Genomic DNA, 144179 nt, shown 5'->3' on the forward strand with positions numbered 1-144179 from the left:
AAGTTCCTTGGTGTCCACATCAACAACAAACTAGAATGTTCCAAACACACCAAGACAGGCGTGAAGAGGGCACGACAAAGCCTATTCCCCCTCAGGAAACTAAAAAGATTTGGGATTGGTCCTCAGATCCTCAAAAGGTTCTACAGCTGCACCATCGAGAGCATCCTGACTGATTGCATCACTGCCTCGTATTGCTTGACCTCCGACCGCAAAGCACTACAGAGGGTAGAACGTATGGCCCAGTACCTTACTGGGGCTAAGCTGCCTGCCATCCAGGACCCCTACACCAGGTGGTGTCAGAGGAAGGCCTTAAAAATTGTCAAAGACCCCAGCCACCCCAGTCATAGACTGTTCTCTCTGCTACTGCATGGCAAGCGGTACCACAGTGCCAAGTCTAGGACAAAAAGGCTTCTCAACAGTTTTTACCCCCAAGCCATAAGACTCCTGAACAGGTAATCAAATGGCTACCTGGACTATTTGTATTGTGTGCCCCCCCCCCCCCCCCAAACCCCTCTTTTACGCTGCTGCTACTCTCAATTGGGCTGACCAACCAGTGCTCCCGCACATTGGCTAACCGGGCTATCTGCATTGTGTCCTGCCACCCACCACCCGTCAACCCCTCTTTTACTGCTACAGCTACTCTCTGTTGATCATATATGCATAGTCACTTTAACCATATCTACATGTACATACTACCTCAATCAGCCTGACGAACCGCTGTCGGCATGTAGCCTCGCTACTTTTATAGCCTCGCTACTGTACAGTCGAGGCCAAAAGTTTTGAGAGTGACACAATATTAATTTCCACAAAGTTTACTGCTTCAGTGTCTTTAGATATTTTTGTCAGATGTTACTATGGAATACTGAAGTATAATTACAAGCATTTCATAAGTGTCAAAGTCTTTTATTGACAATTACATGAAGTTGATGCAGAGTCAATATTTGCAGTGTTGACCCTTCTTTTTCAAGACCTCTGCAATCCACCCTGGCATGCTGTCAATTAACTTCTGGGCCACATCCTGACTGATGGCAGCCCATTCTTGCATAATCAATGCTTGGAGTTTGTCAGAATTTGTGGGTTTTTGTTTGTCCACCCGCCTCTTGAGGATTGACCACAAGTTCTCAATGGGATTAAGGTCTGGGGAGTTTCCTGGCCATGGACTCAAATATTGATGTTTTGTTCCCTGAGCCACTTAGTTATCACTTTTGCCTTATGGCAAGGTGCTCCATCATGCTGGAAAATGCATTGTTTGTCACCAAACTTGATGGTTTTCCTGGAGAGAAGTGGCTTCTTTGCTGCCCTTCTTGACACCAGGCCATCCTCCAAAAGTCTTTGCCTCACTGTGTGTGCAGATGCACTCACACCTGCCTGCTGCCATTCCTGAGCAAGCTCTGTACTGGTGGTGCCCCAATCCCGCAGCTGAATCAACTTTAGGAGACGGTCCTGGCGCTTGCTGGACTTTCTTGGGCGCCCTGAAGCCTTCTTCACAACAATTTTACCGCTCTCCTTGAAGTTCTTGACGATCCGATAAATGGTTGATTTAGGTGCAATCTTACTGGCAGCAATATCCTTGCCTGTGAAGCCCATTTTGTGCAAAGCAATGATGACGGCACGTGTTTCCTTGCAGGTAACCATGTTGACAGAGGAAGAACAATGATTCCAAGCACCACCCTCCTTTTGAAGCTCCCAGTCTGTTATTCGAACTCAATCAGCATGACAGAGTGATCTCCAGCCTTGTCTTCATCAACACTCACACCTGTGTTAATGAGAGATTCACTGACATGATGTCAGCTGGTCCTTTTGTGGCAGGGCAGAAATGCAGTGGAAATGTTTTTGGGGGATTCAGTTCATTTGCATGGCAAAGAGGGATTTTGCAATTAATTGCAATTCATCTGATCACTCTAAATAACATTCTGGAGTATATGCAAATTGCCATCATACAAACTGATGCGGCAGACTTTGAAAATTAATATTTGTGTCATTCTCAAAACTTTTGGCCACGACTGTATATAGCCTCGCTACTGTTATTTTTCACTGTCTTTTTACTGTGGATTTATTTCTTTACTTACCTATTATTCACCTAATACCTTTTTTGCACTATTGGTTAGAGCCTGTAAGTAAGAATTTCACTGTAAGGTCTACACCTGTTGTATTCGGCACATGTGACAAATAAACGTTCATTTGATCTGCTCTCGAGGTCATGCCACAGCATTTTAAATCAGGTTGAGGTCAGGATTCTGACTGGGCCACTCCAGAAGGTGTATTTTCTTCTGTTGAAGCCATTCTGTTGTTGATTTACTTCTGTGTTTTGTGTCGTTGTCCTGTTGCATCACCCAACTTCTGTTGAGCGTCAGTTGGCGGACAGATAGCCTTCCTGCAAAATGTCTTGATATACTGACATTTTTCTGTCGATGATAGCAAGCTGTCCAGGCCCTGAGTCAGCAAAGCAGCCCCAAACCATGAGGCTCCTTCCACCATACTTTACAGTTGGGATGAGGTTCTGATGTTGGTGTGCTGTGCCTTTTTTCTCTCCACACAGTGTTGTGTGTTCCTTCCAAACAATTCAACTTTAGTTTAATCTGTCCACAGAATATTTTGCTAGAAGCGCTGTGAACATCCAGGTACTCTTTTGCGAACTTCAGAAGTGCAGCAATGTTTTTTTTGGACAGCAGTGGCTTCTTCCGTGGTGTCCTCCCATGAACACCATTTTTGTTTAGTGTTTTATGTACCATAGACTTGCCAACAGAGATGTTCCCACACATCAGTCTCAACCTCTACATATGGGTGGAATCATCTCAAGGACTTCATCAAACTGATACCAGTGGATGTCATCTCGAGAAGGCCAGAAAAATCTGTTTGGTGCATGCATACATTTCACCCATGTTGAGGATGATGCCATCATATTCCACTGCCCAAGAAGACCTGCATTTCCCCACAGGTTGTGGATTTTCCTCATTGTCTGGAGCAGCCAGGACCTTCTGTCTGAAACAATGTGTGTTAAAGGGTCTTTCAGGTCTTTCTTGAACAAATGCAGCTGACATTTTAACCTTTAACCTCAGTTAAGAGCAAATTATTATTTTCAACGACTGCCAAGGAACAGTGGGTTAACTGCCTTGTTCAGGGGCAGAACAACAGATTTGTACCTTGTCAGCTCGGGGATTCGAACTTGCAACCTTTCGGTTACTAGTCCAACACCCCATATAATGGGACTGATCGTAACAGTTTGTTGAGAGCTGATAGTTGTCACCCGCTTCCCTTAAAAAACAATTTGCCCAACAGCCAATTCTGTTGAATCAAAAGAATTGGAAAAAAACAAAAAGATTTTGATAGAAATATGGCTGAGACGCAAAGAAAATTTATGGAGAGGGGGTACAAAAATGGTCAGATTAATACTGCCATTGAGAAAATTCAAAACAAATCGAGACATGATCTCTTTCAAGGACAGTCTCGCAAAAAGAAGAATTATTGCGTCCTAACTACCTGCTATTCAAAGTGCTCTGAAAAAATTAAGTGAATCGTTCACAAACATTGGCACATTCTAAGATCCGATGACAGTATCAGTAATGTGTTTTCGGACCCTCTCTTGGTTGTATTCTCGCGGGGCAGAAATCTCAGAGATCAATTGGTAAACTCTGATTTACCACCCCAAAATATCCCTGCACGTCTATTTGCGCCTCTACCGGATGGAAACTACAAGTGTAATGGCTGCGCTCAATGCAATGGCACTTACAAATGTAGATCCTTCAAACACCCCCAAACAGGGAAATAGATCCCAATCAAAGGTGTTATCATGTGCTCCACTAAAGCAGTTATTTATCTTATAACCTGTCCCTGTGGTAAAAAAAAGTATGTGGGTAAAAAAGGCGCGAATGAAATGTATAAATCTCGGAGCATCGTAGCACCATTAGGTGCAAAAACACGACTTACCCAGTTGCGGCCCACTATTTGGAAGCAAACCACTCGATTTCGTCCCTATGTTATGTCGACATCGAACATGTCACCCTCCCTAGGAGAGGGGATGACCTCAACAATTTACTGTTAAAATGAGAGGCTGCCTGGATCTTTAATTTAAAGACCCTTGCTCCCTTCCGTTTCAACGTAGACTTTGATCCGAAGCCATTATTGTGATTTTGCTATTCATTGTAAATGTTTGTAGGCCTATGTAGCCAAATTGTATCTATTATCATATGCTATCCATTCATGTTTTTGTATGTTCTTATGTCTGAGAATTAACCAATGATATGATTACAGACACCTGTGTGTGTTCTTTGACACTTTATAAACTAGTGACCCGTAGTGTTTGTCATTATACCCTGATGAAGACCACTTGTCTGTCGAAACGTTGGTTATTAGGTTATTCAATTATTGCATCTGAGCTCCTAGAGTGTGCGGCTCTCCTTTTCTTTTTCAAGTGTTCTACTCCACTAACCAGCACCTCGCCTAAACAGATGTGTGTTTCTTTCTACTCCAGAATCATGTGATTTGACTCATTTTATCTGTGGCCAATGACCTTGAGCCTGCTTGGATGGGCACTTCTAATGTAACTCTATGGTAGCACCTAAGGGGTTTGAATATTCAAGCTCTCCCTGTAGATTTTGCGGTGACGTAGTGTCCCCATGAGTAACATAACACTGAGCCAATCACGGCGCAACTAGAGAGCATTACCAACCCCTACGCACTGTATTTTCCACTGGCTGCCCCACCACCACAGAAAGCACAGAGCTAGGCTGAAACACCTGCATTTTGTAGCTGCCTTACTCAAGGAAGCAAAAACGAGACCATGTTTGTATGTGGCTTTATTAACTCAAAGATTTTTTGGTGGACATTGTTTGCTAAATTATATGTAACACGTATTAACGTCAAAATAACATCCAAAACAGTCACAAAAAATAATATATATATATATATATATATATATATATATATATATATATATATATATACACTGCTCAAAAAAATAAAGGGAACACTAAAATAACACATCCTAGATCTGAATGAATGAAATAATCTTATGAAATACTTTTTTCTTTACATAGTTGAATGTGCTGACAACAAAATCACACAAAAATAATCAATGGAAATCCAATTTATCAACCCATGGAGGTCTGGATTTGGAGTCACGCTCAAAATTAAAGTGGAAAACCACACTACAGGCTGATCCAACTTTGACGTAATGTCCTTAAAACAAGTCAAAATGAGGCTCAGTAGTGTGTGTGGCCTCCACATGCCTGTATGACCTCCCTACAACGCCTGGGCATGCTCCTGATGAGGTGGCGGATGGTCTCCTGAGGGATCTCCTCCCAGACCTGGACTAAAGCATCCGCCAACTCCTGGACAGTCTGTGGTGCAACGTGGCGTTGGTGGATGGAGCGAGACATGATGTCCCAGATGTGCTCAATTGGATTCAGGCCTGGGGAACAGGCAGGCCAGTCCATAGCATCAATGCCTTCCTCTTGCAGGAACTGCTGACACACTCCAGCCACATGAGGTCTAGCATTGTCTTGCATTAGGAGGAACCCAGGGCCAACTGCACCAGCATATGGTCTCACAAGGGGTCTGAGGATCTCATCTCGGTACCTAATGGCAGTCAGGCTACCTCTGGCGAGCACATGGAGGGCTGTGCGGCCCCCCAAAGAAATGCCACCCCACACCATGACTGACCCACCACCAAACTGGTCATGCTGGAGGATGTTGCAGGCAGCAGAATGTTCTCCACGGCGTCTCCAGACTGTCACGTCTGTCACATGTGCTCAGTGTGAACTTGCTTTCATCTGTGAAGAGCACAGGGCGCCAGTGGCGAATTTGCCAATCTTGGTGTTCTCTGGCAAATGCCAAACGTCCTGCACGGTGTTGGGCTGTAAGCACAACCCCCACCTGTGGACGTCGGGCACTCATACCACCCTCATGGAGTCTGTTTCTGACTGTTTGAGCAGACACATGCACATTTGTGGCCTGCTGGAGGTCATTTTGCAGGGCTCTGGCAGTGCTCCTCCTGCTCCTCCTTGCACAAAGGCAGAGGTAGCGGTCCTGCTGCTGGGTTGTTGCCCTCCTACGGCCTCCTCCACGTCTCCTGATGTACTGGCCTGTCTCCTGGTAGCGCCTCCATGCTCTGGACACTACGCTGACAGACACAGCAAACCTTGCCACAGCTCGCATTGATGTGCCATCCTGGATGAGCTGCACTACCTGAGCCACTTGTGTGGGTTGTAGACTCCGTCTCATGCTACCACTAGAGTGAAAGCACCGCCAGCATTCAAAAGTGACCAAAACATCAGCCAGGAAGCATAGGAACTGAGAAGTGGTCTGTGGTTACCACCTGCAGAACCACTCCTTTATTGGGGGTGTCTTGCTAATTGCCTATAATTTCCACCTGTTGTCTATTCCATTTGCACAACAGCATGTGAAATTTATTGTCAATCAGTGTTGGTTCCTAAGTGGACAGTTTGATTTCACAGAAGTGTGATTGACTTGGAGTTACATTGTGTTGTTTAAGTGTTCCCTTTATTTTTTTGAGCAGTATATATTTTTAACTAAACAGGCGTGGCTCAAAACAGGTTGGTCTTTGCCCCATCTTCCCTGAATGACGGGTCGCCACTGCCGGTCCAGATGTTTTAGACAGAGACTTAGGGAGCTAAATAAAATCACCTGCGGGCCCAATTTGGCCTGTTGGGGAACCCTGGCCTACAGGGAGGAGGTGAGAGCCCTGGTAGATTGGTGCCAGGAAAATAACCTCTTTCACAACGTCAACAAAATGATACAGCTGATCCTGGACTACAGGAAACAGCAGAGAGAGCTTGCCCCCATCCACACCGAAGGGAGCCGCAGTGGAGATGGTCAAAAGCTTCAAGTTCCCCTGCGTGCACATCACTGAGGACCTGAAATGGTCCCTTCACACCGACAGCTTGGTGAAGAAGGTGCAACAGCGCCTCTTCAACTTCAGGAGGCTGAAGAAATTTGGCATGGCCTCTAAGACCCTCAGGAACTTATACAGATGCACCATCGAGAGCAGCCTGTTCACCCTGCTAACATCGAGAAGCTGGAGCCGAGAAACTGAATAACAATTTCTATTTTCAGACCATACTGAACAAAAATATAAACGCAACATGCAACAATTTCAAAGATTTTACTGAGTTACAGTTCATTTAAGGAAATCAGTCAATTGTAATAAATTCATTAGGCCCTTATCTACAGATGTCACATGACTGGGAGTACATGGTCTTCAGTTGTGAGGCCGGTTGGACGTACCACCAAATTCACTTAGACAACGTTATGGTAGAGAACTGAACATTTAATTATCTGGCAACAGCTCTGGTGGACATTCCTGTAGTCAGCATACCAATTGCAAGCTCCCTCAAAACTTGAGACATTGTGTTGTGTAACAAAACTGCACATTTTAGAGTGGCCTTTCTATTGTCCCCAGCTCAAGGTGCACCTGTGTAATGATCATGCTGTTTAATCATCTTATTGATATGCCACACCTTTCAGATGGATGGATTATCTTGACAAAGGAGAAATGCTCACTAACAGGGATGTAAACAAATTTGTGCACAATATTTGAGAGAAATACGCTTTTTGTGTGTATGGAACATTTCTGGAATATTTTATTTCAGCTCATGAAACATTGGACCAACACTTTACATGCTGCGTTTTAGATCTTTGTTCAGTGTAGTAGATGCCAGGCGCACCAGTTTGTGTCAAGAACAGTTTCCCGCTTGTATAAACAATGGTCCAGCACCCAAAGGACATCCAGCCAACTTGACACAACTGTGGGAAGCATTGGAGTCAACATGAGCCAGCATCCCTATTGTCGCGCATCAACGATTTTGGACTCACCTGGACTCAATCACCTGTTTATTACCTCCCCTATACTTGTCAGTTCCCCACTGCTGCTTTGATTCTCTTCTCTTTGTATTTCACAGTTCGGACGCTGTTCCTGTCCGTGCTTCTCTTCTGCAGAGTCGTTCCTTACCCATGTGTACATTTATCCGGTGTATATAGTATAAGATTGCATTTAGATTAATTGGATTTGTTCTGACATTTCAAGATTTTATTTGTGTACTTTGGCATTTTATCTGCATTGTTATGAGCTAGTAACAAGCATTTAGCTGCACCTGCTATAACATCTGCTAAACTGTGTACTGACCCAAAAACGTTTTTTTGATTTTTCAGTCAATGTTGCACATGCATTCATGCCAAAGTGAGTTTAGCCTACCTCCATTGACAGTGAAATGGGGGGGAAATTAACAATTCATGTTAGGGCGACATCTAATCCCACGAAGGTTCACACTGAAATGTTAAACATTTATTATGCTGTAAAATAATTTATTAATTTATCCTCTACCATATCCATCTCCCCATAAACGTAGTACTTAATCAGCAGCATACATTTTGGTCTTGTCCAAGATACTGAAGCCAGCAAGTTAAAGTTGTCAGGTCCACTCAAGACAGATGACTGAAATACAGTATGGCGAGAAGAACATTTTAACTTTATATGTATTTCTATTTTATTCTATGTTCAACAGCAACTGAAACGCATGTCCATGTAAACTTTAGTGGATGATGACAGTTCTAGAAAGGTTTACTCAAATTTGGGGACGTGGCAATTAGTAGCCAATCAGGTGCCCAGGATGATGTTTCAGGCAAAAGGACAGCAGCGAAGGTTTTACCCAACGTAAATACATTCTCTAAACACGATTGGTTCAAACACTACAAACTTTCGTTTAATCCAATTAAACGTGAACGCGATGAATAAACGTTTTATTGTGGAACATGAAGTCATCGGCCAAATGTGCCTTTTTGCTGAAGTGGACCAATCAAAGCTCGTGAAGGCTCATATCTATAATCTCATTGGATCTCCTTTAAGAAGGAAAAGTGCCGATGCTGGGGTGTGTTTATTAAACTGTTGGCTTGTGAAACAGACATAGTGTACATATTGTGTCTGGAATCATCAGCCAGGTAGGTAATACTATGATATTACTTATCTTACAAGCTAATATTGATGCGTTGATAGTGTTACTTTGTATGATCAGCTAACCCTAAATGGTAGGATTTGCAATTCAGGCGCATTCCAATAGTCTGACGAGAGCTAGCGGCTAGCAGCCGATCTTATTATGATGAAGAGACTGAATACAACATATCTTACGTTACTGTCAACAACTGATTTCTGGTTTGTTGTTCCACATTTTGTAATGTAGCGAAATGGAACATTTTACATAAACAGTGTAGTCCGTGTGTGAATGGTGTATATGTTGATACATTGTTACAATCTGTGCCTTTATTTGTGTGCAGACAGCCAAAAGCTACATTCTTTCCACTTTACCGTTATAGTGAGCAATTTTGTTATTGCATTTCCCTGATCTGTATTCAATTACTGTAAACTATTTAAAAACGTCAGTGTTACAAATACCACATCATGAATGCACTGCCATGCAGACATGTATTTGGCTTTCCTGCCTGACTCATATGTCGTGTCTACAGGACTATTTTCTTCCGTTTTTAAATGTCCTATCACAAGTCTATGCTGACATGCTGCCAGCAGCAGCAGTTTAATAAACAACCAACAGTTGATCATGTGAAACAAGTCCTGTAACACCTTAATGTCAAAGAGCCTGTCAAAGAAGCAGAGCTACAAATGTTTAAATTCCTTAAGACTTGGATCAGCCCTAATGAGATGCAGATGCTGCCTGTGAGCTATTCACAGGCTTTGATGTTAACACTCTGGAATAGGTGTCTTTAATACCTCTCTCTCTCATAGGATGGAGATCAGGCCATTGCTCATGTGCTTTGCCCTCTGCGTGGTCTATGCCACCAGTAAACCCACCGAGAAAAAGGAACGCATTCACCACGATGCACCTCTAAGCAGCCGCGAGCATGACGATGCTCAGGGCTTCGACTACGACCACGATGCCTTCCTAGGACAAAAGGAGGCCAAGTCTTTTGACGACCTCAGCCCAGAGGAGAGCAAGCGCAGGCTAGGGTGAGTAGGCTCAAGTCTCTGCCTGGTTGCGTCTCAATAGTCCAATGTGGCCACCTTTCCTCGGGTCGGCTGTGCATCAATAGTATCAAGTTGAGGATAGGGCTGTGACGGTAATTGAATAACTATGTAACTGATGATTACGGATGAAGAGCATCATAAAAATAAAACTATTTAAATATTACTACATTCATTTTAGGATTTAAAAAATCATTATTTTCATGTAGATAAACTACCTTATAGCGGGAGTGTTTGCAAATGTTTTGTTAACATAATTTGGCTATTAAACATTCTACATCTCCTCTTTTCAACTTACCTTTGCTTGAGCAGCTAATTGCTTGATGAGCGGGATGTAGAGTGCTATAGGCTAGGGCACTTCAGTTAAAACATTGTTTGACGTGTGGACTTTTTTTTATACAATGCACATTTTCATTGCTTGCTAGTAAGTAAATAAATCGGTCTTTAAAAAAAAAGTTTGGGTGTTTCTGACTTCATTAATTATTCAACAGCCGTCGACAAGGTTGTTTTGGCTCTGAGGCCTATAATGCTCTGTTGTGTAAAATGGACAATTCGCCAAGCCTCTCCAACCAGGCATGGTATAATTTCATACAGAATCTTTTCTTAAATTATAGACTAATCAACGCTGATCAGGCCCGGTTCTGGCCAATATGCTGCCCTGAACTAGACCAGAAAAATTGCTGTCCTCCTATCCCCGCAAAGTATTATAGTAGCCTAGGCCCGCAATGCACTTTTAGGAATTCCCATGTAGTAGGCTACTGTTTGTAAAACAGGCAATTTACCATGAATTCCTGTAATCTGGTTACATACATTTCTGTAAATGCATGTATTAATTACAGTCATTTACTGTTCTCATTCATTCTCTGAGTGGAAACGCTGTTTGCACCGTTCAAAACCTGCCTGCTACACTTGTGACAAACATGTTTTGATTTATTTCATACCATAATTTACGCGCTCCATATGAGCATGTCTGGTTTCTCTGACCTGTTAATGTTGACGGAGCGCATGCACCTGAACACGCATAGAAGTACCTGGCCTGCTTCTCGCAAATGTCAAATGTAGGAAAGTGCCCTGCTGGGCTTCTAAGTCATATTTTCTTCACCTCACACTGTAAGTCAATGAAGTCCATTATAATAGTTCCTCACAGTATTTGAAAAATCTTTCCAACCCCATGATAATCAACATCGCTGATAAATAGGCTTTGGACATGTTGTGTGTATTTGTTTGTATTTTAATGATGGTCAATTTCATCTTCATACTAAGGCATAGCTGTCCCCTTCATACTTTAATTATCTTGCATCCTACTCTCAGGAAAGGCTAATGTAGGCCAAGGTTTTTTTATTATGTTTTAGTGAAATAATAAATATTTGCTCTTGTGTCTGGTGGTTTTGATTGATGGGTGCTTTTATGGGGGTGTGCGTGTGTTAGTTCGCTGATTCTCTCTATAGGCCTAAATGTCCATTCAGAAAGTTTCCAAAAGTAGCCTGTCTGGACTAGGGCTGTGACGGTCACAAAATTTTGTTAGCCAGTGATTGTCAAGCAAATAACTGTCGGTCTCACGGTAATTGACCGTTTAATTAACATAAACACATTTAGCATCTCCTGGCTTCCACACAATGCCTACAAGCCATTGATGCAGACCTTTGGAACATCTATATTTGAAAAAGTCTAATAAATCCATGTAAAATAGCCTACACCTTCACAATAAATACATTATTTATTTTAGACAGGTCTAAAGAAGCATGATATGAAGAAAATGTAGTCTATTTTAGAAGAACAGAATAGCATACTCTGAGTTGTCCTGATCTGGCAATGCCAAATGGCTGTGGGCTACACTAGTTAATTTAGCAGACAAGATTTGCTTAGAATTCCGTGGCATTATTTTATATTTTGAAGAATACATTTTGAACAAAGCTGATTAAAATATAAATATTTTTCCAAACGATTTGAGGGAGTGCGCACATCTGGCTATTCTGTGTTGAGAGGTTAACAAAGAAATAGGTATTCCTATATGCTTAATTTAGAGTTATTAATGTTACTTTAGTTGTAATACAAACGTTGGGCTGTATGTTTTAGATTTTTAATATATTGTAAGGCTGCATGATGCGACTCTATTGCTTTGAAAATAGTCGCTTGAAACGCATGAGCTCTGCTTTGTTTTTTTGCGCAGACTGTACACACTACATCACTCACTCATTCACAATTTGACAAGCATTTCATAATGCCTAGGATTTCACAGCGGTATCCCCTTTGTGTGGCTGTAATGCACCCTGAAAAAATGTATGCCTTTTGCGACCAGTGCTGCGCACTCATCACGTGATCGGATTTTTTTCATAGGCTACAAGTGAAGACACACATCGGGGATGCAACTGCGCAAGTCCTTATCCAATTCCAAGATGCATAGGCTTCTGGACTAGGGCTGTGATTGTTCCAGGCTTCCCTGTGGCTCAGTTGGTAGAGCATGGTGTTTGCAACGCCAGCATGGTGTGTGCAACGCCAGGGTTGTGGGTTCGATTCCCACGGGGGGCCAGTACAAAAAAATATATATCTTTTTTTTAATCAAATGTATGCATTCACTACTGTAAGTCGCTCTGGATAAGAGCGTCTGCTAAATGACTAAAATGTAAATGGAAGAAATGTCCACATTTACTTTTTGTCAGTCAACAATATGAGTAGGTCTAATGAACAGCAAAAGCACTAGCCAATGTCAATCTACTATCCATAGTACAAAGGTCGACCTATTCTGTGCTAGAAATAAATATTCTGGGACAGTTGTGGGATGCGATAGATCCCAAATTAATACAACCACTAGCATCAAACTTTTTTATTGAATGTGGCTGACGCAACCAATCAGAATGTTTAGCTTAAAATGTTGATAAACTATTAGGCTATTTCTTCACATTATCAGTGCAGCAATGTGCACATGCTAGTACGCTAAAAGCGCACATTTTCCATTAGCAGAAAACATCGTTATCAAAAGTGACTGCAAATGCAATTATGCATGTAATGGTTCTTTTGTAAAGGTGCATTTTTATGGTGAATATTATCTTGCCCAAACTTGAAACTCACGCGCTTCTTATGTATGCCAGTTAGGCTCTACACCCCTTGTAAAGCGGATTAATGTGCTTAATTTTAAGAAGTTATTTGTCCACTTTAGTTGTGATACAAACTTTATTAAAACATACAGTTGAAGTCGGAAGTTTACATACACTTAGATTGGAGTCATTAAAATTCGTTTTTCAACCACTCCATAAATTTCTTGTTAACAAACTATAGTTTTGGCAAGTTGGTTAGAACATCTACTTTGTGCATGACACAAGTACTTTTTCCAACAATTGTTTACAGACAGATTATTTCACTTATAATTCACTGTATCACAGTTCAAGTGGGTCAGAAGTTTACATACACTAAGTTGACTGTGCCTTTAAACAGCTTCTGATAGGCTAATTGACATCATTTGAGTCAATTGGAAGTGTACCTGTGGATGTATTTCAAGGCCTACCTTCAAACTCAGTGTCTCTTTGCTTGACATCATTGGAAAATCAAAAGAAGTCAGCCAAGATCTCAGAAAATAAAATTGTAGACCTCCACAAGGCTGGTTCCTCCTTGGGAGCAATTTCCAAACGCCTGAAGGTACCACGTTCATCTGTACAAGCAATAGTATGCAAGTATAAACACCATGGGAAGACGCAGCTGTCATATCGCTCAGGAAGGGGACCTGTTCTGTCTCCTCAAGATGAACGTACTTTGGTGCGAAAAGTGCAAATCAATCCCAGAACAACAGCAAAGGACCTTGTGAAGATGCTGGAGGAAACGGGTACAAATGTATCTATATCCACAGTAAAACGAGTCCTATATCGACATAACATGAAAGGCCGCTCAGCAAGGAGAAGCCACTGCTCCAGAACCGCCATAAAATAGACAGATTACGGTTTGCAACTGCACATGGGGACAAAGATTGTACTTTTTGGAGAAATGTCTTCAGGTCTGATAAAACCTAAATGTAAGTGTTTGGCCATAATGACCATTGTTATGTTTGGAGGAAAAATGGGGAGGCTTGCAAGCCGAAGAACATCGTCCCAACCGTGAAGTACGGGGGTGACAGTATGTTGTGGGGGTGCTTTGCTGCAGGAGGGACTGGTGCACTTCACAAATTAGATGACATCATGTGGAAAGAAAATCATGTGGATATATTGAAGCAACATCCAGACATAAGTCAGGAAGTTAAAGCTTGGTCGCAAATGGATCTTCCAAATGGACAATGACCCCAAGCATACTGCCAAAGTTGTGGTAAAATAGCTTAAGGCCACAAAGTCAAGGTATTGGAGTGGCTATCACAAAACCCTGACCTCAATCCTATAGAAAATGTGTGGGCAGAACTGAAAAGCGTGTGCGAGCAAGGAGGCCTAGAAACCTGACTCAGTTTCACCAGCTCTGTCAGGAGGAATGGGACAAAATTCACCTAACTTATTGTAGGAAGCTTGTGGAAGGCTACCCAAAACATTTGACCCAAGTTAAACAATTTAAAGGCAATGCTACCAAATACTAATTGAGTGTATGTAAACTTCTGACCCACTGGGAATGTGATGAAAGAAATAAAAGCTGAAATCAATCATTCTCTCTAGTATTATTCAGAAATGTCACATTCTTAAAATAAAGTGGTGATCCAGCTGACCTAAGACGGGGAATTTTTACTAGGATTAAATGTCAGGAATTATGAGAAACTGAGTTTAAATGTATTTGGCTAAGGTGTATGTAAACTTCCGACTTCAACTGTATAGGCCTATGGGCTAGGCTACATGAGGTGTGCGATTATGATTAGAAAAAGTCGCAAAAACTGTGTGAATCCGGCCTTCATGGTCGAATTGCTACAAAGAAACCATTACAAAAGGACACTAAGAAGAAAAGACTTGCTTGGTCCAAGAGACACGAGCAATGGACATTAGACTGGTGGAAATCTGTCCTTTTGGTCTGAGTCTGAATTTTAAATTTTTGCTTCCAACCGCCGTGTCTTTGAGACGCAGAGTAGATGAACGGATGATCTCCGCATGTATGGTTCCCAACGTGAAGCATGGCGGTGGTGTTATGGTGTGGGGGTGCTTTTCTGGTGACTGTCAGTGATTTTATTTCAAATTCAAGGCACACTTAACCAGCATGGCTACCACAGCATTCTGCAGCAATACGCCATCCCATCTGGTTTACACTTAGTCCCACTATCATTTGTTTTTCAACAGGACAATGACTCAACACAACTCCAGGCTGTGTAAGGGCTATTTTGACCAAGAATGAGAGTGATGGAGTGCTGCATCAGATGACCTGGCCTCCACAATCACCCGACCTCAACCCAATTGAGATGGTTTGGGATGAGTTGGGATGAGTTGGACCGCAGTGAAGAAAAAGCAGCCAACAAGTGTCAGTATATGTGGTAACTCCTTCAAAACTGTTGGAAATTCATTCCAGTGGATACTGGTTGAGAAAATGCCAAGAGTGTGCGAAGCTGGCACCAAGGCAAAAGGTGGCTACTTTAAAGAATCTAAAATATATTTTGATTTCTTTAACACTTTTTTTGGTCACTCCATGATTCCGTGTGTTATTTCATAGTTTTGATGTCTTCACTATTATTCTACAAAGTAGAAAATAGTAAAAATAAAGAAAAACCCTTGAATGAGGTATGTGCGAACTTGACTGGTACTGTTCATTCTACACACTTTTTACAAACATGGCACTTTTTTTTTCTCACAGTAATTACATAGCAAAAATAAAGGAATTTGATGTACATTACATTTGGATAGATAGTGTTTATACGCTGTACATTATACGCTGTACATTATACATCTTGTTCAGTCATAATAATAATAATAGAACAATAGATTTAAACCACCTCTCAGCTACTCTCAGTCCATCCCATCTATCTCCGTAACCGCCCTCTTATGATTTCCATGTGCCATATATTTTTCACCTGTGATGGTTCACATAAATTCTGAACCTTTCTAATTGCATAGAATCTACAGATTGTAAGTTGAAGATAAATATTTTTACTGAAAGTATTATTTTGTTGATTGTTTGACTATGGCTTTCCAAATGTCCCAACAGTGCTATTTGTAGGGTTCATTTTAGATCATTGTTGTGGTTTTTCAGCCATTCTTGAACCTGTGACAAGAAACAAGCTACATTGGGGCAATACCAAAATAAGTGATCTAATGATTGTCTTTTCGTAACAGAAGAGACAGAATCATTAGTTTCTTAATGTATCGACTTAATATTTATAAGTAATAACCTGAATAATAGTAATGAAATGCCATGATGATAATAACAACAAAGTGTAATGGCTTGTTTCAAGTAGGCTTTTATTAAGAAGCATATCCATGTAAGCAACTGTACAGAGTTGTGACCACCCCCTAACCCTTGAACGGTTATGTCGGTGACCGTGTACATTGGCCTTGCCAATTACCGTTACCTCAAATTCTAAGACTGTCACAGCCCTAGTTGAGGAGCCAATCAGAGACTGTTCATGTAGTTCGCTACCAACAAGTTACCTGTATGATAACGTGGCGGAGTAATATACATGCAAAAGTACTCATTGCAATGTAAAACATACAAGGAAGTATGTCCTCTTTTCAGTAAAAGTTAATCAACGTATAGACTTGTTTGCTTGTGTTAGGTTCTAAATGAACCTATTAAAACTCTCGGACGATTAGTAAAGCTTAAACCAAGTTTATTCACCCATTGTGTCATACAGCTGCATAAGACAAAAACATATTTCCACCAGTGGGGGGGGCGGTGTGTGTATACACACACAGTCGTGGCCAAAAGTTTTGAGAATGACACAATATTAATTTCCACAAAGTTTGCTGCTTCAGTGTCTTTAGATATTTTTGTCAGATGTTACTATGGAATACTGAAGTATAATTACAAGCATTTCATAAGTGTCAAAGGCTTTTATTGACAATTACATGAAGTTGATGCAGAGTCAATATTTGCAGTGTTGACCCTTCTTTTTCAAGACCTCTGCAATCCGCCCTGGCATGCTGTCAATTAACTTCTGGGCCACATCCTGACTGATGTCAGCCCATTCTTGCATAATCAATGCTTGGAGTTTGTCAGAATTTGTGGGTTTTTGTTTGTCCACCCGCCTCTTGAGGATTGACCACAAGTTCTCAATGGGATTAAGGTCTGGGGAGTTTCCTGGCCATGGACCCAAATATCGATGTTTTGTTCCCTGAGCCACTTAGTTATCACTTTTGCCTTATGGCAAGGTGCTCCATCATGCTGGAAAAGGCATTGTTTGTCACCAAACTTGATGTTTTTCCTGGAGAGAAGTGGCTTCTTTGCTGCCCTTCTTGACACCAGGCCATCCTCCAAAAGTATTTGCCTCACTGTGCGTGCAGATGCACTCACACCTGCCTGCTGCCATTCCTGAGCAAGCTCTATACTGGTGGTGCCCCGATCCCACAGCTGAATCAACTTTAGGAGACGGTCCTGGTGCTTGCTGGACTTTCTTGGGCGCCCTGAAGCCTTCTTCACAACAATTTTACCGCTCTCCTTGAAGTTCTTGACGATCCGATAAATGGTTGATTTAGATGCAATCTTACTGGCAGCAATATCCTTGCCTGTGAAGCCCTTGTTGTGCAAAGCAATGATGACGGCACGTGTTTCCTTGCAGGTATCCATGTTGACAGAGGAAGAACAATGATTCCAAGCACCACCCTCCTTTTGAAGCTTCCAGTCTGTCATTCGAACTCAATCAGCATGACTGAGTGATCTCCAGCCTTGTCCTCGTCAACACTCACACCTGTGTTAACGAGAGAATCACTGACATGATGTCAGCTGGTCCTTTTGTGGCAGGGCTGAAATGCAGTGGAAATGTTTTTGGGGGATTCAGTTCATTTGCATCACAAAGAGGGACTTTGCAATTAATTACAGTTAATATGATCACTCTTCATAACATTCTGGAGTATATGCAAATTGCCATCATACAAACTGAGGTGGCAGACTTTGAAAATTAATATTTGTGTCACTCTCAACTTTTGGCCAAGACTGTATATACCCACCCCAATTTGGGTGGAGTCTCCTTCTCTCTAAACATTACATCTTTATTTCTAGGCAGGAACTTAAGTGATACGGCAATAAACTGTTCCTTCTCCCCTAATGTGGCCTGACCTGACCTCGACCCCCTTCCTCACTAATCCACAGCTCTCCACCCTTATCAGTGCCTGCCAACATGATCGTCTTCCCTGCACTCAGTACATTCCAAGCTTAATTGCTTCCACCATATACATTCCTCCTACAGATAACCACTAACTTATGGTGTAAACCCTAGACTATGGCACCCCTCATGTCTCTAGTATAACTGATGATTAACAATTTAAAGTTTAGAAATCTGAACCCATCACCAGTAAATGGAGAGGAGGTGGAATTCCCCCTTTCCCATCATCAGATTCAAAGAACAGGCTATCACTTTCACGTAGACTGTACTAGATCTTGGTGTTGACTGTTATTACATTGGTATTGTAGTAAATATAGTTTGACCTCTTTTGAATGACATTTTTTGTTTTTTAACAGTCTCTCTCTTTCTCGCTCTTCCCCTTTCTGATACAGTGTGATTGTAGAGAAGATTGATGGGGACAGTGATGGTTTTGTCACTGAGGTGGAGCTGAAAGCTTGGATTAAGAAGGCTCAGAAGAAGTACATCTATGAGAACGTGGACCGCCAATGGAAGGACTTTGATGTCAACAATGACGGCATGATCTCTTGGGAGGAATACAGGAATGTAACTTATGGTACCTATCTGGGTAAGAAGGGAAGGGCATGACATGAGCATGCATGAGCCCGGGAAATACAATACGTGTAAAACAAATGTGTTGGTTATGATTGATTCGATAGTTGCCGGGCCTTTAGTATTAGTTTCACTGATTGGTTGATTTACCGTATCAATTCAGGTCAGGGTGTATCACGTGTGATTAACTGGAGATCATAGCCGCTTCCCTTTGACCCCACAGATGACCCGGAACCAGATGATGGTTACAACTACCAGCACATGATGGCGAGGGACGAGAGGCGTTTCAAAATGGCCGACCAGAACGGAGACCAGATCGCCAACAAAGAGGAGTTTACCGCCTTCCTACACCCAGAGGAGTACGACCACATGAAGCACATAGTGGTGCTGGTATGTGTGTTTCATACTCTGTGTTCATTAGATTAAAAGGTATTTGGAAAAAATGAAACACGGAACCAGTGTTCACCGGTCGGCTCTCTTACCATCCTCCTCTTTGTCCTCGTTTACCCCACAGGAAACCATGGAGGACATTGATAAGAATGGTGATGGTTTCATTGACCTGAATGAATACATAGGTAAGGACTGAAGTGGACATACTCTTGAGTATACAAAACATTATGAACACCTGCTCTTTCCATGACATAGACTGACCAGGTGAAGCTATGATCCCTTAAGTCAAATGAAATCACATTTTATTTATCACATGCGCTGAATACAACTGGTGTAGAGTTTACAGTGAAATGCTTGCTTACGAACCTTTCCCAACGATGCAAAGTTTCAAAAATTATTGGGGGGAAAAAAGTAACACGAGGAATAAAATAAAATGCACAAGAATGGAGCTATATACAGGGAGTACTAGTACCATATCAATGTGGAGCTATATACAGGGAGTACTAGTACCATATCAATGTGGAGCTATATACAGGGAGTACTAGTACCATGTCAATGTGGAGCTATATACAGGGAGTACTAGTACCATATCAATGTGGAGCTATATACAGGGAGTACTAGTACCATGTCAATGTGGAGCTATATACAGGGAGTACTAGTACCAGATCAATGTGGAGATATATACAGGGAGTACTAGTACCAGATCAATGTGGAGCTATATACAGGGAGTACTAGTACCAGATCAATGTGTACAAGGAACTTGAGGTAGATATGTACATGAAGGCAGGGTAAAGTGACTAGGCCTTATTGATGTCACTTGTTAAATCAACCTCAATCAGTGTAGATGAAGCAGAGGAGACAGGTTAAAGAAGGATTTTTAAGCCTTGAGACAACTGAGATATGGATTGTGTATTTGTGCCATGTTGATGGTGACTGGGTAAGACAAAAGATTTATATGCCTTTGAATGGGTTATGGTAGTAGGTGCCAAGCGTACCGGTTTGTTTCCAGAACTGCAACGCTGCTGGGTTTTTCACACTCAACAGTTTCCCGTGTGTATCAAGAATGGTCCACCACCCAAATGACATCCAGCCAACTTGACACAACTGTGGGAAGCATTGCAGAAGGTGTTCCTAATGTTTGGTATAGTCACTTTATTCTGAGGTCCCCATTCAATAGATGTACTATGTTGATGTTTCTACCCTCAGACACACTTTCATCCCCCTCATTTCCTAGGTGACATGTACAACCATGAAGATGAGATGGAGGAGCCAGACTGGGTTGCTACGGAGCGTGAGCAGTTCTCAGAGTTCCGAGACAAGAACAAAGACGGGAAGATGGATCGGGAGGAGACTTTGGACTGGATCCTTCCTTCAGATTACGACCATGCAGAGGCCGAGGCCAAACACCTCGTCTACGAGTCTGACTTGAACAAGGTGAGACAATCGCTCTCTCTATTGGTTTTCTTTTTCTCCCCCTTTCCCTGTCTTTCTTTCACAATAGCTGTGTCTGTTTAAGCGTTCTATTGACTAAATATCCTTTTGGTTTTGATTTCAGGATGGAAAGCTCAACAAGGAAGAAATCCTGAACAAGTACGACCTGTTTGTAGGAAGTCAAGCAACTGACTTTGGCGAGGCGCTAGTACGGCATGATGAGTTTTAGGTTATTTGGTCCTAGCTAGATAAAACAGTTTTAAACTTGATTTGATAAATGATCAAATGTATTTTGTACGAAACCTATTCATACACTACATTGTCTCCAATTAGTTTGTGGTTGATAGCACCCAATAGTTGCGTGTGTGTGTGTGTGTGTTATTTACTGACTACCCAGCCCAACACTTAATTTTATTGTTCTGCTACATACATAGGTAGTTTAGATCAGTCATTATTTTTGCCTTGGTTTGAAATATGATGCTATACTCACAAGCACTGAATATTCCTTTTGGAGTTGTAGTAATTTATAATTCTTCCACCAAACCCTTCATATGTGGGTATTATTTGGTGTTTTTTACAGTCATGTTTTGAATGACAGTGATTGTAGTGATAGCCCATAATTTCTTAGTATAGTTAGTAGATGAGAGATGCTACCCAGCGTTAGCCTCATACGTTTCCTTTTACCCAGTGTGTGCCTTCTCTGAGTAGTCTTTTGGAAGCTCAACCAATGAAACCGACACGTAATATCAGAGGGTCATGGGAACGTGAGTCCACTACAGTGAAATCCTCCTTCACCCTGCTCTGTTTCTCCATAAACACTCTCTTTGACCCCCTCTTCTTCATATGTACTGTATTTGTCTATCATGACTAGGGTTGTTATTACAATGCTGCCAAGTTCATCACTGCTTTTGTAGCCTTCTCTCCTGTCAATCACTGCCTCTCAATAGTCTAGAGTGGCTTCCTCTCCTTGCCTCCATCTGCACTGATCTAGAAAGAAATGTTGGATGACCAATGTGAAACAAGAAAAGGAAACCATTTTAGACGATTGAGAACCAGCACACATGTGAGCACGCATCTGTTCTATTGGTTACAAATAAAAGCGGTTGTACTTCCTTCCTATGGGGCATGCGGAACTGAAAGGTTGGTGCATTGCAGCGTTTTTACTGAATTCCGCTTGCTCTAAATTAAGATTATGTTGTAGTATTTACATCAAATCAAATCAAATTTATTTATATAGCCCTTCGTATATCAGCTGAAATCTCAAAGTGCTGTACAGAAACCCAGCCTAAAACCCCAAACAGCAAGCAATGCATGTGAAAGAGGCACGGTGGCTAGGAAAAACTCCCTAGGAAAAACTCCCTAGAAAGGCCAAAAACCTAGGAAGAAACCTAGAGAGGAACCAGGCTATGAGGGGTGGCCAGTCCTCTTCTGGCTGTGCCGGGTGGATATTATAACAGAACATGGTCAAATGTTAAAATGTTCATAAATGACCAGCATGGTCAAATAATAATAATCATTGTAGTTGTCGAGGGTGCAACAAGCACGTCCGGTGAACAGGTCAGGGTTCCGTAGCCGCAGGCAGAACAGTTGAAACTGGAGCAGCAGCAAATACTTGGCAAGTGTTTATTTTCTGAGTTTATGCATAGAATGTATGGATATTCATATTTTGGATTAAATGCTTTACTTTGGATTCCACAGCCCATTTCTCAATAAAAAAAACAAATTGAGTAAACTTATTTGTTGAAGTTTGAGCCTCAGTGCACATCTTCTTTTGTATGTCTAGTTGTGTTTGTGTTAATGATTTAGTTAAGATATCCAGGAAATGGAGAGCGTGGTTGAAGTAAAACACTGTCCACCACTGTTTTTAAAAGTACATCGTAATACAATATAAATCTTCATTTACCTTAGATATGTTACAATAATTCAACATGAGTAGATTCAATAAACCCTATTTCCCATGAACTCACAATTTCAATCCAGTTGTTAGGGAACCTTAGATGGTTTATTGAATCCACCCCATTGCTGTTGGGGATGGGCTCCTGATGGGCTCCTGATGAACTGAGACCAGAGTCGCAGATTAGGCTGTGGAGACCTCAGTCTTGGAGGCTGAAACTGAAGTCTCCTCAATCTGCTTTCCAAACACGGTTTCCATGATGCAGGCGTTGAACTGAGGGAGACGTAGATTTATATGACAGAGAATGAACATAAGGTTGTGTGTCTTGTTCAGACTCACGTCTTAATTCATGTGCTTCATTTCTGAGTGTTTGTCAATGCCTGAGTGTATGTGTGCCACTATGTCGGTGAATTTGGGGCTTATAGAATCACCTGTTTGTTCATGAAGGCGTAAATGAGAGGGTTGTATACACAGGAGCTTTTAGAGAAGAAAGCAGGGATGGTGACCAGGCGGTAGTCTTTGTTCTCGCTTGTTGTATAGGCAAAGTACAAGCCTGCCAAGGCGTAGGGGCCGTAACACAGAATGAAGGAGCACACCATCACAATCACCATCCTGGATACTTCTTTTTCTGCCTTCTGGGTGGAAGCTGACTCAGCCTGTGCAGCTGCCACCTACACATACACACACACACACACACACAGACAGGACAAGCTGGTCACATCTGGGTTCCAAACATTGACTATACTGGACTTTGTTTTTTTGTTTTTTAACCCAGAAAGCGTTGTACTCACGGCCCGTAGTGCTCCCAGTAGCTGGGAGTAGGAGAAAAAGATGATGGGCATGAGGAAACAGGTAACAATAAGGAATTTGGTGTAGCTGGCACAGTGGTACTCCTCGTTGTTTGTATACCAGTCAGGAGCAGCCCAGACCCTCAGGGATATACCTGTAAAACAAAACCAAGTTACTGTAACTCAGGCCCCACACATTGTCTCTCTGAAGGGTTTCCTCCATGCCTATATAAATCAGCGACTTATCTAACTTGAAAAGCAGTGAGCGATGCAAACATTGAAGCCAATTAGTGACATTAATTGCTGGTCAGAACCTTACACGTACGGCAACACACAATTTTAACTCATTTTAGGATATTTACCATTTTCCCCATCCCCTGTGTGTGCAATATGAACCAAATAGCCTAATAGTAGCCAAATACAAAGAGTATTTATTAATCCAGACAAGATCAAAGTGTTTGTGAGAGGCTGGGGATGAATACCTGCTCCGGCGGAAGAATGGTGGGGTTACACATCCAATCCCCATGACCCAGGTGAAGGCAACAGCCGCCAGAGCCTGGTTGTTGTCAAATTTGAAGGTGCCGAAGGGTTTGCAGATGACCACGTATCTCTCAAAGGCAAGGACAGCCAGAGACCAAGCTGACACCAACCCTGAGGAAGAGAGAAGAAGCTATCAACAGGTTAGGAGATATCAAAGACATCAAACACAATAACTATGTAAATAATCAGAAGAGTAAAATGAATCTCTAAAGTTGTTGCTTTTTTTGTTGTTATGATTATGTTTACCTGCTATTGAACCCATGCAAGCTTCCATTGCACACAAGGTATAACCCAGGAAGTAGTATCCTCTCGCACTAGAAACGAACACTTGACTCACAGAGAACGTCACAAAGATGAAACCTGCTAACGAGACATTGACCAGGATGTAGTTCAGCGGTTGTCTCAGTTTCTTGTACTTCACTGTCACCACGAGAATTATAAAGTTTAGGGGTGTTCCAGCAAAGAACACAAAGCCCATGAAAGCAGCCTGTAGGTAGAAAGCCCATACTGGGGCCAGGTGATACTGTGGCCCCTCAAATGGGCTGACCTTAGAGATGTTCTCGTACAGATGGAAGTTCTTTCCCATCTTGGCTCCTCTCTGACTCAGTACCCCTACCCGTCCGTCCCTTAGATGTGCACTGTGATGCTGAAAGGCTCCCTTTTATATGACCACAAACTACTTATAAACCTCTTTAAATTATGTCTGGAACAAGCTTCTCCTGCGGATCTTCCTGATCTTGTAGGTGGAAGAATAAACTTTAGGATTAAGCTGTCCCCATGACCCGTAAGAAGAGACCTTACTTTGTTGGGCGCAGTTATCCATTTTAAAGAGCCAGTGAGAAAGAAAACAATTTAGAAGAATAATTGAACTTATAGCAGAGACACGTTGTTTTTGTTGGTGCGGACAGTGTTAAGATAGAAAGCATTGCCATACTTCTGGAGTTTGTAATGTATATCACTGATTCAAGCTAAGCTGTGTAGGCTGTTCTTATGAGGTGGTAATTGCCTTATCCAGTTCCCATTCATCTCTGAGGGACTAATCTTTGATAGACATTAACCTTCCACGAACGTAACTTAAGGGGAGGGGGAAGGGAATGTGGTGAACAGGGGTAAATAGAACAAGCTGACTGGGCAGTGGCAATCACAATGTTTGGAAACTCCACTTTAACAATTCATTATTGTTAAGTGCTAATCCATCAACCAATGAATTAATTCATTACAGATTCTAAGCAAACATAGAGAGCCTTGCTCTTGTTGTCTACCTTTCTACAGGGAAGCTCTAGCACACTGAGCACTGTGAAAGATACAAGTCACAATGTAAAAATTGAATGTCTCAAAACACCATGATTGTTTAGTGACACCATGAAAAGTAGTGCACCTAAACTGAGATCTGGTGTTTAGAGGGTGTTTGAATGTTAACCCAATGTAAGTGTTGTAGTTCACAGAGTGTGATTAAAACAGAAATGAAGTACTCTGAAACACCTAAAGTGGTTCTTCAACCTGAATATTGGTGTTAAGAGTGTTGCAAAAAAAACATTTTGGACTTTCAGTGCAAGTAAAAGGCAGCATCAAAACACAAAAACTGTGTTTCTCATACAATAAATGGTTTAGAAATGGACATGGTTTATACATTATAAATTGATGATAAGGGACTATGAAGAATATTTTTTGTTATTTTTTCAATGCTTTACTTAGACAGATTAGAAACAGCAGGGGCAGTAAAATGATACATTTTGTTTGAATTTTACCCACTCAACAACACAGCCAGACTATAAGAAATGATTCTGGGGTTATTGAAATTGACAACAAACAAAAAAAAGTATACTTAATAAAAATGAATGCAAGTCATGCAGAGCCTGTGGTCTAGCGGTAACACACTAAAACACCCCTCTCCCCACCGAAGACTGGATTAAATTCCCCTGCTCCAGTCCTTTAATCTGTTTCTCACACCTAACTGTATCCCCTCTGTCATTTCAATAAAGTGTGAAAATACCCCCAAAATATATATATTTTTAATTATGCAAGTTGTTTAAATGATTTGTTAATTTCATTTGACCAAAAAATGTAATATTAAATACAACTTAATGTGTTGCTCAAAAAGTATATTTCATGAGGATAACCAAAGAGAGACAACATTTAGTGATTGAACTCATTGGAAGTGGTTTTAATCAGCTTGCATTTTCTATCTTGCCGCTTGACTCTGATTGTGGGTACTTCAACATTTTTAGACTTCATAATTATTTCACACAATGTTGTATACATGTTTGAAGAAAGAAAAGTATATTTTTATACTAGTATTAAGCTTGTTGTGCCATGAGGTGTAATGGTTCCTGATGAACGGATATCAAAACAGTCAGACAAATTGACGTTCATTGAGCACAGCACCCATTCCCAAACTCATGATTGTTAATGGAAGAGGCAAATGCAGAATTCTCAATTCATGCAATTCAACCTCCAGTTACTGATGGTGATTTGAACACTGTGCATGACAATGCCTGCCAAAATGGCAAACGATTAAATACATGAAACAATGTTAACCATTAAAATTCTCCAAATTAAGTGATCTAATTCTGCACTAGACAGGGTTGAAACACCATAATAGTGTTTAGAAGCTTTAGAGAGAGGAAATGACACCAAAAGAGAAGGTTCTAATTCTGCACTGAACAGGACTCAAAACACCAAAATTATGCTTTCAACTTTTTTCAGTAGGGCTCTCAGTCCCTCGCAAGGTGTTGCACTACTCTTGATTAAGTGATGTTACAATACACCATGTAATGTTTCAAAACAGTTTAGGATGATGTGTTTCAATAATCCAGCAAAGTTAAAGTTTTCAATCAAATCAAATGTATTTATAAAGCCCTATTTACATCAGCCGATGTCACAAAGTGCTGTCCAGAAACCCAGCCTAAAACCCCAAACAGCAAGCAATGCAGATGTTTTGTTTCCTTCAAGTTGGTGGCAGCTCAGTTGCCACTATTTTGGGTACTACAAAGCACTTATTTTTAACAGTGCACATTCAGGTTTAAATTATTAACCTACTGGTATCAAGATGTAGCTTGAATGGAACAAAAAAAAGAGTGCCATATAATGAACGGCAGGTAGGTTAGAGAGGTGGGCCAGCAACTTGAGGGTTGCCAGTTTGAATCCCCAATTCGTACCAAAAATTCAGGCCCTTGAGTAAGGCATTTGACCCTTAAACTGCTCCTTGGATTACACTATTTCAATGATGACCTTTGACGTGGGACAGAGATTACGGTTTAGAGTTATAGATAACCTTGATCGGGTGAAAACAGAAAGCTTACGACTATCTGGGCAGCAAGCCAATTAGAGCACAATCAGCCCCCAATACACCCCACCCCCTCGTCCATTCCTCCCTCCTTCCCGCCCTGGAAAGGGTGTCTACGTTTCTGAGAGTTGAAATCAGGTGAATTCTGATCAACATACCTCATTAACAAATAATTATTCTCTGTGCAGGACATGGATATTCAGAATGTCTTGTCTATTTTTCCTCTTCATGATACTGTTGCATATATTGTCAGGGATGGCAGCCGCTGACATTGGATCTGCGAAGTGTCTCAGCTACTTTTTTCAGTTACTGTTTTTTTACCAATAACTCATGCAGACACACCAATAGGAAAACATACTCTCATGACACCACCCCACTATGTAAGCATGGAAAAGTTTTCCCATCTTATTGATTTACTTAATAAACTGTATGCTACAGTAGTTGGAGTTATTTTTTTAACTCATACATGGTCATGGCTAACAGGTACAGCTAATGTTAGCTACATAAGATGCTTAGTTTTGTTGTCAACGGCCCTTTCCCTGAGCTTCATCACATGTGAAACCTTTCTGCCATCCACCTGCTGCCTGTTGCCTGCCATGTTTACTAGATCGCTTGACATTGGGGTCTTAAAATGCCACAATACAGGGATGAGCCTTAATCTGGAAACAAGATTTACCTGAGATGTACCTGGCCAATCCTTCCAATCTCTGCAAACTGCAGGGATGTAATATGGGATAAGGATCAAACTACAAGATCATCCCTTTAGCCACAGATTGTGGGGTCAAATGACTAATTTGAGGAAGGATCAGGGGTGGGTTTATTGGTAAATGTCCCTACTCCTCCTCACCGTGCCCCCCGTCCTCCTTTTTATACACCTGCACACAGTCAGCCTATCCTCTTTACCTTGGAACCTCTCCAAGGAACCGTTTCCTCTTCCATCCTTCTCCTCTGTCCTCCTCTGTCTGTCTCTCGTGCCTTTTCAGATCAGTGCTACTCTAGTTGAGTTTAAGGCAGTAGGGTTTTGATCTAGTTTTTGCTTGAAAACCAGAGCTTCTCCCAATTTACCATCAGCAATAAAGGTATGCTTTTTTCATTTCCAGTTTTTTTTATATGGGTGAGTAGGCTTGTTTAACAGACTATATTTCAGCTTAGCATTTGGGTCGGTTGTTTAATTTGAAGTAAATTGATTAGTTTAAGATTTTAGCTTTAAGGAGAAATCTCAGTCGACAATGCCTATTTGACTGAGATTGGATCTTTGGAAAAATTTATATAACTTTTAGCATTAAAAAGGATTTGATATAGTTTGACACTAATGACAACAAAACTGTGTTTGTACTGCACAGCAAACCGAAGTGCATGCATTGTGATGACCCTTATTTTGAAGATTTGTTTCCTCAAACTAGGTGAAGATGAAGGACCACTACAGTCCTTCAAGATACATGGTGAAGAAAAGATGGTGAGCGAGTGAAAGAACGAATGCAAGATAAATATCATCCCCAGACTCAGGGTTGTATCATAACCAAGCTGTATGGGTTAGACGTATGGGTATGATACGACCTGGGTTTGATGGTGGTCTGCTGCTGCCTTCAAACAGAGGATGCTAACACCAATGGCTCTCTATAACTGAGTATTTTGCATGTATTTTCTTCCCTTTTACTTTTCCTTTCCATTTTGCCAAGAGAAGAATGTATAGCAGCCTAAAAGGAATTGTTTTAACAGCTGTACAATTGCTTAAAATGGCACTCTTGACTTTTGCATTTTGTGTTTTGTGACAAAAGTATCCTCCAGAAAGTGATCCACAAAATAAACTGAATAGAACAAACCTTGTACTTCGGTCTACTCTGCTCTTGTGAGATCATGGCCAACAGAAAAGCATCCATTTAAAAACCCTTAGATTAGCTGCTGTGGGGGTTGGTGACACCAGTGGGATCTACCCGGTACAGCCAGAAGAGGACTGGCCACCCCTCGGAGCCTGGTTCCTCTCTAGGTTTCTTTATAGGTTCCTGCCTTCTAGGGAGTTTTTCCGAGCCACTGTGCTTCTGCCTCTGCATTGCTTGCTCTTTTGGGTTTTAGCCTGGATATCTGTAAAGCACTTTTTGACAACTGCTGATTTAAAAATTGATTTATTAAATAAATGTAATCTTGTGAGGGTGGAGTAACAGCATAATGATCCTAAAGGGGTAAACCACACCCTCTTGGTGCGCCAGGCAAGCTAAGTCAAGTGCACCTAAGAGTTGCTCTTTTAAAATATAGTGATGCTTTAATCAAATCTTTCACACACAGGCTTCTAAACATCCATAGTAAATGTAAAACAACACTCCTTATAGAGCAAGCAACAATTAACAAACTTGAGATACTCTATATATACAAAAGCATGTGGACACCCCTTCAAATGAGTGGATTCAGCTATTTCAGCCACACCTGTTGATGACAGGTGTATAAAATCGAGCACACAGCTATGCAATCTCCATAGACAAACATTGTCAGTAGAATGGCCTTACTGAAGAGCTCAGTGACTTTCAACGTGGCACCGTCATAGGACGTCACCTTTCCAACAAGACAGTTCATCAAATTTCTGCCCTGCTAGAGCTGCCCCGGTCAACTGTAAGTGCTGTTATTGTGAAGTGGAAACGTCTAGGAGCAACAACGGCTCAGCCTCGAAGTGGTAGATCACCATGCGTAATGCCAAGCGTCTGGAGCAGTGGAAACGCATTCTCCGGAGTGATGAATCACGCTTCACCATTTGGCAGTCCGATGGACGATCTGGGTTTGGCTGATGCCAGGAGAACGCTACCTGCCCGAATGCATAGTGCCAACTGTAAATTTTGGTGCAGGAGGAATAATGGTATGGGGCTGTTTTTCATGGTTCACACTAGGCCCCTTAGTTCCAGTGAAGGGAAATCTTAACGCTATAGCATTCTATGACATTTTAGACAATTCTGTACTTCCAACTTTGTGACAACAGTTTGGGGAAAGCCATTTCCTGTTTCAGCATGACAATTACCCCGTGCACAAAACGAGGTCCATACAGAAATGGTTTGTTGAGAACTTAACTGGCCTGCACAGAGCCCTGACCTCAACCTCATCGAACACCTTCAGAATGAATTGGAACGCTGAGTGCGAGCCAGGCCTAATCACCCAACATCCATGCCCGACCTCACTAATGCTCTTGTGACTGAATGGAAGCAAGTCCCCGCAGCAATGTTCCAACATCTAGTGGAAAGCTTTCCCAGAAGAGTTGAGGCTGTTACAGGAGCAAAGAGAGGACCATCTCCATATTAATGCCCATGATTTTAGAATGAGATGTTTGACAAGCAGCTGTCCACATACTTTTGGCCATGTAGTGTACTTACACCCATGAAGCATGCCAATAGTGGCAGGAGTTTTTCTAACCATGTGACCTGACCAGTAAAAATTTGGGGTCCAATGTCTTCTTTGCATCAGGTTACTCTCCTGCAGGGAAACTATTGACAACTGCTTCTAGGACGCAAACCTGTAATGACCCACTATCTGGTTTGATTGTTGTAAGTGGTTTTCAACCTTTTTTGGTTACTATAATCACATTTCGCTCAGTCTGAACTGAAGTACCCCCTCATGTCCATCTGATAGTTAAGCAAATGTTATTATGCATATTCCCAAATACCCCCTGTGGATAGGCCAGGTAGGTACCCTCATGGGTACTCCTAGTACAGATTAATAGGCATCTTTGGTACTAGTACCCCAGTTTGAGAACAACTGTTGTAAATCATGCGCTTTGCTGACATCTAAGGGTCTTTCAGTGTATATTGGGGTTCTCTTACAAAAATAAATTACATACCGCCTAGCAACATAGTTATACATTGTAACCATTAATTCAATTCAATTGATATGGTGTTTCTTGTTTTTACAATAACAGTAAAAGAGACCCGCCCATTGTGTCTCTCGAATATGTGAAGGACAGCTTTTAGTTCCTGTATCTGTATTTCTAGACGGGGGCGTTTATCGGCGACACACACGGGGAACCTGTGTTCGATTGAGATGGCGGTCGGAACAGCGAGCACAAGGAACGAATAAATATTACCCCGTCTAAACATTAACTGTGGAACTTGTAGCGGCTTCACATTTACCCTAAACTGTAACCCGGAACGTAGCATAGCGCTATGGAGAAACCGACAGTCGCACTTGTGTATCAAGCTGTGCAGGCTCTTTATCATGATCCGGACCCCGCCGGCAAAGAGCGAGCTTCGGTGTGGCTGGGGGAGCTACAGAGATCGGTAAGTAAACTCGAGAGATGGGGGGGACTTGGAATGGGCCTAGAACAAGACATGGCTAGGCAGGTCGTGTGAGGCCGAAAACAAAACATTGCATCAGAATGCGTAATACCATGGTGATATAAAAACATGTATTTGTATATGCTGACCCAACAACGAATGAATGAGCATAGATTCACACGCTAGCTAGCAACAAACTGCATAGCATTATCTAGTTACCTTAGTTAAGCTAGTTTGGTAGATAGCTAACTAACTACTTAGCATTAGCCGCACAGTTGTTTTTTTCTACTACTAGCCTGCTAGTAACTGTCAAATGGAAACGGGGATAGATCTATGGGGATTCCTATGTGCAACGAAGATAATGAAGGCAAACATAAGCTAGCTTTCTCTCGCGTGTAACGTTAGTCCTTAAACAATCCACGGTGTTTGAAAATGCTAGTTAGCCACACAGCAGATACAGTAACTAGTTAACATCCAGTTATTGCTAGCTAGTTGTTTAGTTAGCTTCTGTAGTTGGCTTGAGTTATATTGACATATTTAGTAGCTCGCGCTAATGACAGTTACGTTAGCCGGCCATAGCACAGGAAGAGCGCGAGGCGAGGGTGGCCATCATGCTAGCGTCCATTACTTGCTAGCAAACTTGCCGTTTTAGCCACATATGGCTAAACTGCTTAGTAGAGGGGCGTGTTACCTCGCTACATAAAGTTAGCTAGCGGGCTAACGATATTGCCAGGGATGCTTTTGCTGTGAGTTAGTCAGCAAACGTTAACTTGGCTAACTACACTAACAACTTCCATTTGTGTTGATTATGTTGGGTAAATGGTGTGCCACTTCACGTTGTTGGATAACGTTAGCCGTTTTATTTCCGCATTTGTTTTGTTTTTTTCCTCCATTGGTGCTGCGTCGGTCTGGTTTCCGCATATTCATTGGTTACTTCCTTAACTACTGCAGGAAATGTAATCATTGTCTGTCACCGGACAATCAATGATTGAAATACGGCCCACCTACATGTTGCCGCTACGTATTCCTACCAACTTATTATTGTGATCATTTCTATAATAGATGGCCTTCCTGCAGGTTGCATTGAGAGACACAACTTCAGGGTAACTGGATTCAAAACAGCTATTTCTCCCCACTGTCATGCAGTTCCCACAGAAAGGCCTCACAAAGCCATGTATTGATTCCCTAAGTAAAAATGTAATGTTGCATAACACGTTTTAAAACACTTGACTGTGACACAAGCAACTTCCTGAGTTTGCTGGCACTTGGGGATCTGAACGGTCTAATTTGGGAGAGTAGGAGCCATCTGAGTGATGAGCACTGTGTGTTTGTGTGTGTGTGTGTGCTCTATGCTGTCAGCTTCTTTTTCACCCTGGCTGCCAGGACTTACTGGACACTGATGGACAAATGGGGAAGGGGCTTGGCTGTTTCACTTTGCAATATAAATTCTCATACCCATTTTACCAGGTTTTACCTTAGTTATTCTATAGTATGGTATAATGACTAACAGCTTGACCAACTGTTGGTTAAGGCAACAAGCCCTCTATGAAGGAAGCTAGCTACAGACACCTGATGGTGTTGCATAGGAAGGACATCAGATTTGGCCTACTGTATTTTGTAAATGGGCCTATTCCCTTTGGGTCTTTGTGACTAGGGTGGTTTTGAAATCATTTGAGTGGGTTGGAACCCAGACCTGAGAATGTAAGCATAGTAATCCATTTACTGGGATGGGCTTTTTTTTGGGACTGTTCGAGTTCTCACCTTATTTTTTTCCTGAGTTCTCAAATGGGGGAAAAAAATATTTTAAATTGTTTACATTTTTCTGTAGGACTATGCCAACAATGCCTAATTTATAATAACCATTACAGATAACGAATCCTAATTTTAAAAGCAAGTTAAATTATTGAAACCTTAATGTCAACTGATTATATTGTGGAACACAATCTTCAAAAAGGCAGTAACCTCAGCAGTGGCGCTTACTTGGAGAAGCCTATGGCTGTGCAATTGCATAGCCTTGCATTGTTAATTTAGCAGACAAGACGCTTATTTCCCGAGCCTTTATCACAGTCAAGACACCTATTTTTATAGTAAAAAAAAAAAACATGATGTATTATAACAGAATAAAATAAAAAGTTGCAACAGTTATCCTCAGTGATCATATGAAACTGGGCTCTATTTGCCTCGTTGAAAGACACTTTTTTTTCCACGATTACAGACCAAAATCTCTCTGATATACAGACATTCGATTTAGTTTATTCTTCCTTTGGAATTTTCTAAATGGATTGAGTGGACGAACATGGAAAGGATTTTTTTTGACAATCGACTGAACATGTCTGACTATTTTTAGGGGCCTAATAGTTAAGACATGCCATTTTAATGCAAAAAATGTATTACCCTTTAATGTGGCATGAACACAACCAGTCATGATTTCATCTGATTGTCAAACAAATCACTTGAAAAAGTAGGCTACCTGTGCATGTTTGTCCACTCCAAAATAAATCTAAAACCGTGCACCCATTTGATATATGGAAAGAGACATGTTAAAAAAAACACAAAGTGTAATGACATTCGGGGATTGTCATTAGGTCTACATTCTTGTAGCCTGAATTAATCGATGCGTCTCGCTGACAAAAGGTCCTTTTTTGTAGAAAGAAATGTCGTGACACTTGAAAAGGGCCTGAAATACGGCACTGTCCCGGGATGACAAGTGCAGCCACATGGGAAAAATGGTTTAAACAATGACACGGATGTGGGTTTATTTGTTTCATTTGGAATGGGCTTTGATTTTCATATTTACCACTGTAGCAGTTAGATTCATTTTAACAAATAGGAAAATGGTTAAATTAGCATGCTTTTAGAATTTTTCTTTTGCTGCATTTACGGGGGCACATCTCTCATTCAGGGCGGTTCTGACTTCCTTGTTTCGGTAACCTTCCTGTCTGAATAAAGTTAAAGGTGGCGCTAACTGTTCTACCCATATCCCCTCCCCGCAGATGTACGCGTGGGAGATGGCAGACCAGCTCCTCCAGCTGAAACAAGACGTGGAGTCTTGTTACTTCGCCGCCCAGACCATGAAGATGAAGATCCAGACGTCGTTCTTTGAGCTGCCCCCAGAGACCCACATTGCCCTCAGAGACTCCCTGCTCTCACACATACAGAGCCTCAAAGACCTCTCCCCCATCATCGTCACTCAGGTAATGGCCTCCTCGCACATTGATGTAACCTAGGGTAACGCTCCTTCCATCCAATTATTGTCTGTCCGGTATCACCCTCTGTCAGTGACCACTGAAACTCTCGGATGACTTGGATTTTTGTCTGTAGCCTTTATGCTCCTAGAATGCTCTCAAGGAATGTCCCACTGACCATCGAAATGTCCCAAAGGCTTAGCAATGCACAGTAGCAATAGAACTCTAGCATTTACCCCAATGTACCACTACAGGGGTGTAGCTGTGGTTACAATTTAACAAGTACAGTATTACAGGGCATTAAGATACTCTAATCCTTACAAGTTCTTCCTGTTTTTTTGTCTAATTTCTCTCCTCCCTCTCTCAGCTTGCTCTGGCCATTGCAGACCTCGCCCTACAGATGGCCTCATGGAAGGGCTGTGTCCACACCCTCATTGAAAAGTAAGACCCCTCCCATTGCTGCTCAACCACTCATCTCAGATCACACCTGTGGGTAACAGAATGCAAGAGTTACAGGATATTAGACCGTTGTAGGTGGTTCTATGAAGTCAAAAGCCATTGTAAATAGTTGGTATTTTTGAGGTGACATTAAGCTTCAAATACATCTCCTTCATGCTAATTTTCTCATAACTGACTGCTGCCGTCTCTCCTCCACTCTCCTTGCCTTCTCTCTCTCTCTCTCGCTCTCTCTCTTTCTCTCTTTTTTTTTTTTAGGTATAGCAATGATGTCAGCTCCATGACGTTTCTGATAGAGATCCTTACAGTGCTCCCCGAGGAGGTCCACAGCCGCTCCCTACGCATCGGAGCCAATCGCAGGACAGAGATCATCGAGGACCTGGCCTATTACTCCAGTACTGTGGTCACCCTACTGGTGAGTTCTCTCTCTGGCCGACACGCATACTATCTGTTCATCTTTCTCTCGCCAACACTCACATACTAGCCTATTTTACCCACCTGATTTAAGCTGGTCTAAACTAGAGCACCTGTCACCACTCCCCCTTACTGGTTAAGCAGACCTCCCATGGGTTCATCCTCTCATTATAAAACCCTGGGATGTACAGCCTCATTATCACAAAGCTATTCAACTACTACCATTACCTTAGAGGGACAAACTGAACCACTCACTTTGTAGTATAATTTTCTCTGCAGAATGTCCAAGTTTGACTGTAGATGTTTTTGAGCATTGTGGTTTTGATAAGGATCAGTGTTAGCGCGTGTGTGTTGTGGTCCCGTGTGGCTCAGTTGGTAGAGCATGGTGTTTGCAACGCCAGGGTTGTGGGTTCGATTCCCACGGGGGACCAGTACAAAAAAATAAATGCATCTTTAAAAAAATGTATGCACTCACTAAGTCGCTCTGGATAAGAGCGTCTGTTAAATGACTAAAATGTAAAATGTTGTCTCCAGATGACATGTGTGGAGAAGTCTGGCAGCAATGAGAAGATGCTGATCAAGGTGTTCCGCTGTCTGGGAAGCTGGTTCAACCTGGGAGTCCTGGACAGCAACTTTATGGCCAACAACCAGCTCCTCATGGTCCTTTTCCAAGTGCTGGTATGTCTCTTTCTCTCGCTCTTTTTGTCTCTCTCTCTCGCTCTTTGTTTGTCTCTCTCTTTCTCTCATATCGCATTTTGGAAGCACAAATAAACAGTGCTAGTGACAAACACTCCCAAAGTCTCTCGAAATATTAGAGCAGCATTCGTTCCAAACCCTTATTTGTGCAACAACCATGGGGGGGCAGGGAAATAATTTGTCAGTTTAGAATGCAAATCGCTTGTATGCATAATGCATGGGTTTCAGCCACGGAACAGCTCTCTTTGACATACTGTTATTTTTTTTGTCTGTTTGGCAGCAAAGAGACGAGACGTCCACTAACCTGCACGAGGCTGCGTCCGACTGCGTGTGTTCAGCGCTGTACGCCATCGAGAACGTGGACACACACATGCCCCTGGCCCTGCAGCTTTTCCAGGGGGTCCTCACGCTGGAGACGGCCTACCATATGGCCGTGGCACGGGAGGACCTCGACAAGTATGAACACACTACTCCCCTTTACATACATACACCAAGATCACCTATCCAATCACCACACTCCTTCCTGCCCCAAACCTATCCTTCCTCTCCATTGCTCTTGATGTTGAACTCGTCTGACTCTTCTCCGCTGTCCTCTGTGTGGAAGAAAAGAATGCTAACTTTTATCCACAACTCTCTCTCTCCTTCTCCCTTGTTCTGTCAGAGTGTTGAATTACTGTAGGATCTTCACTGAGTTGTGTGAGACGTTTCTGGAGACCACAGTCAAGAGTCCAGGCCAGGGCATGGGAGACCTGCGACCGCTTGAGCTACTGCTCATCTGCGCAGGACACCCCCAATATGAGGTACACAACACAAGATGCGCCCGCACGCACACACACACGCTCTGTTGTTTTGGGTGGATTTCAAGTGTGTGTGTGTGTGTTCTCTTCTGGTGAATCTCAGGTCGTGGAGATCTCCTTTAACTTCTGGTATCGTCTGGGAGAGAACCTGTATAAGACCAACGACCCTGCCCTCCACGGCATCTTCAGACCCTATATCCAGAGACTGCTGCACGGCCTGGCCCGCCACTGCCAACTAGACCCCGACCACGTAAGGACCACCCAGCACATGACAAGGAGTCCTTAACCAATTCCAGTGATGCCAACCATACTCCCCAATACTCTGCTTATGTCATATCTGATTGTAGAATCCCTTAACCATGTGCATGTATTACCAAGTAGTTCAGTACATCATTTGGTTTTGGTAGTACAGTATCATTCACTCACGGTCTCCACTTTTGTGTTAATCCACAGGAGGGCATCCCAGAAGATACAGATGACTTTGGGGAGTTCAGGATGAGGGTGTCTGATCTTGTGAAGGATGTCATTTTCCTTGTGGGCTCCATGGAATGTTTCTCCCAGGTAGCTACCTTCGGAAATTGCAAGTTCAAATGATGTCATTAAGATGACAAACTATACGACTGCCTTCTCCTTTTTTCTCTTTCTTTCTCCCTCCCTCTCACTCTCTCAGTTGTACTCCACTCTAAAAGAAGGGAACCCTCCCTGGGAGGTGACCGAGGCTGTTCTCTTCATCATGGCCGCCATCGCCAAGAGTGTAGACCCGTGAGTGTCCTCTGCACATTATTACTCATTAATAGAATGAATAATGACTAAATCCCTTCCCCACTGTGTAGAATGTGTACAACTACTGTAGATTTGTATATCCATCCCCCCCAAGGTGTTTGTGTAACGTTTCAATCTTTAATTTGTGGGTAATGTATAAATCCTGTGTGTAACGTGTTATTGCTTTCCCCCGGTCAGTGAGAACAACCCCACCCTGACAGAGGTGTTAGAGCAGGTGGTGCTGCTGCCAGAGACTGTCCATATCGCTGTGCGCTACACCAGCATTGAGCTGGTGGGGGAGATGAGCGAGGTCGTTGACCGCAACCCGCGATTCCTAGGTAGGTTCAGTGGTCACGTTACGGTCAATTGCTTAGCTCGGGACCTGAGTGGCTTGAGTTAATCAATTTGGAGGTTCATCTTCATCTGTGTGTTAGTGTGTGTATAACTCTAGTTTTGAGCACGTCTGTTTCCTTGTAATTTTTCTTTGTTTTCCATTCCTTGTTCCTTCCTGTGTCAAATGCCTGTGTCACTCTGTTTTGTTACACCTCTGCCTCTCTTGGTTGTATACTCTGGATGTGTGTATGACCTTAGCCCCGCTCTGTCACAGACCCCGTGCTGAACTACCTGATGAAGGGCCTGAGGGAGAAGACCCTGGCTTCCGTGGCGGCCAAGGCGATCCATAACATCTGCTCTGTGTGCCGGGACCACATGGCCCAGCACTTCCAGGGCCTGTTGGACATCGCCCGTGCCCTCGACTCCTTTGCCCTGACCACCGAAGCCGCCGTAGGCCTCCTCAAAGGTAATGTTATGACACCCTTATTTTTGACACTATTTTTATGGGGTAGATCAGTTTTAATATTGCAGAGTGTGGCTTCTATCTGTGTAGTTGTCTGCATTTTCAATCCCACTTTTTTTTTTATTATTATTTTTCCCTTGACCCTACCACCCCTCCCCAACTTGGAGTAAACTAATGGACAAAAATACTTAGGCTTCTACTTCCAGCTCATAAATACTATATACATTTTACTTCTTCAACTACCCCAAATCCTCCCATCTATCTCTGAAGATCATCCAGTATTGATTTCTAGCTGCCATATATTTTCCCACTCATGTTTCACAAAAGTTTTGAACCTTTCTATTCTTATAGTTTCTACAGATTGTAAATTAAAGTTCAAAACCTTTGCTAAGAGTATTATTGATCGATTTGACTATGACTTAGCTCCAGGTAAATGTTGGAATCTTTCAGCCATTCCTGAACCTGCGACCAAAAACAAGCTACAGTACATATGGACAGTACCAAAACAAGTGATCTAATGATTGTTTCTTCACAGTAAAGTCTGCAGAGCTGGGATGGTTGTATCATGTGTTTTCTTTTGTTTTTTTACACACACAGAGTACCAGTCAAAAAGTTTGGACACAACAATTTATTCAAGCGTTTTTCTTTTACTTGTACTTTTTTCTACGTTGTAGAATAATAGTGAAAATATCAAACTATGAAATAACACATGGAATCATGTAGTAACCAAAAGTGTTAAACAAATCAAAATATATTTGAGATTCTTCAAAGTAGCCACCCTTTGCCTTGGCAGTTTTGCACACTCTTTGCATTCTCTCAACCAGCTTCACCTGGAAGGCATTTCCAACAGTCTTGAAGGAGTTCCCACACATGCTGAGCACTTGTTGGCTGCTTTTCTTTCACTCTGCAGTCCAACTCCATCCCAAACCATCTCAATTGGGTTGAGGTCAGGTGATTGTGGAGGCCAGGTCATCTGATGCAGCACTCCATCACTCTCCTCCTTGGTAAAATAGCCCTCATACAGCCTGGAGGTGTTTTGGGTCATTGTCCTGTGGAAAGACAAATGATAGTCCCACTAAGCTCAAACCAGATGGGATGGCTTATTGCTGCAAAATGCTTTGGTAGCCATGCTGGTTGTGTGCCTTGAATTCTTAATAAATGACTGAGTGTCACCAGCAAAGCACCATCCCACCTCCTCCATGCTTTACGGTGGGAACTACACATGCAGAGATCATCTGGCCTCATCAGACCAAAGGACAGTTTTCCACCAGTCTAATGTCCGTTGCTTGTGTATTTTGCCCTAGCAAGTCTTATTATTTTTGGTGTCCTTTAGTAGTGGTGGCCTGATTCATGCAGTCTTTTCTGAACTGTTTTTCTTTTCTGAACTCTGAAGCATTAATATGGGCTGCAATTTCTGATGCTGGTAACTTTAATGAACTTATCCTCTGCAGTAGAGGTAACTCTGGGTCTTCTTTTCCTGTGGCGGTCCTCACGAGAGCATGTTTCATCATAGTGCTTGATGGTTTTTGCGACTGTACTTGAAGAAACATATAAGTTCTTAATGTTCTGGATTGACTGACCTTCATGTCTTAAAGTAATGATGGACTGTTACTCTTAGCTTATTTGAGCTGTTCTTGCATAATATGGACTTGGTATTTTACCAAATAGGGCAATCTTCTGTATACCACCCTACCTTGTCACAACACAACTGATTGGCTCAAACTCATTAAGAAGGAAAGAAATTCCACATTCACTTTTAAGAAGGCACACCTGTTAATTGAAATGCATTCCGGATGACTACCTCATGAAGCTGGTTGAGAGAATTCCAAGTGTGCAAAGCTGTCATCAAGGCAAAGGGTGGCTACTTTGAAGATTGTCAAATATAAAATATATTTTGGTTTAACACTTTCTTGGTTCCAGCATGAGTCCATATGTAATTTCATAGTTTTGATGTCTTCACTATTATTCTACACTGTGTAGAAAATAGTAAAAATACCCCTGGAATGAGTAGGTGTAAACTTTTGACTAGTACTGTGTGTGTGTGTCTATCTATCGCAAGAATTTTGTATATTTGAAATTCTACGTTTTTAATCTGGTGTCGTTTTGTCCATCAGTTCATAAACCATGTGCCAGGGAATCGGTACATCGCAAATCTGACTATTTTTGTCAACCTGTATGGCGCAGCTGTAAATGATTTTGGTCTTCATGTAGGGACAACAGACAAGTTCCTTACCTTCTTCCACTTGACTCCTCCATTTGTGATGTAATGCTGCAATCCGTTGGTTGTGATTTTGGTTAGAGCAAACCTTTCCAAATGTTTTTGTTAACTGCCAGTGTGATAACTCCACCCGTCATATTTATATCATTTACAAAGATTATACAGTTGAATTTTCTCCAAAAACACTTTTTTTTTTTTATCAATTAGTCTATTGGAGTTTAACGATAATATTTGTACTGTCTCTTCTGGTGGATTAAACTGAAATTGCTAACAGTTTTCTATGTCTTGTGTTAAAAATAACCAAAAGTGAGAGGTTGTAATCTGAATGAAGAGAAAAAGGCCATTCTTGAATACTAGGTGAGCCATTCTTACTAATCGGCTAGAGAACCAGTTTGGATATAAGTATAGTTTTTGTATGATTTGAAGCATTTAGTGAGAGGTCTAATGCTTTAATATTTAGTAATTTCTGCCCTCCGAATTCATATTCATTATATAAATAGGCCCGTTCCAAATAAAGTAGAATAAAACATTGTTAAAGTTGAGTGTAGGCAGGGCCATAAGTAAATAGGTAAACTGGTATATGACTACATAATTAATCTGGGTGAATTTATTTTCTTTTTTTTTCTTTCCACAAATAGGCAGGTGTTGTCATTTTCCATGGTAGCAAGATCTTAACTAATTTGGCTAACTTTTTATTAAAATGTATTGTAGTGAGAATTTATTTCTTTTGGGATATGAAGACAGAGTATGTCCACTTCACCGTCAGACCGTTTTATTGGTAAACTACACAGTAATGTAGAGTTAAAAAAAAAAAACGTAATATGGTGAATTTATCATAATTCTGTTGTAATCCTGAGGTTTGAGAGAAATTGATCTATATCTTCCAAGGCTGTGCAGGGATCCAAATTGCAGATTTAAAAGAAAACAACATGCATCGTCAGTGTACAATGACACCTTTGTTTTTAAGCCCTGGATTTCTAGCCCCTTGATATTATTGTTGGATCTGATTTTAATAGCTAACATTTCAATGGCCATAATAAATAGATACGCCGATAGTGGACAACCTTGTTTTACTCCTCTTGACAGTTTAATACTTTGTGAGAAGTGGCCATTATTTACTATTATACATAACTTTAACCCATTGTATAAGAGATTCTCCAAAATTAATATAGTCCAGGCATTTATACTATGCCACCCTTTCCACTACTTTGGTCTGTCGGTCTTTCTTTCTCTGCTCCGCTCCTTCTCTATTCCATCTCTCACTTTCAATCTCTTGTTTTATTAATTTCTGTCTAACTTGCTAGTCCATTTCTTTCAGCAACTTGTTCTCTCTGGACTGTGGGTCCAGTTTGTATTTTTATTTGATTGCCTAATGAGTTTGATTTGTATTAAACCAAGTAGTGTTGCTCTGTCACCATGGTAATGCTGGTTGTTTTTGCAATGCAGGTACAGCCCTGGTCCTGGCTCGTCTTCCCCTGGAGAAGATTGCTGAGTGTTTGAGTGACCTGTGTGCTGTGCAGGTCATGGCCCTCAAAAAGGTGTGTGTTATTCTGCCATTTGTTTGTGTGCAAGTTTGGTTGTAGGTTGTGTGTGTATGAGGTACCTCAAGTGTGTAACTGTTACGGATACAGTAACAGTTATTACAATAGTGTAATAGTTTTGTGGATTGGGTATATGTGTGATACCAACAGGTTTGCTTATTTGTCTCCTATCTTCAGCTTCTCTCTCAGGACCCCAGCAATGGGAAAGCCGCTGACCCCACTGTCTGGCTGGACAGACTAGCAGTTATTTTCCGGTACACAACTCATTTATAACACATTATGCTATATGTGTGTGTGTGTGTGTGTGTATATATATATATATATATATATATATATATATATATATATATATATATATATATATATATATATATATATATATATATATATATACTTATACTTATACTTATACTTATACTTATCCTGGTTGCACAGTTCACGAACTGTCTAATGTAGCTATACTAATATGATTTGTGCTGATTAATATTTTAAGCAGAAATGTTTGTCTTAATGTTTTCTCCCCCCCCCCCCCCCCCCTCCCCAGACACACAAACCCCATCGTAGAGAATGGACAGACACACCCATGTCAGAAAGTCATCCAGGAGGTAAAGCAACTGGCAGTTTATTTTTTTTTCACCCTCTACATTTTTATAGCCTTTATAAAAAAAAAAATGTATTTGGACAAGGCTACCATTGCATACAACCTGCGTTGTTCAACACATGAATTGGATTGAGTTGTTTTAATGCGACTATTTTGGTGCTCAACTACTCTGGGGCTTTTTTCCTTTTCAGATTGTAATTTCAATTTGAGGCCATGATTGCGTACAGTCATTCCCACAGTTTCTCATGCTAAACCTATATTTGGTGTTTCCTTGATTCTCTGTAGATCTGGCCGGTCCTGTCACAGACTCTAAACACACACCAGGCTGATAACCGCATCGTGGAACGCTGCTGTCGCTGCCTGCGGTTCGCTGTGCGCTGCGTGGGCAAGGGCTCTGCCTCTCTATTACAGCCACTCGTCACACAGGTGCGTGTTCCTTTGTTTGGGTCACAATACGCCCCATATACAGATGGGTTAATCTTTGTTGGCGTGTCTGTTATTTGTGTATACAATGTCCATTGCCACCGGGTGCTTGTTGAGCCCAGGGCAGCTGGTGACTGATGACAAAGTCAGGCTGAATGTACAGTATAGGGTTGTAACTTTTCAAAACTCCTGGGTTGACAGATTCCCTTGCTTCCTGATTATTCCCTCTTGAATCTAGATTTCTGGGAATTTCTGCCCTAGTATAGGTCTTTAACAGTGTGTGTTTCAGATGGTCAGCAGAACATAACAGTAACGCTGGTCGATCATAATCACTGATCACAATTGGATCAGTGTCCTCCGGATGCGATGTTTTGCTCACTGTCCTCCCAATCTCTGCAGAGCGCATTGGAGTACAGTATAGTTATTGTAGGCCTGCACTGACAGATTTCGTGGAAATTCATACTGAGAGAGACTGTCATTTCTTCAAACAATCATCTTTATTTAATATCGATGAATTATTACAATAATGAGACTAGTCAACCCAACACACTTTTATTTGTGGTACCCAATTGGTAGTAGCTCGTTTTGTCTCATCGTTGCAACTCCCGTACGGACTCGGGAGAGGCGACGGTCGAGAGCCATGCGTCCTCCGAAACACAACCCAACCTAGCCGCACTGCTTCTTGACACAACGCACATCCAACCCGGGAGGCCCCCAACCCAACACTCTTGACTGTTGGGCCGAGCAGCCTAAACTTTAAAGATGCTTAGTCATCGCTGGTTCCACCCCTCCCAAAAAAGGTTGGGGGCACCATTAGCCACTTTGGATTTATCCTGTGGTCATCTGCACGGGGGTGTTATTTTTACTCCCAACTTAGTTTCCCAGATGCCCGGAAGATAAGACAATGAGTGATTGTTCTAAACTCTTCCAGGCTATCTCTATCTGGGTCACACACACCACATCTTGTCGATGGAATGCCGGTTTTGGGTTTTTATCACCAAGTCATTGTCAGCTCAAGCTATCTCTAGAAAAACCCATTTCCCTGACCATACGCCATACTAACTGCAGGAAGTTAGTGGAAACCATCCCTTTACAGAAACACAACATTTAATAGAACAGAAATGTCTTACTATAGTTAAGTATATCATCGTTAATTATTAATATCAAACAAATCAGGTAAATAGGAAATTTTTCTATCACACAGGCAAAGTGGTCTTTCAATCATGCAGTCGCGAGATGTGTTTTTGAGGTCAAAGGGATCCTCGTTTGCACATTTGTTGATGATAATTGCTAGTAAGCTATTGCCCAGTTATAGCACATTTTTGGTCAACAATAAGAATCCTTAAAAAGTCATGGTGTGCATCAGCTGTGTGCCCGTTTTTGGAGGGAGGGAGAGCGAGACTGAGGTACATTTGCACAGCAGGTAAAATAATGATATGCAAAAGACTAACTAGATAACCAGCCAAACTACACTGCTTTGCATTTGAATCTCGCTAGTTAACTGTTAGTATGCATTAAATGCCATGTCCGACGTACTAAAATAACTTTCCACCGGCACTCATTTATTACCCCAAATGGCCAACACACATTTTGAAATGGGTGCGCAGTTGAAGAAGCCGATTCTTCATACTCCGGTTGTAAAACCATCTCTATAGCGCTCAATTAGCTAGGATTTTCCTCTATTCAATACTGGCCATGTAATTCTGACAAAGTTAACAAATATTCTTAGAATAGCCCAATTGACAAGTAACTCGTTTGCTGTAAAGATCTCCCCTGAACACTGAATATTTTAACCTAACAAATAGAAACTTTATAGTAGGCTACCTCACCCACCTTAATCATTTTAATCCCTGGTTCATTAAATGAGTGAATTGTTTTATAAAGACATAAGTATTTGGTTGTAATTAGTGATACACCAAAATGACATTTTTGGCCGATTACGATATTTTCCTTGCCCAAAAGATAAAATGTAAAAATATCTAAGGGCCGTTTATGCATTCTAGTACAGTTAAATAGTTAGACCGCTGTATCCAAGTGTGTGTGCTAAGGCACTGCATCTCAGTGCAAGAGGTGACACTACAGTCCCTGGTTTGAATCCAGGCTGTATCACATCCAGCCGTAATTGGAGTCCCATAGGGCGGCACACAATTGGCACAGCGTTGTCCGGGTTTGGCCGTCATTGTAAATAAGAATTTTGTTAACTGACTTGCCTAGTTAAATAAAGGTCACACACACACCACACTGACCAAAAAAGTTATTTTGTTGCATTTACATATGTCCCCATTACCAGTAAAACATAATCAAAACCTATTTCTCCCACTTACTTGCTGTGCTGTTACGTTCAGTCGTTTCATTCTCAACCAGGATTTCTATGGAACGCCGTTTTGGGTCTTTGCGTGTCATAAAAGATACACCTCAAATAACACTATTTTGACGTGTCAAATAACACTATTTTGACCAGTCCGGACCTGAATATGACTGCATCACATTTAACACGTTCATAAAAAAAAATTTACGTAATTATTACACATTGATTACTCTACCACTCGTATTTCATGTCACAACGATTCATCGATACCTAACTTACCTACAGTGCTAGCTATCTGATGGATGCAAACAATGTTCTTCCCCAAAAACATAGCAAAACGACAGCTGTTTCAGTAGCGATAGTTAGCTAACTAACTAATCTAGCTAGGTGTCATCTAAAATAGCCCTAATTTATAAGACCGTTCTTATTTGATTAATGGGGGTCGGACCCATCTTTGTGAAGCTAGCCACAATAGTGGACTTTGCAGTTAGCCTTCAAAATAAAAGTATGACAGTGATGCAAATGAATAGTAGAATTATCCCATTATTGAATAGATCATGCTAAACGAGGTTGGAATGTTGTATAAAATCAACAAAATACAATTTGTTCATTTGACAAATCTGAAATCACACTGGATGTATTAGACTTTAGAATTGCATTGGGGGCATACTTATTTCACTGTACAGCCTTACAACATGTAATTGATCCACAATCCATAGGTATCAGTCTACTAATTGACACGGAGAGAACATTAGCGTCGTAGCTCTTATTGTGAAACTACTGTGAATTGAGACACATTTATTGTCAACCTATGTGCATTGAACACGATTCCAGAGGAAAAACAATACTGCGTGGATGTTTGAGTCTGAGGACGTTGGGGAAAACTATCTTGGGTATTGAGTAGACTGATATCCCATTTCATTGCTTCACATTCCAACCTTGTTTAGCATTATCTAGTATAAATATGGCAGGATTCAACCAATTGTAACCTTCTGCATCACTTTCAAATAGGTACTTTTATTAAAAGGCAAACCGCAAATTCCACTGTTGTGCCTAATCCTTATTGTGGCTAGCTTCACAACACAACCCGGTCTGGTCGAGCCTCACTAGCCAGATGAAGCCAGCTGGCTGCTTATAACGTTAGCTTTGGGCAACAGGGTTAAGTAGCTGGCTAGCCATTTATTTTCATGAACTGAAGTTCAATTTTAATAGGTGAACAAGTGGCAACCTAGCTAATACTTACAAGGATTCCTAAATCATTACTAAGAATATTGAAAAAGACTGCAGTTACTACTGGTCATTGTTTTCAGGCTGGTTGTTTTGGTGCTAGCTAGGTACCAAGCTAAAGCTAGCTACCCCAGTTGTTGTGGTCGAACAAATAATGCTTTATTACTAATGCGGTATTGTAAACACATCGTTTGTGGCCAGTGTTTTCTTGTTTACAGACCTTTTGTACAGCTTTGACAGTGCTACTGATAGTAGTGGTGGCGCTTGGCTTGCACGTGCAAATTCGGAACAGTCAACATTCTATAATAGAACTTATTTGACGTGTCAAATTAAAAGCTTATTTTACGGGTCAAGAAGTATTATTTTACGTGTCATAGTGTTGACGTGTATATTTTGACATGCAAAGACCCAAACGGCGTTCCATAGTATGTCGTGAAGCTAATAGCAAGTGACACTATTACTGTGTAACTCCGGTATGGCAACGTGTACCAGTACTTGACGAAAGCCATCACCCACGACAGAGAACGGTTGATTTGTCTAGGGCAATGAATTATATTATCTTGCCGTTAATTGATTTTGCATTTGAGTTGTCTCGCTGAAATTGTCTTACTCTTTCAAATGATTGCTTGACTTGTTGACTGTTCGATCCACACAGCAGACATTGTGGGCTAGGTTAGGATTGCTGTGTAGCACAACATTTTACGTGTTGTCATTGTGTCATGTACCTACATTATATAGATATGCACTTCAGCTTTGACATTGCTTTTGCACATCGGCGTTAAACTAGACATCGGGCTGATGCCCATGTTGGTATTTTTAGCTAATATCTTCCGATATGTTCACCGATTTTATTATAAAAATAAATAAAAACATTTATCATGCATCCCTAGTTGTAATGTAGCAGGGTGGCCAACCCTCGTCCAGGAGAGCTACTGGGTGTGCAGGATTTTGCTCCAGCCCTGCTCTAACCTCTCTGGGGTATGTGGGACACACTCGCCAACAGCCAGTGTAATAGTAGGGCGCCAAATTCAAAACAACAACAAATCTCATAATTCAAATTTCTCAATCATACAACTATTATATCCCATTTTAAAGATACACTTCTCGTTAATCCAACCACAGTGTCCGATTTCAAAAAGGCTTTACAGCGAAAGCATAACATTAGATTATGTTAGGACAGCGCCTAGACAAGAAAAACCACACAGCCATTTTCCAAGCAGGAGAGGCATCACAAAAAACAGAAATACAGCTAAAATTAATCACTAACCTTTGATCTTCATCAGATGGCACTCATAGGACTTCATGTTACATAATACATGTATGTTTTGCTCGATAAAGTTGATATTTATTTATATCCAAACACCGCATTTTACATTGGCGTGTAATGTTCAGAAATGTTTTGCCTCCCAAAACTTCCGGTGAATGAGCACATCAATTTACAGAAATACTCATCATAAACGTTGATAAAATATACAACTGTTATTCAAAGAATTATAGATACACTTCTCCTTAATGCAACCGCTGTGTCAGATTTCACAAAAGTTTTATAGCGAAAGCACACTTTGCAATAATCTGAGTAGAGCGCTCAGCAACAAACACAACCAATACAGAAACCCGCCATATTGCGGAGCCAACAAAAGACAGAAATAGCATTATAAATATTCACTTACCTTTTGATCTTCATCGGAATGGAATCCCAGTTCCACAATAAATGTTTTGTTTCGATAAAATCCATCCTTTGTCCAAATACCTCCTTTTTGTTCGCGCGTTCAGTCGAGTAATCCAAATGAACTGTGCTCGCGCAGTAAGTTCAAACAAAGTCAAAGTTATATTACAGTTTGTAGAAACATGTCAAATGATGTATAGAATCAATCTTTAGGATGTTTTTATCATAAATCTTCGATAATATTCCAACCGGACAATTCCATTGTCTTCAGAAATGAAAAGGAACACACCTAACTCTCACGGGTGCGCGCCTGTCTGAGCTCATGTCATTTTCTGTCATCTGATTCCAATGGCTCTTATTTTCTCCCCATTCACAGTAGAAGCATGAAACAACGTTCTAAAGACTTGACATCTAGTGGAAGCCCAAGGAAGTGCAAAATGACCCCACAGACACTATACTGGATAGGCAATCACTTGAAAAACTACAAACCTCAGATTTCCAACTTCCTGGTTGGATTTTTTTCTGAGGATTTTGACTGCCGTAGGAGTTCTGTTATACTCACAGACATCATTCAAACAGTTGTAGAAACTTCAGTGTTTTCCATCCAAATCTACTAATAATATGCATATCCTACCTTCTGGGCCTGAGTAGCAGGCAGTTTACTACGGGCACGCTTTTCATCCGGACGTCAAAATACTGCCCCCTACCCCGATGAAGTTAAGTGCCTTGCTCAAGGTACAACGGAAGGAGATATAATACATGGAATCAGAGACCAGCAGCATTCCATTGTCAATACCAGTGATAATAATAAATGTTATTGGTAAAGTGGTTCCTTGCATCATACAACACAATTTTCAGTCACCAATTTTCAGACTTGAGCTTTCGGCCAGGTAAAAATTCAGTCCCAAAAGATGTCAGGCCCTTGTCAGTGTGTGTACCAGGTGTAAAGATGTTAAATGTGTGGTGTTTCTGATGGTCAATGTGTACCAGGTGTAAAGATGTTAAATGTGTGGTGTTTCAGATGGTCAGTGTGTATCAGGTGTATCCCCACTCCTGCTTCCTTTATCTGGGCAGCATCCTGGTGGATGAGTACGGCATGGAGGAAGGCTGCAGACAAGGTCTACTAGACATGCTACAGGTAGGACACACACATTACTTTCATAGGTACTCATAGTTCACTGGAGTGGCAGTGGAACTCTGGTTGTTCTATTGGTTTTGAACTGACTGTGCCTTCTCGCTCCCCGTAGGCTCTGTGTATGCCCACCTTCCAGCTGTTGGAGCAGCCCAACGGTCTCCGTAACCACCCAGACACAGTAGATGACCTCTTCAGACTTGCCACCAGGTATGATCGACTGGAACACAGTTCAAACAGTTGCTCCTCTCCCTCGAAATAATACGTTTAAATGTCAACTCAATGGGCCTTGTCTGAGTGGCAAGGATGAAAACTAACCATTCCCGGGGACCTGACACAGGCATACTTGTTTTACAGCAGCATTCAGGTTATAAAGATTATCTTGCTTATCCTCTCTGCAGGTTTGTCCAGCGTAGTCCCGTCACCCTGCTCAGCAGTGGCATCATCGTCCACATCATCCAGTGTGCTATCGCGGCCACCACACTGGACCACCGGGATGCCAACTGCAGCGTCATGAAGTTCGTCAGAGACCTCATCCACACGGGCGTCAGCAACGACGTGAGTCAGCCCCAACAAAGTCAATCTATTTCAACAGTCAATGTTTGTTTGATATCTCTGTTGCAGACTGCGCAGAATCACTAAACTACAAATACATTTGTATCCCAAATTATTCCTTATGTCATCAAGATTAGCAGATCTGTGCCTCGCCTTGCTCAAACTGACCCCCTCAAACATGGGGATTCACTGTCTGACGATCAACCAAAAGTTTCCTCTGAATAACAACAATCTGTCAGTCAGATTGTCATGTGTTTTTTGTTGTTTTTTTCCCTCCGTTGCAGCACGAGGATGACTTTGAGCTGCGAAAGCAGCTAATAGGCCAGGCCATGGGGCAGCACGGGCAGCAGTTGGTCACCCAGCTCATGCACACATGCTGCTTCTGTCTGCCACCTTACACACTCCCTGATGTGGCTGAGGTGCTCTGGGAGATCATGGTGTTCGACAGGCCGGTGAGTCACACACGTATATTGACACACTCTTAGCTCTACCACTCCCGACAGTACTTGTACAATACATATGCAGTTGAAAGTACACATACACTGTCTTCGACAGGTGCTCACTATCATACCACAAGATGGAGCTAAGAGAATATCTTTCAACAGGGACCACAATTCATATTCACACACACTTCCAATGACATGGGCATGACAGCACTTTCCCTTGTGAGAAAGTGTTGTAGTACTACAATTGCCTCCTGATGTGTGTTTGATGTTTAACGTTGCGGATATGTCTTCTAGACATCCTGCCGCTGGCTGGAGAACGCGCTGAAGGGGCTTCCTAAGGAGACGTCAGGCGGGGCGTTGACAGTCACACACAAACAGCTCACAGACTTCCACAAGCAGGTCACCAGGTGAGCATATCACAGCCACGCCCCTTCCATGCTTCAAGTGTAATCTGGTGCATTCTTTTCTGCCAGAAATAATCTAACTAGCCACGTGTTGTCCTCATAGGTTCAGGTCAGGTGAAACTCTGTCAGCTGTTTCCCTGCTGGAAAACAGCTAGCTGTTTATGTTCTGACTCTGGGAAGAGCTCATGTGTCACTGGGCATGCTTTAACAAGCTGCTCCTGCAGCAGTGGAACGCTGGAAAACCGGAGTAGGGGAAACCTCATGGATTCCCTGCCACATGTTCAGGCTCGCCTAGAAGCATCCCTTCCTTGCCCCAGTTTTCCAGCGCTCCACCCTCCCTCACATGCAGTCTCTCTGAGGGAATGGGAGCTTCAGACAGATGACCGCTAGATAGTATTTCTCAGGGAGCACCTTGAGTTCCAAGTAGGAGTCTTGTGAGACAAACCGCATGCTCGACATGGGTTCATTTCAGTTCAGATTCATTTAAAGTGAACTTGAATGAATGTGTTGAATTACCATTTCTTTTCCTATTTCATTTGAAATAACCTTAACCATGTAAATGCACCACATTAATAACGTTGCCCTTTTCTCGCTCTCCCCCTCTCTTCCTGCCACCCCCTCTTTCTCCATCTCTCCAGTGCGGAGGAGTGTAAGCAGGTGTGCTGGGCTATCCGGGAGTTCACCAGATTGTTCCGATAGCCACGCCCAAAGAGCTCTGCCAGAACACCAGGTTAGGCATCAACACAGAAACCCAAACAGCCCCCCCACGGGGACTCATCTCTCCTCGTGTCTTTTAGATGGTTCCAAAAACATATCTGATCGTATTTAGGTTGGCAAGTGTCAGTAACATCTCCATTGATTTCTTATTGTCATTTCATTTGTTTTTCTTCCTCAGGTTAAATATTTTGGCGAACATTGAGGTGACGGCAAAGAGGCTGAAGACCGCAGCAGACGAGAATCTAAAGGGATCTCTTACTGGACAGATGGGCGGGACTTGGCACTGTGGAAAGCCAATCAAGACGCATCGCAAGGATTGGAGTGACAGGGTGAACCTGTAAACGAAATGCGCCTTCGACTTTGGCTGTGTGAGAAGAGACGCCCCCCCCCCATTTCCGCTCCCTCTCGCTCCCCTGCCTCACTGTCGCCACAGTAACAGGTGGCACGAGGGTTGAAAGGGGGCGGGGCAGGGGGGCATGTCCGAGGGAGAATTCACCGACTCAAAGAAATGGGATTTGTTCTGCGTCAGTTGGATTTCTACAGGATCTATCTTCAAAAAGAACAAGGGAAGGGGAAAAAAAAAACTAAGGATGTGCCTGGTTGCTAATCATAATGCATCAAAAAAAGACTTGTACGTTTTTAAATTGAGAAATGATTTATTTTCATGGATGTGTCTTTAGAACTTTAACATGGTCTTGCTGTCGGTGCCATATAGAAACATAAATAGCAAACCCACGAGGCCCTTCACAAAATGGTCACCACTGCTTTGTGGAGGCATTAAGGAAATGGTTGAAGGGAATGCTGGGAGATTTGGCGTCACCTTTGACCTTTTTAAACATGTTGGCTGGAGTTTTACTGTTCTCTATTACCAGGGAAGGAGAGTTGTGACAGGTCGAGTGGGACTCTGGCAAATAGTATATATATTTTTTTTGTTCTTCCACCTCTGGCATCGTCCATTCTTGGAGGTAGACACCACCGTCGGCGTTGTAGCCATGTTGTGAACAACAATAAAAACGACTGTGAGGAACAAACGTGCTCTTGTCTGTATCATGTTTAGATGTTTGTTCATACCAGATCCCTCACCCCCTAAAAGTAACGAGTTGGTCAAGGTGTTCTTTGTTGCAGAGCCACTAGTCTGTCAGACAACACACACACACATTGATATTATGCATTTGGAGTGCTATAGGTGTTTTCTACTTAGATGCCGACATGAATTCGTCTGGACATTTAAGTAGCTTACTGTGTAGCTGCAACTGGGAAATATATCCGGAGACACTTCCACACAAGCCCCTACTTTTCCTCAATCCCATTCACACTAATCAAATTTCCAGTGAATGCATGTAGAACTCCATAGAAGGGTGGTGAGTGACATCAGCGGAGGGTAATTTGCTGACTGGTTCACCCTCACTGCCAAGTACGTTTGGATCACGTCCACAACTCAAACAGGTTCCCTTCCAGCTGTTAACTGAACGAAGGTAAGCGTTTAATGTTCTAGAATTGCCTATGGAATCTGAGGGTAGTGAGCCTGTGTGAAGCGACAATACCAGTGCATACTTTCACCCATTCTCAACTGCATCCTTACAAAGCCTTGACTTAAACACCCTCTGACAGTTGTCTCAAGTACAAAATGATCAAGGAATAAATGACCACTTTGCTGATTAATGTATTCATTAAAAATAACATTACTTTTTACATTGCGTGTGTCACATTTCTGGCTCCGTAGCATCCGTGTCCATTCGAGAGCCAGTTAGTGTTGCGAAAGGAAAATGGATAGAAATTAGTGACAATTGAGGGAGTAATGTCTGCCACAACTATACAAAAAAAAAATACTGCAATGGTATTTATTGAAATTCAAAAAAATAATTTAAGGAACTAAAACACATTGAGGATACAGAAGTCTGGATTTTGATGATGTAGTTCTGCCCAAGATACAGGGCTCTAGGCTGGATGGATGAAGATTCCATTGAGGGAGGCTCATGGTTGAAAGAAGGCTAATAACCCAACACAAACGCAGTTGAATAAGGTTATTTATCCAAGTGCAGTCGAGGCTTTGATCCAGGACAGGCCCTGTTTAAGACTCAGCAAGAGGCCCCTGACTCAAGGTCCCAGGCCATGCTGACTCTGGAGAAGCCTCTGGAGTTCCTTGAACTGCTCCACTGTCTGGTCCTTCAGGTCTGGGTTGGAGATCTGCAACCGGATGCTGTCTGTGGACCAGGACAGATCTCCAGAAAACATCTCTGTTAGGATCCGCGCCACCACCGGGACCACCTAGACATGAAATGGATGGAGGGTCCCTGTTATCATTTCATGTGTGTGTACTGTATCTGTCAACGATCAACAAGGGTATGGGGTCAATTCGTTCTGCTCACCTGCACAACGATGAGCTTCTTCTCCTTGGGTTTCCGTTGGTCTGGCCAGTCCTCCCCGAAGCAGAAGTAGAGCTCAAACGGTGGTGGGGTGGGAGTTTCACCCTTCTGGAACAAGATGAGCCCTGTTGTTATGTGTGTGCACGAGAGGGAGAAATAAAGATTATCTTCTCTAATGTGATAATCACAGTGTAGGTTATATCTGTTTTACAGCTAATCCATTTGGATGCCTGGGCTGTGCAACAATACCAGTACAAGCAATAAGTACTACTCAAGAGCTTACTCACAGAAAGGGCATGTGACTGAAATATTCAGGGATCAATTGAAACTCAGAGAGCCTCAAGTTAACTGAAAAATCATGGCAATGGAGTCCAGCATTGTTGTTATTGAATCTCAATCGAAAAATGGGATGTTTTGAGGGATCAGATGGGGATTCAAACACTATGAAACTTGTGCCTTTGATGACTAAAATACCCAGCAATAAAATGGATTGACTGACTTACCGTGCAGGAAGTTATTGAGGCTGAACACTTTGTACTTCCTCTCCCTCTCCATAGGGTTGGGTGGCCCCTGCTCGTCAATGCCCGGCCCAGACCAATACACCTTGCACTGACACAACCTGATAGCGTATATATCCTGCTCCCAGATCTCCAGGATCAGGCCTCGGTCCATCACATCCAGCAGGTGCTCTGTGTAGAACCGCTGCTTCTCGTTCTGGATGTCGGCCGAGCCAGGGAAAAGAACTTGGTTGAGGGTGACAGGGCCAAACAGGTCCACCTGGTCCGGGGTGGGCTCCAGGTGGCCGTAGTACAGCCGGCAGCCCTGGTGGTTACTCACCGTCAGGGAGCCCATCTTGCGACCCCGGTACAGGAACTTCATGTCTAGGTCAGTCACTGAAACCAGAGTCAAATAATGTAGTGTTAGAATAATTGTGGGCACTTCAAAAAGTCAACATTGAATAAAGCTCTTTCTAATCATGCCCAATAGTATTCTGATACCAAGTTATCATAAGACTGAAAAGGGGTGAGAATCAATGAATAACACATTATCGCTTTAGCAATTAAAAGGGCAAAACTCGATTTTGCCTATTCCAATTAACTACAGAGCCTGTCTTACCGTTCCCCACACTTTCAGACAGCTGCCAGTGTATTCCATTTGATGGATGTGACAGACAGGTATTCCAGACTACTACACTAATGCCTGAGCCTATAATCCATCGAATGAGTCAATTGGAGGCAACTGTTTTGAGTGAATGTATTGCAGTGAATGTATTGCAATACCAAATAAAGTTGACACCCTGTTTTTATGGTAGGGGAATTACAATGAATGATTTTTTGGATAACATGTAAGGAACTATTGCATTAGTGCCTGACTGCCAAAGTAAAGCCATTGTACATAAAGCAGTATTCCTCTCAACACAGCATGGACCTATAGGTTCTATTCCACTCACATGGCAGGCTGTTCAGCAGGTCATATTTGTAGGGTGGCACCGCCTGCCCTTCTTCCTGGTTCTGGACTCCTGACATGGCCTCCATGGGGGCGGCACCTGGGTTAGGGGCAACCGGAGCCACAGATGCAGCAGAAGGAACCATGGGGGACATCTCAGTGACCACAGGAGGCTGCATGCTCCCTCCGCCCAACCCCAGGCTGTTGGAGGGTCCTACGGCTCCAGGGTGCACAAAGACCCCATGTTCCAACTTCACCACCAATGGAATGTTGGCAGAAAACTCCAGGGGAGCCATGGTTGGCTGAGGGAGATGCGCTGCCATGGTAATGCTCCCGTTGGGATTGGAGTACATGGGGGTGCCATATCTGTCATTGAGAGGGGAGCTGAAGGGAACGTCTATCCCACGTGCAGTAGTGAATGCCTGAAAACTGTGTGGGTCACTAATTCTGGGGTCTGGGAGAGACAGGAGGACAAACACACACACACACACACACACACACACACTTAAGACATTGCATAATGTCAATAGTGACACATTTCAAATGGTTAACCTTTCAAGCGATTTCTGCCTAATTCACCCATGGCTCAGTAGCAAAGGTGTATTGACAGTATACACTTACCAATGGAGAGACCAACAATATTCGGCATCTGAAAAAGACAAGATTTAATGTTTATGTAAAAAAGCTGATATATGGTTATTGTTCTCAGATTGTTTTGCGATACCACATTTTTCAGATTGTTCTGAGATAACACATTGTTCTGAAATAATGGAAAAGTAACTGTCTACACCTTACCACCTCCTCATCATCATCTTCATCAACTGTGTCTGAAACCAAATCAAAAGGAATATGCCATCAACATGGGGGAGAAAATCTCATTAATTTCACAAAACATTCATATCTGAGGATAGACAAGTTCAACAAAGTTATTTTAAAATAACTAATTTAAAATCGAAGACAGAATCAGATAAGACTTGCAAAGCTGCCAATGAGCCTGCATGCTTACACACACTCTTACCTCCATTGCAGGGCTGGTCACAGACCTCGTAGATCTTGTAGGGCTGGACGGGTGTCTCCTTGGTGCAGTCATATTTCAGTTTGAACTCCCGGCTCTTGTTGAGGGCACAGCGCAGGTTGGCCTTCCATTTGGCAGGGTCAGGCTCATCCAGACCCTCCTGGTACTTCCCTGTCTCCAGAGCCCAGGCCTGGGGGAAGAGAGGGGTAGGCAAGGAGGAGAATGAGTTTACATTTTAATGAATGGGAGAAGGGGTCACATCTGGATGGAATCAAATGTGTGAGAGTTAAATTAAATTAAAATCAATATATTTTATTCATCCCCAAGGGGCAATTATTAAGGGTAGCAGTGCCAATTGAAGTGCCCTGGAACAAATGATGAATAAACATTCGGCATTATGTGCCTGTAAAAAGTTGGCCACTGCCGAACATTTAACTCTGTTTTTTCATAAGCTTACAGGGGTCATGGTTGGGTTACTGCACTGCCATTAACCAACCACATTAGTCACAACTAGGGTGCATTCAGAAAGTGTTCAGACACCTTGACTTTTTCCACACTTTGTTACGTTACAGCCTTATTCTAAAATGGACTAAATAGTTTCCCCCCCTCATTCTGCTACAATTTCTAAACACCTGTTTTTGGGTGTTTAGAAATGACAACCCAAAAACAGGTGTTTAGAAATTGTAGCAGAAATATCACATTTACATAAGTATTCAGACCCTTTACTCAGTACTTTTTTGAAGTGCCTTTGGCAGTGATTACAGCCTCAAGTCTCCTTGGGTATGACGCTACAAGGTTGGCACACCTGTATTTGGGGAGTTTCTCCCATTATTCTCTGCAGATCCTCTCAAGCTCTGTCAGGTTGGTTGGGGAGCGTCGCTGCACAGCCATTTTCATGTCTCTCCAGAGATGTTCGATCGGGTTCAAGTCCAGGCTCTGGATGGGCCACTCAAGGACATTGAGACTTGTCCCGAAGCCACTCCTGCGTTGTCTTGGCTGTGTGCTTAGGGTTGTTGTCCTGTTGGAAGTTGAACCTTCACCCCAGTCTGAGGTGCTGAGTGCACTGGAGCAGGTTTTCTTCAAGGATCTCTCTGTACTTTGCTCCGTTCACCCTTCCCGATCCTGACTAGTCTCCCAGTCCCTGCCGCTGAAAAACATCCCCACAGCATGATGCTGCCACCACCATGCTTCACCACAGGAATAGTGCCAGGTTTCCTCCTGATGTGACGCTTGGCATTCAGGCCAGATAATCTTGTTTCTCATGGTCTGAGTCCTTTAGGTGTCTTTTGGCAAACTCCAAGTGGGCTATCATGTGCCTTTTACTGAGGAGTGGCTTTCGTCTGGCCACTCTACCATAAAGGCCAGATTGGTGAAGTGCTGCAGTGATGGTTGTCCTTCTGGAAGGTTCACCCATTTCCACAAAGGAACTCTCTGGAGCTCTGTCAGTGTGATCATCGGGTTCTTGGTCACACCTCTAACTAAGGCCATTCTCTCCCGATTGCTCTGTTTTGCCGGGCGGGCAGCCCTAGGAAGAGTCTTGGTGGTTCCAAACTTCTTCCATTTAAGAATGATGGCCACTGTGTTCTTGTGCACCTTCAATGCTGCATAATTTTTTTGGTACACTTCCCAGGATACGTCGGAGCTCAATTTCGAGTCTCATAGCAAAGGATCTGAATACTTACGTTAATAAGGTATTTCAGTTTTTAAATTTATTTTTTATACATTTGCAAAAATGTCAAAAAACGGTTTGCTTTGTCATTATGGAGTATTGGTGTAGATTGATAAGGAATTTTTTTTTTTAATACATTTTAGAATAAAGCTGTAACGTAATAAAATGTGCAAAAAGGGATCTGAATACTTTCCGAATGCACTGTAAATGGAGAACAGGGTAATGGCTAATGAGGAAATGACTCCAGCCAAAAGCATGTCTGAGGCAGGGAGTAGGCAATTACTGCTGTTGGTGCAGTGGATATCATGTGGACATCCTTATACACGAGGTCAGGAACACCCAGAGAGGTTTGACACTAGAGAATCAGTGGAAATGAAACTAAGGCTCTTTCAGTTCACTAAAACAGTTGATGCATTTATCGCTGAATGCGATAAGGAAGTGTGCGGGTGACAAACAAAAAGAAACGTCCCTTTTTCAGGACCCTGTCTTTCAAAGATAATTCGTAAAAATCCAAATAACTTCACAGACCTTCATTGTAAAGGGTTTAAACACTGTTTCCCATGCTTGTTCAATGAACCATGAACAATTAATGAACATGCACCTGTGGAACGGTCATTAAGACACTAACAGCTTACAGACGGTAGGCAATTAAGGTCACAATTATGAAAACTTAGGACACTAAAGAGGCCTTTCTACTGACTCTGAAAAACACAAAAAGAAAGATGAACAGGGTCCCTGCTCATCTGCGCAAATGTGCCTTAGGCATGCTGCAAGGAGGCATGAGGACTGCAGATGTGGTCAGGGCAATAAATTGCAATGTCCATACTGTGAGACGCATAAGACAGCACTACAGGGAGACGGGACGGACAGCTGATAGTCCTCGCAGTGGCAGACCACGTGTAACAACACCTGCACAGGATCGATACATCCGAACATCACACCTGCGGGACAGGTACAGGATGGCAACAACTGCCCGAGTTACACCAGGAACGCACAGTCCCTCCATCAGTGCTCAGACTGTCCGCAATAAGCTGAGAAAGGCTGGACTGAGGGCTTGTAGGCTTGTTGTAAGGCAGGTCCTCACCAGACATCACCGGCAACAACGTCGCCTATGGGCACAAACCCACCATCGCTGGACCAGACAGGACTGACAAAAAGGTGCTCTTCACTGACGAGTCGCAGTTTTGTCTCACCAGGGGTGATGGTCGGATTCGCGTTTATCGTGGAAGGAATGAGCGTTACACCGAGGCTTGTACTCTGGAGTGGGATTGATTTGGAGGTGGAGGGTCCGTCATGGTCTGGGGCGGTGTATCACAGGATCATCGGACTGTGCTTGTTGTCATTGCAGGGAATCTCAACGCTGTGCGTTATAGGGAAGACATCCTCCTCCCTCATGTGGTACCCTTCCTGTAGGCTCATCCAAGATGACAATGCCACCAGCCATACTGCTTGCTCTGTGCATGATTTCCTGCAAGACAGAAATGTCAGTGTTCTGCCATGGCCAACAAAGAGCCCGGATCTCAATCCCATTGAGCACGTCTGGGACCTGTTGGATCGGAGGGTGAGGGCTAGGGCCATTCCCCCCAGAAATGTCCGGGAACTTGCAGGTGCCTTGGTGGTAGAGTGAGGTAATATCTCACAGCAAGAACTGGCAAATCGAGTGCAGTCCCTGAGGAGGAGATGCACTGCAGTACTTAATGCAGCTGGTGGCCACACTAGATAGTGACTGTTACTTTTGACCCCTCCCCCCCTTGGTTCAGGGACACATTATTCAATTTCTGTTAGTCACATGTCTGTGGAACTTGTTCAGCTTGAATCTTGTTATGTTCCTACAAATATTTACACATGTTAAGTTTGCTATAAATAAACGCAGCTGACAGTGAGAGGACGTTTCTTTTTTTGCTGAGTTTAGTAACGTAGTTCCTTAGAAATACTTTTTGAAACGTGCTACTTGAAGTTCAGGGAATAATGTCTGTGCTGTTTTGATTAAACACTTCTGAAAATGGTTTAGCTTTTGACAAATGTCTGTTCCTCGACTTGCCAGTAGTGATCAAAGAAAAAGTAGATCTAAGACAAAACTTTGATCTAACTACAGTTTGATATCCAAATGATGGCATACAGAGTTTAAGTATTCAGATCTGTCATGCCATTCTCAGCATGGACCCCCCTCTCACCTTGAAGATGGTGTTCTCTTCCTCAGAGGTGGGCTGGTGTCTTGTGGCATGTCTCCAGGGGATCTGGAAGATCCGGTGGTCCGGGCTGAGCCACTGCAGGCCGGGGTACCTCCCGCTGTTCACCTGGGCTAACAGCCAGGGCTTTAGGCGGATCCTCCGAGGCTGCGCACTCATCATGGGGCAGAGCACCACACAGGGAGGAGAAAGAGGCTTCAGAGGGGGTGGGTGAAGAGGCTGGAAAGGTGAAGGGAAAAGTAATAGTTTAGATGGGTGATGGGGCACTGGGGGTAGGGGAGAGAGTGGGTACTGAGGGAGTGTCTTGAAGCGTGATACGAGAGTAATGGTTCTGATGGGTGATGAGGCAATGGGGGTAATGTGGGGAGGGTTGAAAGAAGATACTCCCTACCATTTGCAGTAAGAGGGCTGGGGAAAATGGGGAGAGAGGATGGGTGGGGAAAAGAGAGGTATGAGGGTGGAGAGAGTAGTAAACAACTCCGTTTTTATTTATGATGGCAACAGGCCTATTTAGGAAATGATCTACTGAGAAACCAAAAAAAGTGCTCTGTGGCTGAAGGATACAGAACAAAAACACTTCTAAGGCAATAAAAAACAACATTATAGAGTTTGGTGAATTAACATACATCATGTAACAGTTGTAGACTATTCCTTAATCCTTTACGCCATTTCACGACAGTACCAAATTTGCTTTTGTCATCCTAAAATGTTGGATTTGATACTATGACAGCAAGCCTAGGCCCTCCGTGCACAGATGCAGAGTCCACTGTCACACAAGTGTATTGTATGAGATCACAGAGGATCATATGAACACAGAGGAATGCAGGTAACTCCTTTATAGCCAAAGACCAACTTCTGTCTCAAGCAGCACATCAGAGGAAAATACAAGGCCAGCTTGCATTTTCCTCTGGACGCGCTGAGACAAACTAATGCATCTGATAGAATATGTCCTCTTCCCGAGGCTCCCATTCATGTCCTTCTGAGCCCTTGTACCAACACACACACAAGTTGAAAAAGGTAATGTAACTTTAAGGAGTATGTAACACAGAACAACAGCTGGGTGCAGAGGCGTCATGCCGATAGGGGGCACAGTGGCACGTGCCCCCTCAGATTTGTCCTGTTTATTTTTGGCTTTAAATAGTCTAGATAGGTTCCCAATTTTCCAACCTCATTACAAGCTTCCAATAAGTTATTTCAGGCTATCAATCAAATTAGAGTGGCTAGCTTGTCTATCTATCTTAGCTGGCATGCCTGCTGGCAAGGTTGTTAAGAATTTAGAAGAGGCAAGCAATTACTAAATGTATTGAATAAGACTCACATTCCTTTTAATCTTCTGCCCAGATTCATTCATTCATGCATGCATGTATATATATATATATATATATATATATATATATATATATATATATATATATATATATATATATATATATATATATATATATATATATATATATATATATATATATATTTTTTTTACAGAATTAACAATAATGATTATGGCTCTATACATTGCAGGAAAATGCTGTTTCAGGTGTTTGAAAAATGATACATTCTCCAACTTGCAGACAGGGGGGGACTAGGCCCCTCTGGAGCACACCCCAGCCATCTTTGCATACTTTGTGCCCCCTTAGATTTTTGGGGTGCATGACACCCCTCGCTGGGTGAACTGAGATGTCTTGTGATGCAGTACACAACCACACATTTATTTTGAGTTATTCATTCAACACTTTGTGAATGAAAAACATGTCATGCTATAGGCTCCCACCCAGTGAGCAGAGGTGGTGAGGTGAAAATTGAGTTTGACTTAATTCAAAAGGAATGAGTGAATAACAGGTGGCTGAGTAAAAGCTCAATGGGATTCAACTATAAGCACTTCAGCAATACATAATGAATTGCCTTTATACCGGTAGGCCCCTATGCCTCTTTTTGCTGGTGCTCAAAACCTGTTGAAGATAAGGGGCAGTATTTTCACGGCCGGATGAAAAACGTATCCAAATTAATCTGGTTACTACTTTGGCCCAGAAACTAGAATATGCATATTATTAGTAGATTTGGATAGGAAACACTCTGACGTTTCTAAAACTGTTTGAATGGTGTCTGTGAGTATAACAGAACTCATATGGCAGGCAAAAACCTGAGAAAAAGTCATCCAGGAAGTGGAGGATCTGAGAATTGTAGTTCTTCTTTCTAGTCCCTTTCGAAACTACAGTATCTGTGGGGTTACGTTGCACTTTCTAAGGCTTCCATTGGCTGTCTAAAGCCTTCAGAAAGTGGTTTGAGCATTCTCCTGTCACTGGGCAGATAATAGGAGCTTAGTTTCTGAATGGACTGCCTGGCAACAAAGGGATTGGATATGCGCAGTCACGCGAGCACGCTGTTCCTTGTTTTTCTCCTTGAATGAATACGCTGTTGTCCGGTTTGAATATTAATCGCATTTCTACGTTAAAAATACCATAAAGATTGATTTTAAACAGCGTTTGACATGCTTCTAAGTACGGTAATGGAACATTTTGACTTTTTGCGTCTCGAATTGCGCTCGTGCATCATACTTTTGGATAGTGACCTGAACGCATGAACAAAACGGAGGTATTTGGACATAAAAATGGATTATTTCGAACAAAAACAACATTTCTTGTGGAAGTAGCAGTCCTGGGAGTGCATTCTAACGAAGATCAGCAAAGGTAAGACAATATTTCTAATACTAATTCTGAGTTTAGGTTGCCCCGAACTTGGCGGGTGTCAGTATAGCACGCTGTGATGGCAAGCTATGTACTCAGAATATTGAAAAATGTGCTTTCTCCGTAAAGCTATTTTAAAATCTGACACAGCAGTTGCATAAAGGAGTAGTCTATCTATAATTCTTTAAATAATTGTTATGTATTTTGTCAACGTTTATGATGAGTATTTTTGTAAATTCACCGGAGGTTTTTGGTGGGAAATACATTTTCTGAACATCACGCGCCAATTTAAAATGCTGTTTTTGGATATAAATATGAACTTTATCGAACAAAACATACATGTATTGTGTAACATAATGTCCTAGGAGTGTCATCTGATGAAGATCGTCAAAGGTTAGTGCTTCATTTAGCTGTGTTCTGGGTTTTTGTGACATACATCCTTGCTTGGAAAATGGCTGTGTGATTATTTTTGTCTATGTACTCTCCTAACATAATGTAATGTTTTGCTTTCGCTGTAAAGCCTTTTTGAAATCGGACAATGTGGTTGGATTAATGAGAAGTTTATCTTTAAAATGGTGTAAAATAGTTGATTGTTTGAGAAAATTGAATTGTGGTATTTTTGTATTTCGCGCCCTGCGATTCCATTGGCTGTTGGCTAGGGGTTCCGCTAGCGGAACGCCTAGATGTAAGAAGTTAAAGCACTTCACATTGTACCGTGCCTTCAGACATTATTCACACCCCTTTACTTTTTCCACATTTTGTTGTAGATTTAATTGTCTTTTTTTTCTCAACAATCTACAAAAAATACTGTAATGTCAAAGTGGAAGAAAAATTCAAACATTTAAAAAAAAAAATGAAGAAAAAAACCGAATACATCTTGATTACACAAGTATTCAACCCCCGAGTCAATACATGTTAGAATCACCTTTGGCAGCGATTACAGCTGTGAGTCTTTCTGGCTACGTCTCTAAGAGCTTTGCACACCTGGATTGTACAATATTTGCGCATACATTTTCTTTTCATTCTTCAAGCTCTGTCAAGTTGTTATTGATCATTGCTAGACAGTAATTTTCAAGTCTTGCCATAGATTTTTAAGCCGATTTAAGTCAAAACTGTAACTAGGTCTCTCAGGAACATGCAATGTTGTCTTGATAAGCAACTCCAGTGTATATTTGGTTTCTTAAATGATTGCCTCGCCTGGTTCACCAACTACTTCTCTGATAGAGTTCAATGTGTCAAATTGGATGGCCTGTTGTCCGGGCCTCTGGTAGTCTCTATGGGGGTGCCACAGGGTTCAATACTTGGGCCAACTCTTTTCTCTGTATACATCAATGATGTCGCTCTTGCTGCTGGTGAGTCTCTGATCCACCTCTACGCAGACGACACCATTCTGTATACTTCTGGCCCTTCTTTGGACACTGTGTTAACAACCCTCCATACGAGCTTCAATGCCATACAACTCTCCTTCCGTGGCCTCCAACTGCTCTTAAATACAAGTAAAACTAAATGCATGCTCTTCAATCGATCTAGGTGTCTGGTTAGACTGTAAACTCTCCTTCCAGACTCACATCAAACATCTCCAATCCAAAGTTAAATCTAGAATTGGCTTCCTATTTCGCAACAAAGCATCCTTCACTCATGCTGCCAAACATACCCTCGTAAAACTGACCATCCTACCGATCCTCGACTTCGGCGATGTCATTTACAAAATAGCCTCCAATACCCTACTCAATAAACTGGATGCAGTCTATCACAGTGCCATCGGTTTTGTCACCAAAGCCCCATATACTACCCACCACTGTGACCTGTACGCTCTCGTTGGCTGGCCCTCGCTTCATACTCGTCGCCAAACCCACTGGCTCCAGGTCATCTACAAGGCCCTGCTAGGTAAAGTCCCCCCTTATCTCCGCTCACTGGTCACCATAGCAGCACCCACCTGTAGCACGCGCTCCAGCAGGTATCTCTCTCTGGTCACCCCCAAAGCCAATTCCTCCTTTGGCCACCTCTCCTTCCAGTTCTCTACGGCCAATGACTGGAACGAACTACAAAAATCTCTGAAACTGGAAACACTTATCTCCCTCACTAGCTTTAAGCACCAGCTGTCAGAGCAACTCACAGATCACTGCACCTGTACATAGCCCATCTATAATTTAGCCCAAACAACTACCTCTTCCCCTACTGTATTTATTTATTTAGCTCCTTTGCACCCCATTATTTCTATTTTTACTTTTCACTTTCTTCCACTAAAAATCTATCATTCCAGTGTTTTACTTGCTATATTGTATTTACTTTGCCACCATGCCCTTTTTTGCCTTGACCTCCTTATCTCTCCTCATTTGCTCACATTGTATATAGACTTATTTTTCTACTGTATTATTGACTGTATGGTTTACTCCATGTGTAACTCTGAGTTGTTGTATGTGTCGAACTGCTTTGCTTTATCTTGGCCAGGTCGCAATTGTAAACGAGAACTTGTTCTCAACTTGCCTACCTGGTTTAAATAAAGGTGAAATAAAAAAAGTTAAAATAAAATATTTATCCTTGTGTTTTAGGTTATTGTGCTGCTGAAAGGTGCATTTGTCTCTGTCTGTTGGAGAGCAGACTGAAGCAGGTTTTCCTCTAGGATTTTGCCTGTACTTAGCTAGTCCTTGCCGATGACAAGCATACCCATAACATAATCCAGCCACCACTATGCTTGAAAATATGAAGAGTGGTACTCAGTGATGTGTTGTATTTGCCCCAAACATAACACGTTGTATTCAGGACATTGATTTTGTTTGTGCAGTTTTACTTTAGTGCTTTATTGCAAACAGGATGCACATTTTGGATTATTTTTATTTTGTACAAGCTTCCTTCTTTTCACTCTGTCATTTAGGTTAGTATTGTGGAGTAACCACAATGTTGGTGGAGATAAAAAAGGGGACTTCCCATTAGTTTCAAGAACTTAATAATTGCACAAGTCTGGATTCTATTGTCTAGACTCCATAGATAGTATGTTTAAGTGAAAAATGTTTTAAAACAGGAATAGGTTTACTAGGTGTCATTCAGGGTGTGCAGAAGGCAGGTTGAGAAAAAAAATGAAAATAAAGCGACAAAAGCTGAAAATCGGCCGCCTGACACTGACATGAGTATGCACACAATCTTCAAAAGATGAGTTAATCGGTCTGAAAACAATCTCAATCGGCTACTATAGTTGTTTTAGGAAACAAGTACAACTTTAAGCGGCACCCACCTTTTTTAACGATAGGTCTTCCCCACAAAATTATTTCGCTCCCTTGTATCGAAGAGTTCTAGTACGCTGACTGTAGGGATCCCTCCTTCCACAAACAGAAACCGGCCAGGCAGAGAGTATGCGCGCTGCCACATGTAAGCTTTTTTACTAGGTAGGCTAACTGACTAAAACCTTGTCAAACACCGTCACAAGTTCAATGGGTTTGTGGGAGAATGACAGTCAGAAAGTCTTATTCAGAAAACTTTCCACAAACAGCGGCCAAACATGATTTGAGGTTAAACATGAACAAAGTGGTGCCACCCTACCGGTTGATAGACAGTGCTCTAAAGTAGACAGAAGTAATATGCAAACATTGTTTCATTTTCGATAGGCTCCTAGTACTAGCCTAGTGGTTGTAAGATGTATCTATTTTCAGTGGTGTAAAAAGTACCCAAATGTCATACTTGAGTAAAAGTAAAGATACCTTATTGAAAAGGACCCAAGTAAAAGTGAAAGTCACCCAGTAAAATACTATTGAGTAAGTTTAAATGTATTTGGTTTTAATATACTTAAGTATCAAAAGTAAATGTAATTGCTAAAATATACTCAAGTATCAAAAGTAAAATTATAACTAATTAAAAATTCCTTATTGTAGGCAAACCAAATTGCATTTTTTTTTGTATCTACAGATTGCCAGGAGCACATCATTTAAAAATTAAGCATGTGTGTTTGTTTAGTGAGTCTGCCAGATCAGAGGCAGAAGGGATAACCAGGGATGTTCTCTTGATAAGTGTGTGTATTGAGCATTTAACGAGTACTTTTGGGGTTCAGGGAAAATGTTTGGAGTAAAAAGTGCTTTATTTTCTTTAGGAATGTAGTTTAGTTTCAAAAATATAAAGTACAAATACCCCAAAAAACGACTAAAGTAGTACTTTAAAGTATTTTTACACCACTGTCAATGTTGATGCCTACATCTCTGGAGAGACCTGAAAACAGCTGTGCAGTGACACTCCCCATCCAACCTGACAGAGCTTGATAGGATCTGCAGAGTAGAATGGGAGAAACTCCCCAAATACAGGTGTGCCAAGCTTGTAGCGTCATAGCCAAAAAGACTCAAGGCTGTAATCGCTGCCAAAGGTTCTTCAACAAAGCACTGAGCAAAGGGTCTGAATACTTATGTAAATGTAATGTGTCAGTATTTTATTTTTAATACATTTGCAAAAATGTCCTAAAACCTGTTTTTGCTTTGTCATTATGGGGTATTGTGTGTAGATTGATGAGGAAAAAAACCCAATTTAATCCATTTTAGAATAAGGCTGTAATAAAATGTGGAAAAAGTCAAAGGGCCTTAATACTTTCCGAATGCACTTTAGGTGTGCACGTATGGCCACCACCACACCTGCACCACTGGGTGAGATTGAAGCTGGCAGTGTTGACAGTGACACTACACATATAGGCAGGTACAACACTTCTGCCATCCCCTGCCTTGCATGGTAGGGCTTTGTATATATTAGAGCCCTCAAACTACACTCTGGACCTTGAAGCCAGTTCCACCGCATTTTTTCATTGTTCCCCTCTAATCAGGGACTGATTTAGACTGGGACACCAGGTGGGTGCAATGAATTATCAGGAAGAACAGAAAAACAGCAGGCTCCAGACCTCATAGGTTAAGAGTTGAATACACCTGTAATAGAGTATGACATATTTCCCTCAGTTTTTCGAGAGGGACAGGGACACTGAGTAATATGAGATTAACTAAACTGACTTTGTATTTGACTCGCTGTGTGTAGAATCTTCATTCTCCCTTACAATCCCTCACATCCTACACATGTTCAGTGGAGACGAACATCCATAGACATACCAGCCAGTCCACTTCCTATAGAAGATAACACACACACAGGAATGGATGAGCACACACAGACATACACATGGTAATCATTTCCACATAGAACGGCTTAAAGTCTATACTGAGAATCTTATGAGGTGTGTGTGTGTGTGTGTGTGTGTGTGTGTGTGTGTGTGTGTGTGTGTGTGTGTTTGTGTGCGCCTGTGTCTGTGTGGTGTGGTAGAGTGAGTGTTTCCTGATGGGAACTGTTAGAGGGTATGTATCTGAAGGCTCTAACCCGTGTGTGTGTGCATGTGTGTGTGTGTAGGAAGTGAGGAGGCAGACTGTGTTGTACCCTCTTTCCTCTCTGAAGGGGTTATCCTGCTGCTTCTGATGCTGCTCCCTCTGAGGAAGAACGTCCAGAAAAACATGACCTTCCTCTCCTTTCACCAGGACACACACATCTTAATCTCCACAAATGTGAGTGTGGACGTGTATTTGTATTTGTATTTATTATGGATCCCCATTAGCTGCTGCTAAGGTAGCAGCTACTCTTCCTAGCAAAATTAAGGCAATTATACATTTTCAAAAACATTACAATACATTCACAACAGATGTCACAACATATTAAGTGTGTGCCCTCAGACACGTCTTTTTTCTATGTTTGTATTTTATGTATTTGTTTACCCATTTTTTCTACCCAATTTCGTGGTATCCAATTGGTTATTACAGTCTTGTCCCATCGCTGCAAATCCCGTACGGACTCGGGAGAGGCGACGGTCGAGAGCCGTGCGTCCTCCGAAACACAACCTAGCCAAGCCGCGCTGCTTCTTGACACAATGACCGCTTAACCCGGAAGCAAGCCGCACCAATGTGTCGGAGGAAACACCGTACACCTGGCTACCGTGTCAGTGTGCATTGCGCCCGGCCTGCCACAGAAGTCTCTAGTGCGTGATGGGACAAGAACATCCCTGCCTGCCAAACCCTCCCCTAACCCGGACGATGCTGAGCTAATTGTATGCCGCCCCATTGGTCTCCCGGTCGCGGCCGGCTGCGACAGAGCTTGGACTCAAACCAGGATCTCTAGTGGCACAGCTAGCACTCTGATGCAGTTCCTTAGAACACTGCGCCACTCGGGAGGCCCCCTACTACCACATATCTACAACACAAAATCCATGTGTACGTGTGTGTATAGTGTATGTTATTGTGTGTTTGTATGCATGTGTCTGTGCCTATGTTTGTGTTGCTTCACAGTCCCCGCTGTTCCATAAGGGGTATTTTTATCTGTTTTTTAACTTTACTGCTTTCATGAGTTACTTGATGTGGAATAAAGTTCCATGTAGTCATGGCTCTATGTAGTACTGTGCGCCTCCTATAGTCTGTTCTGGACTTGAGGACTGTGAAGAGACCTCTGGTGTCATGTCTTGTGGGGTATGCATGCGTGTCCGAGTGGTGTGCCAGTAGTTCAAAAAGACAGCTCGGTGCATTCCACATGTCAATACCGCTCACAAATACAAGTACTGATGAAGTCAATCTCTTTTAAACTTCGAGCCAGGAGAGATTGACATGCATATTATTAATGTTATCTCTCTGTGTACATCCAAGGGCCAGCCATGCTGCCCTGTTCTGAGCCAATTGAAATTTCCCTAAGTCCCTCTTTGTGGCACCTGACCACACGACTGAACAGTAGTACAGGTGTGACTAAACTAGGGCCTGTAGGACCTGCCTTGTTGATAGTGCTGTTAAGAATGCAGAGCCGCACCTTTTTATGAACAGACTTCTCTCCATCCTAGCTACTATTGTATTAATATGTTTTGACCATGACAGTTAACAATCCAGGGTTACTCCAAGCAGTTTAGTCTCCTCAACTTGCTCAATTACCACATTATTCATTACAATATTTAGTTTAGGTTTAGGGTTTAGTGAATGATTTGTCCCAAATACAATGCTTTTAGTTTTTGAAATATTTAGGACTAACTTCTTCCTTGCCATCCCTTCTGAAACTAATTGCAGCTCTTTGTTAAGTGTTGCAGTCATTTCAGTTGCTGTGGCAGCTGATGTGTATAGTGTTGAGTCATCCGCATACATACACACTGGATGTACTCAAAGCCAGTGGCATGCCATTCGTAAAGATTGAAAAATCTTAGTTACCTGTTAGACAGGTAGCTCTTTATCCACAATATAGTAGGAGGTGTAAAGCCATAACACATATGCTTTTCCAGCAACAGACTATGATTGATAATGTCAAGAGCCGCACTGAAGTCTAACAAAACCTGTGTGCTTGTGTGTGTCAGTTGTTTTAGTCTGCCCTACCCATAATACTCATAAAAGTGTGTTTTTTGTGAGAGATGAATGTGTTCACTGTTCTATGAAGTTGTGTGTGTTCTCAGTTGTGTTTGATTTAATCTCGTTCCCAGACACTTTCGCCCAAATATGCGAAGAGTCTGGTGGGTCAAACTGTGGTCAGAGGGGGCTGGGGTGCAGACGGTGGGAGCGGTGGAGGTGTTTGGGGTGGAGAGAACGGTGGACTCAGCCACTTAGCAGTGTTGGCACTGCTACTTCCTACCTGCACATTACTTCTACATATACAATCAATCAATCAAAATTATATATGGCTTTTTTTTTTTTTTACATCAGCAGTTGTCAAAGTGCATTTACAGTAACCCAGCTTACACCAGGGGAACCTGGGACATACAGGGCACCACTGCTCCAGCCATCTCTTGCTCCCTGTGTGATGTCATATCCTGTTTCTGTTTACCAGTGCTGAGCTATTGGTGCTTTTTGAGGTTGGTTTGGTTACAGTTCAATTATAATATTTTGATGTTAGTGACAGACCATTACTGCTTATCACTTAATTACCTTCATTTATTCAAATATTTTTTTTTACCCCTTTTTCTCCCCAATGTCGTGATATCCAATTGGTAGTTACAGTCTTGTTCCATAGCTACAGACTCAGGAGAGGCAAAGGTCAAGAGCCATGCATCCACCGAAACACGACCCTGCCAAGCCGCACTGCTTGTTGACACACTGCTATGGGGGGTGATAAGGGACATATATAAGCTTAGGCAACCGTACCACTTGACATGACATGATACCAACGCGTCTCACTTACATGACATTATACCAACACCTTACTAACGTCTGCGTGACACCTGCATCGCGTGTTAATGAAAGTCATAATGTGCAAAGTTTATATTTATATTAATTCAGTCTCAACCATAAATGTAAAATTTTTCCCGTGCAAGCAGGCAAACTATAGTGTAGCCTACGGCTTGTGTATTTCCTGTTATCGCTAATGGCCTAGAAAAGATGATGTCCAATCTATAGATAATCTGTCTTTCCCTCAACACCTCATGGCATGGTATGTTATCTTGTTTTGCTGCATACAGATTGAAATGTTGTTAGCCAATCACAGACTGTGTTGTTACCAGTTCCACATCAGACACCCAATAAGAGTTTTGTCCATGGCTTTCAGAGGAGTTCATAGTTGCTATTCGGAATCCTTCGGATGTCCTCTCAGTCGAATAGAGCCGTTCATAGAGGGTCCATGTTATTTGAATCCTTGGGATGTCCACACCTCTATTGAATCAAATCAAAGTTTATCTGTCACGTTCGCCGAATACAACAGGTGTACAGTGAAATGCTTACTTACAGGCCCTAACCAACAGTGCAATTTTTAACTTAAAAAATGGCATTAGGCGAACAATAGATAAGTAAAGAAATAAAAAAACAACAGTAAAAAGACAGTGAAAAATAACAGTAGCGAGGCTACATAGAGTAGTGAGGCTATAACAGCAGCGAGGCTATATACAGGCACCGGTTAGTCGGGCTAATTGAGGTAGTATGTACATGTAGGTATGGATAAAGTGACTATGCACATATGATAAACAGAGAGTAGCAGCAGCGTAAAAGAGGGGTTGGGGGGGACACAATGCAAATAGTCCGGGTAGCCAAGTATAAATGTAAATTGGCTACGTTTAGTGTTAGTTTAGGGTAAGGACGTCCCAATGAATCTGTATTGCAGTGACCGTTCATAGAGTGGGAGACTGGCACGGTATTTGAGAGCTCGGCGGCGACACAGACATTCATTTGTTTTTTGTTTTGTACAAGCGGCAGAAGCGACTTTCGAGTGTCTGCACCGGATAGTTTACTTATTCGAGACAATGAAAACAATTACCAAGATGTCCTTAATCCAAATAAGGAGTAAGTAGGCTATATTTAAATTGTGATATCGCTAGGAAATATTTAGGTCTACTGTATTAAGGCAAATTTGGTTTATTTGAAAATTTAAAAAAATTGTTGATAACGTATTGTCGAAAGTACGTAGGCAATATTATTTACTGTGTCGAGGCTAGTGTACAATAACGTAATTTGATGTGCTAGTATTATTTATTTAATGGATTAATTCAATTGTAAATGAAATAGCTATTTTTCACTGAAGGGAAACGAGGTACAACATGCAACTTCGATTGAAGACCTAAAATCATGCCTGACAATATCACAACGGTATCCTAATATAGTGTGGATACAGTAGTAGCCTATTCTTCAACAATTCAACTGTATGTGCTTGCTAGTATTATTTATCTAATTGATCAATTAAATTGTAAATGTGGATGGGTACGCTATTTCATTCAATGATTACGTTAGTGTACAAGGTAGATACAGGAATAGTCTATAGTCTACAATAGTAATGTAATTGAATGTGCTATAGTATAATTTCTTTCATTGATGAATACAACTGTAAATGGGGATGGGTAGGCTACTGAATATATTGCTGTCTCTGGGAGTATGTTAATGACGGCTTTTCAGCTGTTGAACTATGGCAATGTCGAAATAATTTATTTTAATTTCTTTTAGTCAAGATGTGATGAGCCAGAGCAACCAATCAGCTTCACTGCAGGTGCTCAACCCACCACCCTCACTGTTCTCCCTCCACAAGTAACCACATCCTCTTCTCCTGTTCAACTACTTTGCCACCACTCTAAAAATGACTGTACATATACCCCTGTGCCCATCTGTGTCACATGATCCATTCAAGACCTCAGCTGGATGCCTAAAATGGGAGAAATGTAAGCAAGATGCTATAGTATGTGTGTATGGATGGAGTTCCACGTAAAGACTTGATAAGATGGCAAAGAAGATAGTGATGAGAGTGAGAGCATACAGTATGAAAATAAAGACCCATTGGGATCTAAAATGAGTGTGGGGTGCCTCTTGTGTCTCCTTTTTGTCCATTTGAGGATACTACAGTCACCCCTGGTGGAGGTTGTTGGAACACTGTGATTTAAGTCTGAGCAGAGGTTGACAAAAACCTTGAAAGGTGGTGGTGCTATGTTGCTTGTTATCTTGAATACCAGGCAGATGTTTGAGTACAGAATCAAATGGTGTAAACTTAACAGGCTACACTTATTGAGTACACTCTTTGAGAAAGGGGTTCCAACAGGGTTCTTTGGCTGTCACCAAAGGAGAGAACTTTTTGGTTCCAGGTAGAAGTATTTTTGGTTCCATGTAGAACCTTCTGTGGAATGGAGCCCAAAAAGGTTCTACCTAGACACAGAAGGGGTTCTACCTGGAACCAAAAAAGTTTATCCTATGGGGACAGCGGAAGAATCCTGTTAGTTTGTAGATAGCACCTTTTTATCTGAGTGTAGGCCTATATTGCAGTCGTGGTTCCGTGGATATCTGTGAAAAATAAAATTAATTGGTGGTGGTGAGTTAATCAGAAATACTATGAAACATCCCCACTTTTAGCACACATTTGCAAGCAGGCAAAGTAACCTTTGTGTGCTAAGGCATGTGTGATCACTCAACATATACAGAACCAACAAAAAATACATGCTTGGGACTCCTGAGAGGCGCAGCGGTCTAAGGCACGGCATCTCAGTGCTAGAGGCATCACTACAGACCCTGGTTAGTTTCCAGGCTGTATCACAACCGGCTGTGATTGGGAGTCCCATAGGGCAGCGCACAATTGGCCCAGCTTCATCCGGGTTAGGGTTTGGCTGGGGTAGGTCGTCATTGTAAATAAGAATTTGTTCTTAACTGACTTGCCTATATTCGGTGCATGTGACAAAGTTTGATTTGAAATAGCTATTCCTGGCTACCAATGTTCTAGTATTAATTTATTGAGGCAAGCAGATCAGAGATGGCAAGGTAGTACTCAAGCATATGCCATGTGTATGTGACACACATATGTATGGTGATATTTTTAATGTTTTATTTTGTTTATTTTGCCTCCCAGGTATTTGCATTTAATGTCTGTTTATAATTACTGCCGCTAGGGGAGCTGTGACGTCAATGAAGTGAGTTAGTGAGATATTTAACATTTCTTCTTCGTTATGGAGAATGACTAGTTCTGAAAACGAACGTTTCTCTGCCTCTTCATTTTACCATATTAATTCAGGTATGCAATGTGCAAAAATGCAATACGACTCAAAATATTGAGGTAACATGGTTAATTACATAGTCCATGAGTTTGGTGATGTTTGAAGGCAGTTTTAACTGAGTGAAAAACTGGTTGGTATATTCCCCATTGTAAGTAATGGAGTTAGCAACCTAGCCTAACGGTAATGGTTTACATGAACGAGAAGGGATTAACATCAACTTTCTGTATTTTTTTTCCCCCCACAACGTTTTAGATTCAATTTGTTTTATATTCTATGAGCAAAGGCTCAGTTTACTTTAGGTAATATATGTAAATATGTGACGGCACGATAAAATGTGTTAGTGTTAATATTTGTACGAAAATAGCGTTTAACAGTTCGCTAGCTTGATGCTAACCACATTTAGCTTGGCTAAGCGCTAGTTAGCTCTAGCCTAATTGGTTTTAGTCAATGTCAGTTTAATGTAATGGTTGTAGTATAATGGTGTAATTAAATTGTTATATTCCTGCATAACATGGGTATTATGCCACCTCATGGTGGATTAGTATGTTTACATTGTCTAATACACTCAGTGATAAAGGTATGGGATTCTGGGTAATCCACAGCAGATCTATGGAGAATTGCTGTAGGTGAGTTGAAAATGTATGATCCTGGGATAGAAATGTATAAAGTTGACATTACATCATAAAATCCACCTTTTACATCGTACATTAGCAATTTATGTTATTAGTAACCAATGTTGTTGATTTGGCGTCAAATAAGCCACTCTTTATATGTTATTTGCCGAACCTGTTTGCCATGTGGGTTTTATGCTAGTTAAAGTTCCCTCTGAAGTTGGTAGCTAACTTGAAAATGCATCTTCTTTAGGAGTGCTATTTATATCCCGTCGACTACTCATCATTCATCCACACTGTGTGTGTGTCCCATGTTTGCAGGTAATTTATGACAAATGTATAAAGTATATGTTTTATACATTTACGAGCACCAGCTAACAGCGTATTAGCCTGGTTGTGTTAGCTTAGGAAAATGTGGTACATTCTAGATATTATATTTCTTCGCCACAAGAGTGTGACGTTGAGTAATCTTTCAGGTTCATTTGATATATTTTGAATACTAAAATGGATGATAGTTTATTCTGATGTAAATATGAGATTACACATGGAAACAATATTTTTTATTATAGTAAATTAGGAATTATTAGAAATTGTTAAATCGACTATATGATCACGACTTTGATAGACATTTTAATTGTTATTTTGTTAGTATATTATAGAGCAGATCTATGGAGAATTGCTGTGGAAGTGCTATTTATATCCTGTCGACTACTCATCATTCATCCATACTGTGTCCCCCTTGATTGCAGCTTTGGAGATAAATGAACTATCCATCCATTACTCCTTCCTGTGTTGACTCCCTGACTTGAGGGACGGGACCAGGAAGGTCACAGTAGCATTGTTTCGCATAGGCGTCCAGTAATTTAGTTTTTTTCTTCTTCAAAATTGACACTGATTGTACAGTGAGTTATATAATGTGTAGATGTATGGTGACTCCACGTTTGGATGAATGGACCAATGGGACTGCCACTGGCAAGTCCCTTGACGGGTACCAGGAATGGTGGAATTACAATCTGAAGGTAATTATCTTTTCACACAACACAGCAGTGTCCAGACCTCCAGAGTATTCACTCTATCGCCTGCTATATGGAGGGGAGCCGCAGCAGTTAACTGACATAAACAATGCAATTGTATAACATTATTGCATATACTGTAGTATAATTTTTTTACTTTGACGCCACTGATACTCCACCTGATGTGGAAGTTGTTGATAATATTTGCATAGATTTGATAGGCCTACTTAAGCTGTTGAATCAGGTCAGAACGCCTTTGAAGACCACCTTCAGGCACGGACTGAGAAGGATGTGGAGGTTTTTGACCAGGTAAAAATGATTGTCCGCAGTTAATTTGTTTTCTGGACTTCCAAGAGATAGATATAAGAAATGTATTTGTAATAATATGAAACATAATTGCATTTCTATTATTAATCAAGGTGAGACTGAACATGGACAGGGCACATGAGGAGAGCCACCTGAGAAGAATCAAGGGGACCAAGTGCTTCGACATCTGGGTGAATGGAAGGACGAAAGGAAGGCGAGACCCAGGAAAGCGTGGTGCTCTTTCCCTCCTAGCTGGGGTCAACATCCGTTAAGGTGAATATAAAAATCTCCGATAACTATTTGCATTTGCTGCCTCGTGGTGGGTGGCATCGCCATGCTGTCAGCAGTACCAACGCTGACAGCATGTAAGTGACAATGTGTGTGTGGGGGTGCATTGAAATGATTTTATGTTAACCCCAATGCCTGTTTATTCATAAAAAGCGGAAGATGGTAAATAACATTATTCAATAAAAAAACATGAGCTGGCGCACACCAAGAAAATAGTTTGTGTGGAGGTGTTGACTGATGGTGAATAAACTATCAAAATAAAGTTGCGAACTGCATGTATAATCTCCTAACAATTTAATGGGTATTTACCAACGTTTCGGCATCACTGTGCACAGTGGGGAAATTAGGTCAAATCATGACATCAGTGATTTTCAGGTCAGAGAAATATGCCTGAGATTCCGAGTTGGATGACTGTTCAAAACAAAAATCCCAGTCTGTTTTTTTTCAGAGTTCCAAGTTGTCTTGAACGCACTGAATTCGGAAGATCAGAAATTGCCCACTTCCGAGTTGGTTTGAATGCACCACTAGAGACCTAGACTACCCCCAACAACAAAAAAAGGAAAGGGGGATACCTAGTCAGTTGTTCGACTGAATGCTTTCAACTGAAATGTGTCTTCCGCATTTAACCCAACCCCTCTGAATCAGAGGAGGTGCGGGGGCTGCCTTAATTGAAATCCACATATTCGTCGCCCTGGGAACAATGGGTTAACTTAACTGTCTTGCTTGGGCAAAACGACAAAAAAAAGTTTCTTGTCAGTTTTGGAATTCGATCTAGCAACCTTAGGTTTATTGACCAAACACTCTAACCACTAGGCTACCAAGAAGCCTATGTGTTTGTATTGATGCAAGAAATAGGCATATCTACACAGTAATGGTGGCTGCAATAATAATATTTGCATAGATTTGAAAGGCCTACTTAAGCTATTTCGACAAATGAAATTGATGAACTAAACAGACACTTAAACTAACGCGTAACACATGTAGACGTTTTTAAGGCGTTAATGGTAAGATCATTCATAATAAACTTGCACACAAACTGACACGCAAAGTGAAGACCAGGTGAACACTGTCTGCATGACGTGTACGTGTCACGTGACGTGAATGCGTCGGCAGTTTGACGCCTTAGAAACAAACTTGTCTCCATTGACAGTCCATGTTAATTCATGGCATTATTTAATGGCGCTAGGAAGTTGTTAGGTGACTTGGTGAGAGGTATCAGTAGCTTCATGAGGCTTAATTCTGGCATGAATCACCCCCCATACATTGCTGTCAGAGGAAACACCGCACAACTGGCGACCGAAGTCAGTGTGCATGTGCCTGGCCCACCACAACTTGCTAGTGTGCGATGGGACAAGGACATCCCGGCTAGCCAAACCCTCCCCTAACCAGGACGACTCTGGGCCAATTGTGCGCTGCCTCATGGGTCTCCCGGTCGCGGCCGGCTGCCACACAGCCTGGGATCGAACCTGGACATTTGTTTGATTTGATGACTTTATTTCATTCCAAGCATCATCGCATCTCTATAGAGCTGCAGCATATGCTGTCTGACAAAATCACTATATTGTAGTTCTTTAAAGTAAATAAGGCATACTTTTATAAATCACTTAATGTATTTTTAGGTAGAGATAACTCGCGAAGCAACAGCTGCTCTCTATCCCTTCACGATCACGTATTCTTCTGCCTTTTCGTAGCAGGCATAAAAGAAAAAGACCCGACAATGCGTAATAATGGATTATGGTCATTGTAGTTAATTACAACGTTTTCTGCGCTAAACTATGTAGAATATTGACCTGTTGGAAAGTATAACTCCCTACTAAGGCTGGATCTGATTTATCTCTCAAGAAACTGTAATGTGTGCATTGAGCTCATATAAAAAGACTGAAAGAAATGGAATTCAAATTATTGAACTGCCGTCGGTCAATTAGTTGTTTAAAAACCGCAGAGGAAAAAAAGGAATTTCGGCGATTCGCTCAGCACTACGGTTTTAGGCACTTGGTTCATACAGTTGGAGCAGTGGTGTAAAAATACTTTAAAGTACTACTTAAGTAGTTTTTTTGGGGTATCTGTACTTTACTATTTATATTTTGACTACTTTAACTTCTCTACATTCCTAAAGAAAATAATGTACTTTTTACTCCATACATTTTCCTTGACACCCAAAAGTACTTGTTACATTTTGAATGCTAAGCAGGACAGAAAAGTGGTCCAATTCAAACACTTATCAACAGAACATGCCTAGTCATCCCTACTGCCTCGTGATCTAGCTTACTCACTAAACACACGCTTCATTTGTAAATTATGTTGGAGTATTCCTCTGGCTATCCATAAATAAAAAAACAAGAAATGGTGCCGCCTGGTTAGCTTAATATAAGGAATTTAAAATGATTTGTACTTTTGGTACTTAAGTATATTTTAGTAATTACATTTACTTTTAATACTTAAGTATATTTTAAACCAAATACTTTTACTCAAGTAGAATTTTACTGGGTGACTTTTACTTTAGTCGTTTTCTATTAAGTTATCTTTACTTTTACTCAAGTATGAAATGTGGTACTTTTTCCACCACTGAGTAAGAGTGACCTTTTTGGAGACACTTCTGGAGTAGTGTTAAGTGTGTTGGTAGAGCAAATGATGTTGACGATTCCTGATGTTTGACACAAGTGTCGAGAATCGGAATTCATCCTCTCCCTCCAGGTTGCTGTCCTCCTTCGGGGATGGTCTGAGGTTTGATGTGGAGTTCACAGTGAACTGTCTGACCACTAGGCTTCAGCAGAGAGCAACAGAGCTGGCTGACAGACACAGCCTGGGGAATGTACTGTTCCCCTCTGGAGACCAAACTATCAAACCACCCAAAAACAACCTCTCACATGAGTGCACACCACCCATCTGCCTGATCCACACTTCCTTTTGGACCTTTGACCACTGAGCCTTACATGTTAACCCTTATCCAAAATCCCCAATACATAACCCCCCTCCTCTCTCTTTGTCCCCCTTTCTCTCTCTACCCATCCCCCTCTCCCTAGGTTGTATCACAGGGGTCTAGAGCAGAACCCAGAACAGTACACAGCAGTCCAGAACATCGTAGATGGATCCTCCTGTCCGGCTCCTTACCTGGTGTTTGGACCACCTAGGACAGGTAACACGTGTGTATGTGTGCTAGGTTAATATACAGTGCCTTTGAAAGTATTCAGACCACTTTACTTTTTCCACATTTAGTTACGTTACAGCCTTATACTAAAATGTATTAAATAGAACAAATCAGCTATCAACACACAATACCCCATAATGACAAAGTGAAAACGGGTTTAGACATTTTTGCAAATGTATTCAAAATAAAAAACAAAAATACCTTATCTACATAAGTATTAAGACCCTTTGCTATGAGACTCGAAATTCAGCTAAGGTGCATCCTGTTTCCATTGATCATACTTGAAATGTTTCTGCAACTTGATTGGAATCCACTTGTGGTAAATTAAATTGATTGGACAAGATTTGGAAAGGCACACACCTGTCTATATAAGGTCCCACAGTTGACGGTGCATGTCAGTGCAAAAACCAAGCCATGCGGTCGAAGGAATTGTCCATAGAACTCCAAGACAGGATTGTGTCGAGGCACAGATCTGGGGAAGGGTACCAAAAAATTTCTGCAGCATTGAAGGTCCCCAAGAACACAGTGGCCTTCATCATTCTTAAATGGAATAAGTTTAGAACCACCAGACTCTTCCTAGAGCAGGCCACCCGGCCAAACTAAGCAATCGGGGGAAAAGGGTCTTGGTCGGTCAGGGAGGTGACCAAGAACCCAATGGTCACTCTGACAGAGCTCTAGAGTTCCTCTGTGGCGATGGGAGGACCTTATAGAAGGACAACCATCTCTGCAGCACTCCATGGCCAGACGGAAGCCACTCCTCAGTAAAAGGCACATGACAGCCCACTTGGAGTTTGCACCTAAACTCAGAACATGAGAAACAAGATTCTCTGATGAAACCAAGATTGAACTCTTTGGCCTAAAAGCCAAGCGTCACATCTGGCGGAAACCTCGCACTATCCCTACGGTGAAGCGTGGTGGCAGCATCATGCTGTGGGGATGTTTTTCAGCGGCAGGGACTGGGAGACTAGTCAGGATCGAGGGAAAGATGAACAGCAAAGTACAGAGAGATCCTTGATGAAAACCTGCTCCAGAGCACTCAGGTCCTCAGATTAGCGCTTAGGTTCACTTTCCAACAGGACAACGACCCTAAGCACACAACCAAGACAACGCAAGATTGGCTTCGGGACAAGTCTCCGAATGTCCTTGAGTGGCCCAGCTAGAGCCCGGACTTGAACCTGATCGAACATCTCTGGAGAGACCTGAAAATAGCTGTGCAGTGATGCGCCTCATCTAACCTGACGGAGCTTGAGAGGATCTTTAGAGAAAAATGGGAGAAACTCCCCAAATACAGGTGTGCTGAGCTTGTAGCGTCATACCCAAGAAGACTCGAGGCTGTAATCACTGCCAAAGGTGCTTCAAGAAAGTACTGAGTAAAGGGTCTGAACTTATGTAAGTGATATTAAAGTTTCTTCTTTTTTTTTTTTTTAATACATTTTCAAACATTTCTAAAAACCTGTTCTCGCTTTGTCATTATGGGCTAGTTTATATAGATTGATGAGGGGAAAACAATTTGTTCAATTTTAGAATAAGGCTGTAACATAACAATGGAAAAAGTCAAGGGTTCTGAATACTTTGAGTGCACTGTAGTATTATCTTCAATTGTGTTCCAATATAAAAAATTATATATTCACTGATTCAACAATAACCTGTCTTCAGTCATGCTTTGCCTCTGTGCAGATGTCTCCCACCACAGAATGCAGGAGAAACAATCCAGATGAGAGCATCTACCCCCAGAAATAAAAACCATGAAACTCCTGTCAATTACCTGCAAATCAGCCAATAAATGGTATGGAGATACTTGACTGACTAGAACACATCCATCCATTTATATCGTCATGACAAAAATATATTTTTGCTTTGTGCTCAATCTAAACAGTGTACCAAATTATTCAACTCAGTTTATCCTTCAAGTACCATCTTGCAATGCAGCCTGTGTATCTGTGGCTAAGCATCTCTGCTCTGCTCTTGGTGCTTGGTTTCCAGTAATGTGATACAGCACTCTGGGCAGAGACCCTGTTTACAGCTCAGTAGCACAGACAAACTGCAAGTTGAACTCGTGAACGAGACTCCTAAATTGATCATGTAGTTTGTTTAGACAATTTTGCAGCTAGCTAGGGGACAGATTGCAATTTACTGGGAGGAGGAGTGTCAAACTTTTGTTTTTGCTTTGGAGAGGTTTTTATTTTATTTATTGGGCACAGGGGAGGGTAGTGTTTTTTTCTCTTCTGGTTAACAATCGCTCTTTTGCAGATTTTACTATATAATTTCTTTCATCCTAGCCAAATTTCCTCATCTGCTTGCATGCGCCTCCCCTATATCAAGGTGTTTTGGTATTTCCATTATGCACTACACTTTTGTCTGTGCTAACCTTTACTGCAGGTCAGTAGTCTACCAGTCGAACGGTCTGTCCTTCCCTCTATCCACCATTCGTAGTGACAATAGTGGTAGGTGGGTTGTTTGTCCAGATCTGCAATAGGCTAACTAGCAATCATACCACATATAAAAGCATTCAAAGCTGCATCAATTTTCAATATGAATTGACAAGAACAAATAGGAATAGCTGATAGGCAGTGGGCAGGCCAGATGCATCATTGATCTTGTTTAGGAACGATACAATTATCTTACCTAGACTATAGTAGCCTACAACACCACAATGCACTGAATAATTGCATTGTTGTTTTCAAGTGAGTGCAAAATTCTACCCTAGGCTGCAGTGAAAATGTCATTTCAATAATGGCGCAAAACCCCTGTGATTTGAATGTTTCATTCGATTTGGATCCTATAAGGTCTGGGGACTGGGGGTGTCCGGTATATTTCACTGGTCACCCCCAAAGCAAATTCCTCCTTTGGTCGCCTTTCCTTCCAGTTCTTTGCTGCCAATGACTGGAACGAACTGCAATAATTACTGAAGCTGGAGACCCATATGTCCCTCACTAACTTTAAGCACCAGCTGTCAGAGCAGCTCACAGATCACTGCACATGGCCCATCTGTCCAACCAACTACCTCAACCCCATGCTGTTATTTATTTATTTAGCTCCTTTGCACCCACTATCTCCACTTGCACATTCATCTTCTGCACATCTATCACTCCAGTGTTTAATTGCTATATTGTAATTATTTTGCCACTATGGCCTATTTATTGCCTTACCTCCCTTATCCTACCTCATTTGCACACAGTGTATAGACTTTTTCTATTGTATTATTGACTGGGTTTGTTTATTCCGTGTGTAACTCTGTTGTTTGTGTCTCACTGCTTTGCTTTATCTTGGCCAGGTCACAGTTGTAAATGAGAACTTGTTCAACTAGCCTACCTGGTTAAATAAAGGTGAAATAAAACATTTACACAATACAGAAAAACATAAAAGCTCATAGACGTAGCTATGCTCTGTTGGGAAAGTAAATTAAATAAGCTCCAGTAAGCTAATCTTTTTTTAGTGTGGACTGTACTATATGCACCTCTTTCAAACCATGAACCAGGGAGAGAACATGTGATCTTGGTGCAGGACATGCTTCCTACGAAGTTACAATTAGGCCCTACTTTACATTTTCATCATTAGTAGGTTGATGTATACATACCTTTCATTTTTCCCCTACAGTTGTGCAACATGCTTATCAGCCTACCTCCTCTTTCTCTATTGTTGCTTCCTCGCTTTCAACAGTTAAATGAAATACGTTTTGTCCTGATCATCATTGTAATGACATGCTTGAATAAGACAGGACTACAATAAGATGCAGATGGCTTTCTTTTCTCTTCATGAAGACTGAATGGTTACGGGTCTGAACAAATAACTGCTATAGCTACCGCCATCCCTCATTCTCTCTTCCTTCAAACTCCCTGGCCTGTGGCCCTGAGTTCTATTAGCTGCTGCATTTAACATTGAGTAAACAGCTTGCATCCCTCGTACAATAGTCTATTAGTATAAGAAATGCTACAAATAAATTTTCTAGCAAGATATTCTAGTCTAGCTTGAACCAAATCTAACATCTCTGGAGACCTGAAAATATCTGTGCAGTAACGTTCCCCATCCAAACTGACAGAGTTTGAGAGGATCTGCAGAGAAGAATGGGAGAAACTCCAAGAAGACTCAAGGCTGTAATCCCTGCCAAAGGTGCTTCAGCAAAGTACTGAGTAAAGGGTCTGAATACTTATATAAATGTGACATTTCAGTTTTTATACATTTGCTAAAATTTGTCAAAACATTTTTTTGCTTTGTCATTAGGGGATATTGTATGTAGATTGGGGGGGGGGACAATTGAATCCATTTTAGAATAAGGCTGTAACGTAACAAAATGTGGAAAAAGTCAAGGGGTCTGAATCAGTGGCGATTTTAGCATGTAAATCTTGGTGGGGGAAGAAAAAGTGGAATGCATGCCAGCAAAGCCACTAAACAAAACATTAATTGCACTATAACGATGACAAACAGTGCCCACAAACTGTTAGGGCCTACATAAAGCTGTCCCAACATCTTACCAGTGCTACACCTGACTATCAGCGGAGCCTTGTCTTGAGGCGAAACTGTTTATTCAGCCTCATTTACTGCCTTTAAAAAAAAACATAGCTGATATGGCTGACTTCCTTAATAAGGATCGTACCCTTTTTTTTTCTTCAATGTTCGCCTAAAATGACATACCCAAATCTGTCTGTAGGTCAGGCCCTGAAGCAAGGATATGAATATTCTTGTTACAATTTGAAAGGAACCACTTTGAATTTGTGGAAATGTGAAATTAATGTAGGATAATATAACACATTAGATCTGGTAAAAGATAATACAAACAAAAAAACGTAATTTTTTTTCTCCATCTTTGAAATGCAAGAGAAAGGCCATACTTTCAGATAGGAATCTGTTTAATTTCGATTTTGGCCACCAGATGGTAGCAGTATGTGTACAAAGTTTCAGACTGATCCAGTGAAGAATTACAGTAAATTACTACTTGTGTAAAAATCTAAAAGTATTTGGTTTTAAATATACTTAAGTATCAAAATTAATAGTATGAATAATTTTAAATTCCTTATATTAAGCACACTCCAACAGTCAGACAATTTACCAACAAAGCATTTGTGTCTAGTGAGTCCGCCAGATCAGAGGCAGTAGGGCTGACCAGGGAGGTTCTGTTTATTAGTGTGTGAATTGTAAAATGTTCTGTCCTGCTAACCATTCAAAATGTAATGAGTACTTTTGGGTGTCAGGGAAAATGTAAGGAGTAAAAAGTACATTATTTTCTTTAGGAATGCAGCAAAGTAAAAGTTGACCAAAATATAAATGGTAAAGTACAGATACCCCAAAAAACAACTTAAGTAGTACTTTCAAGTATTTTTACTTAAGTGCTTTACAACACTGCTACTCTGACTCCTTAATCTGTTCAAACACAATGCCACACCCACGGACGTTTGTTTTAGATCCTTTGGGGCTGTCTGATTAGTTCCAGAAACCAATGTGTTGGGCCAGAACACACGTGGGTGAAGCTGCGTTTTTGTGGTACGTAATTGGCTTTGATACTGGGATTGGTTTTCACCACAAACAACACCACAAAACAACTTTCAATAATGGAAGATTCAGACTAAAGTCTAACAAATGATAGAGCAGCGTAAGAATTTAGTGTGAGGGTTCAGAGTGGCACGCCACCTCACGGATTTAAAAGAAATTAACTAGTATAAGGAATATGTTGGAAACTCCCCCCAGCCATGCTTTCCCTAATCCAGTGCTTTTAAATGCATGAGGGGGAGTGAACGAGTGCACACTTTTGAAGAAAGAGTAGAGAATCAGAATGTAACCAGACAACCATGAAGAGAGAGAGCTTTGATTTATAAGATCCCTTCAGGAAGAAGCCTCCTCCAATCATGTCCTTACTTCCTGTTAAATCCCAGTTTGACGGAGTCCAGCTCCACACGGTGGACGTAACCACGGTATTTGACCACGCCCCCCTTATTAGCGTCACCTGACCTCGTCACCAGGATGGAGTTGCCCCGCAGAACAGATGGACGATTCTCGGACTCACCTGGTACCTGCATGAGCACACAACATACTGGGCTGGAGATAAACCCTGGGCCATCTAGTAGAGGAGGAGATGCGTTCCTAGTGTTTGTTTGTTTGTGTGTGTGTCCTGCAGCACCAGTAGTGTCTTGTTGGTCTTGTCTCTGACCATGTGTGCGTACATCTGTGTTTGTGTGTGCCTCTAGCACCAGTAGTGTCTTGTCTCTGACCATGGGAGTGTTGGGCTTGTTGTATATTTTAATGTCCACCTCCATCTGTAGCTCCTCTAGATACAGCAGCAGCTGGAACCGTTTAGAGTAATTCTCTACTCAGACCTGACTCTAGGATAGACCTGGGGGAAGAGGGGGAGGGAGGGCGAGAGAGAGAAAGAAAGAGACATTCACAGCACCCATATTGAACACTGGCAGGGTGGTCTAGGATTACAGAGGAGGAAGAGGAAGTACTCACTGAGCATCCAGTAAAAGAGTAGAGGAGGAGTATCCATTGAGGAACTTGATCAGATCTTTGGCATATCCTGGAACCTTGTGGTCCTGGAAAAGCACCATGGGCTTCAGGCTGTTGGCTGAGAGACTGATGGGGAGGAAGGGGCAGAGAGAGGAGAAGAGTGTTGGGAGGGGGAAGAAAGAGTTTTTTTTTAGTTTTAAAGGACATTTATTGGGTCTGGGAACCCATGGCTAGGGTTGCACATTTTGGGGAATATTCAGAGGTGGAAACTTTCCGTGGTAATTAATGGGAATATATGCAAATTAATATTAGTACCATTTAAATGTAGATGTTTTTTGCATTGGATATATTTACCATATCATATGGAGACAGAAACATAAACCTTTTACCTTATCATAAGTAGACAATTGCCAATTATTAAATCCTTCTAATAGAAATAATAAAAAAATAAATTGTTACGAATTGTACTTTAATTAAATTAGTTGACTCTTCACTTGGGATGATTTCACTGAACAACAAAAGAAAGGGAATAATGAATCTCCCAAAAACATTTTCAACATACATCTGTAAAATGATAGTCTAGAAACTAAAGCTTTGGTTGTCTTCCTCTCAGACTTCCATGTCTTCTCTCTGGACCTCCTCAATGTCCACCTCTTGAACATCAGACTCTGAGGCCTCATCTTAACTGTCACTTTCCAACCTTGTTGAGGATGGCTCGTTGTCAGGCTCAAAAAGCCTCAAATTTGCCCAGATGGCCCCTGATTTTTCAACACTGGTTAGATATGGTTAGCCTGTTGCGTGCTTTTGTGTGTGTGTTCCAAAACAAAGGACCAGTTCCGTTCTGAGGCGGATGATGTTGGGATTTGGAGGATGATGGAGGCAACAGGGGAAAGAGCCTCAGATACAGACAGTCCCTTCCACCAGGTGGCTGATGGGATATGTTGGCACAACTGCCATATTGCATCTCCATCCCAGAGCCCTTGCTTGGAAGTGTACTTCGCTAGACTGCCAAGAACCTTGCCCTCATCCAGGCTAAGGTGGTGAGACACAGTAGTGATGACACCATAGGCCTTGTTGATCTCTGCACCAGACAGGATGCTCTTGCCAGCATACTTGGGGTCCAACATGTACGCTGCGGCATGTATGGGCTTCAGGCAGAAGTCTTAACGCTTTTGATGTATTTCAGAACTGCAGTTTCCTCTGCTTGGAGCAACAGTGAAGCAGAGTCTGAACATCAGACAGGATGGCATTGACTCCCTCAATCCGTGCAATGGCTACTGCTATAGGTTTCAGGCTGCTTACCACTCTCTCCCAAAATACATAATCCAGGAGGATCCTCTTGATGGGGCTGTCCATATCGGCAGACTGTGATATGGCCATTTCTTGGAGAGACTCCTTCCCCTCCAGGAGACAGTCAAACATGATGACAACACCACCCCAATGGGTGTTGCTGGGCAGCTTCAATGTGGCGCTCTTATTCTTCTCACTTTGTTTGGTGAGGTAGATTGCTGCTATAACTTGATGATGCTTCACATACCTAACCATTTCCTTGGCTCTCTTGTAGAGTGTATCCATTGTTTTCAGTGCCATGATGTCCTTGAGGAGCAGATTCAATGAATGAGCAGCACAGTCAATGGGTGTGATGTGAGGATAGGACTCTTCCACTTTAGACCAAGCAGCCTTCATGTTCGCAGCATTGTCTGTCACCAGTGCAAATACCTTCTGTGGTCCAAGGTCATTGATGACTGCCTTCAGCTCAACTGCAATGTACAGACCGGTGTGTCTGTGCTCTTGAGGAATACTGGTTGAGGGGTGGAGATGTAGTTAATTATTCCTTGCCCACAAACTTGACCACCCATCAGAGAGGATTGCAATACAGTCTGCTTTCTCTATGATTTTCTTGACCTTCACTTGAACTCTGTTGAACTCTGTATCCAGCAAATTAGTAGATAAAGCATGTCTGGTTGGAGGGGTGAATGCTGGGAAAAGAACATTCAGAAATCTCTTCCAATACACATTGCCTGTGAGCATCAGAGGTGAACCAGTTGCATTCACAACTCGAGCAAGACATTCATCAGCATTTCTGTGACTACGTTCCTCCATTGAGTCAAAAAACTTCTGATTCCAGGAGGACCATGAGCTGTTGCTATCGATAAGGTTTCTGATTCATAATTTTTACCTCGAATAGAAGTAGAGGGACTTTTGTCAGAGGTTGCTTGTTGTGAGCGTTGAGGAAACTTTATGCACTTGGCCAGATGATTCTGCATCTTTGTTGCATTCTTCACATATGATTTGGCACAGTATTTGCAAATGTACACATATTTTCCTTCTACATTAGCTGCAGTGAAATGTCTCCACACAACAGATAGTGCCTGTGGCATTTTCCTGTAAAGATTAGAAAAGAAAATGTAAAAAAATAAAAATACAATTCCATGTACAGATAAATAGTTAAGGAGATTAAACAACTCCTTTGTAAGATAAATGTTTTAAAATGAAACATGTATGGAAACAGGTGAATTAACACTCCTCAGTTAGCAGGCTCAATCAAGCTCACATGGTAGCAAAAACTAACTAGCAGAAATTAACAAGTTAGAAATGATTTAAACACACTTTGCTGTAGGCTACTATTTACTAGTTAACAAAACATCATGTATGTCATATAAAATATATTCACCCCACCCAGTATTGTAATCAAAACTTACCAGAAAGCATGTCATCCTTGGCTCAGACAGTGTAGTAGTGTGGGCTCAATGGCATCTCATTAGTGTGCAAGATCTTGAGAATCAGCTGTACATGTGATGGAAGAATGCACTGTGCATGCAGAGGGTTACAATTCCATTGAATTGTGAATAGTTTAATCAAAATATGCCACAAGACCTAGAATTGCCTTATGTGTATCCCACAAAAAAAGGTTCACTGTTATAAGGTAACTTTTTTGATGAATTTAAGCAAAATTCCCCAAATTCTTAACTTCCCATGGAAAATTTCCAGGAAGATTTCCTGAAATTTACAGGAACGTTTCAGACCCTTTGCAACCCTACCCACAGCACAATGAACACTCAAACAAAGCAGATATCATGGGCATCTGGATCAGCCCAAATGACCACTTCTACTGTAACCTTTCCAGGGGTGTCCAGGCTAATGCATTTTTTTGGTTTCCTTTTGTCATCAGTGCTTCAAGATCTGCCAATTGTTCACGTGGACAGGAGAATGCTATACGTCCAAAGACTGTCCCATGATCTACTATCTCAACAATTTTCTGAAGCTCTAGTTTACACTGAGTGTATGTGAATCCCGTCAGCACAGTCTTCTTCTCTTCATATCTCTTTCTCCTTCATCCCCAGAAGGGAGGACCAGTAGTGTATTGATTCCTGCATGTCAGACCCTGCTAGACACACCTTCTGTACAGGATCATTGGGAGGCTGTTCTTTGTCCACCAGGTAGAAGCGATAACCTCCTGGTGCCTCAGCCAGATAAAGGGCCTTTCCAACCTCAGTGAGGAGCCAACCAAGCTACTTAGCATTGCTGACAGCCTGGCTAGACTGTAGAGTCAGACCCAGGAAGTAGTTGCCTAGGCAATATTCTCCCACTCCATAATCGTAGATCAGTTCAGCCACAAAGTTACCATCCTCTGGCCCAAAGCTGACCATTGTCTTGCTCCAGTTTCCATCATAAGGGCCATTACATGTTTCTTTTACATCCCTCTTCAAACTCTTTGTGACACAAAATCTTCATGCCGAGAACATCTCGGTAAAGGGTGGCCGTTTTGCTTCTGTCACTCACTTTGAAAACGACCTGCAAGGCTCACCTCAAAGCCATGATAACCCAAGTGAGTTTGCTATGTACTATACGATTATATATCACGCTCAGTTTGTCTACGTTGATTGAGGATCCTTGCAAATGATTGCCATATAGAAAGGAGAAAGGAAAATCAGCTGAAACCACAGAGAACCCAGACAGAGAGAAAAATACCCTATGAGGCATGATCATCATATTGTTTTCATTTTCTCTTAACCTTACCACGTTTCTCACTACCTTTTGCTGCCGTGACAGCATTAACAAATTTCCTCAAGCAGAAACGCTTCTTCACACTCAACTGATCTAACCCCACCGTCTTCTATAACACCACAGCTGACCTCACAAACGTATCAACATAAAAAAAAAAATCTGCCAATTTGACAGATTTCCCAAAAGTCTGATCCAGGAACCAATTTACCCCCTCTAGATTGTAAATTGAGTCTTCACCAGATGATACCATATCAACAGAGACATCCATATCATACTGATCCTCCTCAACTGAGGCCACAGACCCCTGACTCCCCTCTGCCACATCACTCTCAAAACTCCCCACTTGCACCCCATCACTCATACCGAGCATCTCCTCTCTAGTCTGGGGAATTGGCTCCCCAGATCCATTCTTACCTCCTACAACGATATTTTTCTGCTGCACATCAAACGCTATATTTCCCTCTGGTACAAGCTGCAACTCCATACCCTCAACACAGACAGCTTGTTACTCAGCAACAGGTGCTTGTGGCTGCTCTACCACTGTCGGCCCACCTCAGTGGGCCCAGGTGGTACGAGGACCACCTGCGCCCCTCCCTCCGCCTTCTTCCTTTTCAGCATGCCACTTATGGCCAACATCCCCACACTCAAAACACTGTTGACTATCCATACTAGCATAAGCCATATACAGTCTGTTGTCATACTTGACTTTAAACGATACCTCCAAAGTCTGTTCCGGTGAGTCCAAAAACATAAACACCTGTCGCCGAAACAACATAACCTGTTTCAACGCCGGGTGTTTGCAACCCAATGGGACAATCTTAATTGAACCGCAATAACTCGCGCTCCAATAGCTCATTGGGAATAAACGGCGGCACATCCGAAATCGTTACCCTTGTTGATGGAGAAAAAAAGCGGCGTAACTTGAATAAACATACATTTAAAGAAGTACGCCATGCTCAAGCATCCGATCAACAAGACTCTCTTCTTTCAGAAAAACCACCACAGCTTTATTCATCTGTGACGCATAAGAAACATTTTCATAGCCTACTTTCTCTCCTATGGCGACCGGAAACTCCTCCACAGTGACAATAGCCGAAGTGACAGGGACAGCGTCCCCATGTGGTTAGCCATTGCCACTAAAGCGAAAAAAATTCCAACCAGACATGAAATATACCTAGTTCTACCACAAAACATTTAAGTAATGATAACCTTAATCATGCCTAGAAAAATGAAAACCACCAAGAAAAGGAAACAAAAAAGAAAACACAGGCGATCTAACTCCACACCAAACACTCAGACTCCAAAAAAACTCCCAGCTTGCACTGAGAGAGAGCGCGCGGGAGGGAAGGAGTTTGTTAGTTTCTCCTGTAAAGTCATTGAAAGAAAACAGCTACTATTTTGTCACAGGTCTGGTCTTAGAGTTAGGGTAAAAGTAGATTTACAGATGTGGGACAACTAACTACTGTCTCTTATTTATGAATTAGAGTTCAGAGCAGTCTGGCGCCTTTTATTCCCATTCTCCCAGATCTTGTCGCCTGCTATCACTTTAGATTTGCATGTGCCGCATCTGACCATTCAAAACTTCTTAGGGCTAGGCCCCTTTTTTTTCCCATTTCCGCCTGAGTGACGTGCCCAAAGTAAACTGCCTGTAGCTCAGGCCCTGAAGCCAGGATATGCATATAATTGGTACCATTGGAAAGGAAACACTTTGACGTTTGTAGAAATGTTAAAATAATGTAGGAGAATATAACACAATAGATATGGTAGGAGAAAATCCAAATAAAAACCAACCAGAATTATTTTTTGAGAGAAACCATCCTCTTAGAAATGCAAGTAAAAGGTCATATTGAAAATTAGCTCCCTGAATGCAATTCCTATGGCTTCCACAGCAATTTATGTTCAAGGTTTGAGGCTTGTAACTTCAGAAACGAATAAGAAATATCAGTTTTAGTACAGACACAGTCTTGGAAATTCATGTTTGCGCGTGCCATGAAGACAGTACGCACCTGCTAAAATCGGTTTCCTATTGAACATACTTCTTTCCATAAGAAATATTATAGTTTGATTACATTTTAGGGTATCTGAGGAGTAAATAGAAACATATTTTGACTTGTTGAAACAAAGTTTAGAAGGTAGATTTTCGGATTCCTTTCTCTGCATGTTGAACGAGTGGATTAATCTAATTGATGGTGGCAAATAAACAGACTTTTTTGGGATATAAAGAAGGATATTATCTAGCAAAACGACACTACACGTAATAGCTGTGACCCTTTGGATGACAAATCGGAGGAAGATTTTCAAAAAGTAAGTGAATATTTAATCGTAATTTGTGAATGTATGAAACCTGTGCCGGTGGATATTTATATTTTGATGTGGGGCGCTGTTTTCAAACAATCGCATGGCATGTTTTCACTGTAATAGCTACTGTAAATCGGACAGTGCAGTTAGATTTACAAGAATTTAAGCTTTCAGACGATATAAGACACATATGTACCTAAATGTTTAATATCCATATTATTTATGATTATTTATTTGAATTGTGCGCCCTCCAGTTTCACCGGAAGTTGTCCCGCTAGCGGGACACCTATCCTTAATTAACGCACCAGTATAAATTCTGTCGGCTTTGTGGGGAAAAACTCTGATGTTGGGTGCTGGGCGTTCCCCCCTGTGTCCCCAATTTAAACAATGCTAGTGTAATGCTGCGTTCACAGCAAGTGGGAAACTCGTAAAATATTACTTGTAAACTGGGAGAAACGAGTTGTCTGCGTTCTGTGCATTCACGTGCTTTGAACTCGTCGAGAACGCCAATTGGCTGCTGAGACAAACATAAACTAAAAGTACAGATATTATGCAGGCAAACTAATTAGTGTTCAAAAAACATGAATAGATCGTTTTTTTTTATAAATAAGGTTTTGTTGTTGCATTTAACTGCCAAAAATGCTGTTATCGAGGTTGTTTACTTAGTATGTGACTTCAGAGTTAAGCATGTAGGAGAAGTCAGAGTTCAGAAATGATAGACGAGTTTCCCACTAGTAATTACCAGTTCAAGCGTTCAAGTGGATTTTTCCCAGTCGTATGCTGGTATTTACGAATTTACGAGATGTTATGAACGCAGCATTAGGGTCAGACAGAGTCAGGGTTAAAGTTCTGGTCTTACCTCTGTCTCACTCTCCAGAGTGAACTTGATCAGGCCATCAACAACAAGGTGGTCAGAAGTGATGCTTACACCGCCACGGTCTGAGATCAACTTAGCTCTGACGGGATAGGGGTCAGGGGTTAGGTTAGTCACATTACACAGAGGTCCAATACCAAATGGACCCCTAAGACCCTATGCACTTGTCGAGATCGGAGAGGATTTGAAAAATGTGAGCAATATGATAATAGCTCCACTTGCTCACTGAAAGGCTTGGTGGAAGTTTAACCATATTGCATATACCTATCAAATCCTGTCAGTCCATAGGGAATTTGGGATTGGGCTACCGAGGATCCATAAGGACCTGACGAATGAAGAATAAAGGTAAAAACAAACAGCTCCATGTCTGGACCAATCACCTGTCAGAGTTGAACTTCCTGAGGATGTAATTCTCCAGTCTCTCCTGGGGGTGTGTGATGTCTGGGCTAGGCCAGGTGAGGGCGCCACAGACCCTCCACTCACACACACCATTCTTCTGCCCCACCCCGTTAACCTGTCCTCCATTCTGAACAGGAAAAGAGCTAGACACCCCCTGCTGCTTCTGGCCACACCCTTTTCCCCGGGGTCCTTGCCACTGGTCCTGACAGAACTCCCTCACCTGCAGACCAACACACTCAGGGGTCAAATTCAACCTTCCGCCTCTTTAGTCTAGTGCCACGACTATATCTGCTATCAGAGCAGAGTCATTTGGACGTCGGTCTTCTTTTTTATTTCGGTTTGGCAATGTTGACTTTGTAACATACGGAAACACACACGCCAGAATGCAGTTGGCATCGATTGCCAGGTTGGTACAGGTTGTAAAAGCTGAGCTGGAGAGGATGTGGGCTGATCATGAACCCGGACTTGAACCGGGACACACGCACAACTTGTGAACGGGTTGAGGAACACAACAGTAACCCAATGACCCTTATGAGTTAGTAGTTCCACCCCCTAACATGTGACCATCAGACACAATGGACCACAGTGTGTGTATGTGTGGGGCTCTGCTAAACCTAACTGGCAACACCATAAAGTGGTGCTGTACACCCTGGAATCCCCCTGGCACACTGTTTAGTTAAGTTGGCCTACCAACACCCTGTCTAAAGCAACCAGGCCAGGGCCATATGTTCATATAACTCTGTACCAGGCTAGTGTTGTAGGCCTACCTTTGGTTTGAAGTTCACCACTCCTGAATAGACTTTGGCATTATTGGATAGCTTGAGAGCGTAGAGGATTTTAATGAAGTTAGGGTCTCTCACTCCATCCCTAAGAAAGAGAGAGGTTAAAATTCAGAAGTGTTCATGAACTCCCCCCATCCATTCAGACCAGTCACGTCCAAATACCAACGGGCTGTTCTACCAATTCTGTGCCTTTTGAGAAGTGTAACTTGGTCAATTTTGGGGGGAATTTCAACAAATTTTAACCTTCTGTCATAAAGAGCACATGTTCAACTTCGTAAAAAACATGTTTTCAAATGTATTCTCCTAATGCGGGCTTCTGATTCCTCTCCTACGTTTAAAATGTGGATTGACCAGATTGTTGACTTTCTTCCTCTTGAAAAGCTCAATTATGACCTCCGCAAGAGACAACCCAGGGTCGGTCTCCACTACTCAACTATATTTCAAACTGGACAGAGTGAATGTGGTGATTAAGGAAATGTGTCTGTATACATGATGTGTAAGGGGCTATAAAATGAATGATGTTCTCATTATCTCAGCTAAAGCTGGAAATATCTAACATGATCACAGATAGTGCTGCTGCAAATTTGTTGTTTGTTTCATTTTAGTTTTTATTCTATTATTTATGTCTGCCACATCTGTGAATGTGTATTGTGTTTTCTTTGTTGACTGAAAAATAAGAAAACTTAAACCTTTGAATAAAAAAATATAAACTCTTTCACATCTCAAGAAGTAATTATTTTTAAAGACTTTAGTAAGTGCTCATAATTAAGTGATAATGCCAGAGAAGCAAGTGTTTAGAGGATATATCGGCATGGGTGTTAGGCCCGAGAGAAGCCTCCCACTAGACTACTATGGGACAGCTGGAGGTCGAATTTGAATTTTGAAACAATGTTGCAAATGTCGGCCAGACAGACAGCAAGGTTTATACAAATCTCAGCTGTTCAAAACAAAATGTTAGTCTAAAAGAAATGTAAAATAATGTCTAGATCTTTATAGCGGAGATCAAGTTTATAAAGTGCCTAGCTGGGCTGATGAGACAGTGGATTGCGCAGTCAGATGGAACAGAGTAAATAGCATTTTAACGTCATAGATTTAGCCGGTTGTAACTTGTGGAATAGACACCGGCTGGAATTCGGTTTTAAACAATCACCATTCAGGATTAGACCCACCTGTTGTATAAGTGCCAAATAAAGTAACAGGGTTGACCGGTTGACTACATCAACCATAGATTCCCTTGTGACATGGGGAATGGAAGCTATTTGTGAGCAACCGAGAGTGGCAATTGAATGCAAGCTTCACCCATAAAATGTTTAATGAGTAACAGGGTTGATGTGTTATACTTGACCCGCTCAGTTTTCCACCACAAAACACCAGCATATGGCCAAAAAGAGTAGAACCAGCTCACCTGCTTTTACACTATGATTTGAGTATGTTCAATGTTTCTTTTGAAAAAAACATTTAAAAAAAAGTTTCACCATATTAAAACGAGAGTTCAGTTCATGGAACAGGGTTGAACTTAAAATAAGGGACTGCCCCCAGGGCGGTACTACCTGACGGGCTGCCCCCAGGTGGTAAGTGTAGATAACAACACATCCGCCATGCTGATCCTCAACACGGGGGGCCCCTCAGGGGTACGTGCTCAGTCCCCTCCTGTACCCCCTGTTCACTCATGACTGTACAGCCAGGCACAACTCCAACACCATCATTGTTTGCCGATGACACAACAGTGGGAGGAAGTCAGAGACCTGACTGTGTGGTGCAAGGACAACAACCTCTCCCTCAATGTGATCAAGACAAAGGAGATTATTGTGGACTACAGGAAAAGGAGGACTGAGCACGCCCCAATTCTCATTGATGGGGCTGTCGTGGAGCAGGTTGAGAGCTTCAAGTTCCTTGGCATCCACATCACCAACAACCTAACATGGTCCAAGCACACCAAGACAGTTGTGAAGAGGGCACAACAAAACCTATTCCCCCTCAGGAGACTGAAACATTTTGGCACGGTTCCTCAGATCCTGAAAAGGTTTTACAGCTGCACCATTGAGAGCATCCTGACTGGTTGCATCACTGCCTGGTATGGAAACTGCTCGGCCTCCGACTGCAAAGCACTACAGAGGGTAGTGCGTATGGCCTAGTACATCACCAGGGCTTCCTGCCATCCAGGACCTCTACACCTCTCAGAGTAAGGCCCTAAAAAATGTCATAGACTGTTCTCTCTGCTATTGCACGGCAAGCGGTACCAGAGCGCCAAGTCTAGGTCCAAGAGGCTTCTAAACAGCTTCTACCCCCAAGCCATAAGACTCCTGAACATCTACTATAATGGCTACCCAGACTATTAGCATTGTGTGTGTGTGTGTGTGTGTCCGGAACGCTGCTGCTGCTCTCTCTTATTATCTATGCATAGTCACTTTAATAACTCTACCTACATGTACATATTACCTCAATTACCTTGACTAACCGGTGCCCCCTGTATATATCCTCGCTATTGTTATTTTGCTGCTGCTCTTTAATGATTTGTTACTTTTATTTCTTACTTTTTTAGGTATTTTGTTAAAACTGCATTGTTGGTTAAGGGCTTGTAAGTAATATTTCACTGTAAGATACCTGTTGTATTCGGCACATGTGACAAATAAAATGTGATTTGATTTGATTTTAGATATATACTTAACAAAAATATAAACGCAACATGCAACAATTTCAAAGATTCTACTGAGTTACAGTTCATATAAAGAAATCAATCTACACTTACCAATCTGAAAAAAATTCATTAGGCCCTAATCTATGGATTTCACATGACTGGGCAGGGGTGCAGCCATGGGTGGGCCTTGGAGGCCATAGGCCACCACCCACTTGGCAGGCAGACCCACCCACTGGGGAGCCAGTCCCAGCCAATCAGAATTAAGTTTTTGTCCCACAAAAGGGCTTTATTGCAGACAGAAATGCTTTTCAGTACCTCCCCACCCCAGACGATCCCGCAGGTGAAGAAACCGGATGTGGAGGTCCTGGGCTGTTGTGGTTACACGTGGTCTGCGGTTGTGAGGCCGGTTGGAAGTACTGCCAAATTCCCTAAAACAACTTTGGAGGCAGTGTATGGTAGAGAAATTAACATTAGATTCTCTGGCAACAGCTCTGGTGTACATTCCTACAGTCAGCATGCCAATTGCACACTCTCTCAACACTTGAGACATCTTGGGCATTGTGTTGCGTGACAAAACTGCACATTTTAAAGTGGCCTTTTATTGTCCACCTGTGTAATGATCATGCTTTTAAATCAGCTTCTTGATATGCCACACCTGTCAGGTGGATGGATTATCTTGGCAGAGAAATGTTCACTAACAGTGATGTAGACAAATTTATGCACAACATTTGAGAGAATTGTTTTTTGTGCATATGGAACATTTCTGGGATTCTTTTATTTTTATTTCAGCTCATGAAACATGGGACCAACACTTAACCTGTTGTAATGGTGTTTGATGAGACCACACGGCCTCATTTACACCCTATCTGACTAACTAATGCTTTAGAGGAAGCGATAGGTGAAGTTAAACTAGCCCGGTTAATTGAAAATGGTAGATTGTGGTAGCCAGGCTCAGCAAGGGAAGATTCTGCAAATGGAAAAGGTTCTGCAAATGGAAAGAAGATTAAAAGCCATGTACCTTGTGCTTATGCTAGGTTGAGGGGAGTCATCACTGGGGTCCCAATATCTATGTCCATAGATGATATTAAAGAAAATGTGAAGAGAGGCAGAGTGATTGAGGCCAAAAGGTTGATCAGTAGGAAAGAGGACCAAAGAAGTGAAAGCTTATTGTAACGTCTGCTTCCAACTCACACCCTCAAACGCGTAGATCCCCTAAACACAGCTCACTTTCTAGCTCACTTTCCAGCCCACTTTCCAGCTCACACTCTCAAACACCTAGATCCCCTGAACACAGCTCACTCTCCAGATCCCAATCACCTGAATTCTAATCACCTGTTCACACACCTGTATGTCATTATCACACACTATTTAGTTCAGTTCATTGCACCCCATCACTGTGAGGTATTGTTTGCTTTGTGACACACGTCTTTCAGAGCGCTGGGTTCCCCACGATTTGCTCCTCCCATATATGACCATCAGACCCGCTGAGTTCTGGCCATCCCGGAATCACCCGGACCACAGAGCTACTGACACGCAAGTTCTGGTGGTCATCCCTAACCGCCGACATCCGAGATTACGTTCTTTCCTGTCCCGTCTGTGCTTGGGCAAAGAGCCATCGCCAATTACCTACCGGTAAGCTCGAGCCTTCACCTACACCACACAGACCATGCTCCCACATCGCCATGGACTTCCTCACGGATCTGCAGGACTCGTCGGGCTTCACAACTATTTGTTGTAGTGGACCGGTTCTCCAAGATGTGCCGACTCATACCCCTTTCGCATCTATCTAATGCCATGGAAATGGCCGAGTACATGTTCCAACAGGTGTTTCGTCTGTATGGGATCCCGGAAGACATTTTTGGATCGGGGACCCCAGTTCATCTCCAGGGTGTTGCAAGCCTTCTGTGACCGACTGGGGGTCTCCATCAACCTATCCTCCAGATACCATCCCCCAAACCAACGAGCAGACGGAACGCCTGAAATAGGGCAGTACCTTCGCCAACACTGCACCCACCAACCACACGAGTGGAGTCGCTATCTAGCCTGGGCCGAATACCCACAGAACTCCCTGGTGCATTCCTCACTCCATCTCACTCCTTTTCAGTGTGTCCTCGGATACCAACCACCCCCGTGTTCCCATGGGAGACAGAGCCCGGAACTGTGCCTGCCGTCAATGAGTGCTTTCGACAAGTGAGCAGGTTTGAGAGGCCGCACATCAGCACCTCCATCAAGCTTCCCTCTCCCAGAAACGGTTCACTGACCGGCGTCGCCGACCTACTCCACTCTTCCACCCTGGTCAACGTGTGTGGCTCTCTACCCGGGACATCCGGCTTCATGACCCCTGCAAAAAGTTCCGTCCCCGGTTCATTGGTCCCTTCAAAATAACACACTGCATCAATCCGGTCACCTACCATCCCCAGTTGCCCCGCCATTACTGGACCTCCTCATCCTTCCATATGTCCCTTCTCAAGCCTGTGAGGTACAGCCCTCTCCATCCTCCTGTGGCGCACCCCCTCCGTTTGACATCGGCGTTGCACCTGCTTATTCCATCCGAGCCCTCCTTGACTCCAAGTGCCTGGGTGGTCGCATCCACTACCTAGTGGATTGGGAGGGGAACGGTCCTGGATCCACGCCCAGGACATCCTCGACCCAGTCATGATCCTGGCTTTCCACCGTGACCGCACAGCTCCACGCCCCCGGGGGAGGCCCTTTGCTCCGCTTCCTAGGCCGTCAAGTGCCGCCCGGGGGTGGCGTACTGCAACGTCTGCTTCCAACTCACACTCTCAAACACGTAGATCCCCTGAACACAACCCACTTTCCAGCTCACTCTCAAACACCTACATCCCCTGAACGCAGCTCACTCTCCAGATCCCAATCACCTGAATTCTAATCACCTGTTCACACACCTGTATGTCATTATCACACACTATTTAGTTCAGCTCTTCGCACACCATCACTGAGGTAGTGTTTGTTTTGACACGACTTTCAGAGTGCCAGGTTTCCCGTGATTAACTCTTCCCGTGTATGATAGTTTTTGCCTGCCTCACTAACGACGCCTTTTCCCTGCCTGTATCGGATTTCCTGTTATCAACCTATTGCCTGATCTCCTGGATGACGTTACTAGCCTTTTCCCTGCCTGTACTGTTGCCCCTTTGGACCCCCTGTGTATGACCCTCTGCCTGCCCCTGGACCCAGCTACCTGCCTCCTCCTGTGGTCCTTTGCAATAAACACCTGCTGCGCTTGAAACCAGCTCTGTCTCCCCTCGTGTTCATTACACTTATCAGTGATGCTGAGATTTGAGAAGGTTTTGCTGAGAAAAGTACAGATAGGATTCCTTAGTTACAATGTTAGAGACTGTCTCATATGCACTGCAGTGTTTTGAACGAGACTGATTACGGTGAATGTGGAAGAAATGGGAAGGTTAAGTGTTGTAATTGTGGGGGAGAACACAGTGCAGCATTTGGTGGATGCCAGATGCAGAGAGGGGCTCAGATATATAATCAGTAATGATGTATCATTTGCAGAGGCTGTAAGACAGCTTGGTAGACCTACAGTGCGGACTGATGGCGCTTATATGGATGTTTCTGTACTAAGTGGACCTAATGTCGGGATGGGTCCTGATGGTCCTGGCATGGTCTCGAGGCCTGTTCAGAAACATTGTGCTCATGTTTTGTCCTAACACCACACAGCGGATGCAAATGGTGATCATTTGAATCAGATGGCTAGTACTAAGACAAAACAAAAATGTGCACCTCTTTGGGTCCCTAGGACCAGGAAACACTGATCTTGGGCTAGGCTACATCAGAAACAATGACTGAGTGGAGTACCATGACTACAATGGTTCAAGCCCAGAAAATGGGTATGGAGCTGAACTGGCAGCTGGAAGGCTCCCATGTACCATCTCTTGCCATTGTGCCCTTGAGCAAGGTACTGAACCCCCCCACAATTGCTCTCCACCCAGGGGTGCTGCACTGCAGCATGTTGGGAAAAGCAGGAAGAACAGAAATGTGCCAATGTACAATTAAAATATCTATTCCCTCCATGTTCTTGTCACAAGATGACTCTTTGCACATCTCTACACCCACACCACTTTTGTCTCTATTGCACCACTGTACAAGTATTCCTTGTATTGTACTACACTGCCATTACTGAAAGTATGGCTACTATTTAATTGTGCTATGTAAAGTATCCTGTATGTTCAGAACAAATAAACGTTAAGTTTTACTATGCCTACTTAAATATGACACTGAAAGACTGTCGTTATTACTATGCCTACTTAGAGTATTGCGAAAGATTAAGAATTAGCATTATAACATGTTTACTTTGCCAACCAATGAGAGAGCTGAAACGAGAGAGCCAAAATGATCAATTTGAACTTGAGATGGGTTAAATGGAATACATACTGAAATCTGGAAACTGTCAGGCCTATAACATCTCACATGTAGCCTAATATGAAATGAACTCCTGCAGAATTATGTATTTCATGCAGTACAATGACGCCCCAAACGTTATTTATTTTGTCTGGGGAAAAGGAGTGGAGCAATAAAATAGCCTATTAAATTGTGGAAATTATAAGCATTTAAATATAAAAATGTGGCTTAAAAGTGTATTTTTTCCCCCCCAACACCACTGTGAAAAATTTGTCCCACCGTGTTTGCCTGTCCTACAATGAGGCTAGTGTCCACTACACCCCTCCCCATGGCCCGTTGCTTCTCGCCACTATCCAGGCCAAGTAGCCACGTCCTTTGAAGTGTCTGGTCTGCTAGTTCCGCCTCTGAATTCACCATACACTGACTATAGGCTACATGTTACCCTGTTTTTCAGCCTTTAGAAGACTTTGTTAACTTTTCTTCTTGTAACATGCACTCGACATGTTGAGTTATTGGGGCAGCTAGCAGGATGTAGTGGGGCCACGTATTCTAATTTCATTGTTATGGTTTACGTTCCAAAAAAGGTCTTATAGAAACAATAGCCAAACTAGGTTTTTACAATGATGGTGAACATTTCGAGAAATGTTAGGGGTTAGAATCTTACCAGAAGTCACAGAGGGTGCACGAAGGGACTTGTCAACAAGTCTCCTCCAAGTTTGAACAAATAGTTGGACAAGAGTCATCTCATCGATGAAGAGAAGTTTACCTGTTTCGAAACTCTGAGTTGTAGATGTCTCGGTGTTCACTTTTGTCATTGCTGTTCGATTTGTTTCTTGCAAGAATTCCTAAAAATCCAGTCCAATTTGGCTCTGTGTTCTTACATTCATGGTGATATGCGATTGGGAGCAGCTGGTGAGATTTGATGAAATAGCTATTTTCTCAAATTAGCCTATTTGAATTTCATTGTGTAGAAAACTTAAGTGATCATGGCGCCACTGAAGAGGATCTGCGGAAATCCTGTAAGCCTGAAGAAACAAAACCGAACACATCACTACACGGGGGGCGGGAGTTTCGTATCAAAGATATTTATAACTTTATAAGGTTACCCTTTCTGTAACGTCTATGCTAGTGTTGGTAAGGATCGTATGGTAAAGAGGAAACCTTCCAAATAAAAGCCCTCATTTGAAAACATTTAAATGTGGATAACTCATTCAAAAGATATTACATTTTAATCAATGGAGGAGAGACTTGTTGACAAGTCCTTCCGTGACTTCTAGGAAGATTTTAACCCCCAACATCATTGTTAAGCCTTCGTTAGGCTATTTTGTTTCTTTGACAAAGCTTTTGTCTTACGTTGAAGTAGTCCTGGTTCTATACTATAGTAGTTATCCCTTTTATTACCAGGTAAATTGACTGAGAAGAGAACACATTATCATTTACAGCAACAACCTGGGGACTAGTTACAGGGGATGGGAGATGAATGAGCCAATCGGAAGCTGGGGATGATTAGGTGGCCATGATGGTATAAGGGCCAGATTGGGAATTTAGCCAGGACACCGGGGTTAATACCCCTACTCTTATGATAAGTGCCATGGGATCTTTAGTGACCACATAGAGTCAGGACACTTGTTTAATGTCCCATCCGAAAGATGGCACCCTACACAGGGCAAAGTCCCCAATCTCTGCCCTGGGGCAGGGTGGTATGCTGTTGGTGGTATGCTGGGTGGTATGCTGTTGGTAATGTCTATTCTAGTACTGGTAATGAGGAAACCTTAAAAATAAAAGCCCACATCTAAATGTAGATAACTCATTCAAAGATATAGAATTTGAATCAATTGCCACTTTTACTATGCCAACAAGAAAAGCAATAAGTATTTTTTTCTTCATATGGTTAATTTGAAGGGGAACTGTGTCGCACGGCCTGCTGCTGGCTTTTCACTCCGCCTCCCCCATAGCCCCCAATGCAATAGATTGTACATGGGATAAATATAGGCTTGTAGAGCGAACTTTTCTACCTGTCTCAGCTGAAGTGGGGTGGGAAATACTTAGTAGGGTCTCTACTGACAAAACGTGTCGTTTTGGAGGGGGCTGCATTATATGCTTTTGCATTTCGTCCTGCATGTTATATTTATTCCAAAACAAGAAATTAATGTACTGTTGTGTTGAATATCAGTTGTAAAGACAAAACACTTAAAAACATGTTTTGCTTACCCTGTTTGCTTCCAGTGTGAAATAAAATGTAAACAAAGACAAAGACACAGTGTAAACAATGATGAACTGGCATACCTGTTAATGACGTAGATTAACCTGATGGTGATGGTAATGGTGCACCTTTACACACTTAAATCAACCCAAGGCCAGATGTGCCCAAAAAATGCATAAGTTCACTCGCTTGGCCTGACAAATCAAATATTTTTTAGGCAGTATCCTAGTAAAATGATGTTGCTATAGGTTTATATCACCCCCAGGGAGGACAGACATACACTACCGTTCAAAAAGTTGGGGTCACTTAGACATTTCCTTGTTTTCCATGAAAACATACATGAAATGAGTTGCAAAATGAATAGGAAATATAGTCAAGATGTTGACATGGTTATAAATAATGATTTTTAATTGAAATAATACTTGTGTCCTTCAAACTTTGCTTTCGTCAAAGAATCCTCAATTTGCAGCAATTACAGCCTTGCAGACCTTTTGCATTCTAGTTGTCAATTTGTTGAGGTAATCTGAAGAGATTTCCCCCCATGCTTCCTGAAGCACCTCCCACAAGTTGGATTGGCTTGATGGGCACTTCTTACGTACCATACGGTCAAGGTTCTCCCACAACAGCTCAATAGGGTTGAGATCTGGTGACTGTGCTGGCCACTCCATTATAGACAGAATACCAGCTGACTGCTTCTTCCCTAAATAGTTCTTGCATAGTTTGGAGCTGTGCTTTGGGTCATTGTAGGAGGAAATTGACTCCAATTAAGTGCCGTCCACAGGGTATGGCATGGCGTTGCAAAATGGAGTGATAGCCTTCTTTCTTCAAGATCCCTTTTACCCTGTACAAATCACCCACTTTAACACAATCAAAGCACCCCCAGACCATCACATTGCCTCCACCATGCTTGACAGGGGGCATCAAGCATTCCTACAGCATCTTTTCATTTTTTATGCGTCTCACGAATGTTCTTCTTTGTTATCCGAACACCTCAATCTTAGATTTGTCTGTCCATAACACTTTTTTCCAATCTTTTTCTGTCCAGTGTGTGTTCTTTTGCCCATCTTAAGATTTTATTTTTATTAGCCAGTCTGTGATATGGCTTTTTCTTTGCAACTCTGCCAAGAAGGCCAGCATCCCGGAATCGCCTCTTCACTGTTGACATTGAGACTGGTGTTTTGCGGGTACTATTTAATGAAGCTGCCAGTTGAGGACTTGTGAGGCGTCTGTTTCTCAAACTAGACACTCTAATGTACTTGTCCTCTTGCTCAGTTGTGCACCGAGGCCTTCCACTCCTCTTTCTATTCTGGTTAGAGCCAGTTTGCGGGGTTCTGTGAAGGGAGTAGTACACAGCTGTCACGTTTGTCGTAGAATGAAGGAGCGGACCAAAGCGCAGCGTGTGTATCGTTCCACATTTTCTTTATTAAACTGTGAAACTATGCAATACATACAAAATAAACTAAATGAACAAAACAACAAACCGTAACGAAGAGTTACAAATACACTTACTCAAAAGCAATCTCCCACAAACCCAGGTGGAAAAAACAACTACTTAAGTATGATCTCCAATTAGAGACAACGATGACCAGCTGCCTCTAATTGGAGATCATCCCAAAAAAGCCCAACATAGAAATACACAAACTAGAACATAACAACATAGAAAATTTAAACTAGAAAAAAAACTGTCACGCCCTGACCTACTCTACCATAGAAAATAACAGCTTTCTATGGTCAGGACGTGACAACAGTGTTGTACGAGATCTTCAGTTTCTTAGAAATTTCTCGCATGGAATAGCCTTCATTTCTCAGAACAAGAATAGACTGACGAGTTTCAGAAGAAAGTTTTTTGTTTCTGGCCCCTTTGAGCCTGTAATCGAACCCACAAATGCTGATGCTCCAGATACTCAACTAGTCTAAAGAAGGCCAGTTTTATTGCTTCTTTAATCAGTACAACAGTTTTCAGCTGTTCTAACATAATTGCAAAAGGGTTTTCTAATGATCAATTAGCCTTTTTAGATGATAAACTTGGATTAGCTAACACAAAGTGTCATTGGAACACAGGAGTGATGGTTGCTGATAATGGGCCTCTGTACACCATATTCCATAAAAAGCTACAATAGTCATTTACAATATTAACAATGTCTACACCGTATTTCTGATCAATTTGATGTTATTTTAATGAACAAAAATGTGCTTTTCTTTCAAAAACAAGGACATTCTAAGTGACCCCAAACTTTTGAACGGTAGTGTATGTGCATACCGATATAACGTTTGTGGTTATATCTAGAAGCCAGACAAAGTTTAAACCAAGCCTCTAAAATCAATAGATTTTCTACATCTGCATTGCTTGCTGTTTGGGATTTTAGGCTGGGTTTCTGTATAGCTCTTTGTGACATCTGCTGATGTAAAAAGGGCTTTATAAATACATTTGATTGATTGAATATATACCCAAGCAACTGGGAGAGAGTGAGGAATCAGTTATTTACAACAGCGAACCAATCAGTTGGTAACATGGCGCAGCTACACCAATCCAACAAGCCATGGCTTGTAGATGCAAACGAGAGTAATGTAGATGCAAACAAGAGTAATGAACAGCTAAAGGGTATCCAGATAGCTAAAATGCTCTTAATGCACACCAAGACAAACAAACTGCTACAATCTGTTATTAAAAAAGTGAATTAGCTCGAAAAGAAAGTAGAGTCTTTCATGTCAGACATGAACATATAAGGTGTGTACATGAACGAACAAGACCCCAAAAATTGCCTTCTGGAAACAAAGATAGATGAATTGGAATGATGAATTAGACGGAACAACATGAGGATATTGTCCTTACCGGAAGACGAGGAAAAAGTTGACATTTCCAGCTATGTGGTCAAACTGATATCAGAGGAACTTGATGTGGATATATCACCAGAGGATCTGGAACAATGCCATATGATTGGCGTGAAACAGAAGAACGCCCCCGCATGGTAATCTTCAAGCTGTGGAACTATCAGACCAAAGTCAACATTCTAAAGGCACAGGGGGAAAGGAGATCAAAATCCACGGCCAGTCCATTCGATTCATCCAGCATTTGTCTGCTAGGCTGAGGAAAAAACATAAGGAATACATTCTGATCAGACAGTCACTGAGGAAAAATCTAATCAAATCTCAACTCCACTTCCTGTCAGTGCTGCGGGTATAGAACGGAATACAAAGGATGGAATTCACAAGTGCTGATGAAGCCCTAAACAAGTTCTATGGATGTGTGTGTGGGCATGTGTGTGTGAGTGCAGGTGTGTGTGGGTGTATGTGTGTGTCTGTGCATATGAATGGGATTGTGAAAGAGGGTGAATATGTGTAGGAGGGTGGGAGAGAATGGGTGTGTGGATGCATAGGGTATGTGATATGTGAGCGAAGGAGAATGGATGAGTAAATCGATGTATGGATGGTTGTAGATGTGTCTGAGAAAAAGGGAGGGTGGGAAAAGACAGGAGGTCGGGACAAACTTGACTTGGTTGGGTAAGGGTAGGCAAGGATGGGAGGTTGTGACAAGCTTGGCTTGGATGGGCAAGGATGGGAGGGTGAGACAAGCTTGGGCGGGGGTAAAGTGGGGAGGGAAATGGGAGGGGGAGGTGGAGAGGGTCAAGCTTGCCTTTGGAAAGTGGAAAGGAAGGATTTATCTATACTACAATGTAATTTTATTTATTTTTTGTTACTTGCAAACCTTCTGTAAAATGAATAGGAGTTCTGGCCAAATTAGGAGGTCAAGTCATTATTATTCCTTGTTTGCCATCATAGTTATTGGTGATAGTGGGCTATAGTGGGCTATAGTGGGCTATACTCAGCCTTGTCTTCGGGCGGTAAGTTGGTGGTTGTAGATATCCCTCTAGTGGTGTGGGGGCTGTGCTTTGGCAAAGTGGGTGGGGTTATATCCTGCCTGTTTGGCCCTGTCCGGGGGTATCATCGGATGGGGCCACAGTGTCTTCTGATCCCTCCTGTCTCAGCCTCCAGTATTTATGCTGCAGTAGTTTATGTGTCGGGGGGCTAGGGTCAGTCTGTTACATCTGGAGTATTCTCTTGTCTTATCCGGTGTCCTGTGTGAATGTAAATATGCTCTCTCTAATTCTCTCTTTCTCTCTTTCTTTCTTTATCTCGGAGGACCTGAGCCCTAGGACCATGCCTCAGGACTACCTGGCATGATGACTCCTTGCTGTCCCCAGTCCACCTGGCCATGCTGCTGCTCCAGTTTCAACTGTTCTGCCTGCGGCTACGGAACCCTGACCTGTTCACCGGACGTGCTTGTTGCACCCTCGACAATTACTATGATTATTATTATTTGACCATGCTGGTCATTTACGAACATTTTAACATCTTGACCATGTTCTGTTATAATATCCACCCGGCACAGCCAGAAGAGGACTGGCCACCCCTCATAGCCTGGTTCCTCTCTAGGTTTCTTCCTAGGTTTTTGGCCTTTCTCAGGAGTTTTTCCTAGGGAGTTTTTCCCAGCCACCGTGCTTCTTTCACACGCATTGCTTGCTGTTTGGGGTTTTAGGCTGGGTTTCTGTACAGCACTTTGAGATTTCAGCTGATGTACGAAGGGCTATATAAATAAATTTGATTTGATTTGATTTGATCTGGGAGGGCATCAGACATTTTCCTGAAGTATGAGTGGTGCCTCCACTCACCTCACTTCGGTCTCTCAGCGGATCCATTCTCCCCAAGTAGAGCCCCACCAGCCACTATGCTTTAAGGTATTACAAACTGACCACAATATTTAAGTTGCAGTCTTTCTCCTATGTGTGTACAATTACATAATCCACATATTTTTGGTACATTAGGGGAGGAGTAGAAGAGTAAAATCCTCAAAGTACAAATAAGTACTTCCTTTCTGTTTTTTTGTATGTTTTCTGTTAAATGTTTGCACAGCCTACATGTTCCTACATGGTCACACATTTTATGTGTGTCATTTATATGATAACTATGCATTCATACTATGACTCTTCCATATCCATGGTATGTCCACTGCCATATTTTATCTGGTTCTTCATGACAGATGGAACAGACAATGTTAACTTTGTAGGCCAAGAAAATCCAACTTATTATGAAGCACTGGCTTCATAATGGCAAAAAAAGCATAAAGTTCTAGAACATTGAAAGAGATTGTCAGCAGATCTGGTTTTTTTTTGCAAGAGCTACACAAATGTAATATTCTAAGAGGAGTTGGGTTGGAGAGGCCTCTGCTGCCATCTACTGTAGTAACAGCAGAGTTGTAGGCATGCTGATTTTATTTTATTTAACTAGGCAAGTCAGTTAAGAACAAATTCTTAGTTACAATGACAGCCTACTCTAACCCGGACAACGCTGGGCCAATTGTGTGCTGTCCTATGGGACTCCCAATCACGGCCGGTTGTGATACAGCCTGGAATCAAACCAGGGTCTGTAGTGACGCCTCTAGCACTGAGATGCAGTGCCTTAGACCGCTGCACCACTCGGGAGCCCAGTGATAAAAAACAAGAAACCATTTTCCTTATATCCCAGCATAGGGACCAAGAAGGATTTCTTTATCATTTTGAATTGTACCTTAGATGGGGAAAAATACACATTGATTTCATTGTATATCCCCCCCCCCCCAAAACTTGTGTTTTTAGATACAATTCAAGCTATATTAGATCAAACCCAGACAGGAACTATTATTTTAGCAGGTGACCTAAATCAAGCATTCAGAAAGTTAGACAGACAAAGCAATAAACAAGGGACATTCAGAGAAACTCCAAAGAGCCTGAAAATGTTAATCTTTACAAATATTTTACAAGACACCTGGAGATTATTATCCCTAACTACAAAAGACTACTATTTTTTTCTCAAAATAATAAAATCTATTCTAGAATTTACTACATTTTTATTTATAAAAATGCAGTAAACAATATACTGGGTTCTAAAATCCATGGTATAATGATGTCATATCATTCTCCTGTATCACGCTTAATTACACCAACAGAAAATACACCCAGTGACAGAATATGGAGAATGAACAGAGCGCATCTTCAAGACCTGAAATGTATTAAATATGTAAACGAAGACCTTTACCATTACAAATGTAGACATAGAGGACAGAGAAAAGCCGACACCCAACATAATTTGGGATGCTTTTATGCATACATTAGGGGAATGATAATCTCATACGCTGCAAAATAAAAAAATGTAAGAAAAATACAAAGAAATCGAAACTTAAGCAGGAATATAATATTTTACTTTTGAAAAGAGCACAAAACTATACGTTAAACTCAAATAAAGCAAACTGTAATGGCAAATAAACCTGGTAACCACCTTTCAGACTTCACATAAGAAATAGATGCCAAACCATTTATCATTTTAAAAGATAAGGATTTACAACAATGCTATTTATAACCATTTTAAAAGCTTCATTGAATCAGAATTGAATGACAGTTGGACTGATCCTACAGCCTTCTTAGACTCCATAACCCTGAACCAACTATCAGCAGATAACAAAATAATCATTAAAAATGGAAATCACAGCAACAGAATGACAAAAGCATTACCAGACTTGATACATATTAATCAAACAGGGTGTATGAAAAATATACACTTACAAACAAATACAAGAATATGTTTTAGTCAGGGTTGTGTTTGAGACGCCCCAAATCGAGTCTGAGTCAAGACCAAGACCGGAGGGAAGGCGTAACCGAGTCAAGACCAGGACCAGGAGGGGGACGGAGGGTTCGAGACTGAGTCAAGACCCAGACCAGAAAAATGCAAGTCCAATTCAAGACCATATTTGTAATTTTGTCAAATCACCACAATAATAAGAGTATTTCTGTGTTCATATTTCAGAACATGAAAAAATATTAAAAAAGCAACATGAAAAAATGCATACTGAGTGGAAATAGAGCCACTCTTCAAATTATTACTAACCTAAACACAGTGGGGAGCAATGGGCCTTCTACTCCTTCAGAGAAGGGCTAATGATTCATAAAATAACTATAATATAATAACAATAATAATTATATTATTATATTCAATGATGTTCTGATGTAATCCCTTCAATTTTAGTTGGAAAGGAAAGGGTTAACACTGAAGAGAAACAAAAATCCCATCAGGATTTTTCTTTGCTGGTCTCTGGGGAGATAAATCTAGCTAGCTACAGTTGAAGTTGGAAGTTTACATACACCTTAGCCAAATACATTTAAATGCATTTTTTCACAATTCCTGACATTTAATCCAAGTGAAAATTCCCTGTTTTAGGTCAGTTAGGATCACCACTTAATTTTAAGAATGTGAAATGTCAGAATAATAGTAGAGAGAATTATTTATTTCAGCTTTTATTTCTTTCATCACATTCCCAGTGGGTCAGAAGTTTACATACACTCAATTAGTATTTGGTAGCATTGCCTTTAAATTGTTTAACTTCGGTCAAATGTTTCGGGTAGCCTTCCACAAGCTTCCCACAATAAGTTGGGTGAATTTTGTCCCATTCCTCCTGACAAAGCTGGTGTAACTGAGTCAGGTTTGTAGGCCTCCTTGCTCGCACATGCTTTTACAGTTCTGCCCACAAATGTTCTATAGGATTGAGGTCAGGGCTTTGTGATGCCCACTCCAATACCTTGACCTTGTTGTCCTGCTGCCACCCCCGTGCTTCACGGTTGGGATGGTGTTCTTCGGCTTGCAAGCCTCCCCCTTTTTCCTCCAAATATAACGATGGTCATTATGACCAAACAGTTTTATTTTTGTGTCATCAGACCAGAGGACATTTTTCCAAAAAGTATGATCTTTGTCCCCGTGTGCAGTTGCAAACGTAGTCTCGCTTTTTATGGCAGTTTGGAGCAGTGGCTTCTTCCTTGCTGAGCGGCTTTTCAAGTTATGTCAATATAGGACTAATTTTACTGTGGATATAGACACTTTTGTACCTGTTTCCTCCAGCATCTTCACAAGGTCCTTTGCTGTTGTTCTGAGATTGAGTTGCACTTTTCGCACCAAAGTACGTTCATCTCTAGGAGACAGAACGGGTCCCCTTCCTGAGCGGTATGACGGCTGCGTGGTCCCATGGTATTTATTCTTGCGTACTATTGTTTGTACAGATGAACGTGGTGCCTTCAGGCATTTGGAAATTGCTCCCAGAGATGAACCAGACTTGTGGAGGTCTACAATTTTTTTTCGGAGGTCTAGGCTGATTTCTTTTGATTTTCCCATGATGTCAAGCAGAGAGGCAATGAGTTTGAAGGTAGGCCTTGAAATACATCCACAGGTACACCTCCAAATGGCTCAAATGATGTCAATTAGCCTATCAGAAGCTTCTAAAGCCATGACATCATTTTCTTAGTGTATGTAAACTTATGACCCACTGGAATTGTGATACAGTGAATTATAAGTGAAATAATCTGTCTGTAAACAATTTTTGGAAAGATTACTTGTGTCATGCACAAAGTAGATGTCCTAACCGACTTGCCAAAACTATAGTTTGTTAACAAGAAATTTGTGGAGTGGTTGAAAAACTAATTTTAAAACCTCTTAGGGATCCCTTAACGCTCGAATCCCGTTAGCGGGATAGATTTGACAACATCCGGTGAAATTGCAGATCGCCAAATTCAAACTACAGAAATATAAATATTATAACTAAACCTCATTGTTCTTCTATCCGTGCTTCGGCTTTCTTGAAGGCCAAAAGGTCACTGTGCAATAGCGAACAGTCTAGCTAGCTAGCTTTTGTTGTCGGCTCGTTTGCAGCGCTGCAGCAGGTGTTATCAAAGAGGATGTCGTTGCTAATTTGTTAGCTTCTCACTTTTCGAGAATATATCTTTCAACAAGAAGTTAAGTTTCAAATGATCATCATCTGGTGAGTGGAACTGTGTTTTTATTGCAGCGGGCTTGCTGTTGTTAGCCATCTCTTTCAAAATAACTTATGTGTGTGAAACATTGTTGCATTTAAAGTGGAACTGCATTTTAGCAACATTAAATCCTATTTCAATCTGTTCATATACACCCACAGGAAGAATGACACTATTTAAAAAAATATATAATAATTCTAACAAGCGACCATTTAGAGATGGTCATTTTCAAGTTTTCATAAATTTGTTTGAGAATTACGTATAGAGGGCTTACAGTTGCGTCACAAATCATCTAGCAACCGCACCAACCGCCATGTTGGAAAACCAAACTCAGTCTGTTGAAAGTCCTCCAATCTTCCACATGGCTGGCTACGTGTTGCTACCACCTGAAACTTCTGGAAGGTTTCCCATTATTTCGTTTTTCTAAGGACCCAGAAAACAGAGGCAGTGGGCGAACCTATTCAATTAAGTAAATTTACATTGAAAGTGATAAAAAACAATGTATTATTATTTACTGTTAGCTTTCTACAAAAACTTGGTGTGCAGGCTAACACAAATGAGCTGCTTACGACGTAATGTTCGCTGTATAGCTAGATAGTTTCTGTACGTGAATTGAATTAAATGTCACCAGGTTGCTAACTTCATATTAGCTAGTTACAGTAGCCATCTTGATATATTTATCGTTGTAACTCCAAATGCATTTGTAGGTAGGTAGACTGTAGCTAACAGCCATTGAAGAGGGTGAAAGGATTAGCTGGCACTTCCAGCTGTCAGAGAAGGGAGAGTAGGCTACTCTGGATAGGGCAGGTCATTTTGTGGGAGAACATTATAAAACTATTGTCCAGTTCCAGTCCCCAGTGAGAAAAACTGAGGACAGATAGGCATAGCAACATAATATTCAGGGCTGTCCAAGTATAATGTAGCCTGTTTCTTTGTAATGGTTTCTGTACTCAGATACAGAAAGCCATCAAACCCTGTCTGCAGATGAAGAGGTCCCAATTAATGTCACAAGAGGATGAGTACATCATTGTCTACCATGGATTATATGTTAGCAAATGTTGTGAACAGAAATACAGTTTGAAAGTCACACAATGTATAAACCTATTACAACTAAGCAGACCAGCCCTGCTGGGTGTGCAGGCTTCTGGTCTAGCCCAGCACTAACGCACCTGATTCAATGTATCAAACGTAATAAGTTAATAATCAAGTGTTCTAATGCTGGGCTGGAACAGAAGTCAGTAGATCAGGGATCAGTGGAGCGAGGTTGGCCACCTCTGGTAATTGACTTTTTTGGTTCACCTGAAATGATGCATGCGCTGACCAACTGGCAAGTGTCTTCACTGACATTTTCAACCTGTCCCTGACTGAGTTTGTAATACCAACATATTTCAAGCAGACCACCATAGTCCCTGTGCCCAAGAACACTAAGATAACCTGTCTAAATGACTACCGACCCATAGCACTCATGTCTGTAGCCATGAAATGCTTTAAAATGCTGGTCGTGGCTCACGTTAACACCATTATCCTAGAAACCCTAGACCCTCTCCAATTTGCATATCACCCCAACAGATCCACAGATGATGCAATCTCTATTGCGCTCAACACTGCCCTTTCCCACCTGGACAAAAGGAACACCTATGTGAGAATGTCATTCATTGACTACGGCTCAGCTTTCAACACCATAGTGCCCTCAGAGCTAGTCACTAAGCTAAGGACCCTGGGACTAATCACCTCCCTCTGCAACTGAATCCTGGAGTTCCTGACGGGCTGCCCCCAGGTGGTAAAGGTAGGTAACAACACATCTGCCACTCTGATCCTCAACACGGGGGCTCCTCAAGGGGTGCGTGCTCATTCCTCTCCTGCACTCCCTGTTCACTCATGACTGCATAGCCAGGCACGACTCCAACACCATCATCAAGTTTGCCGATGACACGCCTCCCAGGTGGCGCAGCATTCTAAGACACTGTATTGCAGTGCAAGCTGCGTTGCTACAGATGCTGGTTCGATCCCCATCTGTGTCGCAGCCAGCCGCGACCGGGAGACCCTTGAGGTGATGCACAGATTGCCCAGCGTCGTCCGGGTTAGGGGAGGGTTTGGCCGGCAGGGATGTCCTTGTCCCATCGCGCTGTAGCGACTCCTGTGGCGGGCCGGGTACATGCACACTGACACGGTCGCCAGGTGTGCGGTGTTTCCTCTGACACACTGGTGCGGCTGGCTTCCGGGTTAAGTGTGCATTGTGTCAAGAAGCAGTGCAGCTTGGCGGGGTTGTTTATCGGAGGATGCATGGCTCTTGACCTTCGCCTCTCCCGAGGCCGTACGGGAGTGGCAGCAATGGGACAAGACTGTAACTACCAATTGGAAATGACGAAAAAGGGGCCAATAAATAAATATATATATATATATAAATTACACACACACAAGTACTAAGTCATGTTTTGCAGATGGGTCAAATACTTATTTCCCTTATTAAAATGCAAATCAATTTATAACATTTCAAACATAAGTTTTTCTGGATATTTTTGTTGTTATTCTGTCTCTCACTGTTCAAATAAACCTACCATTAAAATTATGGACTGATCCTTTCTTTGTCAGTGGGCAAACGTTCAAAATCAGCAGGGGATCAAGTACTTTTTCCCCCCACTGTATATATATATTTTAAAAAGTTTGCAGATGACACAACAGTGGTATGCCTGATCACCAGCTACTATGAGACAGCCTATAGGGAGGAGGTCAGAGACCTGGCTGTGTGCTGCCAGGACAACAACCTCTCCCTTAACGTAATCAAGACAGTGGAGATAATTGTGGACTACAGGAAAAGGAGGACCGAGCACGCCCCCATTCTCATCGATGGGGCTGCAGTGGAACAGGTTGAGAGCTTCAAGTTCCTTGGTGTCTCCAGTACCAGCCCCACGCACCAGGCCTCCAGTGCGTCAGCCCAGTCCAGCTCGTCCTACTCCTGCTCCTCGCACTAGCCTTGGGGTACGTGTATCCAGTCTGGTACCTCCACTACCAGCCCCACGCATCAGGCTTTCAGTGCGCAGTCCCTGTCCAGAGCTTCCGACGACAGTACCCCGTCCAGAGCTTCCGGCAACAGTGCCCCGTCCAGAGTGTCCGGAAACAGTGCCCCGTCCAGAGTGTCCGGCGACAGTGCCCCGTCTAGAGATGGCCCACAGTCCGGAACCGAGTGAGACGGCCCACAGTCCGGAACCGAGTGAGACGGCCCACAGTCCGGAACAGAGTGAGACGGCCCACAGTCCGGAACAGAGTGAGACGGCCCACAGTCTGGAACCGAGAGAGATGGCCCACAGTCCGGAACCGAGAGAGCCGGCCCACAGTCCGGAACCGAGAGAGACGGCCCACAGTCCGGAACCGACGCAGCCAGAGTCGCCCTACAGTCCGGAACCGGCGCAGCCAGAGTCGCCCTACAGTCCGGAACCGGCGCAGCCAGAGTCGCCCTACAGTCCGGAACCGGCGCAGCCAGAGTCGCCCTACAGGAGACGCCCATCGGCCCTGAGCCTGCAGAGACGCCCATCGGCCCTGAGCCTGCAGAGACGCCCATCGGCCCTGAGCCTCCGGAGACGCCCATCGGCCCTGAGCCTCCGGAGACGCCCATCGGCCCTGAGCCTGCGGAGACGCCCATCGGCCCTGAGCCTCCGGAGACGCCCATCGGCCCTGAGCCTGCGGAGACGCCCATCGGCCCTGAGCCTCCGGAGACTAGTTGTTGCTTGTGTATTGATTTCAGGACCATGGATAGTAGGTTACCAGGTCATTTAAAGCTGTGTTGCTGGATATGTACGAAACTACACATATTTGTTTGGCAGAGACCCTTCAGAGTATTTCCAACCCCACTTTAGCTGAGACAAGTAGAAAAGTAATTTCTACAAAACAGTATGTATCCCATGTAAAATCTATTACAGTGTATTGCATTGGGGACTATGGAAGGGTTGGATAATGAAGTGCTGTATGTACGACGCAGTCCCCCTCCAAAACTAACCATATTTGGTTAGTATAGACCCTACTGAGTATTTCCCACCCCTCTTTAGCTGAGAGAGGTAGAAAAGTTCTCTCTACAAGCCAATATGTATCCCATAACGCCATCTTAACTGCGAGTAATTCTCGATTTCCCAAGTCATAGTTCCTCTCAGCGAGGTTAAGACAACGGGAAAGGAAGGCGCAGGAATGCAGTTTCTGGTCCTTTGGAGTAACTCCTCGTGTCTTCCAATGGTGGCTCCTTGGGAGGAGACAGCGTTGCGGAGCTGGTCTGAGTCTGCTGGGTCAGTTATGGCCAGTTCGAACTATCACGGCTCAGACTAAAACCCAGATGCAGACACAGGAGGCGGATAGTAGGATTCTCCAAGTTTATTACAGTACAAGGGGCAGGCAATCGGTAGGTCAAGGCAGGCAAAGAGTCGTAATCCATATCAGAGTCAGGCAGGTACAGGATTGAAAGCAGGATCAGGACAGGCAGAAAGGTCAGAACTGGGAAGACTAGAACTGGGAAGACTAGAAAAAGCACAAAAAAAACTAGAGCACAGTAAACACGGACACACGCTGGTAGGACTTGACGGGACATGACAAACTGGCAACAGAGAATAAATACACATGAGGTAATGGGAGACACCTGGTGGGGGTTGGAGACAATCACAAGACAGGTGAAACAGATCAGGGCCTACAAGCCTACACAATCACTTTCGATATACCAGTATTTGTGTAAACTTTCAAAATAAATGCTGGTATAAATAATACAATATAAAATATATAATACATCAAATTATACATGTATTTTTTCAAAGGTGGTTGCAATTGTCAGTAGAAACCACATTCGTGTAAGCAAGTGGCAGGTAGCCTAGTGGTTAGTGCATTGGGCCAGTAACCGAAAGGTTGCTGAATCAAATCCCCGAGCTGACAAGGTAAACATCTGTCGTTCTGCTGTTCTGCCCCTGAATGAGGCAGTTATTGTAAATAAGAATTTGTTCTTAACTGACTTGCCTAGTTAATTTAAAAATGAATGCTGCCTGCATAATATCCTATGGAAGACCTGCCACATATTTTTTTTTTAAATCGTCGTTTGAGATACTATCTCAAAATTATGTGGCGATCTCAATCTAACCATGTTCCAGAGATCAGCACAGCAGGGCCGCTGGCAAACGTGTGGCGAGCTGGCATATGCCCCAACACTTTTGATTCGGTTTGATAAAACGTATTGACACGGAATGGTATTGTAGCCATTATTAATCCGTCCACTTCAACAAGTGGTTCCATACACATATAATAATAGCAGGAAACATTATGTACCCCCAAATCTTTTCAGGTCTGAAGTTTTAGATTTCACCTTGAATGTTTTGATATTCTATTCCCATGGCAACTGCCCATTGTGAACTAACAATTGTGCAATGTGCATAGATACATATGTCTACTTTAAAATGGTTTTCTATGTGTTCTTGTTTGTCATCTCTCACTAAGGTCCATATGTCTCATCTCAGCCATGACTTTTGGAAGGGATATGTGGAATAACCTGCATGGGTTCTTTCTGTTCTCTAAATATCAGTAAATGAATTGGATGCAAGTCTGTGATACCATAGTGCACTAGAGTTGACCTAATTTTCACTATGGTGAGTAAAATAATTTAAATGTGATCCATTGACTTCACCAGTATGCTCTTTTAATTTTTTTCTCTAACACATTCCCCATATCTAGGCATAATTTCATGGGGACTGGATCAAAACAGGGAGAGAGGACCTTGTGTCTGCCTCCGAGTAGCACTCTTTGAATTCTTCAAGGTAGTAGACCCCCTGCTGAATGTTTGAAAGAAATTGTGGAGGCAGTGTAGATGCAAAATGAGTGTATTTGCTGAGTGTACCTGTTACCATGTAACTGCATTGCAGTTACTGGCACAATATACATGCCGACTACAGTAGAATACTAAATCACAGCCAACTGTTTATTTGTTTTGTAGTTTATAGCCTTCTATTACAGCCAACACCCAACATCACAGCCATGGCTTAACTTGCTTTGTATTTTATCTGTTGTTTTTCTTCTGCCACTAATTGGATAACTGGCTTATGAGCGCAACACTATGGTTTAATGTGTTTTTGCAGATGTTCCACCGAGAGGGTGATCAGCAATGTTCCTCAGTACGTGGAGAAAGGGCTGGTGTCAGGGCATGTTATCCCACCATCACAGCCTATGGAGAACAATCTCAACCCTGGTAAAAGAGAGCACTGAATTTGTATAACAAATGATAGGTACAAAAAAATACTGCAGGCGAGTGATGATTGAATGGATTACATAATGTTAATTTAGGCCTAACAACTGTCAAAAAGCAGGTGATTACCTTTGGGTATTGCCTCTGTCTCAGGGCAGGTTTTAGATCTTTCAAGTATAGGTCCAAGCACACCTGTAAATGTCACCTCCACCAATCACAGCAAAAGCCAAATGGCAGAGAATTATGAGGTCATCGATGATAACTTCCTGTCCATTGATCATGATGAGACACTCCTTATATTCCAAACACTAGATTGCATTGAAGCGTATCTCTTGACTGAGGGCCCTGTTCAATCAAAAACCACTAACTAGGACTTTCCTGAGGCAAGACAAAACATCACTTGAGTAGAAAGCTTTGTGTTTTCATAGAAGGCTGTAGCACCAAAGGGAATGATGAAGATAATGATGTAGGACCCTCCAGTTACAACAATCCCTCCAGCAGCCATGAGTACCTACTCCATCTCAAACAGCAGGCCGGTTCCCATCTCAGGGCCCAGAAGGAACGCCATGTCAAAGGTCAGTGGTCAGAGGGAAATGTCAGAGGTCTTTGACAGGGCAAAGGGGAAATATACTGGGTGGATTTGTTGATAGTAATGTACCTGAATCATGTTTTTCACAGCATGTGGTAGTAATCAGAGCATGACCCTAAGAAATAGGCCTTTCACTATCTAGGATGCAAAATTATTCTTCAAAATGTAGGCCTAGTTAATGTTTGGTTTGCATTTAGCTAAAGTTAATGTATTATTTTTATTTTCTCTGATAGATCTCTCTCTGAAAAAGGACAAACTCCAGCATCTTCTCCTGAAACTGGACACTATGGAGGGCCCCCCGGGGCAAGACAATAGATGGCAATACAGCAGCGAGCGAGATGAACCAATTGTACTTACATTGCTAATGTCTAATGTCTTGCAGTACTAATGTCTGTTCCACCCCTTAACCTCTATAAAAGGGACACATCTCTAAAGGCAACAGTGCTTCTAAAGAGATAGTACATATGTCTACTATGTATATACAGTAGATGTCATACAGACATAATAACTGAAAATGAATCACAATTAAAAGCAGTTCAGTCTGTGGATGTGTGATTGATGTCCAGAGTGGTGTGAGAGATGTGTGTTCTCCCTCTCTAAGGAGCCTGGAGAGGATGACAGGGCTCATGCAAATCCTGGGGACAGACAGAGAGAGGCAGCAGGTGAGAGGACAGCCAACAACCACATGGAGGATAGGTAAGCAAGCACACAGCAGCTCACAGCCCCTTGCAAAGGATGTAGACTCTGACATTGTTTGGTTGTTCTGCGTTGTTTGGTTGTGCACATTGAGTATTCAATTTATTGATGGATTATTAATAAAGTATTTGAGATTTTTGTGTCCTTTTCACAGACCTGTGCATATGTCACCCCATCACAGAGAGAGCATGAGCCCAGAGGATGACGACGCCTCTGACCATTCCCTGCACAGGTAGTGGCAACCTTTCTTGCCACACTTTGTTCATTATCCATGTTTAAATTGACCTTCTTGCTGAAGTTTATTTTGTCTCCGCAGGGGGAATAAGATGATCCACAGGTGTTGGAGCAGAATCTTCCAGTCCATCAGCTTCCCCTTCAGCCTGGCTACTGCCTTCATCATAGAGCTGCTCAGCTTCATCACACAGTATGTCATCAAGGTAAAGTTGCTCTCAGAGGGATAATGATGTACATGGGTATATTCAGATACTAGAATTCACTTATTTCAAAGTATATTATATTAGGTTGCATTTAGTTGACCTGTCTTTACCCGTGTGCACACAGGTGTTGATAGTGGGACTAGTCGTAGCGCTAGGGGAACAGGTGATCACACCTCTGTTCGGGGTACTGTTTAGCCACACCCTCCAGCCCATGGCCAGGTGTTTCGTCAACGTCTCATGGGCTGTCAGGGACATTCTCCACTCCCTATTGGCCATTGTTAGGGAAGTCTTTATGCACGTAGCGCTACTCGTCCAATCGTTCAGGCTCGTGGAAGTCAACATGGCTGCTGCTGAGCCTCGTGGCAGACAGGATGAGTGATTCAGGAAGCCCAAGGGCAATTAAAAGCCTATAAAGCTAATATAACTTAACTTTTCTCAGTGATTGAAAGTGTGCCTTTATGTTTAGGAGAAGTGTTGTAGTTTTTAGCTAGTTATTACTAGCTACAATTATACATTAATACAAATATCATAGTTACATATACAGTACACCCAATATCATTGTATCATAGCTGCACATGGAATACATCCATTCCTTCCAGTTATTCATAAGAAAACACAATTTTGAAACAGTTACTGAAATCACAAAATGTGTTTATTTGCAATGTGCTGAACACATCATTCAAGTGGGGTTGAACCATTGTTTTGGAAACAACACTAATGTCTTCGTGTGTGAACATCTACAGTATGAAACTTCGGTTTACACTCTAAAGCAAACACAAGTGACGCAACATAATCACTGTACACTATAGTTACACAGTGTTCGGGAGTAGTGAACTACGTGTAGTTCAACAAGTAATTTAATTACATTTTGTAGTAGCAAAATTCGAATCTTGGTAGTATTTTCAGTAGTTAATAACTTTTTTTCCCCCATGTGGCAGTGTAGCTAACTATTGGAACTACACACTACTTTGTTGCAACGAGAAAATAAAATATAGGTGAAGTAGGTAAGAATTTTCTTTCTTTTTTGGCATCAGACCTGCCTAATTCTCACTACACACTCTGTTAACATCTGATTCCAGAGTGATTTGTTCTTGCAATATGTAGTCTATGGCATTTCAGATTTAGATATGATCATTTTTAACTAAGTATAGTAGTTTGGATGTAGTGAACTACTTTTTCAAATGAAGTTTACTTAACTATATTTTTCTTAAGGGTAGCTTTAGTGTAGCTTAATTTCTTCCAGTGTGAAGTAATTGGTAGCTTGATAAACTACATTTTCAGAGTAGCTTCCCTAACACTGTAGTTACATTGCATGCGCTTACATTATGACTTTAATTCCTGAAATACTAGTTCTTCAACACTACAAATGAAAGTAATACCGAATGACTTCATTCACATTAAGTCTGGTCCCACACTGTTCTACAGAAAATACACGTTTCTGTTATCAGATTTACATTCGTCCATTTACTCAATCAAGACCTGAAAAGTGGTTGAGCTCTTTTAGGCCAAAATAATCATTTGGAATTGGAGAGAGAAAAAACACTGAGAAAACAAAACAATTTATAAACATTTTGTCTGTGTACAGTGTTCGTTTGGCTCCATAATGTCAGTTTTATTTTTGAATAAATGTTTAGAGTTCTTTTGCATCTTCCTCAGTGTGAGTCTGAAGCCCAGAGTGTGAGTCTGAATGGTGCATCTGTGGGTTACTTGGTCGTCTGTTTGCTTGGTCGCCGGTTTGTTTCGTTGAGCCCCTGCGCTGCGATTCCCCCGTCAACGTCCTGATGCTGGAGCAACTGGACCTGGCGCCAGCTTCATCCTCCATGGCTATGTCATAATCGTCTGAAAGACAGATCACCGAGTGCATATTCTTATATTGGTTTTCTGTCTCAGACTCCTCTTCAGAAGTGCTTTTGTGTCCGTCTTTGGGATCTCTGATTTGGTGTGTTTTCATCCTGTGACTCTGAGGCTTTTCTGTGTTTGTTCGGTCCTCAGAGGTCTCGCTTACATCTGCGGTCTCACTAGAAGCGCCACTAGAAGCACCCAAAACATCTCTTGACTTATCCGTCCTTTCCCCCTTGGAATATCTCTTCTCTTTTGTGTCAACGGCGCGTTCCCACTCCTTCTCCCATTCCCCCTCCTCCTCCTTCTCCATATCCCTCTGCTTATTCCTCTCCTTCTCCTTCTCGTCTTTCGTCACAGCCCCCATGCTGATGGTGCTGTCAGCTTTCCTGCCATTGGAGAGTAGGGTGGGAGTGAGGTTTTTAACCAAGGGCTCTGGCATCACCAGTATAGGCAGCATGTCGCCTGTTACGGTCCTGGAGCCGCAGTCTGGATAGCTGCTGTGGGAGCGTGGTTGTGGTGGGATCAGTGACTGTTTCCTGGTGTAGACCCCATGTCTCCCATGGAGGCTTTCGGAACCTCCCGAGGCCTCGTAGTCTATGCTGAACCCTTTGTTCTGGTAGCAGACCTCCTCGATCAGGGGGATCATGGGCCGGCCCGAGTTCACCTGTCGATCACGGAAAGAAGGGGCATTTAGAGGGTTGCTTTGAGTTGAAATGGTTGCTTTGTGACTTATGTTCCAACTGATGCAGTGTTGTCCTTGTCCGTGCAAAAGTCTCATTGGTCTCGTTCAGAATTTCAAAAGTACATTGGGCAATTATGGACAAACAATTCAGCACGTTTGAAAAGCTGAGGCTGTACGACCAGATCAAACCGCCCCTCCATGCCCATACCCCGCCTTCCAGGATGCCTCTTCCACAGAGCTAAACAACCGTATCACATTCTGTTCATGTGTTACTTCACGCACATATTTTTTAACAGCTGAAATAAAAACCCTGTAGCATTTTGAAAGAGCATTCCCCAAAATATCTATTTTGTAGGCTAATTTAAGACGACATGATTAGCATGTAGCTACAACCTTCTCTGTCTGTTGTAACTAAGGATATTGCAGTAGCACAAACATAAGCAGTACGCACTTTTTTTGGCAATATCCTTATCCTAAACGTGGTGGGAAACCAAATGCATTTAGCCTACATGACAACATAACATGTAGCCTAACGCAGTTATTTCGCAACACCAAACGATATGATAGAGAGTACATCATTGAAATTTGCCAGAGTAGCCTGTTTCAGCTCTGGCCAGCCGAACTAGCACATACGCAGAAGGTACGGTTGTTTAGCTATCGGGAAGAAGCTTCCAGAGAATCTGGTCACGAAGCCACTCCGTTTTTGAAATATTAAAACACCACACATTGGCTTACTGAATCCATATAGATAGATACTAGATCTATTCTATGACTGAATCTATGATATTCCACTTACACATGGGGTTGGGTACTGACCATAAATCGGCTTCAGTCTACGATGCAAAACATAAGCAAGTCAGTATTTCACCTCATCACCAAACTCACAATAATTACTCCAAAAGTATTGGGACAGTGGCAGTTTTTTTTATTGTTTTGGCTCTGTGCTACCATGCTACCATGATTACGAATAATCCTGAATGGATCAGGAGTAAGGATGAGTGAGTGTCGCGCCCTCATCTGTTTCACCTGTTCTTGTGCTTGTCTCCACCCCCCTCCGGGTGTTGCCCATCTTCCCCATTATCCCCTGGGTACTTATACCTTTGTTTTCTGTCTGTCTGTGCCAGTTCGTCTTGTTTGTTCAAGTCAACCAGCGTTTTTCTCTCAGCTCCTGATTTTCCCCAGTCTCTCTTTTTCTCGCCCTCCTGGTTTTGACCCTTGCCTGTCCTGACTCTGAGCCTGCCTGCCGTACTGTACCTTGGCCACACTACTCTGGATTATCGGCCCCTGCCTGCCTTGACCTGTCGTTTGGCTGCCCCTGTTGTTGCAATACACATTGTTACTTCAACACAGTCTGCACCTTACCTGAAACCTGATAGTATGAACTGGCCATGACTGACCCAGCAGACTTGGACCAGCTCCACAACTCCATCTCCTCCCAAGGAGCCCTCATCGGTAGACTATGCGGTGGATTTCCGCACGCTACCAGCGGAGGGTGCCTGGAACCCGGAAGCGCTGTTTGACACGTTCCTGCACGGATTATCAGAGGAAGTAAAGGACGAGCTTGCAGCCTGGGAATTTCCGACGGATCTCGACTCACTCATCGCTTTAACCATTCGGATCGATTGTCGGCTATGGGACCGTAGGAGGGAGAAGAGGTCTGATTGCGGTCCCAAACGCTCACTCAAGGATCCCACCTTGCATTGATGAACTCTGGAAGTCCCCGGCATCTTCGTCTCTGAGAGGATCCGAGCTTACCCGAGTTCCTCCTAGAGCCTCCGAAGACTGCTGATTTGCCCCTCCCAAGCAGCTCGGCAGGGCAAGGCTGTCTCCAGCCAAATGTGTACACAGACTTAACACCTAGAGTTGTCTGTATTGCGATATTGCCGGTCATTATGTGTCTACCTGTCCCTTCAAGAGACCGAGCTCATTGGTAGGAATGAGTACTCTGATGGGTCTTAAGGATAATGTTGCTTCTTCCCCTACTCAACCCCCTCTCCATGCCACCCTACTGTGGGGCGACCAGTCCAAGTTTCTCCAGATACTCATCGACTCGGGGGCCGATATGAGTCTTACGGACATTACCCTGGCGTCCGAGCTGGGCATCCCCACTCAACCCCTCTCCATTTCCATGGATGTTAGAGCGCTGGACAGGCACTCTATAGGCCGGGTCACCCACCATATCACCCCTATCAACCTACGAGTGTCGGGGAACCACAGCGAGACGATACAATTCCTGCTAATTGAGTCTCTGCAGGTTCCCGTGGTATTGGGATTCTCTTGGCTCCAGCGACACAATCCCTCGATTGACTGGCCTACTGGTGCCATCGTGGGCTGGAGCCTGTTCTGCCACACTCATTGCAAGTCAGCTCTGCCTGCCCTGGGACATATTCCTGGGGGCTTGGAAATTGCTCTGGACCTCTCCGCCAACCCCACGGAGTACCAGGACCTCCGGGAGGGGTTCAGTAAGGCCCGGTCCACTTCGCTTCCGCAGCACCAACCGGTATCCAAGAAGGTCAAGCCGGATGCGCTGGCACGCCGCTATAGCCCCGCGGCTACACCCCTGGAAGCCGAGACCTTTCCCCCCTGCTCCAAAATCATTAGCCCCTCTGCTGTTCGTCCTCTGTTGTCCCGTACCCTCCGTATACTTCCTACTTTTCATGTGTCTAGATGTAAACCCATGTCTCACAGCCCTTTGTCTCCTGTCACCTGATAGTGAGAAAGGTACAGAGGCATAAATATCATACCCACCAAAAATGCTAGCCTCCCCTGCTATTGTATAAGCATATCTTGGGGGTATGATATTTGTGCGTCTAACTTTCTCACTCATCATTATTCACGATTCATTCAGAATGATCCATAATCATGGTAGCATCCACATTAATGTAGAAATGTTTAGAAACATAAAAGTGACTCCAAAATGACACAATACATTATTTACCAATCATTTCTATTGGGTACAAAATAATCTGAACTACAACCAAAATACACAGCAAATGCGTAGAGTCACAAGCTTTCTGTAATCATTGTGTGCTATGAATATGGGACCACTTAACTTTTTGCTACTTTAATACACGTAAGTGAATTTGGCCCAATATTTTTGATCCCCTAAAATGGTGCAAAATTAAAGCTGACAGTCTGCACTTTTGATGTATCATTTGAAATCCAATGTGCTGGAGTACCGAGCCAAAACAAAAACAAAAATGCCACTGTCCCAATACTTTTGGAGCTGTACTGTACATGTAACTATTATGTTTCATGTGTTACTGTTACACATCACCGATGTGTAACATTTACAGAGTTCACCATAATACATTTTCTCAAGCTGCACTACATTTTCTTGTTGCTGCATCTTGGGAAAACAAAACACAATGCAGAACCACGACGTCACAGTACAACCACAGGTGCCATACTTGAATTAGCATAATTATGCAATGGAAGTGCATCACATGTAAACATTTAACACACATTACACCATCTCACTGTCACAACCACAACATCACTCTAGTGCATACGTCAAAGCAATGCATTCATGAAAACTCACCATCTGGAACCCGCTTAAGCTCTATATAAACAGCATTAGTGAAAAAAGACATCAGGGGCATAGAGGGAGAGAGTGAGGACGGGATGAAAGAAAGACTGATATGCTGAGTTTGAACTTGTTCTGCCAACCACTGGTTTAGGAGTCAGAGCTCAAAGATTGTAGTTGATATGGCGTTACAGACATGTTTAAAAATATATATATTAGTCCCAATGTTTTTTTGCCTTGGATTACGCTGTAGTTTAGTGGTCGATTAGTTAAGATTTGACAGTAGCTAGGTTTCCATCCAATTGGCGACAGATTGTCATACCAATATTATAAAACCTGCATATAGGTTTCCACCCCAACATTTTTTCACAAAAACGGTTGTGTTAAATAGCAAATGTGCCTACTATGGTATTGGCACGTGCGTTCTAGCCAACAGCTCTCAGATACAGTGCGGGTAGGCTAGTCTACGTGATGAGATTATTATAGATAAGAAGTGAGGATATTTTTATTTGTCAAATGGCAGTCAAGCATCGATCATCATGTCACCAGAATCCGACCATTGATATTTATTGGAAAGGAGCATCAAGATCACCGTGCACTTTCACCACCCTGTGAAGTTCATCATCATTTATTTCATCAGTAGCCTAATAGCCTAATAGTAGCCTAATAAACTGCATAGTTTCCCGAGTCGTAGTGGGAGGACCACACACCATGTCATCGCGTGACATGTTTACTTCAATATGATGGTTATTGTATCAATATTTGCGCATAAAGGTGTTTCCTCCGGAATTTCTCACTTTACGTTGCGTATTTGGTTTTGTCGACATTTGGAAAGTTCACCAACAACTTGTTTTTTTACTTGCATAAAAAGGTTGGATGAAAACCTGGTTAATGACACATTTAGCTCAGATTAGGGTTGTATAAGCGAGCTGTCCTTAGTTGCTTCATTGTGTTTGACTGTAGTACTCAGTGGGTTTACATGTTGTTTCATGCTTATACTTTGTGTCTTTGCCATTCCTGAGCATTCATTCAGTCGCAACTAGCCAGCAGATGGTCATTCAATATTTCAACACCTGGATCAATATCTTTCTTTCACTTGTGTGCGTGCTTTAGTTGCCACTGTGTGTGTGAGAGAGTCATGTGTGTGGATACAATGTGTGTGTTACGTGTACATGGAGCAGCCCTTACCACATTGGGGTGCTTCCCCAGGGTGACAGCCCCTCGTCTGGCCGGGTCCCGTCTCCGTCTCCTCTTGGCCCATCGGATCAGCAGGAACAGGGTGGTCACTAACAGCAGCAGCATCCCACCCATGATACCGCCAGCCATCCTCACATCCATGTCTCTGAACAACCGCTCTTCTCCGAAAGGTGTCCGTGGAACTATGGAGGAAAGGATGGAGGGATAGGAGAGACGGTTTAGCGTATGAAGTCCAACTGCCCGCACAACTGGTCCATTATCTTCACTTTGCACCGGCTTGTGCTCATAGCCCTGCGGAGTCCTACTCATTCATCCAAACGTTGTGCCTGACGCCCAGATGAAGAGAAAGTTTGTGTCTGTTTTGTAAGCATTTGCTCAGTCTACACTTCTTTGAATGGGGAGAAAATACATTCTGGGAAATTCGAGCAGCTTGATGTCCAGCCAGTTGACTGGCTTAACTCTTCCTATTGTATTCATGTTGTCTGGAGTGGCGTGATTGACCGTGCATTGAAGGGGGGGGGGGGGGGGGGGGGGGGGGGTGAACTGGGAGCTGGGAGATTATAAGTGGATCTTCCAGCAAGACAATAACTTCAACATCACACTTAAATATGACAAGTGTAGCTAAAGAATAAATGCATTATGTCATTCGGGTTTGTTCTAAGTCGAACAGCATGGATAAATTCTTATGCTTCTTATCACCTCTTATGCAAATAAGGTCACAAATATTTAATGAATAGATCAACCACACATTAAAAGCCACAAAGAAATAGTTAATTGGCCACAAAAATCAACATTTTGCAATGACCATCTTAGTCTCCGGACTTAAAACACATTGAAAACCTGTGGTTTGAATTGAAGAGAGCATTTCCATTGTTTTGGTCGAGTTCAATTGATGTCTTTCCTGCATCTATAGGCTACACTGTAAGAAAATAGTATTATTCTTTGTTGACATTCAGAGAGCCCTAGTGGATTAACCAGTGTTGATCTGCTCCATATGTTGTGTGTGCACAGTACTGTCATTGTGACTTTCCCTAACTGTTAAAGAGCTGATACTGTGTGTGGGTGTGTGGGTGTGGTCTGTATGTGGGGTTCCTGTATCCTAACCCGTCCCTTCCCCCTTGACGTGTCAGTAACACTCAGTACTTACCTGGCTGGCCTCTTTGTAGCAGCTCTATGTCGACTGAGGCTTTAGCAACCTCACCTGATTCCTCATCCATAGCGACCACCTATAGGATAAATAATGATATTACAGAGAACTGTAGATTTGAGCCAAAAAAGGCTTCTATGTGTATTTCTAACCTTAATCTTAAATTAAACAAATTTTAATGTGTGTGTTACCTACAGTTGTATTACTACTGGACCACTTATTGGCCTAACCTAGCTATAAAGTTAGCCAGGGACGACTAGTAAAACCAACTGTCCCTGTTTAAACAAATCCAGGTTTTACACTGAAAAAATATATAAATGCAACATGTAAAGTGTTGGTCCCATGTTTCATGTGCTGAAATAAAATATCCCAGAAATGTTCCAAATACACAAAAAGCTTATTTCTCTCAAATGTTGTGCACAAATTTGTTTATCCCTCTTAGCGAGCATTTGTCCTTTTCCAAGATAATCCATCCACCTGACATGTCTGGCATATCAAGAAGATTATTAAACAGCATGATCATTACACAGGTGCACTTTGTGCTGAGGACAATAAAAGGTCACTCTAAAATGTGCAGTTTTGTCACACAACACAATGCCACAGATGTCTCAAGTTTTGAGGGAGTGTGCAATTGGCACGCTGACTGCAGGAATGTCCACCAGAGCTGTTGCCAGAGAATTGAATGTTCAGTTCTCGACTATAAGCTGCCTCCAACGTCGTTTTAGAGAATTTAGCAGTACATCCAACCGGCCTCACAACCTCAGACCACGTGTATGGCGTCGTGGGGGTGAGCGGTTTGCTGATGTCAACGTTGTGAACAGAGTGCCCCATGGTGGCAGTGGGGTTCTGCAATGGGCAGGCATAAGCTATGGACAACGAACACGATTGCATTTTATTGATGGCAATTTGAATGCAAAGAGATATTGTGACGAGATCTTGAAGCCCATAGTCGTGCCATTCATCCGCCGCCATCACCTTATGTTTCAGCATGGTAATGCACGGCCCCATGTCGCAAGAATCTGTACACAATTCCTAGAAGCTGAAAATGTCCCAGTTCTTCCGTGGCCTGTATACTCACCAGACATGTCACCCATTGAGCAAGTTTGGAATGCTCTGGATTGACGTGTACGACAGCGAGTTCCAGTTCCTGCCAATATCCAGCAACTTCGCAGAGCCATTGAAGAGGAGTGGGACAACATTCCACAGGCCCCAATCAACAGCCTGATCAACTGTATGTGAGTTGTGTCGCACTGCATGAGGAAAATGGTGGTCACACCAGATACTGACTGGTTTTCTGATCCACGCCCCTACCGTTTTTTAAGATGCAGAGCTGTATTCCCAGTCATGTTAAATAAATAGATTAGGGCCAAATGAATTTATTTCAATTGACTGATTTCATCATATGAACTGTAACGTATTGCATGTTGCGTTTTATATTTTATATTTTTGTTCAGTATATATTTGTCTGACTATGACCGTACCTCTAGGATGTGCCTCTCAAAGGGTCGTAGGCGGTCGGTCTTAGCGATGATAACCCCTTCCTGGGTGATGTGGTACAGTGCAGTTGTGGCTGATGTGGGCGGGAGAGAGTAATGCATTTTTGGATTCACCCCCTGTGAATGGAGGGAAGGTGAACCGAGAGAGGATGTACCAGGAACCAAGATGGGATGAAAATACTTTTGTTTAGGATCCCTTCAAACTAACTAAATTTAGTCAGACACACACATCGTCCCATTGCTTACATCTACGAAGTCCTGGTCTATGGCTTGGACGAGAAGCACCTCGTTCCCATAGGTGGAGACTAGCGTGGCCGGACTGGAGCTCTCGACGATGAAGCCCTTGTACGTGGTTCTGTTAAAGAGGGGAGGGAACCGGTTCTCTGCTAGCACCCGGACCAGCGCTGTCGCCACACTGTACTTCTTTGGGTCATTCAGCTGAGATGCCTGTAGATGATTGATGTTGTTTTCAATGTCAAACAGTCCAGGAAGATCCCATTTCAGATCTATTCGCTTACCAATTAGATTTTTAAAAGGCTCTTAGTACTGTGCCTATTGTCTAATTTGTGGCTTTTTGATTAGGCACTCTACTGATACTAGTGCTTTTATCGTTGTTTCATTCATTATTTTCTTACCATGATGCGTAGTCGGAATATAGGTGTCAGGTGTCTGTTTTCCACCCGTCTAGTCAATGTGATCTCTGCTGTTTGGTTGTCAATCTGAAACCTGTTTTTGTCAGCACCTGAGGCACATGTGTTACAGGTAAATACACAGGCCACGGGACGTCACACAGAATGACCATATGAGTTCACGTCTGTCAAGTGTAAGGCTGCAGTGCAGTCCTTTCAAAAAAAGAAACATTAGAGCAGTCTAATGTATTAGACTGTATTTCAATAGGCCTTGAAAATGCCTATTGGCGACTATGGCTTAAGCAGACACTATTAGGTAGGCCCACACCTGAGAGAATGGAGTAGAGCAAAGGCGTATCAAGGCTTCTGTCTCCATCTTCGGCATGAATTGGACCAGGAGAGAAATGCAGTAACATGTCCTGAAACCAGAGAATTACTGCATCTTAGAATCCACATGGATTGTTTAATCAATCAATTGTTACATCTTGACTCCTGCCAGGTTGCCCTCGCAAAAGAGATTTCTAACTTCAAGTGTCTTTCCTGGTTAATATATTAAGGGTTAATTAAAAAAAGAATCAATAGTGTATGCAGTACGCACATCCATATAATAAAAATTCTACAATGAAAGAACTAAGCAGTAGTCATGACCTGGTCCTTTTCTGTGATGTTGACTGCGTAGATGGGATTGGTGCAGACAATCGTGTGGTTGTTGTCCTGGGAGATAGGTGTGCACGGTAGGAACTGAGGGTACTGGTCGTCCCCGTCCTTCACGTTCACAGTCAGAGAGGCGGAAGTGTTGTACCACTCCTTGGTGTTGGTTTCCTGGAGTGGATATTTATTATTATTTTATCTAAGCTTCAGTAATGACACCCAATATAATGGAAAACTCTTCCACCTGGCAAGACTGAGAGCAAACCCTTACGGAAAAACCACATTGATTTCACATGTGGAAAATCACAATTTGACATTTGACATTTTTACATGTTTTGCACATGTGAAACCATGTGTTTTTGGATGTGGATTCAAATTTTCACATGAGATTTCACAGGTGATGCCCTGCGAACAATAATGACTCATTATGATAATCACTCTTGTCACCATGATCTGTTCACCTGTCTTGTGCATATCTCCACCCCCCCCACCAGGTGTCTTCTATTTTTACCCATTATCCCCTGTATATTTATACCTGCGTTTTCTGTTCGTCTGTTGCCAGTTCGTCTTGTCAGGTCTTACCAGCATGTTTCCCGTTTCTCCTGTGCTCAAGTTTTTGTTTTCTATTCTACCCGGTGCTGACCTGTCTGTCTGTCCTGACCCTGAGCCTGCCTGCCGTTCTGTCCCTGATTGACTCTGACTTGGATTACGATCCTCTGCCTGTCCTTGACCTGCCCTTTGCCTGTCCCTTAGTTCGATTCTCAGAATATTTATTATAACAATCCGCCTCCTGTGTCTGCATCTGGGCCACATCCAGAGTCGTGATACACACAGCACTTTTAACATGGTGTTTTCAACTTAACAACTTTAACCAACAATACTACATTGTGTATGTTTATTTATGCAGTAATTATTATTCAACATGTCTTACCTGGGATTTTAACTCACAACCTCTTGGTTTACAGCGTTCCGATTTTCCTGCTTATGCCACAATGTCTGTGTCAGTAACCGATTTCGACTGTATTGCTACACTATCCCAACCTTATTAAAAATACAGTCAAGAAAATACAGTCACTGCATGTGTAGTGTCATGGTATTGCATGTAGAAATGTTTCCTCCCCATGTTGTCACATTAATTTCACATTCGTTTCACATGAGATAATGTTCTTCCATGTGCTCACATGTTGTCACATGTAGTTTTATGTTGTCACATGTTGCTTCACATGTTGTCACATGTTATGACATTAACTTCACATGAAATTACATTTGATCACATGAGATCACACAAAATCACGTGTTCACATGAAATTCATGTGTTTTTTCTGTAAGGGAAGACAAAGACATGGCCGGGAGACCAGTATTCAATCCAGCCATGTCCTTCCACAGCATTTGAGATTTAAGGTTAGAGAATGATGCTGCCTGCAAGATGCAATGTGCTTTGCATTGTAACTATTTATGATCGGTTGCTCTCCACAGAGTATTTGAGGGTGGCTTTACTCATAAATAGTTGAGTAGATTATAATACACGTCTAGTCAGGCAGTGGCATAGTAATAGATGACATATTTTCAGATTATAATTATATTATATGACTAGGCAGGGAGTACACAGTAATAGCCTCTGGCTTTCAGAATTATTGGCCTCTGGCCTCAATGTGTTCTTGTTGATTAATGAAAAAGGGGATTAGTAGCAGAAATGGGTTCAAATGGTATTTGTTTTCTTTAACATTCTTCAGCTGTGCTTGATTAAGCATGTCTGACTCAATGAGTTCACTGAAATAGTCCAAGAAGTGCAACCCCGTCCGTCTGGTACCTCAGACAGGCTCAATCAGACGCTCAAAGTATTTGAAAGAAAACACATACTATTCGAACCCAGGTCTGATAAGTAGCAGGTCTTACCACAGCGTAGATGACTAGCTGCAGCTGGGTTTTGGTCTCATAGTCCAATGGCTTGTCCAGGATCACTTTACCACTGTTGGGTAGGTCTATCCTGAAGTAGCTGGCATCAGGCTGGGATGAGAGGAAACATGGAAATGAATGCTCATTAATTTAGTGCACAGATGGTCTACCTAGCGATTGACACAGAGGTGTAATCAGCAAGGTTAGGAGGTACAGGAGCATTAAAATAGATTTCATTTGAGTAGATGTTGGGTTGTCACTATAAGTGAATATATTGGGTCATTGTTTGAAATAAACAGGAACATGACAACAGGATTCAACACTGTGGTGAAGTGCCTACTAGAGAGCGAGGAGTTTTATTGGTACAAATACAGTTTGACTGCTGTCAATTAACTCTTCATACTCTCTAAATTCTATCACACACTGTCCCATAATATTTCTCTGTAAGTTCAAACTCATGGGACTGTCAAATCAAATCAAATTTTATTTGTCACATACACGTGTTTAGCAGATGTTATTGTTGGTGTAGCGAAATGCTTGTGTTTCTAGCTCCAACAGTGCAGTAATATCTAACAAGTAATATCTAACAATTTCACAACAATACACACAATACATGCACATCTAAAGTAAAGGAGTGGAATTAAGAATATATAAATACTAGGGCGAGCAATGTCAGAGCGGCGTAGAATAGGATAGAATACATTTCAGTTTGTCAGTGATGTGTACGCAGAGGAACTTGAAGCTTTCCACCTTCTCTACTGCGGTCCTGTCGATGTGGATAGGGAGGTGCTCCCTCTGCTGTTTCCTGAAGTTCACGATCAGCTCCTTTGTTTTGATGATGTTGGGTGAGAGGTTATTTTCCTGGCACCATACTCCCAGGGCCCTCACCTCCTCCCTGTAGGCTCTCGTTATTGTTGGTAATCAGGCCTACTTCTGTTGTGTCGTCTGCAAACTTGATGATTGAGTTGGAGGTGTGCGTGGCCACGCAGTCATAGGTGAACAGGAAGTACAGGAGTGGGCTGAGACTGCATCCTTGTGGGGCCCCAGTGTTGACGATCAGCGAAGTGGAGGTGTTGTTTCCTACCTTCATCACCTGGGGCCGGCCCGTCAGGAAGTCCAGGACCCAGTTTCACAGGGCGGGGTTCAGACCCAGGGCTTCGAGGTTAATGATGAGCTTGGAGTGTACTATGGTGTTGAATGCTGAGCTATAGTCAATGAACAGCATTCTTACATAGGTATTCCTCTTGTCCAGATGGGATAGGGCAGTGTGCAGTGCGATGGCGATTGCATCGTCTGTGGATCTATTGGGGCGGTATGCAAATTGAAGTGGGTCTAGGGTGTCAGGTAAGGTAGAGGTGATATGATCCTTGACTAGTCTCGCAAAGCACTTCATGATGACAGAAGTGAGTACTACGGGGCGATAGTCATTTAGTTCAGTTACCTTTGCTTTCTTGGGTACAGGAACAATGTTTGACATTTTGAAGCATGTGGGAACAGCAGACTGGAATAGGGAGAGATTGAATATATCCGAAAACACTCCAGCCAGCTGGTCTGCGCATGTTCTGAGGACGCGGCTAGGGATGCCGTCTGGGCCCGGCAGCCTTGCGAGGGTTAACACGCTTAAATGTCTTACTCACATCGGCCACGGAGAAGGAGAGCCCACAGTCCTTGGTAGCGGGCCACGTCGGTGGAACTGTGTTTTCCTTAAAGCGGGTGAAGAAGGTGTTTAGCTTGTCCGGAAGCAAGACGTCGGTGTCCACGACGTGGCTGGTTTTCCCTCTCTAGTCTGTGATTGTCTGTAGACCCTGCCACATACGACTCGTGTCTGAGCCATTGAATTGCGACTCTACTTTGTCTCTATACTGACGTTTTGCTGTTTGAATGCCTTATGGAGGAGATAACTACACTGTTTGTATTCAGCCATATTCCCAGTCACCTTGCCATGGTTAAATGCGATGGTTCGCACTTTCAGTTTTGCGCAACTGCTGCCATCTATCCACGGTTTCTGGTTATTGTAGGTTTTAAAAGTCTCCTATACACTCCTATACACTTCCTGATAAACTCACCGTATCAGTGTATTCGTCGATGTTATTCTCTGAGGCTACCCGGAACATATCCCAGTCCAGGTGTGTTGCCTTTGATTGGGAGTCCTATATAGTAGTGTGTGTTTTTCTTTGGGGTTGTGGGTAATTGTTTCTTGTTTAGTGTGTTTGCACCTGACAGGACTGTTGGCTGTCAGTTTCCTTGTTTTTGTTTTTGTATAGTGTTCTTTCTAATTAAATTGAAGGATGAATACTAACTCCGCTGCATTTTGGTCCATTTTTGAAGACAGCTGTGACAATGTTACAGTCCTTGATGTCTCTCTGGAAGGAAATCCTCGCGCTGAGCTTGTTAACTTTATTATCCAGAGACTGAACATTAGCGAGTAATATACTCGGAAGCGGTGGGTGGTGTGCAGGCCTCCTGAGTCGGACTAGAAGTCCACTCCGAGTAGCTCTCCTCCACCGGCGGTGTTTTGGATCAGCCTCTGAAATCAGTTCAATTGTCCTGAGGGGTACGAACAAAGGATCTGAGTTGGGAAAGTAGTATTCCTAGTCGTAATGCTGGTGATTTACTGCTGCTCTGATATCCAAAAGTTATTCCCAGCTGTATGTAATAACACCATTTTTGGGGAGGCTAATAATGTACGAAATAACACATTTAAAAAAAATAATACTGCAAGGTTTCTTAAGAGCTAGAAGCACGGCAGCCCTATCTGTTGGCGCCATTTTTCTTACCAAGGCTCTGTCGATGATGTAGGTGATGGTGTCTCCATCAGCATCGATGGCCTTGACGGTGAAGACTACAGAGTTGACTGCAGTGAGCTGAGGATTGATGAAATACAGAATACCTGTCATTATGCATCTGAAACACAAGAGTATCTATATTATCAAAGTGTGATCTAGAGATGCATCTTTACCTCACTTATGTAACGTGGTTGTATAGTCTTCTCAAAGAACCTTGGTTTGTTGTCGTTTTCATTCAGGATCTCAACTATGACCCTGTATTCACTCTAGAGAAAGAAAACAGTATTTTCAGAAACTCAGTTTAGGTATTTCCTCTCCTTCATTTTAAGTTGGTTCACATTCTAAATTTAAAGGTTGGGAATAACATGCTGTAGGCCTAGTTGAGATGCCTTACCTGTATTATGTCATCTTCATAACATGTTAATGCTGCCATCAAAACAGATCCATGGCGCTTGGAGAGAAAAAGCTATTAATTATACTTGTTAAGTATGAACTGTCAAAGATATTAATGTGTCCTATTCAATCAAAACTGATAACTGGTTTTCTGGTATAAGAATTGAAACAGAAGGACAGCAACAGCGTGATGTCTTATTACCTCTCGATCCAGGACTCTTAAAACGGATGAGTTTAGCCTGATGGTTCTCCCTTCAAGGTAGAACCAATTGGCGTTCTCTCCGGTGAGGCACAAGCGGATGCTATTGACTCCTGTAGGGTCCCCGATGATGCTGAGGTTCGCTATGAACTCTCCTACGGGGCTGTTCTCGCTCACCGTTGCAAAGATGTCCGACCCACCCAGGCAGAGGCTGGCTGTCAATCAACAGACACAGATTTGGGGTCAATGGCTCTCAATTAAATTACTTAAATTAAATTAAATGTCAATGACTTATGTTCATTAGCGGTTCAACCATAAGTAGCATTGTTCTCTTTATTAGGCCAGGTGGCATTGTAGTTTTGGTTTAAGTGATTAATTACAAAAACCATAACATGATACCAGTGGTCACACAGTATTTGCAGTTTCATATTGAGGCAACTGAAGAAGCAAGACCACTATTCCCCACAGTGAGAGTTTGATTGAACTCTGGCCTACCTTTGATGACATGGTAGGATGTGATTATTGCCAGCTGGCAGAGGAACAACCCCCATGGGGTCAACATCTTCCTCTAGCCTCCTGAGCCTCCAGTCTCTCAGCCACAACTGCAACCCACAGAAACCAGCAGCAAAATAGCGGTGTTACATTTTTATAACTTAATCCAGCAGAGACCGGATGTTAAGTTCTGTATTATATGCAAATCATTATTGACAGCATTTAGGTAACCAGGATCCCAAAAAAACTTTAGTGATTAAGACTGTTTGTTTTCCAATATGAAGTACAGTCAGTCCAGCACTAGTTGACAACCATTTCCCCTTTGTTTACATCCTGGCATTCACCGCTAGTCCTCCTTCTAATACTATAAACCAGTGGTTCCCAACCTTTTTTGGTTACTTTACTACCTACTGAATTTGGCTCTGCCCGGTGTACCCCTGAAGTAGCCCCTCGTGCATTTTACCAGTAGGACTAGGGTCTTATGAGTCTTCTCAAGTACCCCCTGTGGATAGGCCTAGTACCCCTGATTGGGAACCACTGCTACAAACAATTTAGTCCCTCTTTGTTCACTCCTAACAGCCTTCTGCCAAGGCAGTTACGGTAACCAGCCCGGGTAACATGACTTTCACTGCGGCCTCTCTTGCTAAACCCCACCTCAGTGTCCATTAAGTGTTCTCAGTGCCTGAAAGCTTCTTTTGGCTCCTTGTATAATCAACTTTTAAATCCTCAATATTTTCCCTTCTCTGACATTTTTTAGGCCTATGTCTTACACCAAAACAAGGCAACTTGTGTTATTTACCGTAATTCATTATGACTAATGTTGACTAATGAACCACTCCCTCCGGTAATCCTTTCATGTATGTTTTGTTTTATGTTGTTGATCACGTTAAATGACTGCAATTTGATTAGCCTGGGGCCAGTGCTAGTCAATTGTTAGCCTGTGTACCAGTCTATTTTGCTATTCCCCTCCTTGTCATGCTAAACATGTTTGGCATGACATTTCCATAGCGAGTTGACATGAGAGCAGAAACAGACTGGCAGCCAGGCTAGTCATTTGTTGCTAGGTCTGTTTAACAGATTGATCTGCCTATGAGTGTCCACTGAGTGTCAGTCACCCTCCTTCCTGCTCTCAGCAGTCAGAACCTGGATTGGTGACACACCTTTACTGCTCTCAAAACTTTACTGTCATAGAACCAATCATTATTTTTTCTCCCCAATTTCGATCTTGTCTCATCGCTGCAACTCCACTAAGGGCTCAGGAGGTGACGGTCGAGTCATGCGCTCTAGAGACTACCTGTGGCCAGCCGGGCGCATGCAGGTTGACCTCGGTCGTCAGGTGAACAGTGTCTCCTCCGAAACATGACCGCCGGCTGGCTTCCGCTGAACCCGGAAGCCAGCCACACCAATGTGTTGGAGGAAACACTGTTCACCTGACAACCGAGGTCAACCTGCATGCGCCCGGCTGGCCACAGGTAGTCTCTAGAGCGCGATCAATCAAGTAAAGCCCCCCCAGCCAAACCCTCGCCTAACCCGGACGATGTAGTGCCTTAGACCGCTGCGCCACTCGGGAGGCCAACTGTTATAGAATCTTACTTTAATATATTTTACTGTTTGCTATTTATTGTTTAAATGACAGTGTGTTTAGATGCCACCTGTGGCTTGAGTGTAAAAATGCACACGCTGCTCAGTGTAGTTATAAGGTTCAGTGTGAGAATTAGGCTATGTGTCTGAGTTGTGTGTTTGGAAGGTCTCGTCTGACCTCTCTGACCTAACAGCGCAGGAGAATCATGAGGTGAAGTACAGGTACATCACGATGGATGCCCAAAGTTTCCTTTACTTGAGATCATACATGCTCAGTGATACTATGCTTTCTTAGTAACAGAAATACAGAATGTACTGTTTTTTTTTCTCACTTTTTCAGTTGAAATTTCATGGAAGTCACCATGATTACTTGGTGTTCAATACAATAGTATGGTTCTGTCACAACTTCCGCCGAAGTCGGTCCCTCTCCTTGTTCGGCGGCGTTCGGCGGTCGACGTCACCGGCCTTCTAGCCATCGCCGATCCACTTTTAATTTTCCATTTGTTTTGTCTTTGTTTTACACACCTGGTTTCAATTCCCCAATTACATGTTCATTATTTAACCCTCTGTTTTCGCCATGGTTTTTGTGCGGGATTGTTTTATGTATGTTCGGTCCGTTATTGTGGGCTCGGTATTACGACATGTTATTGGAATATTTGAGTAAAGTTACTTGTTACTCATCTCTGCTGTCCTGTGCCTGACTCCTCTGCACCAGCTACACCCAGACCACTACAGGTTCAGTACAAGTAGCATCTTATGATGAATGTGATTACTTATACAGACGTAGCAATTAAGATTATAACTGCTGATTTGATGCGGATAAAATATAATTGTCTCAATGTGCCAAATTGGAATAACGACGGCAACATGGATATGTTGGACAACACATTAAGAACACCTTCCTAATATTGAGTTGCTTCCCAGAGTTGTTAAGTTGGCTGGATGTCCATTGGGTGGTGGACCATTCTTGATACACACAGGAAACTGTTGAGCATGATAAACCCAGCAGCATTGCAGTTCTCGACACAAACCAGTGCGCCTGGCACCTACTACTATACCCTGTTCAAAGGCGCTTAAATCTTTTGTCTTTCCCATTCAACCTCTGAATGGCACACATACACAATCCATGTCTCAAGGCTTAAAAATCCTTCTTTAACCTGTCTCCTCCCCTTGATCTACACTGATTGAAGTGGATTTAACAAGTGACATCAATAAGGGATAATAGCTTTCACCTGGATTCACCTGGTAAGTCTATGTCATGGAAAGATCAGGTGTTTTATACACTCCATGTATAATATTGATTGGGTTCATGGCCCTCACCCCAAAAAACAAATCAGTTCACTAATTTAGTGTGGCAAGTATGTGAAAATGAAATGATACATTTCTTGGAACAGTTATTTTTTTGTATTGCACAATATAACATCTATTAAAAAGAGTAGAGCCTGATAAAGCAGCTGGTAAGGCTGTGGATAATGCTGTGTGTGTCTGCTGGTTATTAGGAGTGGAGTCAGTCTGTCTCTGGATTAATACCGTCTTTAATCTGATTGAAATACCTTCGCGACAAGGAAGTAGGTCTCTGTCACACGGGCAGATAACAGGGGATTACATATTGAATATTATTCCATATCCTATCCAGCCCGACTTGACACACCTGCCCCTGGCAGATGTAGGCGTAAGTGTGTGTTTGTGTTTCCCCCCTTTTGTGTTTGTGTCACCCAGTTGTGTCTGGGTCAATCTGGTTCAGTATAATAATACAATTAATAGGTCGTTTTAACGGAGGGATGCAGAAGTTGTAGAGGAGCTTTCATCAAACTTGCATTTATATACAGTTGCGCACTTATATATTGGTTCCCTTGCACTTTACAATGAAGTGCAATGGAGCAGAATTTTCTCTTTTCAAAACTGGTTGAATGGCTGTTTTCACAATGTAGGCAACCTACTGCAGTTGAGAAATTACCAGGAAAACGAGAATCACCTGCCTCCAACCAAATTAATTTGGCAATTTTTGGACTTCGGTGTGAAAAATATCAGTTTCAATTTCGATTTTATTTATTTTTCAAAATGTCCACATATTTGAAAAGAAATAGTGAATCGTGCAAGGGTGACAATATATTAAAGCACAGCGGCAGTTATTTTAAGTACCTCTGTGCACTGTTTTGACAGCGGCCTCATCCAGCCTGTCTTTGTCTGTTGCTGGAAATTGAGGCTCTAGCTGAATAGGCCTGCGTTGCCCAGTTTGTTTCTTTCTGAAAAGCTCTCTGAACTCCTCTTGTCCTGCACCCATCACAATGAACTAAACTCATCAAAGTGCTTTTGATAACTGAACACAGCAATTCCTGAGCCACTAGGGCCCGCTTCGAACATTCCCTGAACTTAACCGTTTAACCTATCCTTAACTCTATCCTTAAATCTATCCCGAACCCTATCCTTAACCCCTAAGCCCTAGCCTAGCTAACGTTAACCTCATACCTAACGTTAGCGTTAGCCACCTAGCTAATGTTAGCCACAACGAATTGGTAATGTTGCATATTCGTAACATATTGTATGAATTGTAATTCGTAATACATTGATGATAGACATCCACAAATGAATACCCAGGTCGAGTCATAGCAAAACAGAAGGTTAATCCATGATGATAGTTTTGGTCACACACACCAGATATTAATTCAGTTGGAACATTATGTTCCCTAGACTAAAGGTTATTGTTTGCAATTATCACCACTTAGTTAGAAGGCAATGGAAGTCGGATACCTTTAACGCACATGTAACTCAAGGTGATGTGATGTCGCAATGATGTGAAAATTTGTCAGGAGGCTTAGCACTTCACCCACATTCTTACATACACTCATACACACTCACATATTTTATCCTACACATACTAACTTACACTAATTTACATGTAGGCTCACACCATACTCACTGGCGTCCGGTAGCTGAATGGTCAAAGCCTGAGCCGAGGCTCTCACGCTCGCGGTATCCCTCTCCTATTCTGTCTGTTCCAGTCCCTCGGTTTCAGACACATATCTCCCCCTGTGGCAGAACTTTCTCCCAGGGTCAAACAATCAAGAGCAGTGACGACAGCACTAAACACTCCAGTCCCGCTTCTCCCACCACCACCGGTTGAGCCTTGTTCCCCAAGCGTGGGAGCGTGGCAGAAAGAGGGAGAGGGAGAGAAAGAGGGAGGTGTGTGTGTGTTGGGAGAGAGCATTAAGAGCTCCTGCGTAGAGCACAGACTGGGGGCTTAGCTGGCATTTCCAGGACAGGATAGCCATTCAGTACAGCAGTTAAGAGAGAGGGAGGTTAAACCGAGAACAACGCTGGCTGTGCTGCTAATGTTAATGACACTAAACCAGCCTAGGGGTGTCAGTAGCGCTCTCCCACCAAGCCCCAATATCACTCTCACTAGTCACTATGAGCCCCTTGCTGGGTAGTGTCTGACGGATCACTCGGTGTGCTGAAGAATCATCATGACACCCCATTAGTGTTGTGAATCCATGCAGGAAGAGAGGCCTTGGTTTCCCTTCCAACTACAGAGGCTCTGTTAATTGCAACACCACCAGTTAGGATTAAACCGACAAACGTGCCGCCATACTGTAGGAGTATGGATTTTGGTGTCGGAATAAAATGATTAATCAGATGAGGATTTTTTTTTTTTTTAAATACAGTAAAGGGATTATTACAGCATGTTTTCTATAAGCCCCAAACAGTACTGTATAGCTTACCTTGGTGTGTTTACCTTGGTATTGATATCTATTTTGCTGTTGATTAAATGATAGTACAGTTACAATCACTTCTCATCAGTTTACAGTACAGCAGCCCTTTTCTAAAGCCAGATGCCTCCCTCTTTGTCTCTCTCTTTTTTTAGAGTCCTTTGGGTAACTCGCACCATGCAATTCCTTAATTACTTTTGACAAGGTTTTAAACAGCTTGGCACACTCTCTCTCTCTCTCCCTCTCTCTCTTGCTTCCTCCCTCTCTTGCTTCCTCCCTCTCTTTTCTTCACAAATCTGCTTTCCCCATCTCTATAAGGAAACCTATAGGCAATGGCAGCAGTTGCCTGTGTAGTGCTGCACATTTGCTCCTGCGTTAACATTTAATTCTACTTTATCGGTATATCAGCAGGGCTCCTGCCTTGTTGCAGCAGGTTAATTGGCTTATGGTCTCTTACTGCTGTGCTGATTAACAGTTATTGTGGATTAGACACGTATCCATCAGAAGCAGTGTGTGGGTATAATCAGAGAAAGCCAATCCAGAAAAAAATGTGTTGTAATAATTGCGTTGTTTGCTTTAAAACCTGTTAGTTCATATACCTTGACACCGTGATGTATATGCCTAAAGGCCGAGACAATAAGAAGACAAAGTGGCAGAATAAATTCAACCACACATTTGTTTCATTACAAAACCGGAGAACAACATCTGTCTGGTGAAGCCCACAAAACATATTGCTTGTAACAAACAGCATTTGAGCTACAGCATGGTCATGCAAGGTAATGTTTCCAACATCTTCGTACTACTAAACAACTATTGATTTACAACTATTGATTTAGAACCAGTGATTTACCGCAAGTCGCAAAGAAAACAGGAGCTGCCTCCACTATTCCAGCACCATTTCAACTTCAACCTTCCAACATAATCTAATCACCTACAGTGCATTCGGAAAGTATTCAGACCCCTTGACTTTTTCCACATTTTGTTTCGTTACAGCCTTATTCTAAAATGGATTAAATTGTTGTTTTTCCTCATCAAGGAATACCCCATAATGACAAAGAAAAAAACAGATTTTTGAAATGTTTGCACATTTATTAAAAACAAACAACTGAAATATCACATTTACATAAGTATTCATACCCTTTACTCAGTACTTTGTTAAAGCACCTTTGGCAGCGATTACAGCCTTGAGTCTTCTTGGGTATGACGCTACAAGCTTGGCACACCTGTATTTGGGGACTTTCTTCCATTCTTCTCTGCAGATCCTCTCAAGCTCTGTCAGGTTGGATGGGGAGCGTCGCTGAACAGCTATTTTCAGATCTCTCCAGAGATGTTCGATCGGGTT

General features: G+C 42.4%; 4 protein-coding genes, 3 long non-coding RNA genes and 2 pseudogenes across 21 annotated transcripts; 4 read left to right on the plus strand and 5 right to left on the minus strand.

Annotated features, from left to right (window-relative positions):
* Nucleotides 1-8799: 8799 nt before the first annotated feature.
* On the plus strand, nt 8800-21727 carry LOC115198671 (calumenin-A-like). Of its 3 annotated transcripts, none has more exons than XM_029760818.1 (7): nt 8800-8955; nt 9755-9976; nt 18590-18783; nt 18991-19157; nt 19282-19342; nt 20392-20591; nt 20713-21727. In XM_029760818.1, exons 2-7 carry the CDS (start codon nt 9756-9758, stop codon nt 20815-20817), a joined length of 948 nt encoding a protein of 315 aa, XP_029616678.1. In that variant the 5' UTR covers nt 8800-8955; nt 9755; the 3' UTR covers nt 20818-21727. The 3 variants fall into 3 exon arrangements, with proteins under 3 accessions (XP_029616678.1, XP_029616680.1, XP_029616679.1); XM_029760820.1 differs by having other exon boundaries at nt 18590-18771; XM_029760819.1 differs by having other exon boundaries at nt 8869-8959.
* Nucleotides 21728-22638: 911 nt separating this feature from the next.
* Nucleotides 22639-24444, minus strand: LOC115198670 (putative violet-sensitive opsin; annotated as a pseudogene).
* Nucleotides 24445-31047: 6603 nt separating this feature from the next.
* On the plus strand, nt 31048-52721 carry LOC115198673 (transportin-3-like). Its single transcript, XM_029760821.1, has 23 exons — nt 31048-31349; nt 34340-34540; nt 34899-34972; nt 35246-35402; nt 35936-36079; nt 36378-36553; nt 36759-36897; nt 36998-37144; nt 37348-37455; nt 37565-37656; nt 37855-37994; nt 38264-38455; nt 42117-42208; nt 42389-42465; nt 42756-42816; nt 43098-43238; nt 49458-49574; nt 49684-49778; nt 49970-50126; nt 50408-50575; nt 50864-50976; nt 51612-51703; nt 51869-52721. Exons 1-22 carry the CDS (start codon nt 31236-31238, stop codon nt 51670-51672), a joined length of 2766 nt encoding a protein of 921 aa, XP_029616681.1. The 5' UTR covers nt 31048-31235; the 3' UTR covers nt 51673-51703; nt 51869-52721.
* Nucleotides 52335-66648, minus strand: LOC115198674 (interferon regulatory factor 6). Of its 3 annotated transcripts, XM_029760823.1 has the most exons (10): nt 66289-66646; nt 60361-60594; nt 56521-56707; nt 56298-56329; nt 56124-56151; nt 55507-55956; nt 54894-54949; nt 54560-54770; nt 54060-54181; nt 52335-53958 (listed from the first exon to the last, which is right to left on the minus strand). In XM_029760823.1, the coding sequence occupies exons 2-10, from the start codon at nt 60535-60537 to the stop codon at nt 53788-53790; spliced, it is 1434 nt and encodes a 477-aa protein (XP_029616683.1). In that variant the 5' UTR covers nt 60538-60594; nt 66289-66646; the 3' UTR covers nt 52335-53787. The 3 variants fall into 3 exon arrangements, with proteins under 3 accessions (XP_029616683.1, XP_029616682.1, XP_029616685.1); XM_029760822.1 differs by having other exon boundaries at nt 54560-54949; XM_029760825.1 differs by lacking the exon at nt 52335-53958 and having other exon boundaries at nt 54081-54164; nt 54560-54949; nt 66289-66648.
* A 5364-nt stretch (nt 66649-72012) lies between these two features.
* Nucleotides 72013-73293, plus strand: LOC115197923 (uncharacterized). Its single transcript, XR_003879111.1, has 2 exons — nt 72013-72295; nt 72950-73293. It is a non-coding gene; the product is annotated as an uncharacterized LOC115197923 (long non-coding RNA).
* A 1122-nt stretch (nt 73294-74415) lies between these two features.
* On the plus strand, nt 74416-81713 carry LOC115198675 (uncharacterized). 8 transcript variants are annotated; one of them, XR_003879279.1, is made up of 6 exons: nt 74448-74495; nt 75048-75104; nt 75343-76411; nt 76522-76681; nt 79720-79832; nt 81522-81713. It is a non-coding gene; the product is annotated as an uncharacterized LOC115198675 (long non-coding RNA). The 8 variants fall into 8 exon arrangements; XR_003879277.1 differs by having other exon boundaries at nt 74416-75104; XR_003879280.1 differs by lacking the exon at nt 75048-75104 and having other exon boundaries at nt 74417-74495.
* Nucleotides 81714-86047: 4334 nt separating this feature from the next.
* LOC115198678 (uncharacterized) lies at nt 86048-94949 on the minus strand. 2 transcript variants are annotated; one of them, XR_003879284.1, is made up of 4 exons: nt 94629-94949; nt 93448-93544; nt 86286-86408; nt 86048-86169 (listed from the first exon to the last, which is right to left on the minus strand). It is a non-coding gene; the product is annotated as an uncharacterized LOC115198678 (long non-coding RNA). The 2 variants fall into 2 exon arrangements; XR_003879285.1 differs by lacking the exons at nt 93448-93544; nt 94629-94949 and adding an exon at nt 88462-88504.
* On the minus strand, nt 89173-91351 carry LOC115198677 (glyoxalase domain-containing protein 4 pseudogene; annotated as a pseudogene).
* Nucleotides 94950-121853: 26904 nt separating the features above from the next.
* LOC115198679 (cadherin-related family member 5-like) lies at nt 121854-142265 on the minus strand. 3 transcript variants are annotated; one of them, XM_029760827.1, is made up of 16 exons: nt 142048-142265; nt 137550-137656; nt 137058-137269; nt 136857-136913; nt 136636-136728; nt 136454-136540; nt 133677-133787; nt 131778-131951; nt 131458-131548; nt 131136-131242; nt 130747-130947; nt 130486-130617; nt 129005-129083; nt 127849-128039; nt 126676-126696; nt 121854-123116 (listed from the first exon to the last, which is right to left on the minus strand). In XM_029760827.1, exons 2-16 carry the CDS (start codon nt 137614-137616, stop codon nt 122241-122243), a joined length of 2499 nt encoding a protein of 832 aa, XP_029616687.1. In that variant the 5' UTR covers nt 137617-137656; nt 142048-142265; the 3' UTR covers nt 121854-122240. The 3 variants fall into 3 exon arrangements, with proteins under 3 accessions (XP_029616687.1, XP_029616686.1, XP_029616688.1); XM_029760826.1 differs by having other exon boundaries at nt 137550-137663; XM_029760828.1 differs by lacking the exon at nt 126676-126696 and having other exon boundaries at nt 137550-137663.
* Nucleotides 142266-144179: the final 1914 nt, after the last annotated feature.

The sequence above is a fragment of the Salmo trutta genome, chromosome 8 (genome assembly GCF_901001165.1).
Source record: "Salmo trutta chromosome 8, fSalTru1.1, whole genome shotgun sequence".
In the NCBI taxonomy this organism is placed as follows: domain Eukaryota; kingdom Metazoa; phylum Chordata; class Actinopteri; order Salmoniformes; family Salmonidae; genus Salmo; species Salmo trutta.

Excerpts from the sequence above, each read along its gene's own strand:
- LOC115198671 (XM_029760818.1), top strand. The coding sequence starts at position 9,756 with ATGGAGATCAGGCCATTGCTCATGTGCTTTGCCCTCTGCGTGGTCTAT. Across the intron at positions 18,784-18,990 it reads AACTTATGGTACCTATCTGG|ATGACCCGGAACCAGATGAT; the intron begins GTAAGAAGGGAA and ends TTGACCCCACAG. Across the intron at positions 19,343-20,391 it reads TGACCTGAATGAATACATAG|GTGACATGTACAACCATGAA; the intron begins GTAAGGACTGAA and ends CTCATTTCCTAG.
- LOC115198673 (XM_029760821.1), top strand. The coding sequence starts at position 31,236 with ATGGAGAAACCGACAGTCGCACTTGTGTATCAAGCTGTGCAGGCTCTT. Across the intron at positions 37,145-37,347 it reads GCCAACTAGACCCCGACCAC|GAGGGCATCCCAGAAGATAC; the intron begins GTAAGGACCACC and ends GTTAATCCACAG. Across the intron at positions 49,779-49,969 it reads CTCTTCAGACTTGCCACCAG|GTTTGTCCAGCGTAGTCCCG; the intron begins GTATGATCGACT and ends TCCTCTCTGCAG.
- LOC115198674 (XM_029760822.1), bottom strand. The coding sequence starts at position 60,537 with ATGATGAGTGCGCAGCCTCGGAGGATCCGCCTAAAGCCCTGGCTGTTA. Across the intron at positions 56,152-56,297 it reads AAGATGATGATGAGGAGGTG|ATGCCGAATATTGTTGGTCT; the intron begins GTAAGGTGTAGA and ends TGTCTTTTTCAG. Across the intron at positions 54,950-55,506 it reads CCTGCTGAACAGCCTGCCAT|TGACTGACCTAGACATGAAG; the intron begins GTGAGTGGAATA and ends CTCTGGTTTCAG.
- LOC115198679 (XM_029760827.1), bottom strand. The coding sequence starts at position 137,616 with ATGTTGACCCCATGGGGGTTGTTCCTCTGCCAGCTGGCAATAATCACA. Across the intron at positions 133,788-136,453 it reads ACATCATCGACAGAGCCTTG|CCTGATGCCAGCTACTTCAG; the intron begins GTAAGAAAAATG and ends CTCTCATCCCAG. Across the intron at positions 126,697-127,848 it reads TGGGGAAGCACCCCAATGTG|AGCTTAAGCGGGTTCCAGAT; the intron begins GTAAGGGCTGCT and ends CTGTTTATATAG.